We start from the raw sequence: 144,179 nt of genomic DNA on the forward strand, positions 1-144,179 counted from the left end.
GAGAGAGAGAGAGAGAGAGAGAAGGAACTAAGGAAGGCCCGGAGAGTGAGATGAAAGTTGGAAGATTGGCAAAGGTATAGAGGAGAAAGAAGAAAAAATATGAAAATGGATGAAGGACAGACAGAAGGGCGGGGGAGAGGATGAGGATGAAGAGTGGGTGAGAGAGAGAGAGAGAGAGAGAGAGAGAGAGAAAGACATACAGAGAGAGAGAGAGAGAGAGAGAAAGAGAGAAAGAGAGAGGAGTGGGTGGGATGGGAAGACAGAATGAAGGGAGAGAAATAGATATATTTAAAAAAAGAGAAATTATTATTATTAGAAAAAAGTAGAAGTATAATTATAGTAAAGATAATAATTTAAAGTTATGACAACAATAATAAAATTAAAAAACACTACTACTACTACTACTACTACTACTACTACTTCTACTATAATATTAAAAGGAGATAAAGCAGTGATGGAAGAGAGGGAAAGTGTGAGAGAGAGAGAGAGAGAGAGAGAGAGAGAGAGAGAGAGAGAGAGAGAGGGGAGGTCCAGAAAAGCAGGTGAAAAATTGGGTAGGGCAAGAATTCGGATGCAAAGGATCCTAGCTGTGCTATACTACTCAAGGTTCGCTCTTCCTAAATGCAGAAGTCATCCTATACTCCCCTTCATCATCCATCTTCTTTTCATTTCTCCTGCAGCAACATGTCAATTCTCTCTCTTACATCCATTCCATATCCATTCCATATCCATTCCATATCCATTCCACATCCATCATCACTTCTATCACTGCGACCTTCCGAGCATCATTATTCATTTACATCTCTCTCACTCTCTCCCCAGCTAAATATTTGCATTTAGTTTCTGTTCTTCTTCGTTGTCATTTTCATTTAAAACATAGCTGTATAGATAACACAAGACTGACCAGTGACGTCAACATTGCAGTATGAACAAAAATCGAGATTTATAATTGTTTCATTTCACTTTCTTTTATTCACACCTTCAATCTGTTTCACTCTGCTCGTAAAAATGTATCAATCTATACTAAAAACTTGTGACAACTCATGTGCAATCATACAGAGACTTTCATGTAAATAAGTTACTGGTGTTTGTGGTCACACATAAAACTTGAACGAATGTACAATAATTTAGGATCGTTATAGACTCAGAAGGAGCAAGAAAAGTGAAATCAATCTGTTTGGAGCCAGAAGGGCATTAACTCATATCAGTTTACACATAGTTAACGCCCTTCAAGCTCCAAACAGACAACTCCCTCTTTCACCATTTTTTATTATCGTGTAGGCCTATGTCTATTGTGAATGTTGACGAGAAGAGACCCTCTTACCCACATTTTCAAAGTGAAAATAGTTGATATAATGAAACGACTTCCACAATTTCACAATTCTAAAAAAAGTACGTTGAACTTTCACTGCCATATTATCCTGGTGCTGAATAGTTTCATAAGGTTTTAACCTTAAAAAACCCTTTTAATAGTTTACAACAAGACGAACGTTTATACTCTTCGCCATGTTCTGTCAATATTTTCAAATCGCTTCTATCATACTTAAAAACATACATATGACTCGATATTCTATGAACCAGATGATACTTGACTGCCATCATGTAAGTCATAAACATAATTTTTAACATAATTCCCAAATCGCACAGAAAAGAAGATAAAGAATACGGCGATACACTGATTGTGTCTGCACTAATCTATAGGCTGTTGTCTAACACTCTTGTGAAAAACACCCACATATGCTATTTCATTGGTGTTCATTTAGATGACAACATAGGTAACTCAACTCTTGGTTTTCAAATAATGAAACGTCACTTTAAAGACACGTTTTTTAAAAATCGATGAGGACTGTTGAGGTAGTTCATCTGTTTATAACCAATACTCGTCAACAACACAATCCTAGACTTTCGGAAGGTCAACCCAAGACAATCTTTATAGTCTTGCATGGTCGTCACCGATTGAAAATATTAACTCAATATTGCATAATCTGAACATGACTGTTATCATATAGGAAAAACAATGGGGAATTGAAATTGACCTTAGTCGATTTCTTGAAAGTCTTTGCGACCGTGTTCAATCTTAAATGGTTCCATATAGCACAAAGAGTAACAACCGATAATTATCTCGGTTTGAATATTTCGACAATTACTTCAAAGTCAACACTCCATAATAATGACTCCTTCAAAAACATGACCCATACACACTGGCAGCATCAAGGGGAAGGGATAGGGGTGGTGTGGGAGGGGGCAGATAGGTATAAGATAATTGATGGGATGGGCTGGGGTAAAGGCTAGGGCTAAAGGATCCATGTCCTGTTTTTGCATCCTTAGCTGAATGAATTCGTTGTCTGGTTCTAGATTGATCATTTTGTGTTGTTGTCCCGATTGCTTTACTTACTTTCAGTTCTAATGTTTAAGATCGGAAGTCGCAACTGACACAACAAGATCATTGCATTGTACAATACTATTGTGTCATTAGGTCCAGTATACAATTTGTTGTTGTGGCTGAAACTATTTTATGGCCTTATTCATCGAAGAGAGAGTGACCTAGAAAGTTGGTTACTGCCTATGTTGACCGTACCTCGATGCATTTGACTTCTCGTCGAATTAACATCATCACCAATCAAGTGATGCGATTCTTCCTGGTGGTGGTGATGATTAGGGGCTTGTTGACTGACAGTTGTCCTGCCCCAGTCGGCATACTTGCGATATCGTGCGATGCTCTGCAGCCAACAGTGAAAGTTGATCTTGTGGTTGTCCGAAAACCACTTACTGGCATACGCGGTCGCGATCAGCATATGGACGTCGTGCTCGTATTTGGATCCGCACCGCGCGAAGTTGTCATAGCAACGCTGGATGCAGGTGAAGATGCGGTTCTGGTCGATGTTCTCGGGTTTCTCCTGCTGATGACAGGCGATGAGGAGGGAGAGTTTGGAGACGCCGTCTGGTTGGAAGCCGTATGGATAATCGGCGTCGAATTCACACATCTGAGCTTTGAAGAGATTGAACTCGGTTCGCTTTCTCTGTAAGTCGATACGCGCTTTGGACAGCTCCCGCTCCAGTTTTCGATTATCGGCTTGGCAAAGGTGGAGCTGCTTGCGGCTGTGCTTCAGCTGTATCTCAAGCGCGTTCAGTCGCTGGTTCAACTTCTCAACGTCGGGCGCGTCTGCTGTCGGTGAAGTCTGGGTTGAAGTCTGCAGCTGCCCACTTTTCTCGAGGGTATATTTCTCACATTCCACCGTGTGTGCTGGGTAGTCGAGTCGGTTGACCACGACGCCACAAGCTACGCATTCTACAGGTCCGTAGCCGCAGGAGTCAAGGTGCTTCTCCAAGTTCTCAACACCCAGAGTCAAGGTACAGCCGCGGTCGGCGTTGCTGCAGTAGATGGATAATCCGTTGATCATTTCCCGGATCGCCCAGACGGGGCTCACCTGGAATTTGCTGATACAGGTGCGACACTGAGGACACGTTCCCGCCAATGGTCTAGCCAACCAGGTATCGAGACAGGTCTGGCAGAAAGCGTGCCCACATCGGGTCAGGACGGCATCCCGCAAAACGCATGCGCAGATGCCACAGATCAGATTGGGGTTGGGCGTCGTTACAAACTTTTCCGTGGAATATCCCATCTTGTCGGCTGAGTCGAATCACAACAGAACAATATTCACCACATAAACAATACTCTTGAAGATTAAATAGTTGGCCCCCTTCTCCTGAAATGATATCGGCCTGGGCGGTAGCTCTTATAAAATTAATCAAGGCTACAAACGAAACGAAGTTACTTGAGAAATGTTATCACTGCTTCATATTAAAAATTGCTGAACAAGAAAAGTAATAAATTGATGCAGACAAATCCAAAATGCAATCAGTATGCGTGGACGAGTTGAACTGTTGAATGCACAGGCAACTAGAGCACTGTATAGATACTGCAACCAAATTATTGTCGGCACTTCCAATGATCCATACGACCGTTCAGTCTCTAATAACAGGTGACAATCATAACCAAGGCAACTTGATCCAATTTTTTCCTACACGCAGACCCTGGGACGCAGATCATCCACACCACGAGATAGTATCCACATTCAACATCAGCATGAGATAGCGCCGATGCATCCAGATGCGATCCTAATCAAATATTGAATTAGACCAGTCAAATATAGCATGCCACGTGGGAGCCGCTAGCTCGCGACTTTTAATTTGATAAGCACAGCAGTGGTATGTACATTCTTACACGTCAGGCAATCCCCAAGTATGTTATTAAATGGGACTGATAAATTATATATAGATGCAACGCATGCCGGAAGCATGGCATAGGAAGTGAAGCTGACCTGCACGTACGTGTAACTATAATGCTGTGATCTCCCGATTGATAAATGTCACTGGGAAAAAAAGGCGGGAAGGAAAGAGTAAAAGTTATCTAAAAAGCTGAAGGTGACGAAGATCGAGTTGTTAATAAGGTGTGGTCATGGGCAGAGAAATGTAAGATAGATATATCTTAGTGCCCTTGCAGAAGATTTTCTCCAAGCTAAAGCACGATTAACCACGCCAACTAATTAATCGTATAGGCCTATGTGGTGATTACTAGTATTTGTCCAAAAATAATCGGGTAGACTGGCTATGGAGAATCATACAGGATGATACCTTGCTGTAAGTTGACTGGTAAGCGCATATCTTAACAAAATGATCCCGATGCGTCAAATTAATTTATGACGTATTCACCCGAGACAAGAAGGGTTAAATGGTTAACGGGATGATCGTGCGAAACGCTGATAATTAAATCTTTAGGCGTTGATTGCAAACTGCGGATTAAGTTTTATCCTTCTCCGTCGTCACGCAAATCATCTTTCACAAGTACATGATTTCGTCGCAACTGAAGGCGATGAATTTCCGCTTGTATGTGACAGTTATTTTGACATGTGGCGGTATATGGGTTATTTCATATGTTGCTATAGACCAAGATACAGTAAATTAATTTTGTTCTAAGAGTACAGGCTTTGTCCATGACCTGTATAACAAAAGGAAGGAAAGCACAGCGTAGGTTCATGAGCAACTTGATAAATGAGAATATTGTCCGTAAAAGTCAAACATCATATTTTCATCAGCTGGATGGTAGATTGATAATGTTCGTATCTGATTCGATGAAAGCGAAATGGATTCAGATCGAGATTCGAATGTTTAGAAGAAGAAATCTGACAATATACAGAGAGCTCATGTAGCTGCGGTATGATGCTAATGTCCAAGAATTCGAATCCTCCTTTAAACCAAGCCGCTTGCTCCACTCCGCTCTTGATATACAAACGATGCAAACAATTCATTTCCAACAAGACTGGCTCAGTAATTGTGTAAAGCAATACAATTTCAGGGTACCACGAACGGCTGACAAAATTACATGGGCAAGTTGTAAACAGAACGCATCTCTCTCCATTCACTATCGAGAGGCATCCATTGAGTCTCCAAGGCACAGGAAAATAACGCGGGAAACGGATGCGACGTTATCCGACAGCCGACCAAGTCATAACGCTCTCCAAGACGCGAGCTAGGAGTGCATAGGTAATGAATGTCTCATAAAAACACCAAAAGAAGATTCGCTCGCACCTCCGCCGCGCGTTGGAAGATATATATACGACCTCCTCCCGTAAAGACACTCTCGTCCTCGAGAATTACCGGGCCTTACAACACGGAGTTCGGCGCCATGGCAATGACAGGTGAAGACAGCGCAAGAAGCTTACGGTGCGCTGAATAATATATTAATGAGGAGTATAGCTGGTTGGCTAGCTACTCCGTGCATCTTACGTAGTCAGCGCAATTAGAGTCCTTGCATACAGCACACTCTCATCCAGTAATGCCGTGCCTATTATCCCAGTGTATCGCCTTCAGACCCAGTGATTTGGATGCTGATGAGTGATGTTTAAAGGGAATAGCTAAACGTGCTTAATATTACAGGAAGTCTTATTAATTATGTAGACTGCTCATTGGCGTTTGAGTTTTTGTGTGAAGAGACACGCAGGAGGAATTAAGTGGAATGCCATATTTGACATTAAACACTTAAGAATATGAAATGAAATGTTTGTATAGCCGACCTCTATATCACTTAATAAAAGTCTTTCTTCAATCTTTACATGAATTAAATTGGGAGAAGGGGAAATAATGATCTAGTCTGTCAACACTGAGATAGGAATGTCTACCAGTGAATAAACTTTCAATAGTAAAATATTTATTTAGACCGAATAAATAGTGCACAGATAATACAAATCTATACTTCATGTTTAAAATAAGAAAGCTAACTATATCATATAATTATATCGGACTGGTCAAGACCGCCACAACGCTTCCCAAATAAACAACAACACATAAATCAAAACAACAATATCGACACACCAGATCATGATCCCCCTATATCTACAAGGAATCGGTAACTTCTATATAAATAAAATAATGATCTTAAAATGTGTCATTCCAAAATCACAAAATTGCACAATATCATTCTTGTGTGCCTTATTTCTGTTTCTATAATCCGTTGCCTCGATCATTCAATGAAATATGGAGAAAGAGGATTATGTAAGAAAGGGAAAGAGAGAGAGAGAGAGAGAGAGAGAGAGTTTTTTTTTTTGGGGGGGGGGGTGAAAGAATGAGAGAGCAGTAATCAAGCAGCTGTTGACTGCTGCGTGATGCTAATTATGCATAATCCGGCTTATAATAAGCTCTTTGTTTTACATCCCAAGAAAGAGAATCAGTCTTCTTCGAGGGTAATTAGGTGCTGCTCTGTTAAAGACATGCACCATTGTTGGTTTGAGCCGATGCTCATATTGGGAGGAAATCTAGACTCCCCTATGAACACTTTATAGTAGAAACATTTAGATGCTGTTTTTGTAGGCCTTTCAAAAATACATTTTCAGATATAAAATAGAGAGAGAGAGATATTAGTGAGAGTGACAAACGGACGGATGGAGGGAGGGAGAGAGAGAGAGAGGGAGAGAGAGAGAGAGAGAGCGAAAGAGAGAGAGAGACAGACAGAGACAGGGGGGGGGGGGGGGGCTGCGAAAAGAGTCCACGTATTTAAGATACAGATAAATACAACCAGCTGTGTCTTCGAGTTGACGATTCAATTCGCCTTCCCTTTCCACCATGACTCACTCCTCCTCATTAACATAGATGCCTCAAATCCTACCAGATCTTGAAAATATTTTACAGCTTGAATATACGACCGTGGAATACTAATGCCGCGGTATGTTAATGGTCAAGCGATGGAAAATATAATGTATATAATATTCTCCTCCAACCCTATCTCTCTCTCTCTCTCTCTCTCTCCCTCTCTACCTGTCTGTCTCTATATTTCTTTCTTTCTTTCTCCCTCTCCCCCTTGTTTTAATTTCCTTTTTTCCTCACTCTCAATGAATATTACGCCTTCCCCATCTCCCATAATATTAGTATTTTCTAGCTCTTCCATCCCCATATCTTTCTCTAACTCTCTCTATTCTTTCTTTCTCTCTCTCTCTCTTTAACACCATCTTCTCTTTCTATTTTCCTTCCTCTCACTCTCAACTACTCTGCTTTATTATGTTAAAGTCTTCTCCTCCATCATCATCTCTCCCCCTCTTTCTTCTGTCTCTCTCTCTCTCTCTCTCTATATATATACATTTCTTTCTTTCCCTCTCTCCCCCTCGTTTCATTTTCCCTTTTTTCCTCACTCTCTTGTTTGCCTTCTTATCTCCCATGTTAGTATTTTCTCTATAGTCCATCCCCATATCTCTCCATTTCCATTATTCTTTCTCTCAATTACTCATCATCCGTTGATTATCCTATTAATGTTTTTTCCCCACAAACCCATCTCCTTTCTTCTCTCACTCTCAATTACTCCAAATCCTCCTTATCATTACCGTCATCCATCTCATTATAGCCCCCCTTTCTCTGTCACTCCCCCTATATCTCTCTCTCTCTCTGCTTCTCTTTCATTTTCTTTTTTCCTCTCTCATACTAATTTACTCCTCAGGCTTTCTTATATTTGTTCTCCTTCGTCGCTCTCCATTTGTTTCAATTTCTTCTGAACCAATGTGCAGATATTCTACCTTAAAAATGAAAGATGTCTACACAACCGCTGGAACTGAAAAGGATGAAAATGATTCAGCTTTACCCAATCTTATTTCAATTTAATTTCCATTTACAATGAAATTTATTGGAGATGTGCATGAATAATAATAGTGATTGTCATAATCATTATAATCAACTATTTAAAAGTGTTCACTTATACCCGACTAGTCCCTTAGCTAAGCTAAATTAGCAATGCCATATTTATAAAGATGACACAAAGTTATAAGCTCGTCATTTTCAAGAAGGTATTTACTGTGTTTCCAATGTTTATGTGTTTTTAAATGTTTATGCCCAGATAAGAAATGTCTGGAAGGGGCTTTCGGATTAAGTGGCTGCTGTAATCGTACATGCCTTAATATCATCACAGTGAAACGATGGAAATTCTGTGCTCTCTGGAATAACTCAGCATCATCTGAAGAAATCGCAATACGTTCAGAATTCTTTCAAGAGGCAGGAAGTTAGACTACATAACCCCTACACATATTGCACTACACTGGCTTCTTGTATCAAAAACAAAGAACAGAATTCAACATTATTTGGATCATTATCTGGAAGGCAATCCACAAATAGGCAACTATAGGTGCTTTGTAATGCAAATAGAAAAATACAAAATGTAGTATGCTTATGAATATCTCCCATTTCCTTTTGGTTTTTTAAACGCTTTCTACAAATTGATCAGATAATTACATATCAACATATTAATTAATCTCAAATTGATTACAATTTCATTTATCAATACTTATCAAAACAGACTGTCACACAATCCTAACAACTAGGGAATCTACAAAAATAGGACAAGCAACATTTCTAGACACGTTGTCTACCAATTATATCATTCCATGAAGAATGTGACAGAAGAAATAAATTATCACAAAACAAGTAGAGAAATGATCCATCTATCATTTACCAATATTTGTCACTTACTGTACAACATAAAATGCCAACAAACAGGACAGATATAAGAAAGGAAGAATAATAAAATAAATGGGTGGTATTCCGGTAGCGCGTACTAAGTTAGTCCACAATTTTATGGAGTGCCAGTTGCCAACTCATTTACCCTGTACAGATTATTTTAATCTTCCAATGAAAAGTGTCCAAAAAATTAATTTTGCAATGAAATGGGAAGAAAAAGATAATATGAGTATAAACTGAATTTCAACAAAGTCTTTGGTAGATTACCTTTGTCATGAATATTGAAGGAGGAAGATGACACCTAGCATTCCATAGAAGTGTGAACTAAAATTCTTGTTTAGTCTGGACTTAGTCCCGGCTTAACTTATGAGAATACCACCCAATAAGTGCACTTTTATAGTTACAGACTAACTATCACAAATATATTTTACCCTGAATACAAGATAAGGTACTTAGAGAGTATCTGATTGTCTGAAAAGCTATCATGTGACACTCAATAAATAGTTGTGCAGAGCATGCAATAATATACCCTTTTTTTACATCTATATTACATACACAAAAGTGTATAATACTGTACATCCAAACTGCCCTGTGTCTTTCCAGTATTTGAATTGTTTTACATCCACAAATCTGTCACATCTATGGCAATCTGAATATGCTACGTGGATGACTTTAGAATAAACAAGGCTTGAGGTCTTAAATACCCTCAAAAAATTCATGAACATGTCATAACTAAATCAAAATAACAAGACAGACTCCTTTCAAAGGCTCCATAGAATCCAGATTACAAAATAAAATAATGCCTCCGGCTACCTTGCAGCAGAGGCATTGAAACAAACGACAAGAGAGATGTTAAGGTGAGAGATAACATAAAAGAAATAAGTCATCAAGCTTTTTTTAAAAAAGCCTTTCAGAATGAAGCTTCATATTACACCAGAATATTTCAGATAAGAATGGCATACAAGATAAAAAAGATTTGTATAAAACTAAGCAGTAAGTTCTAACGAAACACACGTTTTTCCGAATGTAATCAAAGTAGTCTAGAACCTGTAAAAACTCTTGGAATCATAATTTTCAGATTTTTTTTTTCCTCCTTTTTCAATTACCTGGTCACTTTGAGATATAACATTTTTACACATGGTCACAATTGACTAAAATCAATGGTAAAACAGAAAAACAATGAAATACAAAAAAAAAAAAAAAAAAAAAAAATTAGCAACATAATTCTATTAATATTGAGATGAATAGAGAATTTCTAATGTAGATAAATATATATCTATAGATTTGGCATATTAAATACAGCAGCAAACGTGTATTATACTTCACATGACGTAAACTCCTCGTAGCAAAATTGAAATACCCCCTTGGTTCTTGCTTGGATGGAGGTATTGGGAGGCTGCCAAGAACCACTGATCGCCAGGTCAACAATGTGGTTTTGCCAGTGATCGTTGCTGGAAGGGAGAAGAGAGATTGACAGATCGCCATAGTAACCCCCATAGTAACCACTGACCTCTAGGTCAATGGTAGTAACCCTAACGTGACTGCACTGAGTTGTCCACATGTGCGGACGAAGTGTCCCCCTAATAAAAATCCGCGCAGAAATTAGTCCTCATTAAGAAGCTGAATTCCGTTGCATGAGTATTCACTGATAATAAAAGTACATGTCAATATCAACTAAGATATTACAAGCTTCTGACACAAGACAGAAAATCCTTAAATAGTGCAGTGTAAAGAGAACTTTCTTGTTATTATCAATGCGCGGGTGAAGGGGGTGTTTCAAAACCCGAGTTTGAGGACTCATAATTTATGAATGGGGTTTTTCAACCAGGAAAAACCTGAGGACTGTCGCTTCGACTTGGAGAAAAAGACTAGGCCACTATAGACTGAGAAGAAGAAGAAGAAGAAGAAGAAGGAGAAGAAGAAGAAGAAGAAACAGAAGACCGAAGAAGAAGAAGAAGAAGAAGAAGAAGAAGAAGAAGAAGAAGAAGAAGAAGAAGAAGAAGAAGAAGACAGAAGACCGAAGAAGAAGAAGAAGAAAAGCGGCTGCCAACCAGAGAGAGAGAGAGAGAGAGAGAAGGGAGAAAAGATAATTAAAATTTCGGAGGGAGAGGGAGAGAGGAAGAAACAGAGACGGACACCCGGGGAATGGATCGAGAGACATAAATAAATAAACATGAGAGAGGGATTGAGAGAGAGATGGGAGAGACAGAGAACTAGGGAAGGGAGATATAGAAAGGAGAGTAAAGAGAGGGGAGAGAGACTGAAGGAGGCAGCCTGAAAGAAACAGAGTCGAAGAGAGAGAGAGAGAGAGAGAGAGAGAGAGAGACGGAAAGTAGCGTGAACTATGTTTGGAAAACAAGTTAATCAGTTGGGTTAGGCCTCCTCTGCAGCAAGCAAAGAATGGGGTATTTCAATACCCGACTTCATGGCCATTTACTCGGGTTTGCGAGCTACGAGGGTCAGACGTAATGATATAATAAAATTGAAATCACATTTCACAATTCCCTCAAGATAAACCATTTGTACATCTTGTGACGGCACGAGAAGAGCAAACAGCATCAATGATTTTTTTTTCTCTTCATAATTGTGGTACAAAATACATATTTCAACTTCAGCTGAACAGGGAAATAACATCTTCATATCATCTCACAGACAAGCTCTAATATCTAAGGCTGGTATTCATTCAACTGCTCTAACTCTAGTTCAGGTTTAAACCCCAACTCTATGGTGGGTCGATTCAGTTCAGGAATTTTATGGAGTGCCAAGTGTGAATCTCTTCATTCTGTAAAATGAAAATCGCTAAAAAAAAACATGACCCTGTAACTCAATAATCAAAATTCACGTTATTTATAAAATTAATTTCTCAATTTTATTTCATGACTGGATTTTTTATTACAGAATTTCAGTAACTTGTACAGAATAGAAACTGACACTTTGCACTGCATGAACCAGTGATTATGTTAAACCATGCTTTTACCTTGTCCACCTCTATGAATACAAGCCCTAAATTACTTGAAGATGTTCTTGATATCCTTTTTGAGAGCTGCATAATCTTCGGGTGATAGAGAGTTTGACTCGAGTAACTCACAGCACTGCTCGTCAGTCAGGTCGTCGTAGCGTTGCTCAACTGATACATTAAAAACAAACAAAACTAGATGGAATTCGACTGCGCGCAGTCGAAAATGATGCCTCCGTTAAAGAGCAATTTTACAAACCAAAACAGAAAAAAAAAATTGAATTCACGTTCAATGGTAATCCATTGACAGGTTCTCAGAATATTGTGATTACAAGCAATTTCTCATATACATATATGACCCTTTGATCTTTGACCTCATGACCATAAAATCTACTCAGTTCATTGGCTCTGCAAGATGTTCTGAGTTAAATAGTAATCCATCTGTCAGTTCTAATGAGAATGCGTTCACAAGCTATTTTTGCATACATAATGGGCCCATGACCTTTGACCTTTGACCTTATGAACCAAGAATCTACTCAGTTCATTGGCTCTGCAAGTAACAAACATGACCTAATTTTGGCATGAATCCATCAATCGGTTCTTGAGATAACGCGATCACAAGCTGTTTTTGCATTCATAATGTGCGCTGTGGCCTTTGACCTTTGACCTACGTGCTCCAAAATCTAATCAGATCGTCTTCCTATGGTGATACACACTATCACTAAGTTTGAAGTTTAAATCTCCAGTGGTTCTTGAGATATCATGATAACAATCTCAATGTATGGAATTTCATAAGTTGACCTCTGTGACCCTTGACCTTTGACATACGTGCTCCAAAATCTAATCAGATTGTTTTCCTATAGTGATACACACTATCACTAAGTTTGAAGTTTAAATCTCCAGTGGTTCTTGAGATATCATGATAACAATCTCAATGTATGGAATTTCATAAGTTGACCTCTGTGACCCTTGACCTTTGACATACGTGCTCCAAAATCTAATCAGATCGTCTTCCTATGGTGATACATACTATCCTTAAGTTTGAAGTTTAAATCTCAAATGGTTCTTGAGATATCGCGCTAACAAACTCAATACAAGGAATTTCATAAGTTGACCTCTGTGACCTGTGACCTTTGACCTACGTACTCCAAAATCTAATCAGATCGTCTTCCTATGGTGATAAATACTATTCCAGAGATGCCAACTTTTGGAAAACATAAATAGGGAGGATTTGTAACGGACACCAAATAATGTGCGCGTAGCGCACATCTCGAGCGCGTAGCGCCCGACCCATGCGGCCGGGGTCCAGGGCCCGCCTTAGGGCCCTGGAAGCTCTGGGGTTCTAGATGCTCTCTGGTGCAATCTGAGCCTTATTTTGCAGCATTTTACATGTGTATTTAGTTCAATAATTCCCACTTTTTTTTAAAATAACATACAAATTGTACAAAATGCATGATGAATTCCTTTCATATATATGATACAGTGTTCGGTCTTATACTTCTGATACCATTTCTTGGTCTTCTTTAGCTGATTTTCCGCCATTTGGATTCTGTGTCAATATCCACGCATTGGTTACGGCGATCCATATGCTGAAACAATCTTTCGCTACTCTTAATTTGTCTTTTAATATAGTGGATTTACTACATGCTAAAGTTAACAGACGATATTTCTCATTCAATTCACAGATATATATACTGATAAGCGCCAAAAAAAAAAAAAAAAAAAAAAAAAAAAAAAATCATTTTTTTAATTTTTTATAATAAATCGGGAGGATAAGGATGGTGATCGTAAGGTCGGGAGTTGGGGTGAATTATCGGGAGCCTCCCGATGAAATCGGGAGGGTTGGCATCTCTGCTATTCCCGAGTCTTAAGTTTAAATCTTAAATGGTTCTTGAGATATTGTGATAACGGTCAAACGGGACGTACGGACGGACGGACGTACGGACAGACGGACGGACGGACGGACGGACGGACGTACGGACGTACGGACGGACAACCCGAAAACATGATGCCTCCGGCACCACCTTCGGTGGCGGAGGCATAAAAATGGATGAAATTCAAAGGTAGCCTGGGGTTCTGGTAATGACAAAAATGAATTCTTACAGAATTAATCACAACTTACAATGAATATTCATAAATACAAATAAATGTCCGTCAAATAATTTGGTCGATATGATATCGCAAAGCAGCAGACGTCTAGCAAAGAGCAATAAGAAAACTGATCGCTCAAGTGCCACTGACCACCTCTATCAGATAACCTTGAAGTCCAGCCTTTGCGGCCTGGGTTTCATGGAATATTATCACCAATTATATACTATTATATATTATTATATCCCACATACTAAGAATCTTGCTCTTCGATTGGTGAAAAGTAAATCACGTGAGGAAAGATAGTTCGCCCATTATTGATGGGAAAAGCAAAAAGTTTGTTACACTGTGTAGATAGTACTACTATCTACACAGTGCAACGCACTTTCATTGAAGATAGAGGTACTATCTACAAAGGGCAACGTACTTTCACTGAAGATTATCCAAACGCGCACTAAAACAGGCATAATTAAGCGCGCATTACCAATGAGCGCAATTAAAGAAAACACATGCGCGCACCTTACCCTCAAGGGGTTGGGTTAAACTTAAACTTTTTTGGTGTTAATTTTGGGCCTAGGTGTCTTTTATGTAGATGCATACACGTCCTCTTCTTTTTGTAATTAAATTGTTTTAGATGTGGAATATAAAGCAAATAATCACCTTTTGGTTTTCAGGCGATGGCAAACTATCCCTTCCTCGTCGATCAGAATATATACGCTATCTTTCCTCAGCTTCGCTTCGGAAAGATAGCTGCTACATCCAGTTCGCCTCGGAAGTGATAGTTTGTCCCATCACCTTCACCAACGGTAATTATTTGCTTACTATTACTATTATATACTATTATTATTATTATTATTATGTATCTATTTAAAAAAAGAGAAAGCGAGAGAGAAAATGACCGGTGAAATTAAAGTTGGTATTGCGATTAATTTGGATCAATCACAACTCTTTGTAAGACGGGGTCCTGGTCATCCAACTGAAACCCATAGCAGGACAGTTGATTGGTCAAATTCATAACTATTTACCATGGACTGAAAAGCTCTAATAAGCCCTAACCCTAACACCATTGTTTAAAAACGACCTGGCAAAAAATGTGGCCAGAAGATGTCGGGGTACAATCATAATCAAAATAAGCATCAAAATAATGGTGACTATACTTACGTTTGATAGGAAGATGACCACTTAGTTCACAACAAGCACCATTAAATGCATCATTCCCTTTTATACCTACAAGGAGTTCAAGCAAAATATTCAAAACGTGAGAATTTATGAAAAGGCATCTGTCATGATGGATATAGGAAATTGTATTTCTTTACAATCTCTTTTACCCATACACCGAAAATTATTACAATTAAATTTCTTCATTACTTCATGTCCAAGCATTACCCAATGAAGAAGAAAAGACAAAACAAAAAACAAACAATTCAGATGAGATGATAGCATACAAACAAAAGATGCTGTGCTCTTTTTCACACATGCTAATGGGAGGGGGGGGGGGAGATGAAGAAATATTCTTCATTAAAAATAATAATTACATTTTGACTGAAATACGTAACAGGAAACAATTTAATCGGATTCAGTATGATGTTACAAATTCGCTTCAGGATCATGTTTCAGATTGTAATTAAACAGAATATATACTTTCTGTGCACACCTACGATCCACCGCAGCTGCAAAAGTGCACATGCAAAAGGACGCACAGCGAGCTGTGACCATAGCATGAAAAGGTGAATCTTCACATACAAAATTCCAGTTGATCACACCTCTAATGTATCAATAAAGGCCGTTTTTCATGCTGAGAGCAGGACTTACCGAAAGAGGAGACGCGAGGCCAGAGAATTAGTCTTATGGTCTGTCCATCTTCTTGAGGATTAGGCCCTAACGTCAAGCCCCTGGTGAAGAACATGTTATGAGCTATGTCCCTATCTTGAAGATGCTTGACTATCCTGAATAGGTCCCTGCAGACAGATTATAAACATTATTCAACCAGAAATTCAGACAATCTATTTTTAGAGTCTATTCTTACGGTTGGCATCAGCCATTTGCAAACCATGACAGGGGCTATGTATGATCTGAAGCAGAGATGCAAACCTCTTGACACAAAAAAACAGACCGAGTATCCTAAAAAATCAGATTTTCACGAAAACTTGACACTACTAATGGCCCGTTGGCCCCAGGCCATTAGTAATTTCAGAAAAATGTTTTACTCGCAAGTATGGTCTAGTAAAATGTTTGCTCTTTCATTAAAATGTAAAGAGAAAATTGTAAAGCAAAGTTTTTGTTGGGGTTGCGGGGGTTTACTTGTACATGTTTCTATGCGATTCAGTGGTTTTTATGGGTTTAAAAAAATTAAAAAACAAAACAAAACATTTTTTTTTTGTGTGTGTGTTCTTTGTTGTTGAAAAAGCTGAAGGCAGCAAGAAGACAACATAGCCAAGTACATTACAGATATAAAAGTTGGAGGGAACAAGAACCATTTTCTGTCTAGCGTAATGAAATGTGTATTCAAGAAATAAGAGCAGGCGATTCAAACCCATTTTGATCCTGGTGAACTCACAGCTACAAATGCTAAATATATGTACATGGTCATGATTTCAAACAACTATGCTCAATTTATTCTATAAACATGCATGCTATCATATACTTGCATGTATTCTGCTTGCCTCGAACATATATTTAATCAATGTAAAGGAATACCGGTATAGATAATCATCTTAAAGACTTTGACCACCTGAAAAGGGCTCTTGATCCTAAATTTCACATGCAGTTTCACATTCTCAGGGAGGTAAGGGCCATCACAATTCACTTTAGATTGATGACAGCTAACAATTAACTGGAATTACTTTCATTCCTTTGGATTTTGCTACCAAAACTTTAGTACTCCACTTCCTTTGGCTTCAATTTGTTTAGGGTAAAGGGCAAATATATCATGTGTGATGCTTACCTGATACCATCAAAATAACTCTCTTTTTTCATTTGTAGCATGAATGCTTGCGCTGGCCATCCGATTGTCTCATGAACTTGTCCTCCGACCACTTCCTTTGTTGGCTATCAATGTGAAAAGATATATTTTTATTGTGAAAGACAACAAATTGGGATATTCTTTGTTGCATATTTGTAACTTCCTTTTAAAGATCTTCATATAATATACGTCCGACTTTGTCTTAGGAATTTCATAGTTAAAGAAACCTATTCATAATGTCAATTGCGATATTGTGATGGTATTGCACATAGTACATGCATGGCATGCACAGCAAATATAAAAAGTTCATGAAATAAAGGAAAGGGGAAACAACGGTTTGAATTGAGCATAATATCTCTACACATTCAATGCACAATACAATAAGTATTCCTGATTAAATTAACAAACACAAATAATTGTAGAATTATTCAAAGAGAAACAAAAAGAAATTACATCTTCTTTTGACAGGTAATATTTCTGTACAGTTGGTTTTCTTCCATTTTCTATTTATTTTTTGAATTTCCAAGCAAAAACTCAACATATACAAATACAAAGGAAGTAAGAAGTTCGTTTGATTGGTGCCTACAGGTCAAATCTGTCAAAGCAACCATAATCATAGTGTTTCTTAAAAGTATAGGTTGAACAGGTACGAAAAATAAAGGAAAATCTTTTTAAGGTGTGAACCATTATAATTCTCCTTTTATATTAAGACTTACATCTTACTTTTCTTGTCTGCTGTCAAAGCAACCATAATCACCAGTATCACTATGAACATGAGTTACAAAGAAAGCGGACAAAATATACAGTTCCTCAGGTAGACAAAGGAACATCCCTTCACTGCTATTATGTAAAAATGTGTAGAACAGGTGTCACATGCATATTCACCTTTTTACATAATAGCAGTGAAGGGATGTTCCTTTGTCTACCTGAGGAACTGTATATTTTGTCCGCTTTCTTTGTCGGTCATATTCATAGTGTATGGAAGAGGAATCCTTAAAATAATCTCATATATTAAGTTTTTTTTCATCTCATTTGTCTTTGTTGCTATCAAAGTAGGTTTGAGTTGTATTTGCCTTACCCAGTACTCTACTGGTAGCCTGTGATGAACATAGTATGCATGCATATGAAGATGATTAACGGAAGCATAAGCACATAGACTGTTGTAACCTATCCTCAATGCACTGTGAATGAAAACAGATAGAGAAAAAAATGCATGAAAATTTGTTAAAATATGATAATAATCATATTCACGATATGATTTCAGTCCAATTATTCTCCAATATATAGATCAAATTGACTGGCTGTACGGTTATAAAAGCTATCATTTTGATTATAAATTTGAAAAATATCATTATTATATTTCAGGTCAGGGCTTTCACTAAACAAATTCTAATGAGGATGGGGGGGGGGGGGGGGAGTCAGGGTAGTAATTCAGCCTATTTTTCAAAACACTTGCAGAAAACAATAATTAAATGATTTTTCTGACACACCACACAATTTACAATTGGAATAATGAGGAAGTTGGAAAGGACAGTGTTGCATTTTCCACACCCACAATTACACAGAAAATGTTATTACTAAAACTAGATGGAATTTTGACTGCGTGCAGTCGAAAATGATGCCTCCGCCATAGAGCAATTTAAACAAGTTTGGAGTTTAAATCTCCAGTGGTTCTTGAGATATCATGATAACAATCTCAATGTATGGAATTTCATAAGTTGACCTCTGTGACCCTTGACCTTTGACCTACGTGCTCCAAAATCTAATCAGATTGTCTTCCTATGGTGATACACACTATCATTAAGTTTGAAGTTTAAATCTCCAGTGGTTCTTGAGATATTATGATATGGTGATACATACTATCATTAAGTTTGAAGTGAAAATTCTCCAGTGGTTCTTGAGATATCGCGATAACGATCTCAATGTATGGAATTTCATAAGTTGACCTCTGTGACCCTTGACCTTTGACCTACGTGCTCCAAAATCTAATCAGATTGTCTTCCTATGGTGATACACACTATCATTAAGTTTGAAGTTTAAATCTCCAGTGGTTCTTGAGATATTATGATAACAATCTCAATGTATGGAATTTCATAAGTTGACCTCTGTGACCCTTGACCTTTGACCTACGTGCTCCAAAATCTAATAAGATCGTCTTCCTATGGTGATACATACTATCCTTAAGTTTGAAGTTTTTACATCTCCAGTGGTTCTTGAGATATCATGATAACAATCTCAATGTATGGAATTTCATAAGTTGACCTCTATGACCCTTGACCTTTGACCTACGTGCTCCAAAATGTAATCAGATTGTTTTCCTATAGTGATACACACTATCACTAAGTTTGAAGTTTAAATCTTCAGTGGTTCTTGAGATATCATGATAACAATCTCAATGTATGGAATTTCATAAGTTGACCTCTGTGACCCTTGACCTTTGACATACGTGCTCCAAAATCTAATCAGATCGTCTTCCTATGGTGATACATACTATCCTTAAGTTTGAAGTTTAAATCTCAAATGGTTCTTGAGATATCGCGCTAACAAACTCAATACAAGGAATTTCATAAGTTGACCTCTGTGACCTGTGACCTTTGACCTACGTACTCCAAAATCTAATCAGATCGTCTTCCTATGGTGATAAATACTATTCCCGAGTCTTAAGTTTAAATCTTAAATGGTTCTTGAGATATTGTGATAACGGTCAAACGGGACGGACGTACGGACGGACGGACGTACGGACGGACAACCCGAAAACATGATGGTGGCGGAGGCATAAAAAGCTGTTGAAAGTTACTTTTTCCATTCTTGACTGAAGATCCTGCTATGTCAATGACAGTTATATGCATTTACTCACTCACAAAGCTGTTCACCGGTTCTAAATAAAAACATATAAAACATATAAAGTCTATGGGACAAGTTCTAGCATACAGTATTCATAATAATTATGTAAATGGAAAATACCTGCTTGAACTTAATAACACAGCTTCAACACCTATTTGAATCATTTCCATTGTGGCAATCTAGAAAAAATGAAAGCACAAAATAATGAATAAATAATATTTTAAAAACTTCTGTGGGAGACAAAAGTAAAAAAAATAATACCGTAATTAACGGTGTAGTAACCGCACCTTTTTGCCGCCGAAAAAATTTCAAAGTCGAGGGTGCGGTTTATACACGGTACACCAATTTTTTTTTTTTTTTCAAATTTCGATATATGCCCCTCCACCTGGCACTATGCCTGGCAATGTCTCCCAGCTCAGTAATCGGTGTGTTGACTCACCACTTGGAAACTAGAACAACACTCAAATTTGTCCGTCATCTTGGTTTGAAAGTAATCTTTCTGATAGATTTCAATATGTAGTTTATAATAATAATTCCTCCAATTTTTCTTCTATTACACGGCGTACCACAAGGTTCTATCCTAGGTCCTATACTGTTTTTTAAGTCGGCCAAAAAAAGTCGGCAAAAAAAAAGAAAAAAAAGAGGGGTGCTGTTAATACACGAGGGCAGTTTATACAACGTAATTATGGTACATCAGTTCTTAAATGCTCCTTACCTTACCTCTCAGAAGGGGAATTTCAGAAAAAATTCAGGAAAATTCTTGCTGACAAAATAATCAATTAAGGAAAACATGTCGATGTAAACTTTTACAAATCGCAGCTGTTATGGTACTCAAGGCTGCATGATTATATTTCACTGGATTTAATTAAGGGTAAACAAATTCCTGTTTATCATATGTAACGTATATCATCAGTATGCATGCAGGCAAAGGAATAGACGAGATATTAATTCACTAAGCTGTACTGTATACCTGCGCCTTTAATGACATGTGTTTTTCAGTATGTAATCATATGACTACGTATATTATTACTATATTGACATAATGCATCAAAATGCATAGCACAAAAAAATCCTTCCACACAAAAAAGAAGGAATCTCTGAAGGCAACCATAGGAATGCAGTGTATTTCGTACATGCCTAGAGTTCAGAAAAAGAAAGGAATATAGGGTTCATAACAGGCCCCAAAGTAGCAATAATTCCTCCAAAATAGAAATGGTTGGCAGCTGCATCATATGCATGCAAAAAAAAGAGGCATTTAAAGTACCTGTGGTTGACATAAATGAGGGCTAGGTACAAGTAGAACATTGCCATATTCTAGAGGGCTGATGTTGATGATGACTTGATACTTGCTCCTCCCTCCTTCACCATTCATGCACTCTTCCCTTTCAGCATGTGACCTAACGATGCCGTTGCCGTTGGTGATTCCATTTATAGACGAGCAAGAAAGATCCTCGGGATGCATTTCCATGAGAGTCTAAAGATGTATGAGAAAAAGTTCATACGCGAGTGAAAGATCATTGCGATTTAAGAACTATCATTCTGGGTAATTAAAGGGAATAGACTGATCCAGAGCAAGGTTGGGGGATGAAATGGCAATGCCCCCCCAAGGATTTATATTTTTAAATATGAGTGGAAGGCTTTGGTACTACAACTAAAAATATAAAAATATCATATTCCTAAAAAAACTATAAAAAACTTTCAAAATCATATAACTTAGATGAAATCAATATCAGGAGATATTCTGCCCCTAACCTAATTTTTCTTGACAATCCTGGATCAAGCCCTGAGGCCATGTTCATTCAGACTCACTTCCTTTCACAAATGCTCAGGCATTTGCACTGGCAACAACCACTCTGGGTTTTATTTGGTCAAAGGTGTAAGATTAGGGTTATGCTTGCAGTTGAGTTTTACGTAAGGTAGGTAGATTTGGGCCCGAAAGATGACATACACCAACAACTTTACTAAAAACTGCACTCATTCCAATCAGGAGTCATATTTAGTTTTATAAATGTCTCAGAGTGATTAGTGATGTATATACTATATACAACAGAGACCAACTTATTATCAGGGTGAACTTCTCCTGTAATGAACAGGGGGTAATTGTTTTCTTACCTCATGAGGTCTGACTTTATTGAAGTTGAATTCTTCTGGTTTGAATGGTTGTTTGGTACTTTTGATCTCTTGCGGTTTCCGCCTCTCAGTTGCGCGTTTCACATTCAACTGTAAGTAAAGGATAATTAATAAAAACATATGATTAATATATTTACTCTTTTATCTATTTAATGTCACCAACTGGGTCTGCTTTATACTACATATCCCCATTGTACCTGTATGCCACATAATTATCCAGCATAGTAGTCTGTCATAGGAAACTTTTTTTATCTAAAATCCTATCACACCGTTTCCGTTCCTGTATACTGCAGGAAAAAGTTAAAATCAGTACCTTCTATCATTGTGACATTCCGTTACCTAAAATGTGACTTGAGATGCCACAACCAGAAAGTGATATCTGGGTGCGTCAACATCCAAGCTGTGACCTCAATTTTAAGCAGAAGTTGGAGTTCTCTTAACGGGGGGAAAATTGGGGATGAGTAGTTTATCTTATTTTGGTTTCATGTAAAGCATGTTTTATAAAGCATATTTGTTAGGCCTCCAGACAATCAAGATTTTGCATGAGATTTCAGAAACTTTGGTCCAATGTTTCTTTTGCCTCCTTTTGAATTCATGTGTACACTAAACAGGGGCAGATCCAGCCGGCAGCAAGAGGGGGGACCCAAATCTTGAGAGAAAATATTTAGAGGCGGATTGGCCAGCCAACAAACGGCAACAACAACAACAACACAAAAAAAATAGGGGTGCGCCTTATACACAGGTGCGTCTTATACACGGAGATTTACGGTATGTATATACCTCTTTTGTTTTCCTTCATACGAAAAAAACATTAATAACGCATACAAATTATGTTCCATAGTAATTTTCAATAATGACTACATCTTGACCATCAGAAAACTTACCTGAGCAACAAATCCATGAGGGCCCTCTATAACTCTAGTTGGTAACGAACCTAGTTCGTAACGAAAGTACCCCTTCTCAACCGCTTCATCCCACCTTCCTCTCAACTCCTGGTCAAACTAAAGAGAACAAAGAAAGATGTCAGTAAGATCAACACAATTCATATAACCCTTTGTCCTGTGTTCTCTAAAGCTTCCTTGCTTTAGGCCAGGTTTAAACCTTGCACTAGTGCACACATTAAGTCCATTGATGAAAGGTATCTTGCCAAATGTTATTCCTCTTCGTTCTGTACAAATTAACATTAAACTTAATTACGAAAGCTTGTCTCGACAAAGATCCTTATTATAAACAATATTGCACAAATAGTATTAAGTCAAGCAGGTAATCAGTTATGCTAAAGATACAAAATGGCAAAGAATTCATAACAAAAATTTTAATTAAATACTCCATCTTTTGAAGTATGAAGCATATATGTATACAAATGTATGCAAAGTAAATGAAATTTTACATGTACATATATAGGGGGAAAGGGAAAGAGAAAGAGAGAGAGAGAGAGATAGTCCAAGGGGGCTCTTGCATAATAGTTCTGGCCATTTAAGAATGCATTTCATCAAAATCAAATACAACTTGTCATCTTTTTAAGTCCAAGCTCAATGACCACTAGAACTTTAAACCTATAATTATTTGAACTAAATTTTGACCCTGCATGAGAAATGATTTGATGAGCTTGATATGATCAGGGAACAGATCTGTTGAATTGCCCATTAGTCTTTACAAGTCCTCATAGTGACTGGGCAGCTTTGTAAGTTTTTTTTTGCACTGGTTTCATTTATGTAAATAGCAGATAAACTCAATGTTACTTTGTCAGGATAGGGGGAAAAATAACCAGTCTGAAATGAAAGCAAGGATAGGTGATAACTGTGATATGTATGGTATGATTATGATGTCAAATAAAATGTAGCCTTGCAAACATGCACAATCATTATACATGTAAGCTTACAAGTACTTCTGTAATTTTTTAAAATAAACTTACTCGACTGTATTTCCCATTGCAGTTGCCATTCTTTGCATTTGGGACTTCTGAGACAAAATCCCGAATGGAATACCTGAAATCTATGGAAGCCATTTCTGAAATAGAGAAGGAAGATAAAAAAAAGTAAAGTAGTAAATAACCAACAAAATTGAAAGAAAAAGGACTGGCTTCATCGAATCCAAAGAGAGACGAAGAAGAGTGTCAAAAGAAAAACACATGTTAGTCCACCCTGACATTAAGATGGTTTTAATAGAAGCAGAAAAATGAGAGAAAGAGGTTAGTGAAAGTTTGAGCAGAATACATTTAAAAATAAGGAAGTTTTTGAAGGTATGATCAATCAATCAAACAGATATTGGCAACTCTGTGATGTATCTTGCGAGCTCCCCTTCCATTTGACCTGTAGGGCCTGAACTGAAAAAAAACTTCAAAATGTATAGTTTCCCTTAAAGCAGGACTGCACTACTTGTAGCTTCTTGCGCCCTCAATATAGCAAACAGTCCCTAAGCGGTACCTGTTGGTCCCCCATGATCTCCTTTTTCTTATGTTTATTGAGAGCTGATTTGATGAGATAACCACCTGTCAGTGACCAGCAGGGAGGCCTAATCCCTCCTAGCCAAACTAGTGCAGATAGGCTTAAGAAAATTTTGATCATACATTCTTCCCAAATATAATTGTTGCAAAGGTCCTAACGAGTTAATTTATACAATTTCTGTATGAAACAAATCTATTCCTTCATCAATAACAAAGCAAGTAGGCCTACAAGTTTATGAAATTTATCAAATTGGAAAGGACCTGGCACGATACGTCACAGTGTTGCCGAAATGTGCTCACTGATGACAATTTTAAAAATTCATAAATTTTCACTAATTTGTTTCTCTCATTTTTCCTGCTTTTATAAAAATATCAGGGTGGGCTTCCCCTTCAAGTCTTTGTATTTGGTTAACCCAGCGTTTTTCAACATTAGTTATGGTAGTCCAAAATTCATAACAGAATATTCATTTTGCATCACTCTGGCACTCGTCAAGTGCTGTGTACATAATATGGGCACATTTCATGCATTTGTTTCTATTTTTTCGAGCGTGTGTAATATAGCGAGCAAGCAAATAAATGAAGAAGACAAATTTAAAATGGGGAACAAATTATGTTGTAATTAACAATAACACACTAGACTAGAAAAGATATAGAATACTCTATGCAATATGACACATATGAGGGCACCTCGCCACCAAATTCACATGAATAAAAAAATCATATATTCGTTCATGACCTTGATTCACAAATATGAGGATATTTGGGCATCTTGTTTTCAAGATTTATCCTGATTCTAAATGTTATAAGCATAGTCTAGTAAAAACAAATGTAATTTTGAAATAAAAGATATTCTTCCAGAATCTCGCCTTCTCAAGTAAATTACTAAACATGGTATACAAGAGAGAGGTATAGACTAAAAAGCTCTAAATAGTAAAGCCTGACTAAAGCCTTTGAAGGCACCTTGTCCTTGTTTTTCCCGGAAAGGAGACAATCCCACCGACAGACATCTCATGGCCTTGGTCGGTATTGGAGGGGCCTATAGGCTGCACATGAACATGCAAGCCGAGAAGCCTGTTCAATGTACCGAACCGGGCTGGCCAGAAGATACATACAAAACGGTCAATGATTTTATGTAGACAACTACCTGTCTGGAATCTCCGCAAAATGCAAAAAATTGAACAGCGTCGATTTTGTTCACCTTCTCTTTTTTGCTTCCATTTAAAATTGTTAATGCAACTTAAATTCGGCATAAATATTCATGAATGAATGAATGACAGTGACATGCCATAAAAACTAAAACAACAACCTGCACCTGGCCTTGCTGTCAAAAATGTTGCCAGCAATTGAAGCTAAGCGAGGGAGGAAGAAAGGCACTATTATCTTTAAAATGCTTTTACTAATTCTAGCAGTTCCTGAAAAAAAGGTCCTTCACGAAATCAACGCTATTTTAAAAAATTGTTATGATGCAACTTAATTTGTCTTGCGGCACCCTCCACCACCCTGAGTGTGCCGCGGCCGAGGCTCCCCGGTTGAAAAAATGCCGGGTTAACCTAGAGTAGACTACGAACGTCTATTGACTAGATCTATTCTGTTCATTTTTTTGTGGTGGGTTTTTTAAAAGTTGCTCTAATTCCATCTTGTTAAAGCGAATGTCTGCTGTTGTTAGTCGTCTCACTACAGCAAAAAACATAGTAAAATTTAACTTACTGCGCAAAATAAGGTTGATCTGTTTCACTTTCAACTGGATCCACAGCTCAGGCACGTTTTTTGTTATGCAACGTTTAATCTGTTACACCGGCAGCGGCAGTAGTACAGTACGCCAATACAATGCAATGCATGCACTGTGTAGGTAGCTAGCAGTAGCGAACGGCACGGGGGCGCGTATGACGGGCGGATTGCGCCATAAAGATGACAACTATACAACTATACATCCATCGAATGGATGTAAGGTTTTAACCAATCAGAACGCAGGAAACTGTACAACTATACAACTATACAACTATACGACTATGCAACCATACAGCTATAGAACGTATGTAAGGTTGTTACGTTTGCGGGCCGAAATGCCATAATTGCAAACAACCATACATCCATTCAGCTTTATGGTTGTACGGTTTCAACCAATCACAATGCAGGAAACTATACAGCCATGGCGGCGAGAATGTCTGTATAGTTTTATGCCTGTATGGTTTTAACCAATCATAATGCAGGAAACTATACAGCCATGGCGGCGAGAATGTCTGTATAGTTTTATGGCTGTACGGTTTTAACCAATCATAATGCAGGAAACTATACAGCCATGGCGGTGAGAATGTCTGAATTTAGCCGACACTTATGCCTCTAAAGCCATTGAATGCTGAACATAGCAAAGCAATGATGGAATAAATAAAAATAAAAATTGATCTTATAGGCCTACTAGTACTAAATAATATTGGATCTAGTGGTAGATTTACTAGTAGTCGACCAGAACTAGATCTAGACTAGGTGATAGCTAGGTCTAGTACTAGTACTAGTACTAGGCCTAGATCTAGTGCTTAATTAGTACTGCTACTACTAGGTCTAGCCTAGTACTATTCTATTTAATTTAGTGGACTATTACTATACATAGACCTAGACCTACTAGTAAATAGTAGATCTAGACTATTATTAGACTAGACCTAGATCTACTCTAGTAGACTAGATCTAGGTCTATTATAGTTAGTAGACTATAGGTCTATAGTTACTCCTATTTAGATCTACTAATACTAGACTAGGTCTAGATCTAGATCTAATTTCCTAAATCGGCAACTGTAGATCTAGACCTAGGTCTATTTAGATCTAGTCTAGGGTATATAGGGTCTAGATCTTTCTCTAAGCAACAGACCCATCGGCAAATGTATATATAGACTACAACATGATTATTCCTAATGACGTGGAGGACCTACATTGTTATCAACTACACGAATAAATTAAATTAATTAATTTGTACCTTTCCTAACCGAACATTAAACTTTGGTGGACATTTGCAGTTGGACCTGGATGAATTTATATGAATGGGACTGAAATGCATGAACTGGTGCAATTCGTCCATCTTTTTCCAAGTTGGGGAGTAATATTTGTATGTTTATTTAGAATATCGTTCGGTTAAACAACAAATTCTTTGCCTTAATTGCATAAGTTTAGCGATGCATGGCTAGTCTATATAATTTCCTGCATTGTGATCAAAACCGTATAGCCATAAAACTATACAGACATTCTCGCCGCCATGGCTGTATAGTTTCCTGCATTGTGATGGGATAAAACCGTACAGCCATAAAACTATACAGACATTCTCGCCGCCATGTCTGTATAGTTTTCTGCATTATGATTGGTTAAAACCGTACAGGCATAAAACTATACAGACATTTCCGCCGCCATGGCTGTATAGTTTCCTGCATTGTGATTGGATAAAACCGTACAACCATAAAGCTGAATGGATGTATGGTTGTTTGCAATTATGGCATTTCGGCCCGCAAACGTAACAACCTTACATACGTTCTATAGCTGTATGGTTGCATAGTCGTATAGTTGTATAGTTGTATAGTTGTACAGTTTCCTGCGTTCTGATTGGTTAAAACCCTACATCCATTCGATGGATGTATAGTTGTATAGTTGTCATCTTTATGGCGCGATCCGCCCGTCATAGGCGCGGCCCCAAGCTCAAGCGAGCTGCTCAAGCCAAAGGCTCAAGCCTAGCTAGCCTCTCGGTAAATCAAATCATGTCGGCCTGAGACAATTCGGCCATACACAAAATATTTCGGAACCGAATCCTCTCATGTCGTCGTTTCATGATAAAATCCAAAAGGAGGTGACACATTAATGTACTGTAATTTCTGCTGACAAAGACAAAGAACTCAGCTTTTCTGCACTATGCAATAATTATGCACACTCATCTCTTTGTCTACTCCTGAAAAGTACAACATCTATCACATTCACGAAAGTCATATAAAACTCTACCAAAACTAATAGAAATGGATATTGTATTCTTACCGAATTGGGCCTGTAGTTTTGTTCCACAAAATAGCTGACAATTTTCTGCTGCAATGTTATGTAATTCGAACCTTACTGCATCACTTCGACATTATGAAGTCTGCTTCTCCCAGAACGGGTTGGAGAGAACAAAAAACTGTCTTTGTATCGACTCGGGGTATAATCTTACTGTGGCTGCCTCCGTTTACAACTAGTAAACCGAGGAGTTTCGACAATTACACTAACACCCTAAAGTTGTTATTCACAAGATTGAAATGACGAGGTACGAAGATTCAGTTAAAGTTCACGAACTGTCGTTTATTCACTGGTCGTATGGTCACTCAACCTTCAGATAACAATCTGTAACACAACAGAAAGAGAAACAAACTACATAATGTTCATATTTATGAGACACTACAACAATACATGTGCATATATAATAGCTTAACAAAGTAATTGAACCTACATATAACTTAAACTGACTACATGCACTCCAAAACTGTCTCTTTGTTTTATAAGCAACAAGTTATAAACCTTGGCTAGACAATGAAAATAGAAGTCAACTTGCAAGTATGTAATTACCTAATTACGCAGTCTATTTACATATATATGCTGCGACAAAACAACTACAAGTATAGAATAATATCCTACTAGATAAGAAAGTACCTGTCTTAAAATACATTATAATACATTATAATGCAGTCACCACCATCTCAGTGGCACTGTAACAAACATGCATGGAGAGCTGAAGAAAGGGATAGAGAGGGGGGAGAGAGAGAGAGAGAGAGAAAGGGTGAGATCAGAGAGGGGTGGATAGCGATACAGAGAAGAGAGAGAGAGAGAGAGAGTACAGTACAATGCACGCATCTCCTAAGTACACTGGAAGAGCACACACATAACTTTCCTTGCCCTTCAAGTTCCAAACTATATATAACAAACAAGAAAGATGTCTAATATTCTCTCCTAAGCTTACATTACTTCATAAAACAATTCAACATTAACTACCACTATTATATTAAGTGAGTTCTTACCAATTCGGGTCTGTAAAATGCTCCACAATCACTGGAAATCAAACTTATGAAGACGGTTGCAACTAGCAACTTCACTGTTGAGACATTCACTTGAACACTGATGATATACTGCCTCTACACATAATATGCGATACATCTACAACACAAGTGCCTAAACACAGAATGTATACCCATACATTGTATGCAAAGTACTTTCATTTAGCACTATAAAACAAGGGGGCTTCTGTTATATAAGACAAGGGGCTTCTGTTGACCTAAGATAACAGCAGTACAGGCCTAATGCATTGACATTGGTAGTCTATATATTCAGACTGAATTAACTAGTCTTCAATAATAGACCTTATTTAACGAAATCTTGTAACAATCCTCACTACACACTGCTGTAGTGACATGGCTCCTTTAAATGGCTCGTCCATTTACACTTTAAAACAAAACATACACTTAAAATCAATACACATGTACAAATTAAGTACAAATCTGCAACATCTATCACATTGCAATACATTAAAAGGTGAATACTATAAAACATAACTGTTTATGAAACTCGCGTTTTAATCCTAGCTTATTGTTCGGATGAGCTGAAAACATTGTTCGCGATTTAATATCAAAGGCTCCTTGAGGGGGAATATACACTGGTCTTCACTTGTGACAGTCAAAATCACTTTTCAACTGGTTACAACAGTACCAACTTCTGGATAGGTCTATCAAGTTCAACGGGAGGGCGTTTACGCTTTCCCTCATTGTCCAATGTTCCGTCTGCTATCAGTATCTTGACCTTTCGGACATACGAACACTGACCGTAGCATTTAGTCTATCTGGCGGCACCCTTTCCGCATGATCAGCGATCACACCCTTCATGAACTCGGTGTAATCCTCCTGGAACTTATGGTTCTTCCTTAATCTGGCTGTCAATTGATTCCATCGCTTGATGGCAAGGGGCTTGTTGTACGGACGGGACATCTCCTTGGACTTCAGAGGTAGGGGCATCTCGTAGTGTCCATCCTCTGTCTTCCTGACTCCTTTCTCCAACATGCTCATGAACTTCATCTCGTCGATAGAATAGGGCTTTCCCTTCTGATTCATTTCGATGATATCCTTCTCCTGCACGTTGAGAACCCTTTCTTGGGAGAATACTTCCCTTGCCCGATTGGCGTAGGCAAAGCGAGGGTAGTCGTCCTTGACACATGTCTTCTTGCAGAAGATTTCCTGGTTTGCAGACATGCAAACAGTCCCAACGACACCCCATCCCAGAATGGATCTCTGAGCGTAGGGTTCGTCTTCTCCACCGCAGATGATGTCCCTGGGTCTAATGGCTCTCGGGCAGTCATTGCCGATGAGAAGTCCAACTTCTATTGCTGGATTGTATGGCATGAGGTCGTTGACAATGGGGGACAGATGAGCCCACCTCCTCATTACATCACCCTTAGGAATTTGAGATCTCCTAGCTGGAACGTCGTCCCTCTGATAGCATGCTGGTAGGGTGACCACATGCTCCTTCTTGAAGTCCAGCACTTCAAGTCCACAGATCCTTGAGGTTTTGATGCGCGTACTCTCGTGCATTGTTGTCAATTGAAGATTGGTATCTGTTCCATCTACACGCATCTTCTCACACAATGCTTTCGACACAAATCCAACGTTGGATTGGTCATCCAGGATCGCGTATTGTAAGATCTCGTTGCCTGGGTTGCTAGCATGCCGTACCCACACAGGCACAATCATGCAGTGTTCCTTCCCGTCCTGGTCTGGTAAGGAACAGACGTTGGTGCACTTTGAGGAACCTTCATATTCTCTGTTCTGCGGACGATGCAGGCATGTGAGGTGCCTTCCTTGACAATCCTCACATGTTTTCCTCTGAGGACAGTCCTTGGCCTGATGGCTGTCATCACTGCCACATCCCATGCATAGTTTCTTCTGGAAGAAGAATGCCTTACGAAGTGGATGAGGCTTCTTGGCGAATTCTTGACACTCGTCAAGATGGTGCTTTTCATTGCAAAAGGGGCACGATGAGAACTTGCCTTGTTGACCACCATTGAATGCTCTAGTGGACAGCGACTTTCCAGCAAATCCCTTATTTCCAGCTGGAAATTGCCTAGGCCTGGATTCTTGGTTCTTCAGGCACTCCAACTCTGGAATGCTGGCCTTGCGTGCTGCGTCGTTGACGAATTCTGCAAATCTTGCGAATGTTGGATAGCTACCAAGTCCACAACGTTGCCACCTGTCAACTTCGTCACGCCATTTCCGTGCGAGGTATGCTGGAAGCTTCTCCAACATCTTTACGTTTTCTTGGGGAAAATCCAAAATATCAAGTGTTGAAATTGTCACCTTCGCCGCTTCCACCTGGTTCAAGAAATCTGCGAAATCCCTCAATCCTGTAGAGTCTTGGTTGCTGATCCTTGGCCATGAGTTCAACTTCTTTGTGAAGGCAGTAGACACTACGCTCTGGCTTCCGTATCGTTCTGCGAGTGCTCCACATGCTTTGTGGTAGGCATCCTCAGTGCCAAGAAGAAGATAGTGCTGCACCAACCTCTTTGGTGCTCCAGCCACAGAGTTATTCAGGTAATGAAGCTTTGTAGGATGATCAACTGGATTCCTGTCTACGAGGCTCACGAATGCATTTTTCCAGAGGGGATACTGGAGGGGGTCTCCACTGAATACGGGAAGATCGATGGGCGGCAACTGACTGGTCACAGCGACCTGCCGAGAGCTAGCACTTTGTATAGCCATCGACCTTGCTACCTCTGCGAGTGATTCAGCTACCTTTTGCAACCCATTTGATTCATACACAGGAGTGACATAACTCCTTGGCTGTTGAGGGCTCTGCTGTGCTACACTATCTTGGGATTGCAAATATCTCTGGATGGAGTCCTCCCTTTTCTCCTCAGGAAGATCTAATTTGACAGAATGGGTCTCTGAATATTCAATGTCATCCCTGCTTCCTTCAAGTTCTGCCATTCTCTCATTGAACTGCTTGGTGAGCTTGAGTTTTCTCAATTTTGAATTTGCTTCTTCTTGTTTTCTGGCAAACTCAATTCTTGCTTCTTCTTGTTTTCTGGCAAACTCAATTCTTTTGAGTTCATCCTCTTGGTCCATCATCTGGAGTTCATCATGGAATGCTTGAAGAACTCTTTCGCTTTGCACGGAGCGCTTACTTTTAACGCTCCCCTGCTCCAACTTCTCCGGGAGACTAGTGGCCATTGCCATGGTAACTTATACAATTCCTTTTCGTTTACGTCTATGGCTACTTTGCCATTCAGCTAACTGGATACACAGGCTACTTTGCCATTCAGCTCACTGGATGCACAGGCTACTTTGCCGTTCAGCTAACTGGATGCACAGGCTACTTTGCCGTTCAGCTAACTGGATGCACATGCAGATCCTTGATTGTCATTCAGCTTCATTTGTTTGTGGAACTTCACTTGTTATTCGACTTCGAATAACAGACGTTGATTGTTATTGTGGCTGCCTCCGTTTACAACTAGTAAACCGAGGAGTTTCGACAATTACACTAACACCCTAAAGTTGTTATTCACAAGATTGAAATGACGAGGTACGAAGATTCAGTTAAAGTTCACGAACTGTCGTTTATTCACTGGTCGTATGGTCACTCAACCTTCAGATAACAATCTGTAACACAACAGAAAGAGAAACAAACTACATAATGTTCATATTTATGAGACACTACAACAATACATGTGCATATATAATAGCTTAACAAAGTAATTGAACCTACATATAACTTAAACTGACTACATGCACTCCAAAACTGTCTCTTTGTTTTATAAGCAACAAGTTATAAACCTTGGCTAGACAATGAAAATAGAAGTCAACTTGCAAGTATGTAATTACCTAATTACGCAGTCTATTTACATATATATGCTGCGACAAAACAACTACAAGTATAGAATAATATCCTACTAGATAAGAAAGTACCTGTCTTAAAATACATTATAATACATTATAATGCAGTCACCACCATCTCAGTGGCACTGTAACAAACATGCATGGAGAGCTGAAGAAAGGGATAGAGAGGGGGGAGAGAGAGAGAGAGAGAGAAAGGGTGAGATCAGAGAGGGGTGGATAGCGATACAGAGAAGAGAGAGAGAGAGTACAGTACAATGCACGCATCTCCTAAGTACACTGGAAGAGCACACACATAACTTTCCTTGCCCTTCAAGTTCCAAACTATATATAACAAACAAGAAAGATGTCTAATATTCTCTCCTAAGCTTACATTACTTCATAAAACAATTCAACATTAACTACCACTATTATATTAAGTGAGTTCTTACCAATTCGGGTCTGTAAAATGCTCCACAATCACTGGAAATCAAACTTATGAAGACGGTTGCAACTAGCAACTTCACTGTTGAGACATTCACTTGAACACTGATGATATACTGCCTCTACACATAATATGCGATACATCTACAACACAAGTGCCTAAACACAGAATGTATACCCATACATTGTATGCAAAGTACTTTCATTTAGCACTATAAAACAAGGGGGCTTCTGTTATATAAGACAAGGGGCTTCTGTTGACCTAAGATAACAGCAGTACAGGCCTAATGCATTGACATTGGTAGTCTATATATTCAGACTGAATTAACTAGTCTTCAATAATAGACCTTATTTAACGAAATCTTGTAACAATCCTCACTACACACTGCTGTAGTGACACTTACAGTAAACATTAGGCACCAAGATGCTGATATAGTCTCATAATATACGACTCTTCAAAACTATAGTACATGTAGAAATATATATTTCTTCACGACATCCTGATGTATTGACAATCATGAGGTACTTAATTTGTTGTAATAAAATTCATGTTTGTATTACTTTGTACCATTTATTTTTTGAAATCATTGACAATTTTAAATATGAAACAATATAAACTGAAATTGAAAGAAGATAAAACTAAACAATTATAATTTATAACAAACAAACTTGTAACGTGTTTATGCAACTTTTGCATGTGATATATTGATTGCTTATAAGTTATTTTCCAAAACAAAAAGTTATTAACGGTTAAATTAGAAAAAAATTGTCTTCCACAAAAGTGACATTTAATTTATAGATCCGATATAGTTCCATAGGACGGTACGTGATATGCATTTTTTTAAAGTTTACTGTATAATTCAATTTTAGGGCCTATATACTTGATGCTCTAGAGTCTATAAAGAGAAGCTATTTGACAGTAGTGAGGGTTATGTGCATGGGATGGGTCGATTTCATAAAACTAAAAACTTCATTCTTTTATCCGTTTCTAGCTCCCTTTCCCTCATTTTCCCTTCACTCATATAACGGGGCGCATGGTACCGTACCGAGTTGTAACTCCGCGACCCTCTCTTACTTGAAAGTGATTGCTACGTCCACACAGAGTAGTTCTGTGCTGCTATAGAACGTCGACGTCGTCTCTGTAGTAGTTCGATCGATCGTGCATGTAATTATTAAAGCGCAATTACGCAAGGAGGTGTGGCTAGCTAGCTTCGTTGAGCCGACTCGTTCACCCATTGGATTTACAATTCATGTTGTTCCCAATTAAGAATTGACCAACTGCGGCGAGAATGGCCCTTCATAGAAATAACAGAATTAGCTCGAGATGTATGGAATCTTTGAAGAACGGTGTATCTGCAGGAGGACCTGATATCAAAGAAGATGAAGTACACGTGCGTGAATTCAAGTCTGATATTTACAAGGTTTGTGTGCATTCAAGATTATCCCCGGGCCCTCGCCTCGCCTCGCCGCGGCCGTGTCCCCTCACTGCTTTGTTTATTTTGAGCACCAAGACTGCACTGTAGATAATGTACGCAGACAATACAACAAATGTATGTCTTTCATAAAATAGCATCAATGCGCAGAAACTACTAGTAGACCTACTACGTCTTGCTCCACCGGATTCCTCTGGAGGAGATATTAATTGAAAATTAAAAGATATCTCCTCCAATCAAAGTCCAGACAGATTTTCTGTAGGTAGATCTAGATCTAGATCTAGACTAGACCGAAAGCTTCAGTCTCTATAATCGTATAGAGACTGAAGCTTTCGGTCTAGATCTAGACTAGAGTAGAGTAGAGAGCGACAAGCTTTCAAAGACGTCAACTCTATTCGGATATGTTTGTGAGCATATATAGATCTATAGGTCTATATGCCATAGACATAGTAATATTTATCAAATCTAGATCTAGTACCATTCTTTTGTTGTAAAATGAGAAAAGCAAAGGCCTACTGGTGATAACAAAAAAAGTGAAAGAGAGAGTCATGGGTCGTTTATGATGATGGAATGGAATTGGGTGTATCTGACTGAGCGAGAGGGATCGAGTAACATTTCATAACTGACTGAGAATAGTGTGTGATTAAGTTTGATATTTACAAGGTTTAAGTGCAAGATGCAGGATTAACCCCCTGGCTTCTTTGTTTATTTTGAGCTCCAGACTGTATACAGTATAGTATACATGTACTCAATACGACAATCTGAATGGCCTTGCTGCGGTGGGTCGGCAATAATCAGCCCAAAACTTGGATATGGGAGGTTGGAAGGATATATCTTTTTTATAATGTTATCCGGTCTTACCCTTAACCATCCTATGTTTAATCTATGTAGAAATAACATGCGAGTGTGATAAGAGAAACATCGGGCCCATTACTGTAGTAACTTTTTAAATATTAGCCTAGAAACAGTGGCGTACCTGGGGTACTTCGTCAGGGGGGGCAAGCGACCGAAACAAACAAAAAAGGCGATGCTAATTTTCACTTCTGGCGAGCGAGCAAAAAAAATCTTTAAGTAACGTTTGGTATATAAACTGGTATTGTTGCAAGTTGGGGGTGGGAACATTCACTTGTTAGCGACGTTAATTTCATTTTTTTGCAAACTAGTGTAGCGAGCAAGAAAAAAATCACTTCTTTTTTAATAATTGCCACTTAAACTTGGTTCAATTGTCCCATGCAGGGCGCGGGAACAATATTGTGTTTAGGGTGATTTTATACCCATTTTAGCTAGCGAGCGAAAATACATCTTTCTCTCAATGAATTGCTATATAAAATTTGTTTCATTGTTGCAGGTAGGGGGCGGGCACAATCGTGTTTAAGGCAATGTCAATCCCATTTTGGCGGGCAGGCAACCCCCTACATTTCTCTTTTTAATGATATTGTAGCAGGTTAGTGGTGGGCACATAATTCCACGAGCTAGCGAGCGAAAAAAAAAAATCACTTTTCTTTTATAGGGAAAATATGGTACATAAAACTTGGGTTCATTGTTCCATGTCAGGGACGTGATTATTAAAAGCGGTGTTAATTCTATTTTGGCGAGCGAGCAAAAAAAAATCACTTCTCTTTATAGGGAAAATATGGTATATAAACTTGGTTTAATTGTTCCATGTCAGGGACGTGATTATTAAAAGCGGTGTTATTTCTATATTGGCGAGCGAGCGTAGCGAGCGAGCGAAATTTTTGTAATGATAATTGGTTCATAAATTTCAGATTTTTTTGTTGCAGGGCAGGGCTTACACAATCATGTCTAAGGTGATGTTAATTCCGTTTTGGCGAGCACGAGCACACCAAAACTTCTTTGAATAACGTTTCGTACATAATTATTAACTGGTTGTTGCAGGTTGGGGCGGGCACGTTAGCGGTGTCAATTCCATTTTGGCGAGCGAGCATAGCGAGCAAGCAAAAAAAAAAAATTCTCTTTTAATAGAAATTAATAAATAAACTTGTTTTTATTGGTGCAGGTCAGGATGGACGCAATCGCGTTTAACGCGATTCAATTCCTTTTTGGCGAGAGGGCGAAAAAACTCTTCCATTTTTAATGATATTGTTGCAGGTCAAGGGTGGGCACAATTGTTTCCAAAGCAATGTCTATTCGAGAAAAATGAATTAGTCTCTTTTAGTAACATTTGGTACATATATTGTGTGTTATTATTCCCATGGTTGCAGGTCGGGGCCCGTCGGGGCAGGCACAATTGTATTCTAGGCAATACTAATCCTTTTCTTTTTTCAGGGGGACGAGGAAGTGAAAACATTTAATACAAAATAGGCTAGCAAGCAGTTCGCGCCAGCGAAGAGTTTCAAATTTGTTATATCACTTATATTTTCCTATTTTCATTTGTTTTAATTTTTCAGGGCCGTATGCGGAATATTTTTCTGATGTGGGAAGGGGGAAAGATGCGTTAAAAGTTTTTGAAGAATCTCAAAAGCAAAAGGAGTGAAGGGAGTTCGAGCGACCGAACTGGTCATGAGGGTACTTTTGCATTTTCAAAAGAAGAATTGAAGGATTTGGTATAGGCCTACACTACATTTTCAGGAAAAAAACTGTACGATTTCAAAATATCTGGGGTCAACTGCCCCCCCCCCCCTGGTGCTTACGGCCATGTTCTTTATTTTTTTTCCCCATTTTTATTCCTTTCCTTTTCTTTTCCCTTTTTCTTCCTTTTCTCTTCTTCTTGCTTTTTTCTTTCCTTTTTTTCCTTTTTTCTCTTTCTTTCCTTTTTTCTCTTTCTTTCCTTTTTTCTTTCCTTTTCCTTTTTTCTTTTTCTTTCCTTTCCCTTTCTTTTCTTTTCTTCGACATTTTCGGAGATCGCGCTGCAACCGCTTGGAATTTTGAATTGTCGTTTCATGACTTTTTCCCCTCAAGTCTTGCGCACATTTTGATACCATTTTCGTCAAAATCGGATATACATACCTGTAAGGTGTTACATAACAATTAGTATGCGCATGTCATCAAAAAAGTGCTATAATTGCATATATTCATGTACAAGCAGATGTGTAAAGATATGAATTGATATCAAATTGCTTTTATATGTTTCTCAGAGTAACTTGATGTATTCCAGAACAAAAGAATACATTAGGAATAAAACAATAGATATAATAAGAAATAAAAAACAATAAAATACATAAGAAAATAAATAGTTGAAAATCGCATCAAATTTGCATAAATTTTCATTATTAATTACATCAAATAACTATTTTGTGTTAGAAAAGAAGTTTCATATGAATAATGAGTTCCAACATTCAATAAGTGGAGTCTGACAATTTTTGTAATGAATCTAGTTCCCTAAATATAGTTCCAGATTTGATATTCATGAATGCATAATTTGCGTAATCATAATTTATGCAAATTAACCTATGCATTTTCAAATATCATAAAAATAATGAAACCTCATGAATTTGAGATGAAGGAAACATTTATTCAATACATTTTTAAGATTCTTCACAAGTCTACGGACAAATATGTAGAGTTTTCTGTAAAATGCATAAAATTAGCATTTCGCATAATTAATTAGGCTATAACCACAAAAATTTGCATATTAGGAAAAAAACTAATTATACCATCTTGTTCCTTACGTACATTTGTAAATATCTACAAATATGCAAATTTTCGTGTTCATCGGACATTCGACTTCCGAGATCATAGGGGGGGGGGCCTCCCAGGCCCCCCCCCCCCCCCCCCAGTCAGAGGGTGCTCAAAATAGCCTAGTACAGTAAGGGTTAAAACCTTTTACTAGATGCAATCATGCAAGGCTTATGGCTGTTGGTGCTGTATGGGATGACACCTTTGTCCAATATTACAAGCAAGGCATTATATCTGTTACAAATAATGCATAGAATATAAAGAGGAGCCCCTTTTCCATAATGCTTTACAATACTAAGATCAGTAAGATGTTGTATCACACCATTATGATTGACAGTGATTTTCAAAAACTGTGAATTTTTTGAAGAAGAATGACAACTATACATGGCTCTTTATCCAGCTGAATATCAGAGTTATGCAATACAAAGTAAAGGCTTTTCCTCCTCAAATCCAGACAAATGGAGGCCATTTTGAGGAATCGTTTGAGGAGGCGGCTCTGGTGACGGCCTTCCTGGCGTACCTTAGTTATCTTGTCCTGTCTCTGGTGGGATACATTCAGGATGCACTGAGGGATATTGGACTTGGAAAAAGCCTAGCTGCTCAAGAGTCACCAAAGCTAAAGGTATTTTCCTTCAGGTTTTTTCAGTTAATGTCTGTTAATGCATGCGTACAACAGGGTTTTATTTTCCCATTGTCGATATCAGAGATTTTAAGTCTTATTTTCTGATATAGTATCAATTTTGTTTTCATCTATATAAATGCAAGTGGATAAAATTACATAAACTGCCCATAAATTTCCTTAATAATTTATTGCATGTATGAAAGATTTGCTAAATGCGAAGTCCGCTTCCCACATATAAAGTCAATTTAAATAAAGGCATACAAAATTAATGTGAAGATTGATACTCATCCAATGATGCTTTAATAGGAACTTCTTGATTTTTAAAAGTTATAATTGATCAATTAAGGCTTACCTTCTAAACTGCTCTTTATCACGAATTTCATGAATTGCCCCTTTTTTATTTCAGTGAAGAGGAATTTCTGTTTCATATTGAGGATAATGCAAAAGAACAAGTTTTCAAGTGATGGCACTTTTATATGTAGAAATCTTTTCAGAACAAAATTCAATAAAATAAAAAAAAATATCTGTGACAAAACAAATGAAAAATAGCCAGAATATATCTTACATTTGCAAAATTGTATGATCATGATCTTTTGCCTCCTCATCCTACAATTTTCCAAAATTTTTGATCTAATTCTTTCAATTTTTCAGCTTTTGTTTGAGTATTTGGGTATTTGGGTATTTGGGTATACTCAACTTAAATGTGCCTGTATTCTGTTAATATTGATTTATTTTAGAATAGTTGAATATTTGAATAAAGGGTTGAAGTGTTAGTAATCATTGTTTATTTACTCAATCAATGTAATGGATCTCAAGATTGCAATGGTAATGTTTGCGAAGCTCTTGAAATGATGGAATTTGACTGAATGACAAATTATCTATATATTCAGGACCAATGGCTACTGGGTCTAATACAAATAGACACTCATGCTATGTAATCATTTAATGTTTAATGTCCTGGCTGAGGGGGGACCATGTACATGTAGTTTCTATTGTAAGTCAGCTTGTGTCTGTGGAACAGGAGGACGAGCACGGAAAGACACAATAAACGATTTAGTTATCTGTTTTGTCTGGATTTACAGTTTTAAGTTTGACATTCATTTATCAGTCTCTTGCTCACATCTTGCTTTCCATTTTGTTGCAGTCCTTCGTGCCGCTGTACCAAGACTTTGATAGCTTCTTCACGCGCCATGTCTACAGGAAAATACGGGACAACTGGAATGTGCCGATCGCCAGTGCACCCACTGCACGGTTTGATCTGATGGGCAGATCCAGCGAAGACCACTACTGGACTTTCAAGTAAGTGCATTGTGAAATATATAAGATTATGAAATATTCATCTGGGGGCCAAGTGAGATATATTCCCAGTTTCGTTGACTGAATAGGGACTCCTGAATATTTGATTTTTCATATCTTTTCATATGTGCTTGTCATATCTTTTTATAGTTTTATATCTATAACCATAGGTTATAGCTTTTATTTGGCTGCAATAGTTTAATTTTCATCAACTTACCTTTGATCAGATGATGTTTAAGATGATCTGCTCGTGTACATGTAGTCCTTTGTAATGCCGGCATGTATTGTGGTAATTAGAATAGATCTTCCCATGATTATGGCTAGTATGATGAATGATGAAACAGGACACAACTGTGCACATGTACTACTACCACTCTACCAGCATATCTACTTTTGGAGATGAACACTTGAACAGTGCACTACAGAGAAAACTGTTTGATACTAAACATATAATGTACTGAAACTTTTGCATGTTCCTCATGGATAGCACTTTAATATTTTTTTCTTTTATATGTTGGTTCAGATATAAACAAGAAAAACAAGTTAACAACAACATGTAAACTGCATTACTTCTTGGTCGTATGAAGTTGATTCACATGTGTCCATCTCTGGATATTTGATAACAAGTTAAATATACACATCACTGATAACAAGTGTACTTATTTTGATATCCTCTTTGTGTCCTTATCTCTAACTACATGTAATGTTATTCTTTGTTTTTTTCTGTTTATCATGTTCTTACTTCTTAGACATTTTATTTCCAATTTCAAGTTTTCTTGATAAAGTTGATTTATATGTGAAGGAATGGGAATGCGGATGTAATGTTAGTTTAGATATTAATACTATTGCCATACTCTGCTACCATCACTAGTTACCATTTTATTATTTTAGATGCAAGAGGAAGGGAGGGAGGGAGGGATCGAGAGAGAAGATAGAAGAGAAAGGGAAGGCTGTACACATTTTTAAATTTCCTTCAATAAATGCACATTAAAAAATATATCTGATTTTAGAATTGAAAAACATTAATCTAGAACAAAAAGAATAATTCATTTTCAAGAACTTAAATAGCATTAAAACTTCATGTGTACATTGAAGCTTCTTTTCTCTTACAATGCGGATGGATTTGTTAAAACTCAAAGTTAAATCTCGTACATCACATAGTTTTATCTGAGTTGAAAGTGCTGCTTCTAATAGCAATTCAAGATTACACAGGTAAACTGACAAACTTGTCTGAATAGGTTAAAGATAAACTCCAGTACTGGTAAAAAAAAAAAATAATTCTCACAGAATCAAACGAAACTTACACTGAATGTTCATGATTACAAATAAATGACATGTGCCAAACAATGGTGGAAGAAAATGTATACTGGCTGAGTAATGAGCATAGAAAGACAAGGAAATCAAGGTAGTACTAGCCCCGACACCATGTGTGTTGTCCCATATATAGCTTTCTATGTGAGTGCTTGTTACTTTACCAAGACTCGGTCAAATTTATTATGATTTTGATGACTCCAGAACCTTGCAGTGCACACCAATACTTACATGCTACATGATCAACTGTTTCTGATCCTTTCCACACCTTTTCTTTCACAATGCAATCGCATTACCAGTACTAAAGTTTATCTTTAATGAGAGCTTGAATCTGTACAGTTTGGCACATGAAGCTCACAACACACTATTGGTACATGTACATTTCTGGTACACTCTGCACCCAGATTTGGTGACGATAGCATTTGAAAAGAAAATTCACTTAAATCTTATGGAGGGACAAATCTCTTAATATGACCACTGATGAATGGTAGTGATGATTAAAAAAATATTGTAGTCAGTGATAATATCAAAAGGTTTTTTTTCATGTTAGGATGATAGAATGGGACAAAGGTCATCTGTTGTTCGGTCATATAGCGACATGCATGGAAACACCCTATCAGAAATCTTTTTAAAGGTTTTACAAGTTTGAATAATATTTTTTAATGGTCACTGCCTCACAGGTCAGATATAATGCTCTATCAATTTCTTTGAAGAAATTGGATTGTGTGGTGTGCAGTGGGCTTCAGAACTGTTTTATTATACAGTGCGTCCCCAAAAAAACTATACACTTTTGAAATGGCTGCCAAATAAAAAAATATATGATTCTTGGGGAAAAGTTGTATATGTATATGGAAAGCTCATAAACCCAACGTTCAAATGACACCAAAAAGGTCCGAAAATAATTCATGCTTGGGTGAACACTGCTCAATTTTGTACAGGGTATGGAAATTAGGTTGCGTAGGAATTAGCCTTCCAATTTGTGAGAGGTAAATCCTTTGGAGCTTACAAAATTGAGGGTGATATGATACATTCATGATTTGCTGAGTGAATTTCATGGTCTATTAAACCAAACTTTTATGCATGAGTGAACAGGAATTGCATTTTTTATTGTAGCATTGTAAATTTCCCTGGTAGACTCAGTGGTGTGTTCATGGGAGTCAGGAAGGAGTGATGGTACATGTTGTAATTTCTGTGTTACAAACTGTTATTTCTTTTTTTTACTTCTATGACTGTGAATAAAAACCTTCACCAAGATTGTGCATCGAAAGAGGAGGTGGACATATGGGCCATTGTTTCCATTTTCAGATATTTTCTCCCCTTTTTTCTCTTACAAGATGGACGAAACAGTTGTAAAATTGAAAACTGACATGTTCATTTTACAAACTTGTGAATTTGTGTTTAACTGTACCATATTTCTTGTGCAAAACTCAAGTGCTAAAATGACTGGTTGGTTGGTTGATGGATTGAGTGGTTGACTGACTTATTGATTAATTATGATCGATTTATTGAATGATTAAATTGATTGAAATACTGAATGGTGATTGAATGCTTGATTGATTAATTGATTGACCGATTGACTGATACATTGTTGATTAAGTGATTGATAGCTGAATGTTGATTGTCTAATGAATTGTCAAGATATGCACAAGCATACCCGGGCAGAGAGAGAGAGAGAGAGAGAGAGAGAGAAAGAGAGAAGGGGGAGGGGCATACATGTCCTCTTGACCTTTATCCAATCTAGCCAACAAAGTCCTACCCTACATTTCACCTCCCCTGTACCATGTACCATCACCCCGTCCTGACTCCCATGAACACACCACTGAGTCTACCATGGAAAGTTACATTGCTATACGGTAATAACAAATGCAATTCCTGTTCACTCATGCATACAATTTTAATCCCATGAACCACAAATTTCACTTAGCAAACCCAAACTCATCACAATTGATCATAAATTGGTCATATTATTCTCAATTTCATAAGCTCCAAAGGATTTACCTCTCACAAATTGGAAGGCTAATTCCTGCGCAAACTAATTTTCATACCCTTTACAAAAGTGAGCAGTGCTCACCCAAGCATGAATTATTTTCGAACTTTTTGGTGTCATATGAAAGTTGGGTTTGTGAGCTTTCCATACATATACAACTTTTCCCCAAAGAATATTATATTTTTTATACGGCAGCCATTTCAAAAGTGTATAGTTTTTTTTGGGACGCACTGTATTATGAATGCAATATACTGGACACCATGCAGTGAATCAATTAATTGCCACTCCCCTGCCTCACAAAAGATTGTAAACTTGTGTAAATTGTATACAATCACAACTTTCATACAGTTGTGGTTATATACATGTAAGGTCAAATACAGGACCCTTAAATTACACCATTTTCCATGTTGTCTGTGTGAGATCAATAATAGCTCGTTCTTATATAGCGCTTTTCAGGACCGGAGGCCCTCTCAAAGCGCTTTACAGATAAGTATATTATTACCCCGGTCATTGGATTCAGGCTTACCAGCACACAATGTATGCACATTCTCCACTTCCTGGGGAGCATTCCAGCCAAGCGTCATTTTTACAAGCGCACACTTGCTAATCTAACCACATTAGCTTTCGCATCCTACCGGGTACCCATTTAACACCTGGGTGGAGAGTGGCAAATGTAGATCAATGTCTTGCCACAGGACATTAGTGCTGCGGCGGGATTTGAACCGCGGACCTTGTGATCCACAGTCCGGTCAACATATCCACTAGACCACGACACCTCATACCGATATGACCTCAAGGATATATTTCCATGTAAAAGATTAAATTCATTTTTGCGAGATATGAATAAATCACACCGCGCCTAGATTTTTGTCTTCTCATTTTTTTAACCCCTCCTTTTTCAGAGAGTGTAGACAGAAGGCCCATTTACATTGCAGATAATCCAATTTTGAAACAAAAAAAACCATCAGTTCTTTCTTTTTATAACTACCATTTGTAATACTGGAAAAGCTCATTGAAAAAGCTGGTGTTTGATAATACATGCACCGGTACGTCTTGGTTCTTGGTGAGTAATGCGCATGCTCCACTTGATGCTACTCTGCTGCATGCGTAAGCGCGGAACTGAGGAAAGTCATGTGCCCCAAAATCAGAATAATTCACTGGTGTTTTGAGAGTGAGCATTTACACTGCAAAACCCACTGGCGTTTCGGCCAGCATTTAAAAAAACTACACTCCAGAGATGGGTTTTTCAATTCAGATTTTTTTTGTCATGCTTATGTTTAGTTGCCTAGCAACTTTCTACAAAATTCCAGACAGTTTTCGCTTGCATTGTAAATGCCCCTAATGCCCCTATAGATTTCTCCTCAACAATACCTGAGGGGTTCACCCGGTGTGCGATCTATTTGAACTATCAGTTTCTACTATTTGTTTTGGGGGTCTTTGCTTTACTTGTTACAAAGAATGAGTAGATACAGCGTTCTGAAATGTGTGATATTTTAGAATGAACAAAGAGTTATAAATAACTCCTTTGAATTAATGAGACATTATTGCTCTACTATGATGTAGCCTTTCCCATTGAAATGTAGTCTCCAAGGCCATTTAAACTTACATAGTGGATTAGTGGTACACTCACTATGTACATGGAGGTCTGCATTCTTTTTGTCTTCTTAAACTGGCTTGGTGCTGGGGTGTACAGTATCTCCTTTCCAATCTGGCCTCAAACTTTCATACAAATCAATTTCGCAAATAATCCACTTTGTTAAAAAAAATATACTAGATCTATTCACATTTCACCATTCACTAAATCCAATGTTTAATTTTCACAATGTCTACATTTTTATCCTCAAAGACCCTTACTTTTAAAGGGAGGCTTTACTACTTCAGCAAGAAGGGATTAGACTACCCAGTGAGCCATCGAGGTCACTGTGACAGGTGGCTATCTCATTTACTAAGCTCTCATTTAACATAAGAAAAAGAGGATCATGGGGGACCAACAGGCACCGATTTGGGAAGTTTTCTATATAGAGGGAGCAAGTAGCTACAAGTAGGACAGTGTGCCTTTAAATTGATTTTAAAATAATATGTTTTGTTTGTCCTATTTCTTATTTTTGCTTTATTTAAACTTTGCAATATGTTTCGTTGATATTCACTACCGGTAAACAAATGCATATTTCATAATCTGATTCATAGGCTCATCCTCTTTTACATAATGACTTTGATGTTTAATGTTTGTTTATTTTATGTTATCCATTTTATGTTGTGAACATGATGTCATTAGTCTTTTGATTGCAATCGTTTATCATTTCTAAAAATGGTAAACATTTGAAGCTAGCCTCCACTGTTGCAGATAAAGTTGGAATTTTTAAACCCTCTCTTCACGAAGTGATTGTGAGACAATGATGTATTCTTGATAGACAAAATTGGTATCTTAGAACTTTATTGACCAAACTAAAGAGTCATAGAGATAAACTTGTATCTATCAAGAATAAACCATATTGTCGCAATCATTTAATGAAAAGAAAAATTATAACCAATTTTATGGGCAACAGTGTATGAAATTGGCCTGATGCCTGGTGTTTACATAGATGTCTTATTTGCTTATTAATCCACTTCAGAATGACGGCTTTAGACCACTTAAGAACTGACAATTTTTACCTTTTCAAATATTGTGGAATTGTAAACAGAAGTTTACATTAATTTTTGAAAACTAAATTGAAGGAAATCAGGCATTCTTTTTTTGGAGGGGAAGGGGTAAAGCTGATTTCTGTACATTGCCTATAATAATTTCTTTCTTCTTCCCATCGCAGAGCTACTGGCGAAACTCATAGTGCAATTAACATTGGATCGTACAACTACCTCGGTTTTGCTGAACAAGGTGGGCCTGGGATGGAATCCATCGAGAACTCAACCCTCTCTTATGGGAGTGGAGTATGCAGTACACGCCAAGAATTAGGTGATTATTTAAACTCCTTTATATCCCACAGAAATTATTTCTCAGTACCAACACTGTATTTATCATAGGATAGATGATATATATACCAAAGGCTTTAATATAAAAAGTGTTTCCAGTACAAGATTAATCTATCCACTTTTTTAAATGGTTATCATGGACCTAGTCAAGACTAGAAATGGGAAATTTTGCAAAGCCATTGTGTTGCACAAAGCAATCCTTCTGTCAGTTGTTTTAAAGGGATACCCTACCTTTATAGTTTCTGGAAGTAATAGCGGAAAATTCATAAAGATATGTTGGTGAGAGAAATGTTTGAAAATATTTGGTAATGACAATGAAGTTTGTGTGTTTTGGAAATGTAGACTTGAGATTCTGTACCCTTTATCATTGGCAAGGGTAACAGTATTTTTGAATGATTGAGGACAGTGAGAGAACATTGATTGATATGACCAAACTTATACCGGTAATTATATACACATGGGTGCCAAAAATCTAACTCCAGACCCCCAAGATTTTGTGGTTTATACATAGGGCTTATGCATACAGAATGTACAAACTTTAATCCAGACCCCCTTCCAAAAAGTAAGTGTGGAGCCCTGATACGCACACACACACATATATTACATACAGTGTATATACATGTATATGTGAAAAATGATGAACAGGAGAAGATTCAATTATTTAAACATATTTGAGGCTTACACCCAGTAAATAAGATTGATTGATCAATCTGTATTGAAAAACAAGTCAGAAAAAATCTTGGAACCAGCAGGACTTGAACCTACATCTCCTGCTTGCCGGGCAGCGACTCTACCACCAGGCCATCACTGGTCCATGGCACAGTCACGATGAACTAGAAACAAGTACCTGACTTTTTCTGACTTGTTTTTCAATACAGATCGATCAATCAATCTTATTTACTGGGTGTAAGCCACAAATATGTGTAAATAATAATTGAAATTTCTCCCAGGAAGCATTACATTTATAAAAGTTATTGTCCTATGGCGGACTAATGAATATTAATAAGTCAGAATAAATCAGGAGAGCTTGTTTCTAGTTCAACGTGACTGTGCCATGGACCAGTGATGGCCTGGTGGTAGAGTCGCTGCCCGGCAAGCAGGAGATGCAGGTTCAAGTCCCGCTGGTTCCAAGATTTTTTATGACTTGTTTTTCAATACAGATCGATCAATCGATCTTATTTACTGGTTGTAAACCACAAATATGTTTAAAAACTGAAATTTCTCCCAGGAAGCATTACATTTGTAAAAGAGAAGATTCATGTGATATATTTGTTTACAAATTCTATCTGTAAGTTTGATTGTTTACCTCAGAGAGAATTGGAGCCCATATGTGATGATCAGTGCTCACTGCTTAATGTAAAATGGCGCAAAGAGTGCCTATAGGTTTGATTAATACAACGGCATGCATTTCCCTTTCTATGTCAATGAAATGAATAAAGTATTAATAAATTGCTCTTTGTTCAGGTAATCTGGATATCCACAGAGAGTTGGAGACTCGTATAGCTGAGTTCTGTGGGCAGGAGGATGCCATGATGTATGGCATGGGGTTCGCAACCAATGCTCTCAACATTCCTACTCTCATGGGAAAGGTCAGTGTACTTTGTGAGTCTTGTGAAGAGACTTATTGAGAACCCGCTATGCACATGTGCAATCATTATCGCTTCGTCGCCATTTTGAAAGAGCAACTCTTTCATGCCCGTGTGAAAACTTGTGAAATATCAACACTTTGTTCTTTATCATATTGCACAGAACAGATGGGAAAATGCAACAGAAAGTATGGCACACGCTGTGCTAACAATTGCACACCGGGCACAGTATCATAGACTCATATTACAAATCTTCAGTCCTGGAAGCTGCACTATACCCAAACTCAACTGTGAACCTAACACCAAACCATGCATGTAATTGTACCATATACTTTGAGCAATATATGGCGGTCGAATCTTCCAATTTTTGGCAAATGAAGAATTAACGAGCAGAACTCTGTTTACCCTTCTTTTTTTTCCAGGGTTGCTTGGTAGTCAGCGACAGACTCAACCATGCGTCCCTTGTGTTGGGAATCAGATTGTCTGGTGCTTCTGTCAAAGTGTTTGAACATAACAGTAAGTAAAGGCATGTTCACATCTGATGCACAACACTTCTAATTGTTTTTGTATGTATATATGTATAAAGGGAGTAGCTAAAAATAGTGGAAAAAGTAGCTGTGCACATGAAAGATCCTAAGTATTCTCATCTATCTGTGTGTTAAAAGATACAGAAATGTGAATTGTATTACACTCTCGTCTTTTTGAAAATATGAAGCGTTGCGTTTACCCCATCAAATGTGAACGAGCCTTAAGACAATAAGGAGTATCAGTATACATTGTGTAACCATCCTGTAAGCTGTGTAAATATATGATGACCGACAATTCAGAAAACAAAAATTGGTTCACTTTAAAAAGTGAACGTTGACCCTCGTCAGCAACTCTTCGCGGTATGTATCTCAAATTCTTCTTTTAGTTATATTATTGATTAGGATTATTTGTATAATTTTTAATACAGACATGGAAAGCTTGGAGAAGTTGTTGAAGAAGGCCATCATCGAGGGTCAACCAAGGACGCAGAGACCATGGAAGAAAATTCTTATTGTTGTCGAGGGCATTTACAGGTAGGTTCTTCCTTTCTGGCACAAAAAACAATTTTTTTTAATATGCTGAATTTAAAATGAATTTTTCAAAAAAGGAAATGTCCTCAAAGCTTTATAATAACTTTGTATTTGGATCTGTACTTTGTTTGTCATCTGGTCTGTTTATCAACAATATGCTGATTTTATTACATTTATTTTATTTGAACAGAATTATTTTTAAAAAATAGAGGAAAAATAATCCTGAAAGTTGCCCACTAGACCAGAAGAAAAGTTGTCAGAAGGCCCAAGATATCAACATCCTGGCTGACCAACATGTCATTCTAAAGGGCTTTCTGGGATGTCAATCTCAACACCCATTGGTCAATTAGAGTGTCCCCCAAAAAGACAGTTGATCAGTCATATCGCTTCTGCAAATACCATCTCAGTTAAAATTAAAATATATTTTTGACCAATCAAATCACTTCTTCTCTTTGGTCATCGTCCCAGTATGGAGGGTTCAATTGTGAGGCTACCTGAGCTAATGGCCTTGAAGAAGAAGTACAAGTGCTACCTTTACCTTGACGAGGCACACAGTATCGGAGCCATTGGACCCACCGGTCGAGGGGTGGTGGAGTACTTTGGTTTGGATCCTCGGGACGTTGACGTTATGATGGGAACGTTCACCAAGAGCTTTGGTGCATCCGGTGGCTACATCGCAGGGTCAAAGGTGAGATTAATGATAGAAGTCTTAATTACACTCGGTTCAGATACGATGTGGTAAACTACCTCAAGGAAACAACCATGACAAAATAGAAGCAAATTTTTACTCAAAAATGAGTAATAATTATAATAATAATGATAGGCATTTCTATAGCACCCTCTATCTAGAAATTCTATTCTGAGGCGCATTTATTATTACCCCCACTTTAGCCTAGCTGCCATTGCAGCACTCTAGCATTTCAAGGAATCAATTCCTGCCAGGTGGTACCCATTTACATCGCCTGGGTTGAGTGTGGCAAATGTAGATCAACTCTTGCTAAAGGACATTAGTGCCGCGGCGGGACTCGATCCGCGGACCTTGTGATCGACAGTCTGGCGACATATCCACTCGACCACGACACCTCTACTATAAGTCGTAATTAAGCCCAGTTCAGACACAATGTGGTGAACTGCCTCAAGGAAACAACCTTGACAAAATAGAAGCAAATTTTACTCAAAAATGAGCGGCAAAAGGAAGAGTAAGCTCACAAACTATTTTTAATCTTGACCAGAACTCAACCTTGATTCTCTTCAAACTTGTTTTATCGTTCTGAGTACAGAATCTGATTGATCACCTCCGGATACACTCTCACAGCTCGGCCTACTCCAGCTCCACTTCAGCCCCTGTTGTAGAACAGATCCTGAGGACAGTCAAGATCATCATGGGAGAAGATGGGTCCACAGAAGGTAATCAATATTACTTTGCTTAATAGAACAGGGATATCTTGGTAGCCCTCTGTCCCTTGGCTTTTGGGCTATGATCACTTAATGCTGGGGTTAGGAGTTTTAAAGGACCAATATGACAAAATACTTATGGGACATATGGAAGTTTAATTTGATTGGTCCCAAATCCCATGTTTGAGTAAGGCAAGGGTTAAGTTTATGTGATGATTGTGATGAAATACAAACAAAAGGTGGTCTTCATAGGCAGGTGATCTTTCTGTACAGTTCCTTTAGGTCAAGTTTCAATGAGAAACCATGATCAATAGAAACACAAAATGTGGACTTTGTAGACAGGTGAGCTTTCTATTCAAATGGTTGCTAGAGAAAATTTGGCGGTACATGTCTTTGTTTTGCACAGGTCAAAAGAGAATCCGAGCACTGAAAAGAAATACCCAGTACTTCAGGAGACGCCTTCGTGACCTGGGATTCCTCACCTACGGGAATGTGGACTCCCCTGTTGTTCCGTTGCTGCTGTACTACCCTTCAAAACTAGCGTGAGTTACTCAGTCAGATCACTAAATAGTTTAAAGGGCCACTCTAACCCAACTAGCATAGCCTTTCAAAACATGAATACACCTCTACTTTCTGAGCGTTCTGGGGCGTCATTTTTAAAGCTAGATTCCAGAATTATTGGTGATTTCTAAGAAAAATCATTGTCAAGTTCGGAATCTCTGTTAAAAATTATTCTACATGTCTTTTTTTCATTTTTTAGCCCGGTTTGATTAGAGTGGCCCTTTAAGGTTATTTGAATCTTTATTTAGGTTTACAAAAGTTCTCCATTTATGACATCAAGCGTCATGACTGCATTGCCAATCGGAAGATTCTTATTGTCTTAGGTGACCTGAATTTACAAAAAGTACATACATTTCTTATTCTATGTCCTATTTTTCTGAAACGTTCACTTATGTGTTCTCAGAGTTTTCTTCTTACTACCTCGCCCACCTCCTGTGAAGGGTCACTTTCTTCAATTCAACCATAATCCATGTGGAATTGTGTTGCATGTATATAAATAAACAACAGAATGATGATATGATTATGGATGTCATTCTACAGGTCATTTGCAAGGGAGTAGTCCAATTGGGGTATTCTTAACATCAAAAGCAACCTGAATTTTCAAAAAGTACATATCTTTCTTAATCTATGTCCTATTTTTCTGAAACCTTCAGTAATGTGTTCTCAGAGTTTTCTTCTAACTCCCTTGCCTACTCCGTATGAACAGTCACTTTCCTCCGTTCAAGCAGAATGTACCGTATGTGGAAATTGTGCTACAAATATATACAAAAACAGAATGTTAATATGGTTATGTACGTCATTCTACAGGGCGTTTGCACGGGAATGTCGTAAGCGTGGTCTGGCTGTGGTCATCGTGGGTTTCCCGGCTACTCCTATCATTGAGGCTAGAGCAAGGATCTGCCTTTCTGCTTCACACACCATAGAGATGCTGGATGAGGTGAGAGTGCATTTTTGTCCCTCCTTTTTATGTTTTTGGGTTGTCCGTCCGTCCGTCGATCTAGCTTTCTTGTTATCGCGATATCTCAAGAATCACTTAAGTTATGAACTTCAAACTTGATGATAGTATGTATCACCATAGGAGGACAATCTGATTAGGTAATTTAGTTGCTAGGTCAAAGGTCACAGAAGTCTACTAATGAAATTCCAAGTAATGGCCTCATTAGCAGGATATCTAAAAAAAACACTAGATATATGAGGCACAAATATGTTGATAATGTGCATCAACATAGGTAGATGATCTGATTAGATTTTGGGTTATTAGGTCAAAGGTCACAGAGGTCTGAAATTAAAGGCTTTTAGCCTTGCTATCGCAATATCTAAACGTGAAAGTACTACTATAGGAAGATGATCCAATTCCATTTTGGGGCTAGTAGGTCAAGATCATAGTCGTCAGTTGACATTTGATTATAGACTACTTATTTTCGTTGTGATGTATGTCATGAAGAATTTCATCCATTTCCTATACTGAATTTAGGGCGGAGGCATTTAGGAGACGCAGTCGCATTTGACTTGTTTTTCTTTTTACATTAATTACAAGGACATGATACATGATGATTATGTAATTTAATAAAGGGCACTTTGATAGATCTTATATGGCCCACTGACTAAACAAATTAATTACCCTTTTACTGATACCGGAAGAAACATTTGCCATCATCATTATTCATTACAGTCAGTATTTTCCCTCTTATGAAGGGGTACTAACTTTCGCGCTATGATGACACTTCCTCCCTCCACTTCTTCTTGTCTCGATAGACTAAACCTTACTGCTTTCTTTCTTTGAGGGGGGGGGGGGATGGGAATGATTGAAAAATGGTCAAAAGTTTAATGGGACTCACAGATGTCCCTTTTTTCCTTTCCTGTGAAAACAGCCTTCACTAGTAGTTTGTGAAAATTTCAATTTGTGTTTCAAGTTTTAAACTAGGCGACTTTAATGCTTAACAACCACCCCCTCCCCCCCCCCCCCCAACAACAACAAATTCTTCCAGATTGGTTACAACAATGCTAATGTACTCTCATACTAGGATAGCTCTATGTGGGTAGTTGCCCAAGAATCACTTTCAATCATTTCTGTTGTTGATTTTAACAACCACCCCCTCCCCCCCCCCCCCAACAACAACAAATTCTTCCAGATTGGTTGCAACAATGCTAATGTACTCTCATACTAGGATAGCTCTATGTGGGTAGTTGTCCAAGAATCACTTTCAATCATTTCTGTTGTTGATTTTCTCCACATGCATGGCTCTTCTTCTCGAAATATTATTGTGTTAGAATAATCTAATGCATATGTTGACCTCCCAAAGGAGGTGGAGATTGGTCTTTATTCCTTTCTCACATTGTCTTGTTTGTTTACAATACAGGCTTTATCGATAATAGATGAAGTTGGTGACCTGCTGGATGTGAAATATTCAAGACGTTCATTGATGAAGCGGGAGCTAAATGGGAACTGCCAAACTTAGTTTCAAGAGATGCTGCCATCTGCCAAACCAAACAAATAATCAACTTCATAAAGAACTCACAGACCTCTTAGCACAACTCGGTTTGTTACTCGAAATTATTGTTATTTAATTTTACTTTATTAATGGTGTGTAAGCGACACTTTAAACTTCATAATGGTGTTCATTTAGATCAGAGTATATATATATATATATATATATTTTGATTACAGAAGCGCTTCTTTGCCCTAATAGGGCTGGCTTCTAGTCATCATGATACAGCTGACTAACTAAAGTTATAATGCAACAATTGTCTGTGAACAATAATGTACACTTTTAATTAGAAGTGTTATGTCATTGATACGCCAGGTAGATGTATTCATGTAAAGTTGTGATTAAGTATACAGTGAATGACCCGCACCGACTCTAGAAATATGAAACCCCTCCACTCTCAATCAGTCTCCAAACCTATGAATAGGTTGTTGACGTGAGTATCATTAATATTGATATTGGAACTGTCTGCATACCAAGCGGGACACCTGTATGAATTGTATTAATTTCAGGTACCGTCTCCTAATTACCGGTAAGTTGAAACACCCACTGGGCTTTAGTCTATACAGTAGTGATGAATACACAATCCAAACCCCCCACATTTCAGTGAACTTTCACCCTTATTTCTGTGCTAGTAAAATTTATACTTATGTTTACTCTATTCTTTTTCAATAACATTGACATTTGGCTAGCCTAGCACGGCATGGGCAAAGAAATTATTAAGTGGTGGTCTAAAGCATTTTGACTAAAACTGCTTGCCACTACAGTCCTGTGAAAACCATTTGTTTAGTTTACTATTCCATCTAAACCGTTTCTCAGGTTTATCATAATTGTCTCATAAATCGTGTTATTGGTAACTTGTGGATACATCTGAGTGCAAAATATTAGGTCTATGTTTATATTGGTTTAAAACTTGTGCTTGATATGATTTCTATGCAATTGGAATTTTCAGGAAATATTTCATTAATTGTGCTTGTATGGGGACAAAGCTTAGGCCTAATATTGCTAATTAGGGTTCTCAGTAATGATATTAATACTAACAAAATAGATTTGTACATTATTGTGCATTACATGACCTCTAATCAAAGTAGCAATTCCCAGTAATTACGATTTTATTTTTTCATATGAGTATTCAGAATCTCAAGCAGTAAGATTTTGTATGTTTGGTTGTACAGAGCGCATCTATTGCTAGTCCTTTTCGAAATTGGATCGTAGTCTGATCTATATAATTATGTGCATCAGATTTAAATCTGCCATTTTGTGACCTTTTGGGGGGGGGGGGGTCATCATTCATGCAATCTACAATTTCTTGCTGATCTTGAAATGTGAACTTACACATGCTCAACACTGAAGTATTATTATGTTTTAACAGTTTTATATTAAGTCTGAGATAAACCAAAATGAAATCCTTTAAAAGGTGGGGTGCTATACATAAAGGTGTTCCAAGCAATTTTAAACCTTGCTTGAGTTGATATCTACATAAATTTGTATTTGACTTTCTTAAAGAAATTACAATCGATTCATTTTGCATATGTACATGTATGTATGTGCAATAATTACATGGAAAACAGTTCAAGTTCTTTTTTTTAATCTTTGTCTAAAATATTTCCATTTTATTATTGGTAATTTATCTGTATTCAGTAGTTAGTGGCCCTTATAGTCCTTTCAAAGAGTATTATGAACCAATACAAATGCTATTTATATGATTTTAACATCTATTTAAACAAAAGGGCATTTCAAGAGTCAACCTTTTGTTTTGTTTTTAACATCTGATATAAACTAAAATCTTGTTTTCCTTTGCCAAAATATGCTTTCTATGAATCATTGTAACTGAAATCTTAGTGGTTTTTGATGAGATGGCATAAAAATGCAAATAATTCAATATTTTGCAATAATTGCAATGGTTAATTTTATTCAGTTATTTACTGTGTTATAATGTTCATACATTTGTGAGGAACAAACACTAGGCATTCTTGTCATACTAGGTCCTGTGGAACTGAATTGACTAGAATTGACTTACTTTTTTTTATTATACAATTTCATCGTTGCACACACTGAATTTAATCTTTTTTATTATTATATTTCCTAAAAAGAAGAAAATGTTTATTGTTCATTTGCTAAGATCCTTTCCAACTTGTCTTCCATAGATTTGAAATAAGTTGATAAATCTTCAGAATTAAATATGGGACAACTAAGATAATGACAAATATGACTACCATATATATGATGTAGGATACTGTAATGCAATACATGCATGATGTTATGTGTACACATGTAATGCCAACCTTTTTGCCAAATGAATTTTCTTGTAAAAGATTTTTTTATGAATGGAATTATTTTGAGAATAGAGCTCTGCATATATTTTTAATTAATATATTATGTTACTGAAAAATCTGTTTTTAACAAGAAAGTTTATGCAGAGATTCTCTCAGTATAATTCCCTGATGTGTCTAAATGTTGTGAGGTTTTACAGGGTATACACTGTACATTTTATTTCATCAATATGTCTAATCCATTTGTTTACATTTCTTGTTTTACTTGCCATATATCAGAGGCTATTATTACAGTAACATCAACTCAACGCAGTAATAGATGGGTAGGAAATCAAACTGATTGATTGAACATCTCTAATGGAGTTTCTGTAGTCTATTATGACATTTTATGATGAAATTATATTATACAGTCTGATTTTTGTATTTTAACTATTTATAGTTTTTGTCTAGAAAATAGATGTTGGTAGTAAATTTAAACATGTATGAAAAATGACTGCCATGAAAAAAGTACAGAATTGTTTTAAAGGGAAAGTCCAATAGAAATTAAGAAAGGTCTGAATTGTTAAAAAAAAATTTATAACTTTCTCTCTTTGTTCTGTTTTTATTATAACCAACTGAATATCAAGGTAGACTCACCCCTTTAGAGTTATATTATGTGTACCTCAGTGAGGATAATTAAGGCCAGTGTGATTATTTCAGTATTGGAAGCAATTATATTAGAGCAATATACCTTTCAATTTTGCATGCCATACATCTGAATTTGTTTGCGATGCTCGATGAAATTCATTCTTTCTACTGGGTCTGTTTGTCTTGTAATATTCAATGAATTACATGTCAGTGTAAGGAGAGTTGAGAAGACTAGGCCAGATAGTCAGTTATGGTTTCAGTTTGTTTGTAACTGAGCTTTATTTTGATCAACTTCTGGTAAGATATGGAGATCAATGACGATGATGGCTTCTTGGATAGTGCTGGTATCTACTTCTGTTGGATGCCTATTCGTGCTATGAAGAAACAGATGAAGAGATGTATAAATGGTAGAATTAGTTGAGGCTTGTTCATGCATGATGCAGGAAACCACTTTTTTTTAATCTTCTTTCAATCTTTTATTTGCAAGTGAATCACAATCAAGTAAGGATGAAAAAATGTAGCTGTGCCAAACAAACTTTCTGTACTCACTTATCTGTGTGATATATAGAAACAGAAATATCAAGGGCATTGGCATTCTATATTACTAACAAAAAAGACAAAAAAGGTTAGAACTTAGAAGTGTCAATGTGAACAAGCCTTCATAGAGCCATACAACAAATATGATTTTGACTTCATCCCTGTGCTTGTCTTGTAAGAAGTGAGATTTTTTACAAAATTTTTTTTCAGAATATCTTTGGTATATAGAGTCCATGATCGTTATTATACTTGTGTGTACTCCAGAGTGAAATACAGTATTGCAAGGTGATCGACCTTAACAGTATAAATTAATTAGCTCCTATGGAAATTCATGACAGGCAACCCGACTTTGTTTAATGGTTACCAGGAGCATCATGGAAAGGGGGGAAGGAGGGGTGTAGGATGATATAACCATAAATAATAACACCTTTTATAGCTATTCAATATTTATATCTGCATATCTCAAGATGTGATGTTTTAATGACATGGGAAAAGCAAATCATATCATTTCTTCTATGATGGCTTGTTAAAAATGTGTCGAAGTATTCATTACATATGCCTACCCCCCCCCCCCCACTCTCTCAGTATTGTAATCACTACAATTTGTGCTTTAATAAATTTCCTTGCAATATGATTACATGTATTCCAAATTTCCAATGCAATTGAACATCATCATTAAGGTTAATTATTGCCACTGGTTTTATTACAACAAACACTCGTGCATGTATCCTTTAAGAGAGCTGAGATGTGAAAGTATATGATATTGTTTTTTTGGTACAAAACGTTTTGTACAACATGTAGCTGCAGTTAATCTAGCTGCAATTTAGAGGCTGTTTTATATCACGGCAATTCATTCATGTGGTTATAATTAAAATTAAAATTACCGGTACTCAAAGAGGTTTTTCATGGTGCAGTGTATAATACATGCTCATTTTCTGGTGTTTGGTATCATGATGATTGTAGAAGTAGAAATGTATAAGCCAAATGGAATATTAAAGAGATATGAATACTAAAATGCTTATATCTTGTTCTCATTTTTACGTACCCTCTTTAAGTCTAACTCAGTGCACGAATAAGATAATTTATTGACTGATTTCTGGCTTTCTAGCCAAGGTCACACTGATGCTACATAAGCGCATGTAAAAAACCATCAATTCCCCCCCCCCCCCCCCCCAAAAAAAAAAACGGCCGCCGGCTTCTATCGGTTCGATGTGATTATATTCGGATCCGGCCGCTACCGCGGCAGATAGCCGAAACTGAGTCGTAACATTTGACGACCCATAGGATAGAGATAAAGGTCTTTTACCTCTGGTAAGTAACTTTTCTAGTAGAGTAACATGTGGAGGTGAATGTGTTGATGTCCATGCAGTGTGCCGTGACAGATATGTAGAGGGTACCGACGGGGTAATACTAATAGCCTAGACTAGCTAGAGCCTATATATTGGGCCAGCCGCCAAGCGCTCCAGCACTGCATTCGTGGCCTCCTCTCCCCGTACCGTTCGCGCTGGCAAGGGTCTGGCCTGGCATTCGGTCGATCGGTAGGTGCATGCTGCGGTACGTGTGTGATGTGATCCCAGACACAGTTGAGGCGTAAATACCATCGGTGCTTTGTATATAGGCTTACCAGTTGATGAAGATGTTGGCTAGATGTACCAACTCTTTGCCTGGCTGTGACTGTGTGTATTAATTATAAAGAGCAGATTTATTTTTTAGGCTATTCAATATTTCAAGATCTGTTTTCCGTCTCTAGTCTAGCTGATGCCCACATCACATTGCAGACTTGCAGTGAGACAAATCCAATTTTTAGTCAATCACTTGATAGTTCAAATTTGTCCATTGCATGGGCTTTGTATTTTCTCTCTCAATTCTTGTTATATTGCTAGCCTTTTCTTTTTTAAGAATGTCCACAATTAAAACTCAGCAAACACTAGCTGATTATCTTATTCAAAACTGTCGGCCAGTTTAAAAGAAATCAGACCTACCAGTAGACTACAGTCTACGTCTACTTCTTTTATGGGATTGTTTAACAATGTTAAATCTGAGATACTGGTACACGGTCTACATGTTACCAGTGTCTGTGATATATGTAATATTGAAGCCCTAAAAAAATCGCGCTTCAAAATGATCAAGAAGTGCCTCAAAAAAGTAACAAATGTTTGAGTGACCGGTTTTAACATACTCGTTTTCCTCGGAAGACTGTAGTGTTATGAAAACCATTCAGCGAACGTTTTTCAAAATTTGTAATTCCAATCATTAATATCTTGATAATCAGACAGGTGATCAGCTTGTAAAAGTTATGGAGTTCCCGACTGACCTAAAGGTTTATAATTATCATTGCATCATGAGCTAAATCAAGGATTATTTCTAAAGGATCTAAGACGAAGTTACCGGATCACTTTAAGATCATTTTCCTTTAATGGGTTCAGGACAGGACCGTGCATTATTCTTGCAGTGTCTCAGCCCAGGTCCAATTTTGCCAGTCCCAATCAGTATTTTTCAATCGCAACAACCATGTGTTGGCTAGTTCTTTAAGCACCACATAAAGCCACAGGGTTGGACATCAAATTGACAATCTGGCGCCTGGTGAAATGGAGCTTAAAATGTCGAAGGCAAAAATGGCAGATATTAAAATGTCACAGGTATATTAAAATGCCTGTTAATTTTGTTGGTCTTTCAGAACATCCCAAAATCAAAATGGTGATGCAAGTGCTGAGGAATTATTGGTGGGCAGCCATCACACCTGCCTTTGCTCTGGTAGGGTACTACCTTGACGCGCAGCAGACTGTCCGCTACTCTGGCTGGAAGAACAAGACAGAGCTGTACAAGAGGGAGTTAAAACAAGGGGAGGACCCATGGACCTCCACCATCAGATCCTGAAGAGAGAACAGAGGGCTTTTAAACATGGATGATCTATTGACAAGTGGGCCATTGTGGAAATTCAGTTTAGAATATCAAACATTGATTGGAAGTTGACACGTGTTAGCGGTAGTCATTATTTATCAATCATCAGTGATTGGGTAATGCCGATGTCGTTGGTGTGTTAACAGAAAATACCTCTTGTGCAGATAAGTACTCCTCAAACACTATGCAATACACCAATCTATAGTTTACTGTGTACAGGACTGAATCTGTAATGAAAGCAGAACATGTAGGCTGTAAATAGTGGAGTCAGTCAAGCCTCGAGGAAATGCCAGAGGCTTAAGCTCGTCTAAAAACATCATCTTCATGTACAAGTAGATGTTCATGGTTGACTTTGGTTAAAATGTGTCAAATTTCAGTTATTATACTCTGCATTTGAATTAATATATTTTGATGTACTCAGCAATACATTGGCGTTGATGCTTCATCAATTGTCATTGGTGAAAGGCTCCACAGGCTTTTTAACTGGTTGATTTTTATTTTGTTTCATACTGTGCATTAACTGTAATAAATAAAACCAACAAACTGTGAACTTGCTTTTATATCATATTTGATGGCGAACATTAGTTAAATTACCCACTTTTTCACGTCAAGGTGGCCAATCACATGCAATCGTTTTAGAACTTCCCACAAGTTTACTCATTGACATCCATGCATGTATCACTATAGCCCATGGGCACCTCCATCACTTTGTACGAGTAATTTCAGTATTTAAATTTGCAGTACATACATGTGCATCTCTTCATAAAATGAAAAAATATACATTTTGATTTAGTATACAAGCATGAAACCTCAAACAACGAAGCAAACAAAAATGATTAGACACATCACACGCTGCTTAATCTTTCCTATTCAAAATTTGAATTTAATATCATAATTCAAAATTCATGGACCAATCTGCAAAATAACTTGCAACATGCCACACGTATATTTACATGCTTGGAAAACCTAATCCTATTAAACTTTCTCTCTTCCAGCTTAAGTATATTGCTGATTCTAGATCCAAAATGGAATGTTTAATAAATAATCGTGGGAACACAACCCTGCACTTTGTTATTCACGCCATTGTGTGTACAAATCTTGCAGGCAGTTTAAAAACATCCCTTTCCCATAATGGAACTGAGGTGGCTTTACAAAAAAAAAGTCTAGGTACAAGTAGGCCTTTCAAACTATTACTCATGACCAAAATAATTGACGGTTACAATTATACATTCTTGGAAGATTAGGATCCTAGGACATGCATGCCATAAGAAAGTATGTACATGTATGTAAACTATTGTACAGTATCTCAAGTGGCCATGATTACATGATTTTTCTTACTCTGCCATTCAGGACAAATTTATCACACCTGCTGAAACCTGTGTGTGTTCCTATGTTTCAGAAAAGTTTCAGCCATTTTCACTTTGCTGTTTAATAACAGTTTTCAATAAGATTGTATAACTAGTACGTTGCATGTACAGTGCAGGGCTTAAATTAATCCAAGGCCACCAAGGCCATGCATGATCATAAAACATAAAATAAAAGTATTCAAATAAATGGTTCTCATTTGCCACATCTTGTATGTACATGTATTTCATGATTGTACTATGTGTACAGTAAACACACACTTTGAAATCACTACAAAACATCAACATCAAACATTTATGGCGTGACTGTGATAATGGATGTAGTAGTCTACATAATATGTATAACTAATGTTGTACAACTCACTCCTAGATCCTAATCAAATGATTGGTCAAAGTCAAACGATTCATGCGCATTACGCTTCTAGTAAACATGCTAAAGTAATGTTTAAAACAAAAGTGATGCATATCTTCATTAGTTTATTGTCTCATATCTGCTCTTGCCGAGCCCGAGATGCAGACTACCTTAACTCGAGAATGAATAGATCATATAATGAACTCATTCACACTCATCATTTGTATATTAATGTTTGTATGTAAACATGCCCACACCTGAATAACATGCCATTGTCAAATGTTCTACATGTAGTTCATGAATGTCAATCAAAATTGGATTTATACCGAGATTAAATTTGTTGTTGTTGTTGTTGGGGGGGGGGGGGGGGGGAGGGGTTCACTTTTCTTGCATATTTAAAAAGATACATGTACTATCTAACATTCTTTTATGGTCATAAAAGTACATACAGTTAAATCATTCACGGAATGTAAGAGAGATACCTGAAAGTTTAAACAACAATACTCTTTTCTCTAAATTGTGCAAAACACACAACCCTCAAGAGTACTTGCTCATCTGTACAAATACTACAGAAATATGAAATGAACTATGCTTAGTCCATTTCATATTGCGATGGCAGCTGTTTGAAGAGGTTTTAAACATCCTGTGTAAACAGGCATATTATAACTATATCCTAGAATGGATAAGGAATCATGCAGCACTATAATCCACTCCATCTGTCACTTTTCTGTCATGATCCATTCTAACTAGCCATGCACAGCCCACTGGGACTCTACTGAAATTACATTATCAGTCCTCTTGGTAGATAAGATCACAAGTTGTTTGTGTCCTGAAATTTCGTCAACTCTTCTAGTCCACTCCTGGCAGGTTATCTTAGTGAAAGCAACTGTTTGCTCTTTAGTTTTGAAGTCATCTCGGCTTTTCGCAGGGCAAGTCCTCTCAACTTTGCCTGATACAGACGCTCCTTCAAATTTGTCATCTTAGAATCAGCCGACGGTACGGCTGGCTCCCCTTCGTGAGATGCTGGATTGTTTTCCTTCCCTTGCTGGAAATGAACATGCTTCTTGGTCTTCAAGGTGGTTGGGTGCATACCTTCAAGGTACTCTGGAAATGTACAGAAGGGATAAAAGGGATGAAAGTGAAATGCAATTAAACATCTTGAGTATTCATACTGGTACAACTATCAAGTCATCATTCCATAAACATTTTGTGATAATCTTCATTGAGCTTTTGCTCTGATGGCTTTGCAGTGGTCTGTTCTTTAAAAAAAATGTATATATGTGAAGAAAATGTTTTTCCACCATATTTCATGTAGTAGAGAACATTTTGGTTTGTTATGAAATAGATCATATTTACATTCTATTCAAAGCAATGATGTCTAGATAAAAAAACTGATGTCCATGCATTGGCTGGGCATATTGATATTGTAGATGAATTCACATGTAATAATTACAACTAAATGGCAATTGCACTCTAAAGTAATGAAAGTAGACCCAATTTATTATTCTTTGATGCCTTTTATTTCTCAAATTCAATGCCACCAACATCATGAATTGAAAATAAATAAAAAACTAAATGACATAAAAATTAAAATATAACGGATAGTAAAATAAAACAAGAACATAAATGTATACTGGAAAGAACTATTTGATCTCGATCCATGATGTAAGTGTACCACAAAGTTACATGAAAAAGTTATCAGTTAATCAGACTCTATAGAAATGCATACATGTATACGACTGCCTCTTTGTCAGAAATTGTGATGTACAAGTAACTTCATAAATTAACGCATTACAATGTATCCATTTTTATGATCCTCTTAGGTTAAATCTGAGTAAGCTCAAAAGTATTTTTTTTAAAAGATCTGACACTTGCACAAATTTAATATAGAAAAACAGTTTTTAAAAAAATAACATAACTAGGATCCACTGCATTGTAAAATATTGCACATTAAAATGAGCTCAGGAAGATGTCCAACTTCACTATAACACTACATTGTCAAGAACATAAAAAGGCTCATCACAAACACACGATTTTCCAATCACCATGTGTTTGCCTCTAGGCCTACTTGCCTCCTTTCTTGTTGTACCGGTAAATACTAGTAACTGATCAGAGGCACAATGACATATAAAAGTACAATTTTAACAAAACACACTTGTATCAAAATATTGCATTTTCCTTTGGTATTGCACTAATTACAAATTTCACTACATGATGCCTTTGTCTTGACGTGAGCTTTGCATCTCAAGAAGGTAAAAAGGATTTACTTGAACTTGTGTCCACTGTGATGAAATCACTAAATTTTATTTTTCGTTGTTAATAAATCGTTTGAAAGTTCTTGCATTTCCAAAGCTGTGAAATTGAAGAATATCATTTTCTTTATATAGTTGCTTGCATAAATCAGTCAGAGAAAAAGACACATTTAATGCAATTATATACAATACCTTGAATGCAATATGGATAACATGCTATAAAACGCATGGAATAAAATTAGGAAATTGACGCTTAAAAAACAATAAGAAAAAAATATCTTCTTTCATCTCTACAGGATTGTACGTACACTGTATGTAAGTTTGTATATTATATACCTTTTTCTGATTGCTGAATTCTGTGCTTTTGAGCATCATTTATTTTGGCAACCCCTTGTCATTGTCTACAAACAGTTGACATGATTGAAATAAGTCATACAAGAATTTACACATAAAAAGTACCCCACTGACTACCATGATACCATCATATATAAATTAATGTAACACATAATTTAACTAGCTTCATTCAATCCAACAAACATGATTTTAATTCATATTGATAAAGCTTTAAATTTATGATCTGGAGAAAAAAACCGCAGAAACAAGAATTTTCAAATAAACATTGCTAGATTCACATTTGAGATTATGGAAAATCATTTAGAAAGTCTTTCTGGGCCCCGTCTTACAAAGAGTTGATATCAATCACAACTTATTTGGGATTGGTATCAATCACAACTGTGTATAAGAGATAGGAGACTGCCAACTTGCGTTGTAACTCTTTGTAAGACGGGGCCCATGAACAAGATGTATCTCAAAGTTCAATATAGAAAGAGTTGTGTTGGCCAATCTTTTATAGAGTAACCTAATCCAATTGTTTTTCAGTAAACTAAGTACATGTAAACCAAGCGACATCTCGACTGCAGTACAATGAACTTTAAGTTGCAATTGCAAATCCCAGGAAAAGAACTGTTGTCTCATCCCCAACCTGAAAATGACACGATTACCCTATGACATGATCGCCCCTTTTAAAGGTGTGTCATAGGATACACAATTGTAATTTTGATTAGACTTGTCTTGTAGGAATCTTATGGTGGAGTAGAAAACCTCTTTTGTCCAGGCACGTTCATCATATACCTAGCACACAAGTAAGGAAAACCACGGTCATGTTCGGGAGAAGTCCTACCTTTTTGCCTGCGCAGCTCTGTCACTCTGGTGATGACCTTCGGAATCTGCTTCTGCTGCTTCTCGTGCTCCTCAATTAGTTCTTCTGCCCTGTTATTAAAAAGTATGAAATAAAATATTGTTGTAATCGCCTGAAGGAACTTGAGATAATAAAGAGATCCTTGCCAATTTTTTTCAATGAAATGGATATTCAAAATGTCTTCCAAGAGTCACAATTGGATATGCAGTGATTTAAAAGCAATATTCAGTGCTGCCAGCTGCCAATACTAGAAAGATTTCAGAATATTATACTATTCTTATGCAAGATTATGGTTTGGCAATGCCTGCTCCAGCAACAAAAACTGTAAGGTCAGTTTTCTACACTTTTCCAATTCCTAACTTCAACCCATCTGCATCACCAAATCTAACCCTGTAAGTTTGATGAAATAAAGCAAGCAGAAAATTGGGATGGGGCAAATGTCATGTCACCAGCAATACATGTAAATGGAATCTTGAGTTAATGGTAAGATAATTCCTTCAGCTATTCCTATATTTTTTCAAAGGTTTTCACAGCATAAGGAAAGTCCTGTTATTTTCATCAACGGACATGTATTTGCCAAAACACTGGTCCAGTCTCAAATCCCACAATGATGTTTGGGTTGTTCTATCAAGTCTATTGACTTGTTATAAAGATATCAACAATTTGCCACTACTACTACACCAGTTGCTCGATGAAACTTGCTCAATATCACAACTAAGGCTATTCCGGAAATGAAACTACCTTGACATCTTATCCTTCACTAGCCTCTCCCTAGCTGCCAAGCTTCTCTCCCTCAAATCCAGTTCTTTCTCTCTGTCATTCAACATCTGTGTCCTCTTGTCAGCGTTCCTCTCCTTGAGCTTGAGGCTCTCCTCCCGGGCCAACAAGGCTTCCCTCTCCTTCTTCAGGAGATCCACCTCTGCTTCCTTAGGCGCGTCTGCCGAGGAAACCTGGGAAGGTGGAGGTGACAGTCTTGGATCTGCCAGGAGTTCATCTATCGAAGGTCTTGATGAAGGCTGTTAAAAGAACAAGAAAGTAAAGTCCACTCACTGAAAGCCTCACCTTCTTTTAATCTTCACAGTAATAATAATTATCCTTGCTTATATAGCGCCTAACACTTACTTTATCAGAAGTATCTAAGCACTCTACAATAATGCAGCATAATTACCCTGGCTTTAGCAGTGCAGCTGTTATGCGCGCTGCATTTCAACAAATAAATTCCTACCAGGTACCCATTTACTTCACCTTGTTTCTCTACAAAAGGTTCAACTTGGATGTATATTTGATTGACATAAAAATATAATTTCATATGATGTTTTGTTTGATATGACTTCTAGTAAGGCTATTGGCTTGACAAAGTCATCATATAAAATCTTAGATGTGGCCAGCATCCTATGGGGACAAAATAGCTTGGACTTGACTAAATAACATCCCAATTTACCTTTACTTTGAGCATACTGGATACAATCTCATTGAGATCAGATGAATATTGCACTGGCAATCTACGGAAATGACCGCCCTTGATCTTCACAGCAAGAGCAGCTTGGTTGGTGGCAGTGAATGGGGGACTGGAGGGAGAGAGAGAGAGAATGGCAAACGATACATTATAACCTATCACTGCTAATTATATGGCAAAAGTCACATAGACGTTGACTTTTACTGATAACAAAATAAGTTTGAAGTTTCAATTCAATATCCATAACTTGAATAATGCATCAATTCTTCAACATGCTTTTCATAAAGCACTAGCAAATGGCGACAAAAATCTATTTTTACAAGATATGATTTTTTCTTCTTTCTATAATAGAACCATTCTTTACAAAAAAATAAATATCTAATCATGGCATCAAGTTAATTTCAATACAAGCGTTAAAAGGGGAAGTGAAAGTTCAAGAAAAAAATTTCATAAAGAATTTTAAAAAAGCAATTAACAGGTTTGCAATTCTATGATACCCTCCATGGGTTATTCTTCATTTCTTTTTGTGTACGAAAGATTCTATTAATTTTCAATCCTGCACCCAAAGGCATACATGTAATTTGAGTTGCGTTATATGAGATGACTTCACTTCTCTTTATCTTGATAATCTTTATCAAGAATCAATAATTTTCCATTTAAAAATAGACCATCTATGGAGATATTTGAAGAAGATAATAGATAACCACTCTAAAGGTTGAATAAAGTTTGAATAGATCAAGTAACCTCACCTGAGTGAACAAAGCTCATACAGCAAACAACCGAGGGACCAAATATCTGATTTGTCATTGTATGACAGTCTGTTCATCTGTTCCTGCATAAACAAACACAAAGGTGGGGAAAATCATGTTTAATATTTATTTTTACATTTAGACAAATCAAGAACACAGCCCCCTCCCACTATCATTCAAGACTTTGGGGACTCATTGCTTGATATGTGCATTGGGTATGTTATGCTCTGACAAGGACCCTATGCCATACATTGCTAACTTTAAAAAAAGAAAACTTACTGGTGACATGTAGTATGGTGTCCCCACAAACGTCTTGGCGAAACTGGTATCGTGCTGAAGGACCCTAGCCAGGCCGAAGTCACCAAGCTTCACATTGTGATCTGCATCCAGGAATACATTGGCTGGCTTCAAGTCTCGATGAAGGATGGCACGACCTTTACCCCTCCTATGGCACTCCTGCAAGGCAATGGTCAGCTGCTGGAAAATCTTCCACGCAAAGCTCTCCTCCAAGAATTTTCTGCAAGAAAAAAAAAAAAAATGTAAGAATTCTTCCTTTTGAGCATCGACAAACAAGGCGTTGTATATTCACTGAACTAACATGAAATCTACAAAGAGAAATTGCACTTGCAACATACAGAATGAAAAGTACAATATACACTATAATCAAAGATAATGCTATTTGTGACTTTGTATTGAAATAAAGTTGACATTTAATCTCAAATTCCCCCCCCCCCCCTCCTTCCTTTCAAAAAATGTTCTCAAGCATTTTGAAAATTTCTGGAAATTTACTAGATGTGGAAAATGAGTATTGGAAGTAAAGAACAACAAACTTCAAAAAGTTTAAATGAATTGCACCAACTACTACAGAACAACTTGCAGATAATAAGCAAAGTTCACTGACACCTCCTGTTAATATATACCTGTCTTTCTTGCACTTTGATATGAGACTGCCAAGATCACCACCTTCGCAATACTCCATAATGATGTAGATGGTAGAGGTGGCGCGGTCTACAATCCTATCATAGTAGCGCACAATGAACTCATGCTTGAGCTCCCTCAGCAAGTTGACTTCTGACACAAGCATCTGTTTCTCAACTTCGCCCATGGTGCCATAGTCAATTTCTTTGGAAACGAGAATCTAAGGCACATAAAAAATAATTGTGAAAGCATGCTCTTGTTAAAATCCGTCATTTAATTCTTTTTTAGAAGCTTTAGTGATGTTTAGTCAGATTGTATTAAAGCATGCAGGGCTGTCACATTTGGGAACTGCTTTGAGGGAGGTTGTATGCAAATTTTTGTTTTGCTCAACGGCGCGGCAGTGACGTACGCAGGATTTTTTTTAAGGGGGGTGTTTTAAAATTTGAACATCGCGCCAAAAATTTCGCAACGACTCAGCCAGCTGCTGAATAAGCAGGGGGGGGGGGGGGGGGTAAGAGCACATTTTTGGGGGTCAAATTGTGGATAGATCTACCATGTTTGGCGAGAGGTTTTTTCATAAACTGGGAGATTCGAAGCGGGAGGAAAGGCGTGCTTGTGGCGCTTTGTGCTATTGGGATGGCGGGAGAATGTGCATGGTGGCGTGAGACTCCCTCCAATTAGCTCCAAATGCGGGAGGGTTGACAGCCCTGATTAAAGTGCTGTTGAGTCTTCCCACAGATCCAGCAATGGACCTATTGTATTAAGGAACGAACTCTTTGCAGTGGCTAGTGCCGGTGTACTGATGAACTATGGGAGGGCATTACAAGACATTGTCTTACTAAGGAGCCCGAAAAGACAGGTGAATACATCAATACAGGTGAAAGTCTGATCTGTCGATCTGGACAGGATCTCGAAATCTTTGATCTAGAATCTAGAGTCTAGATCTAGTTCTAGATTTATAGATCAGGGGCCCGTTCCTACAAACCGTCATAAGTCTAACTTATTGACTATCCCATTGAAATGCGTGTTAGTTCTATAACACACGTTTCAATGGGATAGTCAAGAAGTTAGACTTATGACGGTTTCTAGCTAAATCTAGGAACGGGGCCCTAGTCATCTAAAGCAAAAAATAACCTTGGCCTATCAGTACATCAGTCACCTCATCACGCACTAAACTGCCTCCGGCTCAGTCACATATTACAACTACAGAAACACTTATAGTAAACAGTACCACACTAGCTTCCATACTACACGCTGACCGGTCGACCAAGCCCTACTCCCGCGTCCATTTTCCCGTCCCCCGAGCTTCGGGCGCGCGTGTGACAAAGTCCAAATTATTCCTGGCGACAAAATTAAATGCCCGCATCGCACGTTATTATACTTACTTTTCCGTCGCTTTTTCGACGTACTTTTCTACATTTTCCGTATGAGCCACTCCCAATCGTGTATAAAATATCATAATCACTCAGTTTTGATGGCATCTTGGCGTTTGGAGTAGAGTCGATGTCAACATTCGAAAATTTTAATGGTCGGCTTTCGTGTCGTAGCGTGCGTGATTTTGAATAATGGCCCAGCTGATTTACGTTGTTGTTGATTGGGTGAGCTGACTGGGAATAATTCCGACCAGTTTTCGGTAGCAGATAGTGAGTGGCCAATTTTTAAGTTGCCTCTAATTACTAAAACGTTGGATATAAAAACAAAATAATATTGTTTCGATCAAAACAAATACAAATTTTAAATTAAGTGTTATTTGGAATTGTTTATACACCCCAACAACCCTACTTTTTCATTTATGGCAATCTAGAGACTGATGATTTATAAATCATTACAGATTTGTATTCCCGCCACGCAAAGCGCATCTTCTTCTTCTTCTTCTTCCTCCGTTGTACGTTGTACGTTGTACGTTGTACGTTGTACAGTACAGTAGCAGATCTAGCTCAAGCTGCGGGTGCATTTTTTTTCATATTATGATAAGGGCGTATTTTGCAGGAATATGGAATATGGATCCTCTTCTTAATACCATACAAGCACGTGCATTCGCCTAAAAATTGCCATAATTCTATCTCAAACTAGATGTAAAAAATACCATCACGGCCTAATAAACTCTCCCTGCTTCCACACCCGGCTTAAGCTTTAGACTTTACGTGCACCTGTACCTCATCTTACCTGCAAATAAAAATCAGGTAACACTACGTACAAGTACATACCGGTAACGTTAGGCCAGCCCTCGCCGCCGCGCCCCGCGCGAGAGAGCTAGAGCCATTGGAGATTGAGATTGCATTGAGATGGCATATGCAAGGAGCTAGAGGCCAATAAATCATTACGGTACTCTTGGTCAGTATCAGGAACTAGTGTGAGGATTTGGAAGAAGTTCTAGAAGAAGCCACCAAACTACTAAAACTTTAGGAGGAGAATGGATTCAATATTCCATGAAAAGGTTTGTATCAAATAAGTTAGGTCTAGATCTACAAATACAAGTTTGAGTTTGAGTTTGAGTTTATTAACATTATACAACAAAAATAATAACAAGTAAAACATAATGTATCAAGCATGATTACATAAAATATAACAATATAACACAAGATCGATAACATTACAAATGAATAATATAAATATTGTTTTACAAAGTATGTCGTAATCGTATACAAATGGAATAAAATATTATGTGTACACTTTTGTGTTAGCACACAAGTCGTCGTCCGGGTGGCAGAAGGGCGTTAGCGACCCGAAAACTACTTTTCAAATTATTCGCATTTAAAGATTTGTTTTATATTTAAACTGTTTTCTGTCTCGAAAATTGGTTTAAAACATTAAAGACTAGTAGAAATGCTGTAGTAGAACACGGCCACAATTTTTTTCTCAGAAATAAGTCAGTTTTTATAAAAGTTTGAGGCGATTTAGTGCTAACGGCTTAACGCCCTTCTGCTTAAAGTTTCATTATTGACCTGAAATTTGAGCTAACGCCCTTCTGCCAGCCAGGTGGCGAAGTGCTAGTCGAGTCTGGTTCCCTGTCTTTGGCAAGAATTTTAAAACTATTATTTTTTTTTAATTTATTTATTTATTTTAATTTTTACTAGGTCTATACTACATTATATACATGTAACATAAACTATATAAGTAAACAAAGAAATAGAATAGTCCTTTAGAAATATTCCTTACTTAACATGGAAGTCAAATGTGTGTTGACTTCCGTATCAAAACCAAACATACAGTAAATAAAAAATATATCATTATCTAGTGATCGTTTTAGAAATTTTCTAATCTGAGATTTCTTTTTGCCATTTTAAGAAGTTTTAACTTTTGTTTAACTAAAAGTATTTAGATGTTTCGTTAACCCCTTCCGAAAAGCATTTTTAGATCTTATTCCTCTTAAATCGTATGGTAGGTCTATACTATTCCATATTTTCACGCCCATAAATGATATTGAAAATTGACCTTGTGTGGTTTTGCATTTAGGCAGATATAGTTGTCCTTGTTCTTTGCCCCTTGTGCCATATCTGTGCTCTATTACCTGACAGTATTCAATTAAGGAGTGAGGAAGATTGCCATTTAATAAGTCATAGATGAAGGTTGCACGAGACAGATAGGAAACGAAGGTTGTAAATATTTAAAACTTTTATCCTTTGGAACAAGGGTTCCGAATGGGTACCTCTTGGGCTAAAAGTTATCGCTCTCATTGCCATTTTCTGGGTAAGGAAAATACCATTCAAGTTGGTTTTGTATGTGGTTCCCCATACTTCAATTCCATACAAAATATGTGGCTGGATTAACGCTTTGTATAATAGCACTAAAATGTTCTGTGGGACATAATGCCTTATTCTGAACAAAATTCCGACTTTTGAACGAATATTTCGATTGACCATTTTTATATGTTCAATCCATGTGAGATGCTTATCAATTTGTAGTCCTACAAAAGATGCCTTATCTACTTCAAGTCATCCGGTTATAATAATAGTCTACAAAAAAGTACAAATTAATAATCAAATGGGCTTTTGAATTACAATAACATGCAGCATGCAGCATGCAGTACTCCAGTAGACTACACTAGACAAAAACAACCGTCTGGTAAAGTGTCAGCATCAGCATCATCAGCATCAGTATACGGAAGTGTAAGGTGATCTTGTTGAAACTTCCGGTCGTTTCATCATTGAGTGGTGCTTCGTTCAAAAATGTACCTGAACTATTTTTGCTCGCATGGCGAGAGGACGCACATATAAATTTTATGGAAGCATTTGCTTGTCATTTTTTCAACCTTCCCCATGGCATATTTGCCATTAGGTTCTAGATCTAGATCTAGAAAGTCTACTAAGTAAGCTAAGTCTATACCGGTACTGACTATGCTTTTACTTTTTAGTAATAAATATCTAGAGCCGGTCAGCAGGTCAGTGCAAACTGTGACTGCAGCTGCAGTGGAGCTGGAGTCACATGTAGTCTCTGTAAAACAACCGTGACCGTCCACTATACTGCTGCTATATCATTACCATTATTAATTTAGAGACTGAAGTTATTTTGTTATTGTTTTTTGGTGTTATCAGCGTTTCATTCTTTTGAGAATATTTTTTTCGGTCTAGCCTCTAGGTTTTTATTTGTCTTCATGACTTCAGTCTTTATTTACTAATATTACTGTCAGTCTGCTGTCAGATGTGAAAGGTAATTAGTAGTGCGAATAGATACAGTTTATGAGAATACAAGGTAAATTTATTTATGTTTATCAATATCTATGCATGTATTGATTAAACCTTACTAGTCTTTTCCTATATAATTTCAAAATTTATTTGAAACAAGAATCTAGATATTGGTAAGTTATATTGGGTAGTTATTTAATTGCCAATCGCATATCTGTTTCAGATATTGTTCATCGTTTTTCTCTTTCTTTTTTTTAGCAAGAGGGATCACTGTGTGCCCAGCATTGTCTAAATTCTTTACTGCAAGGTGAGATTTTATCTTTTTAAAAGCTTTTATTGAGATCTTGAAACCCTTCATTAAGAATTGAGACAAAGAGAAATGTTATGGTAATGACATTGTAAGAATTAAAATGAAAATCACACCATACTTGTATTTGTTACAATAATTATTTGTTTCTCTTGTCTCTTCTCTCTATACATATTAATTTCACATAATTTGCTTATTCACTTAAACATATTCATTTACTTCAATTACTCAACCCACTTTCTTCATTCATCTCCTCTACATACCAAGTCTTCTATCTCACCCTTTGGTAATTTGTTAATCTTCAATATCAAGTCCCTCAGATATTAAACGAAAATGCCTTGGTTTCTTATAAACACTTGCTTTATGACCCTCAGGGTACTGGGGTAGTGTAATAATTTCATCTTCATCATCTGCATCCTGTTGCCTTTTGTTCTCAACTCTGCCCTTGTAGCTGTTCAGTTGAACATTAAGACAGAAATTCTAAAATACTTCATTTTCAGTGAGCTAACTCAACAGTATTCTAACTGTTAAGACTCAAATAACCCACAATTACTTGTTATATAAATGCAAAGTGTTACAGAGCATGTATGAAAATTGAAAGTGTATCCTGACCATAAAGTTCTGATTCCTTTCTCTTGATGTGATAGGTTCCTACTTTAGTGCAGTAGATCTTGCCTCCATTGCTCAGGATCTAGATGATGTAGAAGGGGCTCACATGGCTGAAGGTGGAGTGGACTCGGTAGAATACCTCAGGTTCCAAGAAGTAAGCAATATCAAAAAATTTAAATGAAAGACACTGGTAGGCCAATTCCTGATTGCACTAGAAAGTTAGCATTCTTTTTATCAGTGTATGTAAATTTATTCAAATTAATATTGGGGTTTAATATTTTTTGAAGTATTGATGGTCATGAAAGATGTTTTCTTTTAAAGGTTGCTTCTGCACAATGTAGTAGGTTAATATGCATTTTTATTCTTTAAATGTGGAATTTCATTCAATTTTCTCATATGTTTAATCTGTTGAAGATTGTATTAGACCTTTGAATGCATGAACAATCTTTGTTTTGTTAGTGTTTTACTTTGTGTAAATATCTTAAATCATTGTTAAATACTCACAGCTTTACAAATCATGATTTTAACTTGATTTAAACTGTGCAAGTGATGTTTTAAGACCAGTTTATGTTATTGAAGGAAAGTTTGATGTAGATTTTTTTTCTTACACTATTGCAGCTTCTTTTCTGTTTTCTTTTTTGCTTGCATTTCTTGTCTAAATGACAGCAACCATCCACAAATATGGATGACAGTGGCTTCTTCTCTGTGCAAGTCATCAGTAAGGCTCTGTTCGTATGGGAACTTGTCAGTATTCCCATTGGTAGTTCAGAGGCTGGTATAGCTTCAGTTTATCCTGAGTAAGTACACATGATCAATCCTGTTTCTTCAAGAGTTATCTCATTACTATCCTTTCATCACTTTGAATGTACACTATAGGCCTCATGGTAGCATAGTTAAAGGGGAAGTCCACCCTGATATTAAGTTGGTTTTAATAGATGTAGAAAATGGGAGATAAACAGAATAGTGAACATTTATCAAAAATCTGATTAAAGAAAGACAAGGGAAAAAGAAAGGGTTTTGAATGTTGAGTTGTAATTGAACGCTCTATATACATCCACAATCAAAATCTGGTTGTCCTTTTTCAAAATAAATTCATTTAAAAAAATATTTACATTTTGCAGAAAATTCCTATGGATTAAAGATACTACCGTATGTTCCTTTTGCAACCAACATCAAATTCTGTAGAACTTTGCATGAATTATGAATGTCATGAATGTCCTATCTGTGAAATTTAAACATTAGCAGTGTCCTAGTATTCAAATTATGCAAGGAAACCCATTTACCTTCCAGACTTCACTGTCAGACACTATTGTGTGACTGACTGACATTTTTTTTTCTTTGATAATAACATACATAAAACGAACTGTAAATGAGCATTTGTCTACATCAATAACCCACTACTTGTAATGGCCAATATAAAACTGGTTGAATCTTTGTGCAGCACAAAACGTACGACCATTTGGTAAAAGGGTCTGAAAATTAGAATGTTACTTAGGTGATTGCAATGATGCAATCACTAAAGTAAAATTGACAACTAGTGGTTATTTTCCCCCTAAAAGCCATTTTCAAGCCCTTTTGTTTTGAGGGAAGTTCTAAATTAGTATTATCTTTCAAATGCCATTGGAATTTAACCCTTTCATATTTTTTGGCCTGCAAATGGGACATAGTACCTTTAAAATACATTGTCTTTTTATCTCTACAGGAGAGAATGTGCCTTTATATGCAACTTTCGGGAGCACTGGTTGACGATTAGGAAGCTTGGGAATCAGTGGTTCAATCTGAATTCTCTGTTGACTGGTCCAGAACTGATATCAGATACATATTTAAGCATGTTCCTTGCTCAGCTGCAAAAGGAAGGTGAGAACTGTAAAATGTTTTGTTGTTGTTTGTGTTGCTTTCTCAATGTATTCAAGGACAAGTAATGAATGTTGCATCAAAATCAGTTTTAATGTTATTTGGCTGTAGTCCCAGTGTTAGATATGAATATCATGATCTGGAATAAAAGGAAATAAATGAATTCCTCTCAATATTTAAGCATCCTTGTTCATTACCATGCATCATCTTGAATCACAAGCACTTTGTAATAAAGATGTAATGCACTATGTGCATCTATTTTCAGAAGAGATTAGGTTATTATGCATGAGTTTACCTCCACTTCACAATTTCGTTGTGAAGTAGAAATTTGTATTTCATATAGGGTCAGGGTTAGGGTTGGTTTAATAATAATAATAGGGTTATGGTAACTCTCATTCTCATTCAGACATGACTTAATAAACCACCTCAAACTTTACAAAGCCATTACTTGCAACGCTTTACGTTTTCATAGATCTGTAACTATGAGAAACAGAAATGTGAAGTGCCCTATGCTTTTCTAATTTAATTCTGCCAATGAATTTTTGTGTAAAACGGTATTCTGCCGCGAGTGTGAATAGATCTTTCATATACAATATACAGCTTTGACAAAAAGCTTGATTTTTCTTTCATGATCATCATTTTCTCATCAATCCAAGGCTACTCCATATTTGTGATTCGTGGCAGTCTACCAGAGTGTGAAGCAGACCAGCTACTACGGCTCATACCTGCCGTTCAGACCCATCCACCAAAGCTCCTTTCCGACGACGCCCAGTCTTCAAATCAGAAGGCATCCACTGGGGTCGGTGTGACCCAGGATGACCTTCAGAAGGCGCTAGAGGCAAGCAGGGGTTTTACCTCGGGGTACAAAGGAGACGACGAGCTTCAAGCTGCGATACAACTAAGTCTACGAGGTATGAAATGCATTTTGAGTACTGGCCCTCTTCACTGTCCAAGTACTTCATTTAGATTAAACGTAATTTTCATTTCATTTGTTTTGTAAAGCGATTAGAAACTGTATGTGTATACCAGCGCTATATAAATCTTAGATATTATTATTGTTAATATTAATATAAGTGGGTGCAGTACAGTAATTTTGCGTTTTAGTGCGTTGCAAAAAGCCTGCAAATTAATGTTATTATAATCAAGAGCCAACAGATCTGTAATGTCCTCATATCCATTGCATATATGCACAATTCACAATTTTTCATGATTCTACTGATTTATATCTGATAGGATACAAGACAATTATCAGGAACAGAAAGTTATAATCTGAATTATTTTGATTTGCTGTATGCATCTTGGATATGATCTACTGATTACAGTTCTAATGTGCAATCTAAAAGTTTTAAGTTATTGCTGTACATTTTTTCTAGGAACAGAAAATCAAGTTTCAGAGGCAAGTGAACCTGTCAATCAGGATGAACTGAGGAGGAAAAGAGAAGCTTTTTTCAACAGGTAAAATTATATTTTCCAGCAGGTGTCCTCAATTTCACCTCATAAATAGCAGTTTACCAACAACTCTGAAATGATGTGCTGTATAACCCAATAACAAAAAAAAAATCAATTGAAAAAAGATGATGTGATGTTTTTTTGGTCTTAAAGCTTAGTGGAATATTTACATAATTTGAGATGAAAATGAATTAACATCCTGGGATGCAATTTAGCATACCAGTTTGTGTATAATGTGAATATTATGTGTAAAATCAACACAACGCTGATTTGTACATGATTGTACTAACTTTGGCTAGATTGTTTCACAGCTTGTTCTACTATTTAATATCTTGGAATTTTCGTTGGGGAAATCCCCCTACATATTTGTTATAAAGGAAAACCGTCATGTTACTTGGGTATATTACTGTTAGAATCCCGTAAAGAATCCCTTGTAATTGTGTTCATAAAAAGAATATTGTATGAAAGAGGCAATGGCAATATGTGTGATTTCACATGAAGAGAACTCTCCATTTTTATGTAAGACCTCACACTCTTATTTTCAGCTTGTGATGGAACAGACATTTCCTATTTGTAAGACTTGTGAAAATATGTGACCCATGTATCATTAAAATATCATTAAAAAAGGACATTTCTATGCAATGTGCCCCAAACAACATACCTACCGGTTTTTGTTTTAGCCATTCATTTCTATCCAGAAATTAAAAAAATCTCTTGACATGACTACTTGCAGGTGGTAGTTATACCAGATAAAAATTTGAGTCATTAGCCATTTACCAGTAAATACATTTTAATTTTTTATAAGAGTGAATACCGGTAGATAAATTTGAAGATTATTTGTATTTATTCATATTTTATAAATTTGACGTTACAGACAAAACCCCGGGCCTACACAATCGTCAGCTGCAAGCAATCAGTCCACACCCTCAGAAGTGCCTTCCACGTCAAAAGAGGAAGAAAAGAGAGAACTCTCCACAGCCAAGGAGAGAGTTGAAAGCAATACCAACAACTCTGCCAAGACCTCTAGCCCATCCTGTACAGTCGTGGCTGAACAGGAAACGGGAGAACTACTGGACAGTGGTATGACCGAATCAGCCATGTTAGAAGCAGCCATCAAAATGTCGATAGAATCAGTGGAACAGAAAACGTGAGAATTAGCATCAAAATAGCTCATAGTCATCCATGATAGAAGCGTTTGGAATGCGTGGAATGGAAAACAAAAGAAGCTTCAGAATAACTTTGCCAAGAATTCTGCCAAAAAAGCCGTGTTAGAGGCTGCCATCATTACGCTGTGGAACGGAAAACATGAAGAGCACCATAAAAGCTGAAATGCTGATAATTTCATAGGAATGTGTAGAATGTATGAAATAGGAGATGAGAGGAGAAGCATCAGGAATTGGGTACTTTAAAGCCCCACTGTCCTACTTGTAGCTACTTGCTCCCTCTATATAGAAAACTTCCCCAATCGGTGCCTGTTGGTCCCCCATGATCCTCTATTTCTTATGTTATTCGAGATCTGAGTTGATGAGATAGCGACCTGTCAGTGACCTCGCTGTGTGGTCTAATCCCTCCTAGCCACACTAGTGTTGATAAGCTTTAAAGTGTACCAATCACCATAAAGAAGTAAGTTGTGCATAACTAGAATGTATAAAATCAACCTCAAAAAGAAGTTTACCTCGCATTCTATAGAAAAGGGTTAGGAAGTATGAAGAAAGTAAGGAAAACTATAAAACTCCACGCACAGAACCCAATTTGGACTTTGGGCTATTCTATACAGGTTCTTTTTGTGTTTACTGAGAGTTTATTTAAACTGCAATACATGTATCTCTTTGTAGAAATAATATTCAAACCTCATATTTTGAACACGATATAGCGATGCAGAACCCCTCACATTAAGAGCACAACATGCTAAATGGTACACTTTAAGCAAAATGCCTTTTTGAATCTACCTAAAAGATTACATTAAGAGCACTGGGAAGACGAGTTCATCGTTTCATTAGCAAGCAATAGAGATGGACTGTTCAGATAGCTATGCGGACAAAGAGAAAAACTCTTCCATTTTTACTGCTTACAGTTTATCATTTGATTCATGTAGCTCTCTTGTTTAATAAACTGTATTGTGACTGTACTTTTGAGTCTAATTTTGAGTTGGATTAAATCCATAGGCAGTGCCTTAGTGGAATTTTGCTGTTTCTTTGCCTGAAAATTGTATTTGTGCTTTACTTTAAAGATTTATTAAAATTTTATTGAAATGAGATACATGTTGTAATATAGGTCAGAAATAATTTGTGATTGTATGAGTGTATGATACACTTATTTAAAACAGAGATTTGCAGAGCAAATCTTAGATACGACTTTCATAGTTTGTGTGTTTCAGTTTATAGTTGCTAGTACATTTGATTGCACGCAATGCTTCCAAACAATAGGTAGAATAAACATACAGACGTATGCTTAGTGATATCTGCAAAAATAGATTTGGAGACTGAGATTTCAAGGTACATGTCAAGAGTAAGGCTTTTTATTTTTACATTCAGTAAATGATATGTTTGATATACTTTAATTCATTCATAAATATAGATGATTGTCATTTTGGCCACTGCCCAAGTCTTAAAAGGGTTCATGATAATAAGTGTACATTATTTGTGTTAGAAAGGCGTTACACACACATCATTTGATGAACTGGTGGGAAAAATCCGTCCTGGAAATTGGTTTAAAACTTAAAAGACTTTAGAATAGAAATGTTATAATAGAACACGTCCACAATTTTATTCTCGGAAATAAGTCAGTTTATAAAAAGTTTGAGGCGATTTAGTGCACATATTAAAACAGAACTGGCAAGGGCTTCAAGTTATGCAAAACCTTGTGCCTCTTGAGCAATCATTAAAGTAGCAAAAGTTGAACAATGCTATAATAATAATTTAAAGTGTATTTTTATTTTCCACTTTGCAATTATAATGTACTCATTGAATTAAGTGAATGCAACAACAACGTTGCCTTGTCAACTTTTATTTTCCACTCTGCAATCAAAATGTACTCATTGAATAAACTGAATGCAACAAGAAAATTGCCTTATCAAGTTTCATTTTCCATTCTGCAATCGTAACATATTCATTGTATTAAATTACCTCTTCATCCAACAAATAATTATTGAGGCTTGTTGAGGAGGTGTAGGAGGAACAGGATAATGAGTACATGTGTAAAGTAGTTTTTTTGCAACCAATTATGAAGGCTTTCTAACTATGACATTTCCTGCTCTATTCAACAACAAAAAACAATTGAAAACAATATTTCTGTAAACATGTAATCCATATTAAATGTAGTGGCATATCCGGGATTCTTTGACTAGGAGGACACAATCTCCCCACCACCCCCTCCCTCTCTCATAAAAAGGTTAATGGGACCTTTCACAAAATTTTAACAAAATAACTGCTGGTTTGAAGTCCAATATATGTAGATTAAGTTTATAAACATGGTTATGTTTAGATGTTTTTCTTTATTTTATACCTATAGTCTGCAAAACTTTGTGGCGATCAGTCATCATGGGGTTTTGGTGGTCACCCCTTCCCTCTAGTCAAGATGAAGTCTAGAAAAGCTAGTACAATGAGGGCTAGATCATAAACTACGCTGACATATTTTTTTTATAGCACCATCATACATTAAAGTAATATAAAAAAAATATAGTATTGCACATGTTCACAAAAGTGTCCAGGAAGATACAGGAAAGCAAAACCAAAAACATGTCATCTCTCGTTGAGTTTCTTCACTGATATCGCCTTTGAACAGTACGGACACTCTCCATACAGAATGTTGAACCCTACTCCTGTAATTGACTGGTAGCTCGATGGCAAGGCACGCAACCACTGGGGGTATAAGAAAATAAGGAAAATAAATTGAAATACCATGTAAGAAAATGATATCTAATCTCTGTCACCAGTTTGCAATTTGTTCCTGAATAGCAACCTGTTGTTGATAATGTGGAAAAATAAATTGGAATTGCTATTGTAGCAAATGAGTTGTGATACTGAGCCTCTTTCAACACTTGTAACGTCTTGGCGGGGTTGCTCGACCACCAAATTTTTTAGGACGAAGCTGAATTATATCCGTGAGCCAGTACTTGAAAAAGTTGAGTTCTGGTGAACGTTTTCTCATTCCGTGTCAGTTTAGAAAGAATATCATGATAGAAATGTCACCTGAAAAACATATTTTCTCATATTCAAATATGACGAGAAATAGGTGACAAGATGGTCCCCATGCACTCTCATGCCTTGTGTATGTGTAGCTCCATGTTACTTCCAACAAGAACAAGCAGATTTCTTTCATTTTTGACCATTCCAAAACTGCACTCTAATATGAACTACATATTCAACCTTTCTCAATTCCTTCCAGATCATTACTTTCACAATGAAATCAAATTGATAGTACTAAACTTTCTTTAAGGAATAAGTTTGAATTTCCTAGATTATTCTCTTGACATGTCTTCATTCAAATGACGAATTATAGGTAAAATGCTAATTCCTCACATAAAAAGTTGCGACTCACTTTGTGCATTGTGACTTTGCGGCTCACAGTGGTTATTCTCTAGACATGTTTTCATTCAAATGACAAATTCAGGTAAAATGCTAGCTCACCTCATAAAGACAAGTTTGATGAAATGGTTTGTTGCAATGGGGATTGTCACAGACCTGATCAGGAATGACTGAATCAAGGCTATATGAGTAACATATTCCACACTCTTCTTTAAAGTCCTTCAAAATAAAGAGAAAAGAAAAGACAAAGAAAAGATAGTATCACATTATGGTTTTTGAATAAAAAACATGTTGATATTGTAATATGTATTGATGAAGTATTTGCTTGATATGCAACTATGCAATGATTACAGGCCTTACAGCAAGCTCTGAAATTCTGGCGTGTATATGTCGGCAAATAAATGCACTTGACAAGTGATTTTATAATCAAGATTTTCTAATATAAATTTTTGTTAAAGATAAATTTAATTTAATTTCCATGACTTGATCCCTGTATAAATTAATGAACTTATATGAGGATATCATAAAGACAAACCGTTGATCCTTTGTTTCCTTATACCGTAATTTTTTTTTTTTTTTGCTCATATATTTCTATAACATAATTTACTATACAAATACATGTATATCTATTACAACTAACTTCACAACTTGTTAATGCATTCTAAATTTCAAACAGATAAATCAGCTTTCCATCTCAACAAGCTATGAAAATGGGAATTAGGAATACTGACCTAAAGCTTTGATACTGCATGGGGAAGCCTATTAGAAACACCTTACATAGGTTTGTTAGGAAGGATGATTGCAGGACCAATACAGAGCAACTTTCAATGCCACAACCGTCTCTCTAAACTAGCTATGAAAATGGGAATTAGGAATACTGACCTAAAGCCGTGATACTGCATGGGGAAGCCTATTAGAAACACCTTACATAGGTTTGTTAGGAAGGATGATTGCAGGACCAATACAGAGCAACTTGCAATGCCACAACCGTCTCTCTAAACTAGCTATGGGAATGGGGGGGGGGGGGGGGGGAGGGGATACCTACCTGAACCTGGGATTCTGCTGGTGTGGGGAAGTCTACCTCAAGGATGTTACGGAGGTTTGTTAACAGAGATGAGTGGCTGTTCCAAGCGTGGAGGTTGGTATTCAAGAGCTTCCGTACAGGATTGATAACTGAAATCAAAGAAATAAGACTGATGAAGAACAATTAGTTAACCTGTTGACTGCTGATTCCCATTGGCTAATAATACAATTCATCTGGTTCCAATAGGGAATAGGTTAAATGAATTCCATTGTTTTTGTTTTAGTAAAAAAGCATGTGGATAAAACAAAATCATAACATCTCATAGTTTACAAAAACTACCAGGATGACCATGAAATAACATCTTTCACTCATCATGCTGACTTGCTAAATATTGGTAATAAATCAGCTTGCGCGATATACCTTTTATGCCATTCAAGGCCATTACTCAGGGATTGTGTAATCGGTTTACTCACCATTATCTGCCCCTAAGAATCTGCATTGTGGTAGCATACGAGGATGGACTGGATCAACTACAATCTGGATAGAGAAGTTACTTCCTGTTTACAAAATAAAACAAAAACAATAACAACAAACAAGAAGTGAATACATCATTGCATTAGAGAATCGGCCCAATTCCATTAACATTATAATTGAGTTAACATCAAGGAGAAACAGAATATTTGGATAAGTTTTAGAGACAGAATGGTTTCATCCTCCTGTTAATATCAAATAATGTATCTCAATCACGATTACACCAAATTAAAAAGTAAGCATCTGAATGACCTTTGTTGCGCTTAGCTACTTTTTTCCATTTACACTTGCTATGCACATAAAACAGAAAAAAAGAAAAGAAAACCTGCTTGGGTTTCCTGCATCAGGCGTAAACAAGCCCTGAAAATTTCCCAATGTAAAAAAAAGAAGAAAAACATCACCTCTGCCATTCTCTCAGACCAAAATATACTTTGAAACAAAGTTGGATATAATAACATCACTAATTATCATCTCACTTAAAGCTATCTCCTGCTAACATCCACAGGGCATGATTTCTTAGGTTCTAGAAAACCATGTATTATTATGTACCTCTGCCATTCTCCCAGACCAAAATATACTTAATTACATCACTAATTATCATCTAACCTAAAGCTATTCTCCGGCTGACATCCATTGGTCCTGGTTTCTCTGGTTCTAGAACCCATGTATCGTTATCTATCTCTGCCATCTCCTCCCAGAATGATCTATACTTCAGCAGGAATCCCTCAAACTGGGTGATTACATCATGGAGGCAAAGCTGCAACAAAAATAAAGAGGCCAGATATAGAGAAGGAAACTGTTAATTCACCAAACAAAGAATACCTTAAACCAATGTACCACAATGCTCCTTCTACATTTAAATCACTTATATTGCAACTGTTTTCACATTTTGACAAAAAGTAAACCAAATTAGATTAGTAGTGGAACAAAATTACTTTTAGCTAAGTTTCTTTTTATGAGAAGAAGAAAAAAAAATCATTAAATCAATTGATCATTGCTTGTAAATAAATTAATTAGGGTGAGGCTGCATGCACAAGCTTGTAATTTTGTGAGTTAGTTACCCATTTTTGCTCTTGTACCATTGTATACATTTTTTTTTTAGAAGTTATCAAACAGTAGTAAATAAAATCTTCAGGAGCTGGGATATAGCTTCCTCATGAGATGTTTGGTTTCCTAAAATAACGACTTTTCTAGACAGTTTGCTTCTCATCCTTGCTTTGAGTACATCTCACTGATGACTTCAATCTTCGTCTCTCCTTCCCCTTCTCTCCTCATATCTATAATAAATCCCTACCTTTGGTGTCCAATGCAGTTGAAAATCATCCTGCAGGGCAGTTGCAGAGACTGGAGGATTTGATGGGTGCTACAGTGAAAGGAAATTTTGGATAAAAGAGTGGAAAGACTTTTAACTTCTCAGAATTGTTAGTTATGTTTTATCCCTTGCACACAATTGCTATCAAAGAGACAGTCAATTCAAACCGACCTTGACCTCAAAACAACTAAACACAAAAGCAATGTAAGGCTAAATAACATCAATGAAGCGTTTCTTGTCCCCGCCTGCCTCATTTTTGGCCGCCGCCTCCTTTTTTTTTACTATTTACTATTTAGAAAGAAAAAAAAAGGCTAATAAAAAAGCCTTCGATGTACATTTTTTTTAAATAGCTTCTAAAGAGAGACAAATCATTTCTTTTGTCATACATTGTATCAGTATACTCAAATAGCACAATATCTGTGAATAAATAGGCTTGGCCAGCTATAATTAGCATTGCAGCCATCTTGGAAAAAATACAAAAAAATTACATAATAGTAATCAGTAATACCCTGCCTCCTACTTTTTTTTAAAGTCTGGACGAAAAACACATCATTGTTTTTATTTGGCCTCATCTAGAATACACCTAATAGGTGACAATATCAATTCATTTTAAAATAGTTCATTTCACTTTTCCAAAATCAATGCCTCTAGGATATTCTCGAATTAAATTAAGCTCTCAAAATAATGAAAAGCAATGATAACAATGCATATAAATACAAGAAAATTATCATTGATCAAACTAGAGTTTCTAAAGGGTAAACCTTGAGTTAAATGTTTTTTAAGACCACATTTGTAGATGCTTACCTGTACCTCTGAATGAACTTGAACAGTTACATTGTGTGTCTTATCCGATGAGTAATTGCAGGTCAACTTAAACTGACTTAAGTCTGACTCCAGATTTGTAACCCTGTAGAAAACAACATGATTTAGTTTTCAAATAAGGTTGCTTAATTAGAAGGTAGTGTCAGCTATTAAATCATATGTAGTTTATTGCTTAGCAATTATAGTATAGAAAATATTAAATTTATTTATTTGTAGACAAATTGAATACAACATGCATAGAAAATGAGGTAAATAAACATGTACAATTCCATGCAAATATTCACTTTCTATTATATGTCTTTGATAAATAGTCATTTCACTTTAAATAAACCAGTTATAAGGTCTAGAATTCCCATCGCTTGTAGAAGCCACAGGATTTAATTTAATTGAAGAATGTAGTGTATGCAAAGTTGGTCATGACTGTGGAAAAAATAGAGAGAGTGAAGGTCTGGAATGTGCCATCGATGGTAGAGAGTGAATTAATTCAGCTCTACCAAGGATTAAATTGTCTTGGCTTGGTATTCTGTTGATGAAAAGGAAGTTATGACCATGCACCTGTTTCAGGTTCTTTGCATAATAATAATCTATGACATAGAGGGTTGCTGTAACAGTCTGAGACTTTGCAACACCTCAATTTGAAGCCAAGAGGTACACAGTTTTTGGTTCTGCGCTCCAGACATTACTGATTTTCTGACTTTCTTTCCGAGCTTAAATGGCTGATTTTGTTTTTGAAGATCTTGTCCTGCTTAGAGTACTGTATCAAGGTTAGTTAATAACATTTTTCTGGCATTTCTTTGCTGTAATGTTGATTCATGTTTATATTTCCTCTGTGGAAACATTCAAAGATCAAAACTTATTTGTCTTTGCTTGCAGCAAACTGGTCACTTATGTATATGTTTGAACCTGATATATGAAATTAGGGTCTTACTTGTTCGTAAATAAGATGTGCGTAATGCGTAATTGCAATTATTTTGAATTACGATCTGACACTAACACTTTAGCAACTACAATCAAAAATAAAATAACAAAAGAAAAACAAAACAAATTCTACAAAAAGGGCATTCTAAGCAGTTGGCAAACAACTTTTCTCTTTAGAGGATGGACAAGTTTGTGATGACTGACTTGGAATAGGTGAAATGGTTTGAGAATTGAAGGAACAGATTCCATTAAAATTTAAAAGTCAAGTTGACTCTGGAAGACCAAAAAATAATGATCATCTCTGAAATTATGCATTGTCATTCATTTACAAAGTGAGGTGCTACATAGATGAATCATGAAAGAAGAGAGAAAACAAACAAACAAACAAAAATGACTCAAGATAAAACAAGATTGCTCACATTTCCCAGCCCAATGTTTCCACTTCTTCAACCAGCCTCTGATACAGTGGTGAATCGTCCACTACCCCATGAGAATGGGTACCAGTCTTGCTCGCCTTGATGTTATCAAACAGACTGCATACTTCTTGCATGAAGGCTTTGGGATCGACAGCAGACTTTAGCCTGCTCTCCAGAGTGCCTTGAACCTTGCTGAGGTGACGGACTAATCTCCAGTCTCCCCGAATACTGCACGAAAAAATATATATCATTGATTGCAAGAAAGCAATAACAATATAATTGTCATTTAAATTTGCCATTTAGAATACAACGTATACCACTTTCAAACAATCAAAAATGTATGTTATCGATATTGGTTTGTGAGCAAGTTATATGTACCATATATATATATATATATAAACATTTTTCTAAATAAGAATATTTCAATTCAATTTCAATTCCACTAGAACAATATATGATAACACATTTACAATAAAATTTACATTACTAAGGGAAATTTTAAAAGGTTCATGAGTAGACATAATAGGACCAATACCGGTAGGTAATATAGTTTATCTTAGCCATATGCCTACAGGATCCAGATGGTTGCTACATTAAAGACTAAGGCATTGAGCAAACTCAGTGGTCGATCACTAGTCAGTGGATTAACGCAACATTGACTGCATCAGGAAAATTACAGATGTTCTAACCTGGCATGTTTGATGTTCTTGTCTCTGGGAAGCTCGATCTGAATTTGGAACTCTTCCCCCTGGATTGTAAAGAAATAGAAAGGGTTTGTTACAATGAAATATGGACGAGCTGTGTGGGATGGGGGAGGGGGGAGGGGGGAGGGGGAGGAACAAAGTCAGCAGGCAATGCAACTAGTATTAGTCTTCTTAGTAGTCTTCTTAATTATTTTTTATATGAAGGGTTTTAGGCCAATCAGAAAAATTTATATTTCCACTTTTAAAACGAAATCATATGGTTGTTGAAACATTACCCGAATGACCACGCACTTCTGCAATATTGTTTCAATATCTCATTGTTGGGGTTGTGTAAATGCTAGATTTTACTTATTTTAATAACAAGTTATAAAACCTAAACTTACACATTTTTATTACAATGTTGATGATAGATCTACTCTTGTAGATCTAGACTAGACTAGAGAGAGGAATCTGTCTGCTTGAAGTTTTTTAAAATCAAGTTAGAAGTTAGAATAGTGTCTAAACAAAAAAGGGGGTCCATTTTCTTTCATTATCATCTCTTATTCCCCGCCCCCCACACACACATCACTACACTGACAACTCATAGCATTAATCAACAAAGCACACTCCCATTCTCACTGAAGGGGGGGGGGAAGAAAAAAAAAGAAAAAGAGAGAGAAGCCTATATTTTAATTTTTATATTTGATACTCTTATTTAAACAAGAGAGAAAAAAGAGAAAGAAAGAAATTAATATTAAAAAGAAAGGTGTTGGTGATAATAGTCAGGTCTTGACAGATTGCCATTACAACAAAAAACAACAACAACAATTCTCACTCCTAAAATCACTTCCTTTGACGCTCCTGGTAGTACAGAACACTCTCGAGTCTTATACACACTCCCCATCCTGATCACACAGACGTTCTATTTATTAGCTGCCTAAGGAGTAATTACTGTACAGACAATTGGCTTCTATGTAACGCTAACAAGAACAGTATAATGAGTGGATATAATTAACAGTCGGCTTTACTGTAGGCCTATACCTATAGTCCATTGGGTTTTTCCTGTACGAAGGCTGCCATGAATGTAAATTGTAATGTCATAACTAGCCTGGAGTCGACCTACGATACTCCACAGAACTTCGCCCGGGAGGCGGCGGCCTAGCGTTCAGCGCAGTGAAGGTCGAAGGTGCATTCATTGATTGATAATAGTCCGTGTACAGTGTTGGTGGTCATCAATACAATAATATTACTTACTTCAACTCTAATCAACCCTGTCCATATTGTCTTTTCCAGGTTCTGAGGGATGAGAATATGCCAGTTGCCGTTTTCTGTCATTTTTAAAAGTTGTTCTCTGTCTTATATTTGGCGGGGCTGGGCTTCAAAATAAAAGCAGAAGGTAAATGCTCTCACTTGATTGATAGAGGGCGTGATGTCTCTGATGCATTATGCTCTGATATCAATACTGGGATTTCGATGGCTAGCCCTGATGGATCTCGTACGGAAAAGTGGTTACGATATTAAATTTGTCCCTAAAAGCAAATTGGGGTCATGATCCATCCCCATGGCAAGTAGGGGCATTCATTGTGAGGAAATTAGGATATTCTTTTATTTGCATCTTTACAACCAAAATGCTGAACTAACCCCTTGCCATTTTTTGGCAAAAAGTGGTGTTTTCCGAATTTTTACAAGATTTGCTCCTAAGCCCCTTTCAAAGGCAAATGGGGGTGAGGATCCATCTCATGGCATGTCGGGACATTCATTGTGAAGACATTAGGATATTCTTTTTTTTCATTTTACCGCCAAAATGCTGAACTAACGTACCCCTTGCCATTTTTTGGCACTTGTGTTTTCCGAATTTTTACAAGATTAATTTGCTCTTAAGCACCTTTCAAAGGCAAATGGGGGTCAGGATCCATCTCATGGCATGTTGTGACATTCATTGTGAGAAAATTAGGATATTCTTATATTTTCATTTTTACCTCCGAATTGCTGAATTAACCCATTGCCATTTTGTGCTCCAACCTGTCTGATCCCAGCGCTCGAGATCCTAGATAAGATCTATATGCTCTGATCTATCCTATAGTATGTCTATGCTCTGATCTCGCTAAAAAGGTTGCCTTAACCTCCGAAATCGGTGTAATTTTTTTTGCGACTCATTTACAGACGCATAAGAAGGCCAGGTACATATAATCCTCTTCCCTATAATTTGTATTGATATTTGCAAATTTAAACAATAAACATACTAACTGTATACAAATTAGGCCAATTAAGCCTATTCCTAATCAAGCAAATAGACAAAGAGGTATATTCAAACCATTACAGATCAGGGGGCACGGTAAAACTGCCCCTTACAAATACCAATCTGGCATGGAATTAAACAAAATTGAAGATCTTTATTTGACTTAACACAGGCGCGTAGCCATGGGGCGATGGGGGCAGTCGCCCCCTAAAAAACGCCGGGCCCCAAAGAGAGAGAGAGAGAAAGAGAAAGAGAAAAAGTAAGAGGACGTAGCGGAAGAAAAAAGGAGCAGACAAAGAAACATGACAAAGACTATGTTAAAAAGATTACACAAGAAACAACAGATATAAACTATCGAGCTCCTCTGAAATAATAATGCGGCAAATAATGACTAACATATTTCCCGCAAGCAATTATGGAAATCTTATGATGAAATGCTGATTGTTTGGTGATTGGTTGATTTAAACGTCAATATATTTATCACATGCATGATGTTCATTTCTGAAGATTTCCTTTAAAAAAGAAAAAAAAATCGAAATCTTGTTTAACAATGAATCAAATATTATTTTTGAAAAGACGTCTTCTTGCTCTAATAATTTAATGAAACGTCAAAGCTTCCACGCTTCACACGAATGGGGGGGGGGGGGAATTCCCCCTCCCCCCATAGAGAGCGCTCTTTAATAAGTGATTCGCCCCCCCCCCCAAAAAAAAAAAAAAAAAAAAAAAAAAAAAAAAACGAGGTTGCTCTTTAACTGTTAAGTACATGATCTGTCTTAAACAAGTATTTTTACATGCAGGAATTTCTATTGAATGTATCATTAAATACTGTATAATCTACTGTAATGTCTATTTAAATGATTATTCTCTCTCACAATTCTACTTATTGTACCGTTAAGGGCTTTGGTAGTTCTTGCCATGCCTTCTGTATGATTGTACATGATTGACCAGGGTGGGGGGGGGGGGAAGGACTCAGATTTGGTTTGGACGGGGATGTGCCGCTCAAGTCTCGAACCAGGGGCGGATCCAGCCGGCGGAAGGGGAGGGGGCCCAATTCGTGAGAAAATATTAGCGGCGAAACAGCCGATCGATAATTCGCTCAGTGGGGGGGGGGGGGGGGGGGGGGGGGGGGGGGGGCCCCCTGGATCCGCCATTGCCTCGAACCCCCCTACCCATTTTAAGGGTTAAATTGGCAGAAAAAGATATACCAATTTTTAGCCATGTTTATAGGGATTTTCCCGAAATATAGGCCCATATTTCACAATTTTGGGGTGTTCGCCATATTAGGTTAATTTTTTGGAGAAGTCCGAAAAGGATGGAAGCTAACAAACATAAAGATCGCCTGCGTTATATTTTGATTCTTACTTTCACAATACAATTCATGTATTAAATATATATACGCTTTCATCACCCAATATTCATACCCGTACACATATACACACACGCACATGATTTATTCATGTTAATGATTATATAATATCACCTCTTAGTCTTTATTGATCAATACTTTTTTTTACAGAATAGAAACTTTATCAAGAACAAAATATGTAATTTATTATCACAAAGAGATAAGAAAACGTTTCCAACTTTATGGACAATACATTATGCTATATAAGAAGCGACTATCAGACTGATTGATGATTTTATTTATTGACCTTTATGGGTGATGAAAGCGTGTGACGAATTTGAAATCTTTCTTTGATGTTTGCAGCCATATTAAAAGAGAACGGAAACTGTCAATAAAGTGACCGATGTTCATTAATAATTATTGTCAAAAAAATGACGGATGATATTATCCGACATTTCTTCCTGCATGTTGCTATTCGAAATTCCGAACTGAATGGTTTTGCACTTCGGAATCATTTCCACTTCATTTAATTAAATACCGCATAGGGAGAACCCGGGAAGGGATACAACATCAATCATATCCATTCACCCAGTTATATGGATTTGAAATGAACTCTCAGCCGGGGTGGACAAGGGGTAGTAGAGATTTTTCCCCAGAAAACGTCTTTCCCCAAATAAATTATAAAAAGGGAGTGGGAAAGATGGTTCTCTTCTTCCTAACCCTGGATCTAAACATGCTCTTAAAAAACAGCAACACCTAAATCCTTTCCTGTATGATGATCCTTTCCTTTTCTTGTATTTTGTGAAAATAATATCACTTGTATGTCTGACAACATGTCAGATTTGGTCTGACGCCCTCAAGTAGATTTTAGTTTGACATCGGACTAGCTACACGTAAAGCAATCAAGAATTAAAAAGATTGAAATCTCGTCATGTTAGTCAGAATGAAGTTACATCTTTCTTATTTTTTCATAGGTATGTTCACACTGGCGAACGGATGGGAGGGGGTGGGGGATTTAAACGTGGTTTATTTCTTATTCAAAAGAGTGGTTTACAAAATGTTCCTGAAATGACACGATTTTCTTGGACCTTTTAGTAAATCATACTTTTTTATGCCTTTGTTGGAAAATGACAAATTCCCACATTTACAGTCAGGCAAAAATATGCTTGAATAGAAGCCTACTTGTCAGGGCACGCGGAACGGCGGGGCTCGGGGGGGGGGGGGGTCCGATCCTCCTCATTTTTGGGGGGAACGTTTGTTAAAGAGACTTAAAAAGAAAGAAAAAAGAAAGGATAATGACCTACCAATGACCTTACCGGGGCTCTGCCGCCTGGATCCCATCAGGGGCACTAAGGCGGGCCCCTGGGTGCTCATCTGACCTTAATTTAATGCCTAAAACCCCTGAGCTTCTGAGGGCTTCGACCCTGGATCTTTCGCAAATTAGTGACCTGCCAGGTTCACAACTAAGGTATCAAAATATGCTCATCTGACCGTAATTAAATGCCTAAAACCCTTGAGCTTCCGGGGCTCCACCGCTGGACACCACGCAAATTTTCGCTCGCTATGCTCTTCCTGATCGTAATTACTTTTGCCTCCCCCCACGTTGAAAAGCGTTCCGCGGGGCCTGCAACTAACATGTAAAAGTGGTGATGATGCGGATTTTTGTGCCGCCCCAAACGTTAATAATTCAAATAAAAGTCAATGGTGTAAACAAGAAGAGAAATAGAAAGAAAAAAATCACATGTGCTCTTTAGTATTATACTCTTGAATAATTTGCAATTGCATATAGTGTATTTCTTTCATAAAATACTTTTGTACAAATATTTTACAATTCAGCCCCCGGGCTGTGTTATGCATATTTTGAATAAATAAACCATTACTATATATATATATAAAAACAAACTGGGAAATTGTGCCTGTGGAGGTAGGTCTGTTCGTCAATGACGTATACACCCCAGCACGGGAGAGGATTGGGGGGGGGGGGGGTCTGTAGTAGTATGACCCCCCAAAAACAATTCCTGAAATGATTCAACTAATTTGATTCTATCTGAAGCATACCGGACTTTTTATTGGTTATAAAACTGTTTTTTCTTCATTAACATAGGGCAGAGTACGCCGCCCTCATGCTGGATACGCCCTTGATTATTGAAATAGTCTTTTCGGATAAGTTGGTTAATTTCGATGCACTCAAATATGTTTGAACAAATTTTGAACATGAACGGAGAAAATTTTCTACAATTTCTATAATTTTATCTTGCTTGCACATTAAATTGTTGGCGCCAAGAAGCCGATTATGATCATTTATATTTTCAGAATTGGTAAATACACTGTTGCCGAAAAATTGTACAAATTTGTTTACCTATTTTTATGACGTGATAATGAGAACTTAATTAATGCTTGATAAATAAAGTTTATAATAATCTTCTCAGAATCGACGTCTGGATACGTCACTGTTTAAACAGGAATGTGTACAATAAATAGTGGCTTAGCATGGGCCCAGCCATTTCGATGGTAATACCATTATGGGAAAAGGGTATTGGTCTTTTTACTGGGTGCATGATGAAATTAATATTATTATTATTTATTTGGCAAAGACAAATCAAGAAACAGTGAGTTACATGTATGTTAGGAAAAGAAACAGATCAACAAAATTAATTAACCTTCACCAGAAGATCACCAAATAGGGGGATGTTGAAAAGGAAGTTTTATCTTTTTATCCCCTTGCATTTGTCACGCTACGTGCAGGTGTGGTCGATTCTTGTTATTCTCATTTTCTACCCCTCCGCCTTTTTCTCCCCTCCATTCCTCTCTTTATCTGACCCATTTCCTTTCTCACTTTCTCTGAGTCTGTCTGTCTGTCTGTTTTTGGTTTAGCCCAACAGAATATCAATAAATAAAAACATTCACATACTATTTTATCTCGGTGAGCATTTCTTTCGTTAAATATTAGTATTTAATCCCCCATCCCTCTCTCTCTCTCACCCCCCCCCTCTCTCACCTCTCTCTCTCTCTCTCTCTCTCTCTCTCTCTCACTCACTCTCTCTCTCTCACTCTCTCTCTCTCTCTCTCTCTCTCTCTCTCTCTCTCTCTCAAACACGTTTAATATATTAATATATAACTATTTACATATTCGTAAGGAGTGGACTACAACTGTTGAACATGGTGGGTCGTCACTGTGGGTATGTGTGATTTGCGGTTGTGTTAGTGGTGGGTGTGCGTGTGTATAAGTATGAAGCCATATTCATTGATGTCAAATTATAATTTTGTTTATCATACCAATCTGCAGAGAACGCAAGTATGTGACAAACTCATCTTCTTTGGGGCAAGGGAAAATAAAATATTGGTAAAATAATGTCCTTATATAATATTCTCTTAGAAGCTATATACTTGAACCACATGGCGTTCATTTGAAATACTATCAACTTCGGAAATTGTCATCTGGTTTTCTTTAAAACATTTTTTCCACAAGGAAATCTATTTTTTTTAATTTTTTTTATTTGAGCATTGATTGCTATATAGGCCAATAGACGAGTTTACTCACTACCAGTTCCGAGCAAAGGTTGGTATAGGCCTATGTATAATAAACTGTAATGACAAATGCAGACTGGAAAGTGGGAGCTGAAAATATGAACCCTTTATTTGGTATTGAAGAATTCAATAAATAAAATCAACATATAATGATTATGATACATCATATACAAATATAAAGCATATAGACCATAATAATGCTAATTATTGTGGTAATATTCATCTATACTACCATTTCATAATCTTAATACGTACTACAAATACTTTATGAAATTTGGCAAAGACTATTAAAAAAAATCATTGACATCTGTAAACATTTGGGGATATCAGTGTTTTCACATTATTTTACTTTTCTTGTTTGAATGAGCAATGATTCTTTTAATAACTGTAAACAGGATTTAAAATGAGCACAAATAATACTAATGTCAACATTAATGTTGCGTCGTTTTGGGAATTGTTAGTCTATGAATTAAGACGAGTCAGCCTATCTAACAACAACAACAATACTATTAAAAAATGAAAATAATAATAATAGTAGCAGTAACAATAATAATAATAACAATAATTATTATTATCAATTGCTTTAACAATTCTGGCCAATAAAATGCTTCAGTATAGAGATTTTGTGGAATTTTATTAAATCATGTATACAGAAATGCAAATTAACCATGGTAACTCTTTTAACGTTAACATATTCTGGGTACCAGAGATAACAGATACATTCGCACTTACACAATATAGACAACTTCATAGTTTACTAAGTAGAAGTGTCAACCAGACAGACCGTTGTAGATGAAATAAGAGAACTTGTGAACGGCAACTTTACAGAACAAACATGGCAACATGTTTTGACGAAAATCAATCCGTCTCATAAAACCACACATAATTTTTTTGTTGGGCAATGCAAGAGCGAAAACAGTTATTTGTAGAATACATTATGTACAGAAAAATAGCGATTGTCCAACGTTTGTGGATGTTCTCTTTCTAAACTGCTGGATATCAATACAAACAGGCTCGGATCCGTTACTACGCCATGTTATGTTTGGTAGAGATGTCATTTATGTCAAGTTTGTAGGGCCATTTGCGAGGGACTAGCTACCTTCATCGCTACACGGGACGCCAAGGAAAGGACTGTATACTAGACGAACTGAAAAGGAACGTTACAAGTGTCTCAAGGATCAACCTAAATGTACATAGTTTGCGGGAGCTTAGTAGCGGAACTGCTTGCAACCCAGATCATGGAATCCTTTCCTGCACCCGTGGAAGCAGTTTCCGAGCTTGTAGGTTGGGAAGAAAGAATGGCAGAAACTGCAGTCGCTGACGCAAACGCGACGTCGGTCACGGCTGAATGCTTCTCCACCCCTCGTTAATCGGGAAAAGACGTCATCGTTGTCGCCCCCCTGCATCGCGTCCCACATTTCTAACTGTTGTTCATCGATGTCATTGTCGCCTTGGAGTTCGTCGACGTTCTGTTTGTCGTATGTTGGGAGAGCGTAGCTCTGGATGAAAACCAGTAGCGAGCAGAGCAGAAGAAGGTATTGCGATAGCGTGTTCATTGTGGACTGTAGGCTGCAGCGGGAAAACAAAATGAACAGAATGAATGTTAGTATAGTCAGATGGTATTTAGGTTAACTTAGTTAGCTGACAATAACGAAATAAAATGTATAATGTGTACAACAATCTACTACTAAGATCCGACTACCTTAAATCTTTCCGTATTCATTCGTAATCCACTTTTATAGTTCTTCTATTATAGTGCATTCATAAAAATGAAATTCCTGAATGATTCTTTTTTGCAATGATAAAGCAACCTGTGGCGTACCTATCTATTGCCAACAAATGATGACGGTTAAGTGAATTAGAAGAATATTAACGAGGGAAAAGGACATTATGACATATATTATCCTTCTATAACCCCGCTCGATTGCTTTGCTCCCTCCATTTTAAAGTTCTAGTTCAACCGTTAGGCACGTGTCGTACAATGTGCTGACGAACCTTGAGTATGATTACGCTCCGCCACTTCCTGTTAACTACATGTATAATCTATGCAATATATTGCTGTTGGTTGTATCTTTGGCGTTCAGTCAAATTTGACTAGTTCCACCTTATCTGGTTCTACCTTATCTGGTTCTTCAATCAAATCAGTCGATTTAGGCCTTATCTGCATGTAAGCCAATAATTTGAGAGCGTCTACCGCTGCCTCATTCCTTTATAATTGTTTTCGGTTCTTAATTCCGCTACCCCAGTTAATATGACTGTTTCTGTTACAGTCCATTACATTTCAACATATGGGCCTTAATCATTAATCATTTTTTCACTGTTTTGTGTTTCCTGCTTATGATAATTCCTCTCAACAGCTTATTTACTTGTCACTTCGCTACAATAAAACTTTTGTGAGGATTCGATGAAATAGTTCGCGTGTCACCCTCCAGCGTCTACTTTAAAAAAAATTATGGTAATAAGTGATGATTTCAATATTATACCATTCTAAATACTACGTTTTTATTTGATGTGTACTCTGAATATAATAATTTTTTGTGGTGATGATTTTGAAATGATTTAGATTGAATGATATTGCTACTTGACTATCGATTCTGTTGTAACAAAATGGTTTAAGAGAGATGCTTTATTCAATGGGTTAATATAATAAATGTAAGGGAAGAAATGAAAGCCATAGTTTAAATTTCACCGTTTATTACCGAATGGATGGGACGGGTTGTACCTTGGGTGCAAGTGTTAATAACTTTCCCCTGCAATGGGGTTGTGAGGAGGGAGTATTCCGGCTAAGCCCTATGCCGACAAAGGAGAAACCTCGAAAACTTTGAAAAACCTGGGCCTCGTTGCATAAAATTTAGCATTGACGGTATCTTTGCAATTCATGGTAACTTCCATGGAAACCTTGTTTTGATTCATTGTTGAGTGACGTCGCCATGGTAGTTACCATCAGTGGTAAGTTTTAAGCCAGGGGCCCAGGTTGTTCCAATTTGTCAAGGTTTCTCCTACATGAGATTAAAATGGATGATATTCACGGAAAGGGGAAAACATCACGTACTTTTTGAAATTCAATCTGTAGAAGATCAACTAGTTTTACTTGCATTACGCTTGCCTAACACATAGACAATGTATAGTCTTTATAAATACATTTTTCAAAACAGTCAATGTGCTAAAGGGTGTTTGATTTGTTTCAAAATATTTCACTTTCTTTCTTTTTATAATCATCTTCATTTGTAATAGCGGGCAGATATATTTTTTATTACGGGAAAGATATCCCAAAGTGCATTAAAGTGATTAGATTTAAGATGAATGATGTATATAACGTCAAGATAGACGGAAACAGAAAGGTAGAAACTAAAAAAGTATTCAATCAATCTCGGCAAAAAGCCAGTTTCATTGTCAGTCATGCACTAAAAGGGCGAATTTAAATCATTTAATACCTTTACCACATCTTATTCATATTTGAGGAATAGATTGCCATTTCCAATATCGGTGTCTGGTTACAACCGTGCCCTTTTGTTAATGCTCCTCATGGTCGTTTATAAAGTGAGAATAGGTTGGGTAGTATATCAGTGTATTATCGGAGAGAAAGCGGCCAACCTGCCCCGGGTATTCTATTGAGTTAGACAGCTTGGTATACCATGTCATAATCGGTCTAATGACTAATGTACATATCATCCAATGAACCTTTTGACATGCGATCCCAAAGATCATCAGCATAGAGCAAATCTCTACAAATGCATCCATCTCTGACAAAGTAAATGGGTTATTGTACCCCTCATATCACACGTTATGAATCGATAATTACCATCAATCATTTTGATGGTCAGTTTTTGTGCCTCCATGAGCCATCTTTTCTAGAGCGCATGACGGTTACTTAATCATTACAAAAGCTGGATTTGTGATGTAATATATTAAATCGAACCGTCTTTTCATCTTTTAGCCGTATTGTGATGATAATAAGCGAAGGCGTGATGGACGTGCGTTCGCCGACATGATATTTTTTCATTTTGTTGTATCTCATGGACTTTCTTTCGCGAGCACGCGCCGACGTCTCTTCGCCACAGCCTCCTAGCCGTGCTAAATAGAGTAACATGACACGGCCTATTCATAATGGAATCCATTGGTGGGGTGGAGGGATGAAAAAGAGAATGGATGGCCATGGCTCAACTGCGGACTGTCTCATCAAATGGCATTTCATCCACACACGTAGACCATCTTCAGACTTTATCACCTTTTCCACAAAAGACGAAGCAGAAAAAAAAAACCACACCACGAAATGAGAGCCATACATCGTCTCTTCATTCACGTATCGAATCGTGATTTTTCTAATGTAATTTACCAGGTTGATGCCTTCAGTCATGGAAGAAATAATGAGAAGAAAGGTTCTTTCGAGAAAATGACTAGCTGTAGTGATATGTCCTTCATACTTGTCGTTGCGAGTAGACTAGCGCTGCGCCGATTAACCTTCAGCATTTTGTCTCAAATACAGAAAATAATAGCTCTGTCTCAAGTAATACGTGTTGTACCAATAGACCCACACCGAAACTGCCTTGTATATCAAACAAGAACTATGACTTAAATGGCGCCAGAGTAAACCACCAGGTATTGAAATCAGTTGCAAGGTTACATTTGAAATAACAATCACACTTTCTCTGGTAAAAAGCTTAATGTCATACTTCTAATTTTAGGGCGCTTATGTCGATTTAAATATTCGTTTTCATGATGCAAGCTCACAGTGATTGCACCATTGGTACCCATATCATTTATCATTATTATAAGGTTACGTTATCATAATATCTATAATAACTGACACATCAACAGGAAGGATCCTTCGAGGTATAACCTATAGAAGGGAAGAGAACTATATCATAAGCTGTCATGTTGCGGGGGAGTAAATAAATTGATATGACCGGAATGGTAAAAAGGTCTCCTCATCCCTCTCTCACCCCCTCCCTCAAGAGTTGGAAGTTTTTTAGGATGATTGATGATAAGTCTGAAGGAAAGACATCATTCTGGTGGACAGTCAATGTTCTTGCATACTGTCAATGTTCTTGCATACATTCAATGTTCTTCCATACTGTCAATGTTCTTTCATACTGCCAATGTTCTTGCATACTGTCTTGATAGCACGAACGGATCCAAACTGCCAAGAAGCAGCAACTTAACCTACTTTGGCGATGACTTCGAGCCAGGCAGTGGATCGTTCAAAGTGTGAAAGTGAACACATTTTCTACGTATCAATGAAAGTAAAATGTCAAACACACATCTCTTGGAGAGAGAAAATTAAACATTGCTACTTTTATTATGCATTGAGCAGTCCAGTATTAAAGTGAGGAATAGCAAATCATAATTCTGGTCCGTCAGTTTAATGATTCTATCCGTGTAATCAACATAACAAGTTCAATATCAATCTTATGAAATCAGTATCACTTTTTGTAGTCTGTATCCATGATTTTTTTTAAAATTGCTTTGTTAAGGAGTTTAATGTCCTTGAAACAAAGTAATTTTTTTTCACTTTGATTTTGAAAAAGCAACATTATTTGAGGAAATTGTTTACATTACGCTTATTCCTTCGAAAAAGATATGAGCCATGAAGTTGCCCGATTGTGGAGGGAGTGGGTTTGGGGTAAAATCTCCTGGGGATAGAAGAGAAGAATCATTTGCCAGTCAAAAACAAAATCGGAAACCAAGGTTTTTCGCCAAGGATAAACAAGTACAAACATTTACACATTTGTCAACCCCCTCCTTCCGAAAGCAATTGGATTAGATGACATCCCCATTCCCAAACGACATCTCTTGACACGACTTTTCGCTCAGTACATTGTTTGATTATTATAGAGGAAATGAGTTATAGCTTCAGTCATGTGTTAAACCCACATCGTCAGAGTCAGAAGGGATTTATCACTTCACCTACTTCTCGGCTTTCTTTTCCCTCTATCCCTTTCATCCCAGTTTCTTTCTTTCATTCTTTTTTAATTAGCCAATGCCCTCCCCAATGCTACAGTGATACAATATTGACTGTAAGAGCACTTTGTGATCTTCCATTGGGGGTTGGTAAAGTTCAGGGTAAGAGAGCTCCTTGTCATCTCTTGCGATTGTTTAACTTCTACAATTTACATCCATGCGTCAACAGCAGCAAACTGTTTACAGACTTTGAACACATTTCTATGTTGTAGCTATATTGTTCAGAATGTTGATAAACATTACTCCCAACATCATTATCCCGTCCAAACCATGACCTCTCCCACGAGGCGCCCCAGACAACCCCACTTCCAATCAAGGATGTCAAGACCATCGTACACAGTCATCTGCGTCTCCACATTTGTCCTTTTTTCGTGTAAATCTCATCTTAGCAATTTCGTGCATGACCCTCTTTCCATGTACCATCTTCACCTCGACAGCAACAATATTGACCTCGGCAGAATCCCATGTGCCAGCGTGCGTAACGCGGTTCAACGTCATCAGCTTGACTAAACCACACCGTTTCTATCTCGGCCCGCCGCTGGGAGCCGAATATCTCCACGGAACTAATGACATATCGGTCTGAAACTGGGATTGGTTGATTTCTATTGAACCTGAGATGAACTGATTACCCGTGAGAATCAAAAGCCTTCAGACACTGTCCATAGTTATTTCATCGCAGCAGCCGTTATTGCCTCCCACTAACATTGTTCTGGATATCATTCACACCCAAAAGAATGTAATTTCGGCTGACTGCATTTACTTTGATCAATATGATTTGCTTTGATGTTTCCATAGCCTACTTCATATGTGGGTGTCTCACTTTGGGGATTGTACTTTGCCGTGTTGCAATTGAAGGAAGATTTATAATACGACTTAAATCAACTTTCTGTATGTTATTCAGGAAAAGCCGTTCTCATTACTGCCCCCCACCCCCCACAAAAAAAAAAACATTCACAGTGGTTTGGAGGAAATATATTCGATTGAATACACAATGACATTTCAATATGATAAAAATACACCAAAAAAGTACAAGGAACAATTAAAAATGTTGTGATCCAAACGGCTTCTGAAAATGGGATAGACTTCATTTTTGCTCTTTGTTTTTGTATAATTCCCCCTTTCAAATTCCTGGATACCCCTGTCGAGTGTTGCTCAGTCTGTTGTGACCACCCATGGCTCTTCTTTGCACCCTCCGAATCTGTGTTTGGTGCTTATGTCGTCAGACAAGACCCTTTTTTATTTACTTACACAAATGTCTCTTGAACCAAGTGTAGTAATGGGCACGGCGTAATAAAGATTATTAGCTTCCAAGTTTTAGGCAAATGATGCAGAAAACTGGATAGGCCTTCAAAGATGAAATGTTTGCTCCTTTTGTAAGATGTGAGGGCTTGGGTTGCAATTGGGTCTAAGCTTTGATTTTGGGTAAACTTTTTTGTATAGTGGGAGGTCCACTGTTGAGGTGTCAGGAGTTTCATTGGTGTAAAAAGAATTTGTTTTTGTCCACGAAGCGATTGTCGCCGGAGCATCATGTTACCATCAAATCTGTAATCTTTCAATTGCACTTTTGACCTTAAACGTGCCGTTCTGTGGGAAATTCAAGTCCTACAAGATACTCATCTACCACACCTTAAAAGAGATGAACAGTAACATGATAAACAAAGGAATAACATAATAATAAAGGGGGGGGGGTCATTCATGACGTTATTATCTTCTGTTGATATTTTAGGTAACAGTCACCACAATCTGCATTTTATTCTTATAACTAGAAATAAGTAAATAAGAAAAATAAACAAATAAAGTTAGATTTATTCTGGTAAATGCATTCCTACAGTAAAAGAATATACCTTGAACTAAACGACCACGTCTTGTCTCATAATTTCTTTTGAGAGAAAGATACATATATCTCATACCGTCTGTTCGAAGTCATTATTTTAAAGGGTATTGGGATATTGTTATCATGTTGTACATCTCATTCTGCTCATTTTGATGATACATGTATAATATTATGCTGGCTTGTCTATCTAAATATATATTCATAAATAGATACAATAGTATTACGATTCAAAAGAAAATATCAGGAATTATCTGCAAGTGAAAATTAGATAACGGTTGAGTGTATGCATGGTATTTGCAATAAAAAGAAGAGTTTTGCAAAAAAAGTAGTTATCAGCGGTACGAGTAAGAAATTGTTTGTTTTTAATTCTTATTATCAGTTAGATTGAATAAATCAGTTTAAATCTATCTAAACTATTGATTTTTAAATGAAGTTAAATTGGATTACCTGTCATTATAGTACAAGTACATGACAACATAGAAACAATGAAAATAGAATATGGAAAGATTTCTTTGTGCGTTAATTGATAAGCACTTGAACCCTACCAGGCAGCTTATCGACAAACAACACTTTTTGTACATAATTTGGTATAGTTTTTCGGTATTTAATGAACAATCATGTACGTCAGGAAATTTATTTTGTCAATTCGTTTACAAACAAATATTTGTAACAATTCCATGTGTGTGTATTTGCAGGCATATCCGTCTACCATGAAACGTGATTAACTGCACTTGGAAATGATGAACCCATCGAACCATCTATTGCACCAGCATCAAAGACATAAACACAAGATATTGAGGTATGTTCTCTAAATGACATAATGCTTAATTTAGATAAGCACAATCACTTGTGACGAGTGGCGGATATCACTCTACTTTTCATATGATAGTAATACGTTTAGTTTTAAACGATAAAGATGACATTTGACACTTTAAATCATAAAAATGAATAGCAAAAATCAGTCCATTGTGTAATTGATTCTTGTTTTGTCACTAAGCATTTACCATACAAACATCCATAACAAAGGTAAAGAGGCAATCAAGTGAAAGGCAACTATTTAAAGTCATTCCATTATTTTGAAGGTGTTATGAAAAAGAATTAATAAAGGTTGAAGAATTGTAAAACCGTCAGTCAGTCGAACCTGGCCATGTCCGAACTTTTGGGACATCTCAGTGGTCTAGTGGTTAAGGCATTGGTGGTATAAGCCAGGGATCCGGGTAAGATTCCCAGCGAAAACGTTCTTTTTTCAACCTTTGCAAAAATACAGAATGGATGGCAGCAATAGATTACTTTGATAGAGCAAACCACCATTGTTCTCTAATTTTTCTTTCTCAAAATCAGAGTGTACACTAGAATTTGAACAGATCGGGCATTCTTTTTCGGGGTTTTAGGAGTGACATGTGCCTTCTTTATAGCATTGGTAGTTTTGAACCAACAACTATGAAGGTGATTGTACTTTAACGTTCATAATCATAAGCCTGATAAGCTGGATTCACAAAAATCCACTTACGGGTTCAATAACGATTGCAGTACTTCCAACGTCATAATAATAAGACACCAACAATATATGAGGAGGTCAATTAGGTTTTTCATATAGTTGCATTTTCATTTTAAAATATGCAGCCGGATTTGAATGAAGACCCATCGTGGCAATTCATTGCGCTCTTATTAAAAGTAGTAGTGCTCTGCAGTACCTATTTCAGTGTTGTAATATTTCTTATTCTATATGCTTATCAAAGTTTGCAATATGGATGTGAAATATTACTAGTTCATCCATTGAGGAATAGTGGCTATGTTATTCCACTAAGGTTGTTTGGCAAGACGTTAATCTACAATTGCCGCACCCAACCCAGGTGTAGTAAGTGGGCACCTCACTAAGTTATTCCCTGAAATGGACTGCACGCTATAACAGTTGCCAGAGCTACAAGAATCTTATTACAAGCGCTTACATAATATTACAATGTAATATGCACTTTCCAAGAGTAGAATATTGATATTAATATTACTCCTGAACCTGAAAAACTGGTTCACCACATGTTCATTTTGGATGTTCTTTACTTTTCATCTAATTGAGGATAATGATGACGTACATTGCACAACATTTGGTATTGTATGTATTTTTAAAAGACTTCTAAAGAAACAGAAATCTCATTTTCCCAATCTGCTTAAATGTTCAATGGCATGATTTGAAATACTCTCCATCTTTTTCCCCTCCCCCAACGAATCGTGTTGTAAACAGGAAACATGTTCTGCATCCACCTACGCATAGAGTTCTACCTTTTGTCTCAGTTGTTACGTTCACTCTAATAAGATAATATAATAAAGCTGGTGTATGTAGTCTCGCGTTGAATCGGCCTCCTCCTCATGCTATTGTCCAAATTGGGCCATGTAATTGATGAAATATCAATGATATATGACTCAGCTGACAATGATACTATGAATCCATTACCAGCATCACGTAGGAAGAATCCACAAATTACCAGCCAATCATAATTCTTAGTGCTAGCACAGATGCAATCTCAATGCCTGTCTATTTCTAAATTTCCGAGTATGGAGTATGTAAAAAATCATATATTTTCTAAGAGTGGTTGTAAAATGAACATGTTTATAATGCGTTCTTAGGATGTTGGTTGAATCTAAGGGCTTCGCATGTTGGATGAAATTGAATAACAACATTTCATAAAATAATGCGTTGAGCAAGAGGGGATAATGTAACTCCCTTTTGTAATGAATCCAAAACGTATTCAATTAAGCTATTAATTTCTTCTCATCTTTTACAATACAACGTGTGCTTTTTTTTGCCTGAAATGTGCTTCGAGACTGATACGTAAGTGCAAAATATCGTTAGATTGCAAACCAATGTTAAATAGACTTTCAACATGCTCTCCTAAGTAAAATAAAAAATGTTTTGGGGTAGATTAGATATTTGCAAAACAAACTTTGAACTTGAGTATCTCTTTATTAAGCTTCACCCTCCATCCCCGATACGTAACTCTACACTCCCTCTCGACTTTCACAGTTAACACATTGGAAGGAAATATGAAATAGGATAAGCAGCATTAGCATATATTTTGTCTATGTATGATATTAGAACAATATCAAATTCATCAGAGGACTGATTCTTATTCATTAATATTATACTCATTTGCATTGATTGAAATAAATTGATTGCATAGATTTCTTGTATGGAATATATACATTTTGTCATAAGCATCGTTTCTTAGAATTGCGGGATGACACATACAATGATATTCCTTATCGAAGTTTCTGCCTATCAAAACACTCGAATACACATTGCAATGGGGGCGTCTTCTGACCTTGGCTATTTGCAATGGGTGGGAGAGGGAGGGGGTGGGGCACATTATCTGACAACCATTACTCCCTTCCCCTTTAATATCAATGTGTAAATCTAACTTTCACGAATAATGTTCAGAAATTCCCCATTCGAATGTCGCATGGGACCGAGCAGTACACCAAACATTATCGGCTTTCAATAGCAATCTAATGATAATTAACTGTCTAATGGCGGTCATTCGTTCGAATTATATAAGGAGGGGGAGGTGCGCCCCCTTGCCCCCTTAACAAAAAGGAAGTGCTACCTACGAAGGTACACTAACTACGTCGCGGTTTTTCCAGGACCCCTTCTGGTGTTTGCGTAAAAGGCGCAGTTACGGGACATGCGCTTGTCCATGTCTAATTGGTTGAGCTTTTAAGGCACGTTACACGGTAGATGACTCTCCTCACTCGGCGTAGCGCATGGAAATGGACATGAAGTGGCACTGGTACGCCACTTGAGAACTTTAATTCAGTAGAAAAGAAGCTTGAGTGTATTTGCTGAGTAAAGGACGGGGCTATTTTGACGATGACGGATCCTCACATCATGTACTTGATATTTTTGTGGGGGGTTCGGAATTCGTCACCCGTCTCTCTTTCGCTTGTAGTGTCGAACGACTGCACTCATCATCTTCAAGAAATGATGAGAACTTGCGAAAAGGCAGAATTGTGCTACCAAACACCTCACGTAGGCTAAGTGTGAAGGCGGATTAACAAGCATGACCATATATATTTATAAACATAACACGCACCTAATTATAAAAAGTCATGAGCATAAATAATTGATTGCTCTTTCTGTTAAAGGTAGGCCTATATGCTTTATGTTTAACTGTTTTTCGAAAGGAAAAAGTGTGTGAAATGTCAATAGGGTGTAAAGCCATCGTTGACACTTTAAATTCTGCTTCACAAAAAAAAGCGAGAAAACGAAAATACACAATTTCTACCTAATTGGCGTGAATTGGCAATGCGAAATGTCAACTTAGCAAGGTCTGTACTCATTAGTGCTTTCTTTGTTTTTTCATATTCTTATTGTTTGTCTTTAAAGCAATGACACACTGAAATTATTCCTGCAGTCACATAAAGCAAACAAAACAATCCTTTTCGCTAGCGTGCTTCTTTGTTTAATTGCTTTGAACTTCTTACCCACATGCAATGAACCATATGCGATAAGAGCCTTACATGCACGGCATGAAAACAACCCCCGGTATTTGACTTATATGACTTCGTACTATAATGTTTTCATGTATGGTTTTCGTTTAATCACAAAACGGGGCGAGCACCCATTGTATACACAATCGTCGTGGGACTGAGATAAGCGGGGGCGTGTGATAAAAATGGAGTGATTTTTCGAATACAGAGCGCCTCGGATATTGCATTGCAACTTGTTTTTCACGGCATTCCTCGTAAATTATACCCATTTAATGTAATATAGATTTGTGCTTTTCCGTTATTTTCCAGCGTTGATTGACATCCAAGCTAGGGTTCATATTCTGGAGATACATTTCGAGGCCGTAATCTTATCTCAAACCGTCCAATGCGATGTTTTATTACTTATTGGAAAGTTCTATCTTTTATCTACCGATTTCGATGTACCATGAATCTTTTGGCTCAGACAATCAAATCAGGTCATCAAAACTTTTGGGATGTCAAAAATGCATTCAATATTATTCCTGTACGTAGGCCCATATTGACTCTTATTCCAGGCACTTGCCCTAGCCTTTTTCCAGCCGTCTGTATATTGGACGCTGATTTAGATTTTTCTCCCATTTCGAAGAGATGTTGCAAGGATTTTGCATGGGAATATCCAATGACCTTTGATTTGAAAAAATAATGAGACGACCATGCACCAAGTGATATACACTCATTTTCAGAGACGGGTATTGGAGACAGAGAAAGAGAGAGAGAGAGAGAAAGGGAAAGAGAGAGTGGAGAGGGGAGATGGGGAAGAGGAGGGAAGTAGGGAAACAGAGCGATGCATGAAAGCAGAGAGTGGTGGAGAGGGGGAACAGAGTGGGAGCGGGAAAGAGGGCTTTGTCGAATATGTGTATGCGCGAGAGTGAAAGTGGGGGAGGGGGGGGGGGCGTAAGGGGACCTTGAGAGAGAGAGAGAGAGAGAACCCAGGAAAAGGTAGAAAGGTGAAGAGTGAAGATCACATTCAAAGATGAAATATATCTTATGAAGATATGGACTTACTGCACGAAGATCGACTGTACAAACTTTGAATCGAGTCTATTATTTATAAAGAGAAACATGGGGAGAGTGAACGTGTGTGTGTGGTGTGCGTGTGCGTGCGTTTGCGCACGTGTGTGTGTGGGTATGCGTGCGTGTGTGTGTGTGTACGTCTATGGAAAGGAGAGAGCGAGAAAGCGAGAGGTGAGAGCAATAAACCTGGAGAGCCTTTACAGAGGATCGGGTTGGGATACATAAGAGTCGAGTCTCAAAGTAAGACACGATAACATCTTCAGAAGATATGAACATACCGTGTGAATGAATGCGTTCTATTTCTTTTTTTTTAGCGCAATATTACTACATAGGAAAAACTAAGCCTGGCATCGGATAATTTTATTGGAAAGATATATGGAGAGAAAGAGAGAGAGAGAGAGAGAGAGAGAATGAGTCACAGAGGGAGAGTGGGCCCGGCGGACAATGGATCAGAAGATGTGAAAGTTTCACCGATAGGGATATAATTGAGACCCAACCACTTGCAGAAATTATCACATTTTAATGTGCTAAAAAAATGTGATACGCCGATACTCTCTTGAGGCGGAAGAGGATTTTGAGATGTTTTCGCGGGAAATATTGGAATTGGACGCTGAATGGCTGGCAACAAAGATCCCTCAAAGGACAAAGGTGGAGATATGCTTTACAGAAATTACCGCTGAAAATATATACCAGTTCGTAAAAGAAGATAATTCATCAAACTTTCATGAATATATTAACTACTTTGGTGCTATGTCAGTCTCTGTTTTCTTTTTTTTTAATATAAACATTCAATGAGCTTCTTCTCTTCCCATATATGATATTAATAGCTTTTTACACTTGCTCATCAACGGTCCCGTTGCACAAAACTTACCATTGATGGTGACTTTACCATCAATGGTAACTCTCATGGAAACCTTGATTTTGATTGGTTTTCTAACATGTCTTATATATGAAAATATTTATATATACGATGTTCCCACGCCTAAAATTGTCTCCATAATTTTGGAAAGAACTATACTCTCAAGTTATTCACAACAGACCCAATTATATGTGTGTGCGCGTGTGTTTGTGTGGGTTTGTTTGTGTGGGTGTGTTTGTGTCTGTAGTGTGTTGCTAACATTCAAATCTATATAAATCTAGATACATAACATCTTGATGCATAAAAAACATCCACTACTACTAGAAGATAATAGTGAGAAAGATCATTGATCGGTTTATTGCACAATGACTGTACTGGAAACATCAAGATGGCTGTGGGAGAGGGGGAGAGGGTGAGAGTGGTCAAGGCATCTGTAATTTATTGTTAAAGTCGCATGAAAGACATGCAGTAATTTGCTACCGAAATTTATTCATTGGACCTGTGACATCTTTCCTTTGTCAACATATTTTGACCTTTGCATTACGTGTTTGTCGTCATCAGACTGTGCTGTGTCTGGCAGTGATGTACGAGTACTGTTGCACCCCCTCCCACATGGGAAGATAAAGAGAGAATATGATACGACCATTCTATCTTTCCAGCAAGAAACAGAGTGCCCTCGACCCTATAAGCTGGGCGTGCCACACATCTTAATCGCAAGTAAAGTACGCCGCCATTGATTTAAGATTCCATGATATTATTCGCCGAGATCTCAAAATTGCTTCGTCCAGACACCCACCTTTCCAGTAACTGTACCTGCCTTCCTAACAAAAATGAAAAGGGAAAACTCCAGAGGCACATGAAACATCGGAACTATTCTGACTATTTTCTTTAATGTGTGATTATATATCCGCTTTTTTCTTGTTTCTGATTCATTCTTATCTGTCATAACCAAACCTTAAAAACATTTTAAGACACTGTAACGCAAATGATTTACTAAGGTACTCATCTATTCTTATTAGATAATTTTCGGTCGTTTGCTTCACGCTGCTCTAAGTAGTCATAGTAATTTTTTTTTTTTAAATTGTGAGTAGTAATACCTCTTTTGCTACCGGACATTTTGATTACGGACATCTTCGATTTACTGTTTACACAATCATTGTTAGAAATAGTTTTAGTTATTGATGTATAATATGGTATTAGCAATCTTATCCCATCTCTGTTACCGTTTGTAAGTATAGTATAAAGGAAGGAGTGCATTACTGTGAAAGTAAGTGAAGTGTGTTGTGTTCAAAAGTATAGAAGTTAAGACCGGTTCTGAACTTTCCTTTTGTATTTTACCGACATAGCTGCCACTGCTGTAATGTATTTACAACTGCACCATGTTTCGGTGAAGGCGTACATAGAGCGATTTCCTGTTAAATCGAGCCTCAACGCGCGCGCGTTATGCAGTTGTAGATGCATTGTGGGACATGGCTGACGACACATCGGGACTTTGCGAGCAGCAGATGGCAGTATACGTATAGATTAAGTAGTGTCGGTAGAATACCCTGCCTTTAAGTAGTTATGCGGTAGTGACGTTAAATCTGTATTTTCAGCCACAATGAGGCTCTGCATAGCTTGCACTAGAGAATCTACCTAAGATTATTTCCATAGTTATTAAACGTCTTATCGCGCTAAATCCGCATTAACGTTATAGAATAATTTGTTAAAACACCCTAACTCTGCACTTTAAATATCAAATATGTTACGTGTGCCTAACTAGTCCACTAAAAGTGACAGACCGTCTGTAACATGTACAATGTACAATAATTAATCATTGTTTTTCGCATTCTATTAAAAGGTTTTGTGGACCAGGATACTATTGAAAGCACTCATGTAAAGACCCCATAGTGAAGTACGTAATCCCAGGACTCCTATCCATCTAGCTAATGGAAATCAACTGACAAGTCTAGGCATTGACATGGGATAGAGAGAGAGAGAGACAGAGAGACAGAGGCATTGGCAGGGGATAGAAAGAGAGAGAGAGAGGGAGAGAAAGAGGGAGAGGACGATAAAGAGAAAAAGAAAGAGAGAGAGAGAGAGAGAGAAACCGTACGAGAGATTCTTTTCAAGACACTCACGATAACTTATAAGGGATTTTAAACCTTGAGCCATAAATTTACTTTAATATCCGCGAAGGATGATGATGATGTTGTAAGTGGTTGCCCGAATATTCAAATCGTTTTGCTAATTTTTTACCATCTCACGAATGTCATACAAGTGCAGAAACGATTTCAAAACCTTAATTCACCTTATCGCAATGAAACAAAAATAAAATCAAGTAGACCATGACAACTATTTCTTGGTATATCTTTCATTTGTGTTAAAAAATGGTGTTAAGTGCATTGTCAGTACCACTGTCTGCTACCTACCAATCAATGTATTACACTAATAGGATGTTATCGTGACTATTCTATTGAGAAGGGAAAGCATAGGTGACATTCAATTGGTACGTCATTAACCTCACCGTCCTGGAAAAAAACCACTTCCTATTGAATTTATTTCTCTCAATCGGCGAAGTTAGAAAGAAAAAAACCCCAGAACAAAACAAAAATAAAAACATAATAAAACATCCAGTCCTTTCTTTCCCTCTCTGCACATTTGATTGAATAATGAATCAAATCATGCAAATAGCATGCACAGATTCCCACAAGACGACACGTTCGGTCGGAAGAATTCAAAGCAATTGACGGAGAGAAAGAGTTGGCAGGCAAGTAAAAGAAAGAAAAAAGAAAACGAGTCGGGAATTAGCAGTCCGAATCGGTCTTTTATTTCCGCGCCGTTGATAATGAGACAAAGAGCATTGAATCAATGTGACGTGAGAATGCCAGGCGTTGAGAAAGTGATGATACTTCCTCGATGCAGTGACGGCATCATGTTTCCCCCTTTTTACTCTTCATTGTTTTTTTTCTTTCATCTTAACTTTGTTGATAAGAACATCGCAAAAGTACAACAAGAAAAAGGTACTGTTAAACTCAGATGGTGCCAGACAATAGATTCTACCATGGGTTTCGTGTGCAAATCTCATGTGAACTTGCACAACTCGCACGCCCTTAGATGTTTGCAAAACCGCATTTATAACTTTGGAAACAATGTCTAAGGATGTGAATTCTTGCAGTCTTGGAGGCTGTTCACACCGCATTGAGATAGCGCGGTCTATCGTAGCACCCCCTTTTTTTTCTAGCGCGCGCTAGACCGCGCTCTCTCTCGTGGACCACCCCCAAGAGGTGCTCCAGTGGCACGCCATTTTGGCTCGCCGTGGCTCGCTGTTGGGCGGACCGAAACGACGTTGTACCTTCCAAACCGTATAGATAGTGCGGTCTAGCGCGCGCTATCTCTGCCGGTGTGAACAGCCTCTTGGACTCATTGCAGATCTTAGCTTTACTCTCATACCCGCACCCACCCTTTCCCCACCCTCACCCACACTCCGATACTAGCCCCGACCAGTAACTTAATTAAACTCCCATGCTTTATTACATTGGCCAATGAGGCGTGGTGGCTAACCTACCACCCTAAATCATCTGTTTCCAAAACTATCACGCCATTTTCTCGGTACTTACCAATAACCGTTCTTGTGAAGTATTGGCAAATGCATCTTGGATCACGTTCAACTTGCTGGTCTATTTACCAATTATTACGGGATATTTGCATTTGTATACCGTGTGATTGTAACGTGGGTTCGGATGTGGGTGTGGGTAGCGTGACTTCGTGCGTGCGTGTGTGTTAACGGATGTGTGCATTTGACCTTGGGTGTTTCCTTCGGTACAAATTTTCATTTTCTCTGTCTCCTACTTCAATTTCTTAAGATTGATATCTATCTTAAAATCGCATTTAATCGCATTGGCAAGAAAATCCGATTATAACTGCTTTCATCTTTTGGCGGTATTAATACAATAGTTTAGGGCCATGTCGTGCATAAAATTTAGTTTTGAGAAAAAAATGACCATTTCCAACTACCAAAAAAGTCATATATTGAGATTTGATGTTGTTTTATGGTACTCTTGATTCGAAGACATTTTTAGATATATCAACTTAGTCAAAATCCGATTATTAGATTAATGTTTGATGATACATAATGATAGAGACAATACAGTTTGTTTTTCTATAACACGTAACATGTTGTCATTTTGCGCTTCTTTGCTGAGAGAAGGATATTGTTAGGTCTACTTTACAAGGTAGATTAGTTTTGTTATCGAGTTATTTACTTGAGCTGTTTACTGGCTACAGGGCAATTTTTCCACTTTCAAGTTAACCGATACAAATGGGAGAAGCGGTGTTATTTGTTCTCTCCTGTTTGAGAGAATAACTTCCCTGCTCATGAACTTCCAGGAAAACAAAATCTCCAATATCCACTGGCAAACATTGACTGAATGCCTTACAAGGTTACGCAGGCATTAAAGATTTCGTCATATTTGAGCGGAATTATGTTTCTAGGACCTGTAGAACGACTGAGTACGTGCATTTGATTTGATTTTGAATACACCCCATTTCTCGGAGCATTCCTTAAACTATGATTACATATTTTATACAGTGGGCGACTTGCTGTGTTTTATTCCCCGGTGCATGTTACATAATGATGGTTGATAGCCCAATTAGAAAGTAATTCTAATCGCAGTGAGATCCACACTGTTAACAGTAATGAAATTAAGCTGTCATATCGATCATAGTTTTTCTTTCTCATCGTCATACAATTCTGTTCTGCAGACATGGCCTTAGGCTCATGGGTATATCTCATTCACACTTCGATGGCAAATTTAAACATTTCCAATAGCATCATTGATCCCCCGCCCATGCTTCTGGTAATGAACCTTTGTGCCTATTTACCACGTTAAAAAACCCGAAACACAATGAGTTACGAAACGGTATGGATGTTGTTTCTGTAACATTGCTGTTCTAAAGAACGGGAGTACTATATAGGAAAGAAATCAGAATATAGGGGATTGAAAAATTTGACTTTTTATTGTCTTGAGTAAGACAAAATAATGTTCTATACCGTGACAAAATTATGCAATTACTGCCTGACTCAAGTAGTAGAATTTTCCATCTAAACGTATAAAAGACATTTCGTACTACTTTCCTTCCTTTTAACAATTCCCATCAATCCTTTTTGAACATGTTTGAGAATACTTGTTAATCATTAATTTTCTTCTTTCTATACTTCTCGGTAACTTATCAGTCATTTTTAAAAGCCAGCGTCCGTATCGCAGAAAGTCCTTGCTACATGTTAATCTCGTGTCCATTTCAAGGAAACCCAAATTCAAGGAGCGTCCGAGAAGAAGACAATTCGTGACATACTACGGAAGTCAACGTTTCTCCACAATAGTGCAACGATTGCCCGAGGGGTAGCGCATGATCGCGCCTCTGCTCTTCATGATTACACCACGCCAAAAGGCGCGTGCCCTATCCCATCGCAACAGATAATCGCCATTCTTTGTATCCGTCAGCCCCAATTTTCCTTCCGACCCCACTGCCCATTTGAAAAGTAAAAAAAAAACGTCCAGGGGAATAGAGCATTATCCATTAAAATGAATTAAAGCCGACGGGCACCAATTATTATCAGATCTGTTTTTAGTTGCGTTTTAAGGTTGAGGATGTGGACGAAATGATGACTTTTCAAATGCGTGGGTTACCAATCCTTTACCTTAATCCCCATACAGCGCTATGAAACAAAATAGGGATACATGGAGAAACAGAACGGCGTATATCAAACTATAATTTTGGTTTAAAATGCTCCTAATCTTCGTCTTCCCTACCCTGGGTAAAAATAATAATTCATAACATGTCTTTGAAATATATAGGTATAATCATGCAGACTTACTTATGTGTCCTTATTTAAACTAAAGTCATCCATCAATTACTGTATGCATCCTTTTTATTCAAAAGAAAAAACAAGAAACGCGTCTGTGGAAGCCGTAATCGCATTTTTTTGTATAAATGTTTATCCGAATTAGCGAGGACATGTCCTTGCTCAGTGCCATACAAATTATCCAAACTCCCGTTACACTGTGGAGTAGACGTTTGCCTTCCACATCAATGTAAATGCAACCAAATGTATTACTGAAATATAAGCCAATACTGTAGAGCCATCTTATATTAGGTTACACTTAAGTCAGTCTTATTAACACGTTGATAAAATAGTCGTTCGTTGCTTGGACATGCTGACTATCCATTTCCAATTTATTAAACAAAACATTTTTCGAACACCAGTGCTCAAGCAAAAAGTTTTGATTTCTAGGGTATAGCTTGTTACAATGTGTTTCATTGCTTTTATTGAGTCAGATTTAAAGGGACTTATGCATAAATAGAATTGATAAATACGAACAGAAGTTGTAACTCTGTATGAAATGAATCAGTCAATTCACTAACAATATATGAACTGGTGAATTACAAGCTGATTTATGTGTAGGTATTTACTGGGGGACGTACATTAAATAAAGGTTGTAAAAAGGTTGTAACTCGGATTTGATAGTACATTAAAGATGTTTTTATTTCTCTCTCTTTAACATAGTTGTGTAATTAAAAGCATATGATACATGCTTTCTAAGCAGTCAGGTAAAGCATTCATAATTTAAAAAAAAAAATCAATATCAAACGAAAAAAAGTTCCACTCAGACACGGTCCGAAAATCTGAATCTTACTTTTGATTCAAATCAAAAGACGACACTTTCCGGATGAATTTTAAGAAAACAACAACTCAAATACACAAACAAACAACAAATTATGATTTCCTATTGATGCACTATTACTGCATTTCTTTCATCAATAATTACTAACTAATAAAGGCTATGTGGAGGTTCTGTGATTGGAGAAAATTGAAAAATAAATAATTCACCATGTACCGCTGCTGAAAATTGGCCTGTACGGCCTCTAAATCCATTCAGACAAAATCTCTTCCACACCTGCGAATGTCAGCAGACGTGATAAGCCATGTGGAACACACATTACAACATATAAATGACGCCATACAAGTGCTGTGGATCATCATCATCATCAAGAGGAACGTGTTTTAGTCATAAAAAGTATGAATAGTCATCAACATTACTGTACTGTTTGGATTGTGCGTAACTATGGTACCCGATAAAGGCATGTCATCTGCACTTTTAAAGATAATACAACATCTATAGTTAACAAATATGCACTTCAACCAGATATATTTCATTCATATTAGGATAAGTGTATCTATGAGTGCTATTATATATGATATGTATATATATATATATATATATATATAGCATTCCATAGATAGATAAAGATATATATATATATATATATATATATATATATTATATATCTCGTGAAAATATTTGATAAAAGAGTGATACAGTTCGAATATTCTTTTTTCTATATTGCTTTCAAACATTAAAGAGTGTAACATTCCTTTTATGGTTACTGCAGGTGCTCCATCGATTTGATCATGCAAAATTTTCACTGTGCTCACAACGCTAGTGATGTAGAATCAGTATTCCAACGGCTATACGTTTGGTTCATGATGAGGGTTACGTAAAGTTATTAGTTTAGGGTTAAAGATAAAATTCGACTAAAGCGAAAAATTGACCCATTTGGCCATTGAACCGGAGTATATGTCGTATAATGTATTTCGAAAACCCTACATTGCCCTAAATTACCTGTAGATAAACTGCTGTGCCAAAGGAGTGCTTGAATACTCCGTGGGCTGTTATTTCGATCAGATTAATTTCAAAGCAAACGGTAGATAGAAGATTAGAATTGTAATAACTGCAGTTACTTTCCCGCCCTAAAACCTCTCATGCTCATATAATAATAAATGCTGCCGACAGGTTCGTTGCACTCGGGTCCGTTTTGGGTTGACATTTTCTAGGTTTCCATTTGTTATCGTAATCATTTAGATTATTAAGGTGCCATATTTCTCAGCTTTTAAGGTAGGGACAAATTTAGAAAGCATATTTTTTCTTCAAACCGTGCGTAAGGCAATGGATGTTGCTTATCTCTAATGCATCTTAAGGATTCGGACATCCACTTTTCAACAAATGCTGAATTTTGCGAATGACAATTGCATCTCTTACATAATTTGTATTTCCAATATATTAAAAAAGGGACATCACGACCAATCAAGAGTGTACGCAAATTACAAGTTTTTAGAGATATCAAAGAAATGATTGAATAAATAATTATGATCATGTACATGTTCTCGATAAAGGTATTTTCGTTATTAAAAAAAAAATCTCATCTGAGATGACGTTGTAAGAGATTTAAACAAAAAATGTTTACAATAAGCTAATTCATCCTAGGTCAGAAAACATTTCTTAGATATTGAGCATCTTCTATAAAACACAGTCATGGTGGAAATATAAATTGTGCAAAACACCGGTGGCGAATATGGCGCGAGCATGTTGTAAACTTAAGGGATTACTTTTGTTAATGGCTTCTTTTGCCACATTTAAAATAAATTTCATTCTAAATTTGTCGTCTCATCTCATATTACACATTTACATTTTTTTTCTCAATCACACTCTTCCTTTGCCACTGCGTCTCTATAATCATAATTCCCCCGGCATCTTTCTCGGTTCCTCCTTTATCCCTGCCCGTCTCTCTTCTCACCTTCTCTCCCCGATTTCCGCCTGGTATCTTGTGCCTTCGATCAACATGTTCCACCTCTTTTTCTCTCCATGTCTAAAGCCTCGATTAACCCCACTCACTACTCTCCTTAACCAGTCGACCACACCATCCAGAGACAAATCAAGAAGGGTAAGGGGGATAGAATTGGATAATACTCCAAATTAGGCGAATCTTGTCTTCCCGGGGAAACCAGAGAAGTCAATATTCTCACAATGAATGGGTCCCGAGGGATATCCTCCACACCACTTAGAAGCTCCCTGGAGACAAGGACGGTCTCAGTCATATCCATAGTGCCTCCGTGTCTCCTTACAATGATGAGCTGGAATTCCGCAGGTATTATAATCACGACCATACGACACCTGTTATTCGGTGTTGACTTTTAGGCGTTTTAAATGGAGGTGTGTTCTTTCTCATGAATGAAGAATTCTATATGGATTTTTCGACAATGCGAGATCTGGGATAAGTGAATACAAGTCGGAATGTATCTTTTCTTCCTTGAATATTAAACAAAATTTGATACCATTTCAACTTAAATCAAAGAATATTTGAGTTTACCATCACTCATCAATAACTGTTTTAACAATTTTTTTTAAACGTCATTTAAATCACTGACATCATTATCGTAGTTATAATTATAATGATGATGATGATTATTATTATCTCTATTATCAATATTATCATTATTATCATCATGATCATCATTATTACTATCATTATTATATTAATTATCATAATAATCTCAAACTTCAGCCTTCAGTATTCTTATTTTTTACTAATCTGTCAGATAAAAGTTACACAAATGCACCTTAGATACACACATGCACTCACGAAACGCACACACATTTGCGCCTATGCACCCCCTAATTCAGCTTTGTTTCATCATTCTCTCTAATATGTACACTCATTGTCTTTCATTTGTCGAGAGTTACCAATTTTTGTATTATATTATTACCTTTAGATTACATCACGTAATAAAAGGCAGCAGTAAAATAAAGTATACACACAGCCAAAGAAGTATCTGCTACATTCCGTAACAAGCATTTTTAAGAATGCGATTTCCTAGCTCAGGCATGGTATTACGGATGCAGGTTGTTCTTGCATAATTACAAGACACATGAGACTCATTTGCAAAAAATGGAAGGCTATACGAACAACGCAGTATTTACAGATGAAGACAACTACAAAGGGTAACCTTGCTCGAAACTTCTACCTTGAAATACGTCATAATTTGAGACCTCAATATTTCTTCTTTAGAAAAATTGCGTGCATCTAGTAGTATACAATTCCATAAATGGAGTTCTACTTCTCTGAATAGAACGCATAATGTGTTTTATTCTTTGATACACGATTCTAAAAACAGGCATTTGCTCTGAGCCAGCAGTTTATCAAAATACGAAGTTTTCTTGTCATTTTTTTTCATTTTACGTTGAAAATCGACGGATAAGCTAGGCCACTCCAGAATAAAATAACCACGCAAATAACCACGCAATAAGCGACTACTGCTACTTCGACTACTACTACTACTACTACTACTACCCCTACTAATACTTTTACTTCTACTACTACTACTTGTAGTAATAACAATTAATATTGTCAATATTTTTTTGTTCCTCTGGATAATATTGCTTTGTTGAAATATAAATTTTATGATTATTAATGCTGTTGTATATACGTTTTTTGCTTTAAATTTAGATAATGGTTAACTATAAATCATTGTAAAAAATATTTGTAAGGTCAGCAACGATCCCTCTCAAAGGGACATGGGATTAATACATTGTCATATATCGGCTTGACCGACATTATAATGAGTATAATTTGTAAATGAGTATGATTTATAAGATTTCACCTTAGAGAACGGAAGGCATCGAGGTTGAAAGCGCGTGGGACTATTTTGTTTTGCTAATCTTTAATGAGTATTTCTACCATTATTTACCGGCACTCGAATTATTGAACCAGAACTATGCCGACATGTAATTTATTTAAGGCCGATAGTTGTTACAGCTATTTGTATTGTGGAATATTTTAGACTGTTACTTTAGAGGTAAAAATATATTACGGTAAAAAGTGTGGGGGAGGGAAGCCTCCACTAACATGATTAGCTAGGCTTCGTCGTATGTTTTTATTTTCCTCTTAATAAGATTATCATAAGGTGATATTTTATTACAGATTTTGATAATTTACAATTAAAAAAAAGCTTTGCAATGAGACAACGCGAATAGGTACTAACTTGCGACTTATCGAATATTTACATAGAGGTGTAACATGATCTAAACGATTTACATATTTTTAAAAAAACAGTCTATCTGATGGTGTTGTTTGCTATCTGCAATATTATAAATGTCCACACTTTGAGGAAAACAAAAATATTCGTCTTAAGGGAGGTGGCAATGTCGAAAGTGACAAGAAAGCAAGTATACATGAAACTATGTCTCGGAATTATGTGAAAATGAGTTTAAATATGCACACTTTTATTATTTGAATCACACAAAATATATTCACCTCTTCAACATATGCGCTACACAATTTGTAAGTGATTGCATCTAATTTGTAATATCTTGGAGATATTTCAAAATTCAGCAAATAGAAGCCGATCTGTTATTACATATTCTTTAATCCTATAAGATATCCATCTTCTTAATACTGAGAACAAATAATGCAGTTTAACAAATTTGTTTCCTGTGGGAAATGAAATAATATCAGATAAAACTAACAAATTACGTCGGAATCACCGCAACCTATTTCACCGAATTCATTTTGTTCTTCAGCTAAACAAAACTATAAATGAAATTTAAAAAAAAAAAAAAAAGGAGGGAGATTAATAGACGCCATCATTTCGTCAACATCTCCTACAAAATGTGATAGATTATTTAGAGCATCTCTCCAAATAAATCACAGGCGCAATTATTGCCGTTACAGTTTGGAAGAAGAATTAGTCTCCGAACAATCATTAGGCTAGCAATGCCAGCAATGAAGGTGACAAGAGGCAATTATAGAAATGTTATTGATGTATACCTTCACAGAAAGTTCGCTTTGGGAAAAAACGCTCATAAATTATTGAGGTGGATATTTTTCCATGAATTGAAGTGATGATATATGTCAAGAGCAGTAAGATTGATATACTTAGTAGTTACAAATGTACTTTTATATTGTTATCAGCTAAGTGGTTTGAAAAGAAAATTTAAAAAACTGCTGATAGTACAAATGCATTTATATGCATCTCTTAGCAGGGGAGACTTTTATGAAGAAACCATAAAATTGAATAAAAAAATGACTTTTCTTTGATGATATAACAGCTTTGCCTAGTTTTTATCTCAGCTTTGAAATGAAATCAAGACAAAATGCAGTCCTCCTGATCAGAAGTAAATTTTGCATGAACACGATTACAAAGAATGTCTAAAAATTCATCCCAAGTCAATTTCAATAGCCCTATCTATCATCTTTTGAAATGTGCGAACATTACGATGAAGTATTACGTAATCTGAACATGATTTCTACGGGATATACAAAAGGATATTAAAGTTGCCCTTGAGATGAAATTTGGAAAGTCTTTGCGATTTTGTTCACATAGGATTTCCTCCTTTTTTTTACTGATAGAAAATAAAGTAACCACGCTTTCTTTATAATTCGATATTCCAATTCACTGCAACTACCTGTTTTATATGACTTTAAGAAAAACAACGTTTCATGACAAACATTTATAGCAAAAAGATAAATAAATTGAACAAATTGTGAATACAATTGACATCATCACGTTCGTAAGAGAAAGCCTGTTTTGTCTTTAATTTTGGCAAAATTGACTTTTCCTGAAGTAAAGTAATATTTGAATAAATGGAATCTAAAATCATTCTGAAATAGTTTCACGACCTGCCACCGCATGGTCGTTAATATGGTACGATTATATATATATTAACAAAAAGAAATGCCTTTGAAGAGCGTGAAAAGAACAAATAGCGAACAAGACTCACCTTAAAAGTGTGTATGCGATAGACAGGCGACGGGTGGCGGTTTGCAGTTTTGCTCGACTATTATATTACTGTTGTTCGTCTTGCTTTTCCACTACACTGCATAAAAAGAGAAGGTCGGTCTATTGTTTAGATGTCCTCCAAATACTCTGTCTTTTATCCCTAAATGGCTAATCTCGATGTTGTTCGTTGCTTCCTTTCTCACTCACTGCCTCCTTGCCCGTAAACTCGACCATTTTATACACTCATTCAGGCAACCTGTCATGGTTGAGGAGTTGCCATGGTTACCCGCCGACAGACTTCCCGAGTCACTTTTTCTTCTCAATCGCCTACCACTTTCCAGACAAGGCACGGAAGTTTTTACTGCAAAGACAACACTGTCACCCTCAAAATAATCATATTCTGGTCATGAAAGAATGTTCGAGGCATGCAGCTATGTGTTGTGATGCTAAATGACTTTATTCTTTAAGTTGATCTTAATTAGCAAATCTGAAGAGACCTGTATTTGATCAACACTGTATTGTGTAACCTCAACTGTTTCCGCCTATTACGCACAAGCCACGCCCACCTTCTCTATGATTGGTCAATGCATCTTTACGACATGGCTCTCACAAAGTATAGTTGGTAGCATGGTAGTTCAGTTCTCGCATGATGGATGCTTTGTAGTACGAGTATTTACGGATGTCTACAAAAAATGCTTTACACCCTCTTTTGAAACGTCACACTACGTCATAATGTCGTCATAAGACCCTTAGTTTGACTAAAAAAGGAAACTAGTCAACAATTTCCCACTATAGGCAATTACTGAAATAAATTATGCGCTTGTAACTATTGTGACATTTAATATCTTAGTAATCTCCACTTAAAATAAAATTTAAAATGTTATGAATAAATAGAAATATTCATTAATTTTATAAAAATTCATTCATATTTTATTTAATTTTTATTGATTTATTTTTATTTTATAGATTTGCTGATATTCATTGTAGGCCTATTCCTTAATTTTCTATTTGTTTATTTCTATTCATTTTGCAAATATTGATTGATAGATCGTGTTGGCAGTAGACTTAAGGTATTATTCAACTTCGGTAAAGTCAAATGGTTATATAATAATTTCTTCTCCATTCAGAGGGGAGAATAATGATCTACTTTTAACCATAAGGGTACTACCATAAATTCATTGATTACAGGGTTAGCACCTTTTTGAAGCAGTCAGCCTCTGTGATGGATCTCACTACTCTCTCAACTTTATGTCTAATATAGGCCACACAGGATTATTTAGATACGACGACTATATATAAAAAAATAAAAAAAAACACAACACAACACAACACAAAACGAGACAAGACAACACAACACAAAACAAAACCAAACCCCAAAATAAACATTTAAACAGAACAGTGGATGTGCTGAGCGCGCACAAAGACCTACTAGGGGTATGGTTTAAATTGTACGTTGCATGCCACGCTTTGAATTTCAAAATGCATGCATGCTCAATAAAAGAGTACTTTTGTACATTCCTATCATAACCCTTACGAGAATAACAGATACTACGTGGTATAACATGTACGATTTAGCATGTATGCACCAACAACAACAACAACATAGAATTGAAAAGCGGTGGACAAACACACACACACACCCACACACATCCACACGCATGCACGTGCACGCCCACACGCCACACACCCACACACCCACACACCCACACAAAATATAATACGACAACAAAACAAAAAAGGGAATAATGTTACATTGTCTATTCAGCTTTGAGAAGCGGTATTAATCGAGTGTTAAGTTCTGTTAGAAATTAAAGTAAATTGTTTGTTTGTAAGAGACTTTTTTTTTATTCATGTGAAAGAATATCATTAGATGAGACTGTCATGAACGGATTGCTCTCAAAATTATTCATTTTTCAAATGACTAATGTAGTTTGGATCAAGTGTTGGTGACACATGTCTGTACAGTCCCTTAACCGATTCTCCGTGTGCAGTGCGTTTCGTTGTGTCTGGTTTCCCGTGCAACTTAGTCAGTTCATTCAATTTGCTAAATCCCAAACCTCAACACACTAGTAACCCCGCTGACGCAAAATATGATATTAATTCACTCTGAAGTCTCGGTGGTTTCTTTCATAAAATGTGGTGACCAGTAATCGACATTAAGAAGTGTTAAAAATGCCCAGCTGAGGTGGGAGTATCAGATAAAGTTCGGCTTTTGTTTTATGGCAGCAATGGCGAACCAGACCAACATGCCAATCAAGTTTTAAGCGATGCCAATTAATGAGGTGTGCTAATCGAAGTTTTCCCGCAGGTTCAACCGTACACTACTCACAAGCCCATTATACCTTTATAAAATCTTTTGTTTTTCCTAAGGGAATTCAAAATGGCGGTCGTACCTTACGAGTATAATCCTGTTGCACCTAACCCATAGAAATGACAATACATTGATGTAAAACAGAAAGTAGGCCTCTTACTGGACTTTTTCAATAAAGGAAATGAAGAGGTTTATTATACTTAGATTATATAGCCAAGATAATAAATTGCTATTATATCTAAGAGACTGATTGTTCCTTTACCCGCTATTATTTTGATTACGTCTTTGTTTTGTGAGTGTATTTCATATATTGCATTGAAGGTGAAAAGTATCACTAGCTGTTTGTTTTTATATGCTATCAGTAATGCTACGAAAAGTGTACATTTCTTATAACCCCTCGTAATACTGAAATTCCCTTCACGTATTTTAATTTACTTTAACCCCAACCTGGGTATAGGATCACATATAACAAAGGATATACCTCAGACTTACTTCATTCGTTAAACCAAATTTTTTAACAAAAGGTTATGATACAGGCCTTAGTGCTTAAAATGGTTTAGTATGGTTTTTGATTTCCTACCTACTCGAACCTTATTTTCATAAATGAAATTGTATGTTCTATTCAAAATGGTTGCAAGAAACTTACACAACAATATTATGCAATCTGATTTAAAATGGAATTTACATGTTAATGATTTTGTCAACAGTTGCAATAGAAAACTGTACATGTTGAGAGAACTTAAGAAATTCAATTTACCTTTGAAGGATTTAGTGACAATATACGCAGGTTATATACAACCACTTTTTTAATATTGTGTTCCAGCGTTCTATAGCAGTCTTGCAGTAGAACAAAATAATAATCTTGATAAAATACAACGTAGAATATGTAAGATTATTTTAGGGCCTAGTTAAATTGCCTATTCTAATGCATGTCAAGCATGCAATTTATCAACTCTTGAGGAGAGGAGACTAGCACTTTGTAAAAAATTCGCAAACTGTTTTTCAAATCACTCTATTTGTCAGACCTGGCTACCACAGAAAAAACACACTAATATATATCTTCTCCGTATTCCCAGTTATCAGCAAATTCAATTCAGAACAAACAGGTTTAAAAATAGCCCACTGTCATTTATGGTTGATATACTCAACAAAAGTTGAAAAAAAGTTGTTTTTATTACTTTCATCGTTATTGTAGGTATATACTGAGTGCTTATCTCCCCCCACCCAAAGTCGGCTGTTTAAAATGTGCATATTTTAATCCTTTTACCATGCTTGTATGGACTTTTATGACAAAATAGGAAATTTGTAAACAATGTGTTTATGGATTTAGTAACAGAATCTAAGTCCTATTATTTATATTGCTAGTTTTTAACATGTATATCTTTAAAAGTGTTATCTACTGTACCTAATATGTAAACAAGGTCATTCCAACCATGGCTGTCTTTCATATAAAATGTATTTTTATGAACCATGCTTGTGCTATAATAATTAACATTTTGAATTGAATTAAAACCGCTAAACCAAATCAAATCAAAATTAAATCAAATATTTAGCGGTATATAACAATTAATGCCGGTAAGATGTGACTGGGGCTTTAAATTATCACCAAATTTTCATCCATGCTGTCTTTCTCTCTATTTTCCCTCACACGCCTCTTTCCTGTGTCGTCGCTATTCATCATAAGTGATGCATTCAAGACGCTATTCTTGAGTGTTGTATTCAGGTTGTCCAAATTTCCTGCTTCGTTCCATTTTAGTAATTAAGGGACAAACTGAAAGGCACGAGTTCCGGGCAATTTTCTTCCTTCTACCTTCCTCCTAACTTTGCAGCAAATATGCATGATGATTTTTCATCAAACAAATTGGTTCGACAATCAAGATTCATATTCGTTACAATCAACGTCATGTCATACTCTTGAGTTGGGATTTATATTGCGATTACAACTTCTTTTTATTTCTTTTTATCAAAAGATTAAAGGCAGCTATCTTAAAATCAGTGGGTGGCAGGTATCGGGTTTGAAGTTACCCCCATCAGACATCCAAGTAAGCAGGTAGGCGCTTGTTGATAAGTTAGAAGTGAACTAACGGCTTAATTTTTTCCCCCAAAGAACTTTTAACTATAGGGATTTATGTATTACCAAAGACAAGGCAGTAGCTCATCGATTTGGTTTCAAACCCGGACCCCCACACCACCCCCCCCCCCGTTTCTGAGGTCACCAACCCGCATTCACAGTTGGTTGTTAACCTGGAGTCAACTCGGATAATGATACATGGCCCAGCATCGTCCAGTCCACAATGAAATTTAACCCGAGGGATAATATCCCGGGCCCCTGTCACTCAAAATTTAATTTCGACTAACCTGAGTCAGGCGCGGGCTTTACCCGGACATCACACTATAGAGCGACCCAATACCTTCATCACTTTTGTCATTAGTTTTCCGCATTGTGTCTTTGTTTAATAGACAATTAAAGAGTAACGCTTCTAAGACATGAAACATGAATATATAACAAACCACTCATGTTAATTAATTACCCATCTAGTCATCTCATTTACCCAATACCTTCATCACTCTTGTCATTAGTTTTCCGCATTGTGTCTTTGTTTAATAGACAATTAAAAAGTAACGCTTAGACATAAAACATGAATATATAACAAACCACTCATGTTAATTAATTACCCATCTAGTCATCTCATTTATTGACTGAGAAAGAAAACTTAAAGTGAACCACGCCAACAATATGGTTAAAATTGATTTAATGAAAATCCCTTGTAAACATAAAGTGTTCGTCAGCTTGTAAGCATTTATTATATCAGATAATAGGCACCTAGCTCTCAATGCATATAATGAGAAGTCGAAGCGAAATAATTCCAAGTTTCATAATCTTGGTAAATGGCTTTTACTTACCACTATCCAGCTCTTCCTCTTGCGCCCCAGATAGGAGCCCAAAACATTCATTCATATAGCCATCTTTCACATACTGGTTATTTCAGACATAAACGATTGATAAAAAAATACACGCAAGAGGCAGTTTTATTGTACTGTCATTTGCCACGTTGTACCACACAAAATCACGCACACACACACACACACACACGCGTTCGATAGGTAGGGTTAAGATCGATGGTTACGCCTATGATTACATACAGGTAAGATTAACTTGTGGCTTTGATTCAAATACTGGCTACGGTTCTAATGCTCCCTCGAATTTGATGGATATTTGAAAACCCCTTAAGTTTCTTCTATTTATTTTGACACATATTTGTTCACACCATGGAATCAACTGGCAAACAGCTGTAGCTTTAGGATGTACTCATAATGCGGAATACCAAGGTCTGTGTTACATATGCGTTAACATCTATCACACGTTATTGGGTTTCTCTTACATGGTGAGAATTCTAAAAGAACCTTCAGAATTTAATTTGCATTTGTTGTGTGGTAAATGGATTTTCCTTGACTTTGTATTATAAGAATTACGATGTGAAATGCTAATGTTCTCAGATGCCGACTTTCATTCTTGCATAGTTTACAACGTAAGGTATTGTGTGAAATACAAAATCATACTGAAATATATATGACCAATTTAAGATCATTAATTTTAGGACTTCACTAACTAGCTAGTTATGATACCAAAATTCTATAAATTTCCATGTAGTGACATACCTCTTCAGATTGTCATTTCTAATTTTCTTTGTCTTCTTTGCCCAAGATAATCAAATGATCCATATCAGATTAAGGGATTAGAATTAAGGAGTTGTAAAACGGGATTTCGTCTTTCATTAGCTTGGAGTAGACAACTATCTTTGCATTTTATAGGATATAGCTTATATTTAGCCTCTACTCTCAGCAGACATGGCAAATATGCTTATCATACCTCACTCATCTTTCATTCGAAAGCATGTTCATCAGATGTGAACCCGGCAATGGAAGTCGATCTTTATGACATGAAATTCATAAGGATTAATTCCCTAATCCAGGGATCACGGTAAAATGGTTCTGAGTGGCTCAAAATATTGAACGGATTAAACGCCACTTTAACGATAGTTTCTTTCGACATACATTTCCATCTCTCATCTTTTCCTACATACTTCCATATCGATCTGCCTCTTCCAGTAAATGGACACGAAATTGTAAGCCCTCTAAATTCCCTATTCCCTTGGAGAAAAAAAAAGCAGGGAAGCATATTTCCCTTTCTGAATACAAACAAGCACGCTCCATTTGACAAGAAATGAACGGAATCGGGTCTTTTCCCAGTCATCAACGAAGAAGGGAAAATGTAAAAAAAGAGGTCGAAATGTATCATGCGGAATTAGGTTAAAACCTGTTTTGATCAGTGGCAAAGATTGAATCCAGCCATTCATGAGGCACTGGCATCGAGGTAGGGCACGACCCTTAAAACAAAATAAATGTAATACGTCTTTGAAATGCCACTGATTGGGACGGGGCGGGGGATCCGGGAAGAGGCCCTATTGTGTTTTTTTTTTGTCTCTTTGCATGTCTTCCTTTTCCATTCTTTTCTTTTTGCCCCCATCCCCAGAAGTTGTTCATCATTTAATCTAAAAGGTAATGTTAAGTTTAGGTCGTGTACTTACATTGTTTGAAATACTGTTTGATAAAAGGAAAAGTTCATTGTGCAGTAAATAGATTTACCATGATGTTTTGTGAAGCTTTGGAATCATCAAAATGACCAAAAAATTAACTGTGTCTTATTGAAAATTCCAACAACAAAAAATCATTCATTGTATTCGTAAATGTGACTACACGCATGTAAAAAGGGAACTTCATATAAACTTTCACATTTGATATAGTCATATGTTGAAAATTAAAATTATCCAACCTTGAAGAATATATCGTAGTACACGATTTAACACTCGTTGGGAGACTATTCTATAGTTCAAGGCCATGGTGTCGGATAAATTATGCGCAATTAGCAATTTTTGGTTTGTCAAATGAAAGTTTCGTATCGGATACAGGTTCTGAAATGCCGGAGGAAGAAGGGTATTGAAGTATTTGAACATAAAGATTACAACCTGCAAGGTATTGATATACACACAATTTAAAGATTTCAGCTCCTGAAATACAGGTTCTGAATTTGCAAGAATGGATGATCCGGTACAAATGCAAAAATCCCTTGTATGCAATAAATGAATGAGATTTAGTTTTTTCTTCGCACCACTTGCCGAAACACTATTACAAGTAATATGTGGAAGTACCATTTTCTTAAAGAGTAACAATATTTTGATTTTAAAAAAATTGTTTTATTTTTAGAATAACACCTACACCTTTATATAAAGATGTGGTAATATCATGTTAATGGTCATTCCATGTTAGACATACATCAACAATATCCTTGACTTCGATATGTCAACATCTACCAAAGATATTCTTTCATGACTATAATTTTGTGGAAATCGGTCTTTAAAAAAACTCTCCTTTCCCTCTCTGTCTCTTGTCCGTTCTTGTCCTCCTCTTTCTCCTCCTCCTCCTCCTCTTCCTCCTCCTCCTCCTCCTCCTCCTTCTCCTCTTCCTCCTATTCGTCCTCTTCCTCCTCTTCCTCTATCTCCTCCTATCTCTCTTGTTCGTACCCACATTATCTATATTAAAATTCCTGACATGACTATGCACTTTTCGAAAAAATTGTCTTTACTTTGGTTCTTTATTTCATTGTTATTTCTTTATTTCTTATTTTTTCATTTTTCATTTTTTAATACATGATTCATACATTTTCTACAAATTCTACAAAAATAAATCGAATCAAATCAAGTCCCTTGACGACGGATGTGTGCGTGTCATTGGTATCATCATCAATGCACACGATTAGCTCTATTGTCACACTCGCTAATTTTTGTTACTGTGGTTCTTTATTTCATTATTTTTTCTTTATTTCTTTATTTTATTTTTTTAAATTTCTAATACATGATTCATACATTTTCTACAAATTCTACAAAAATAAATCGAATCAAATCAAGTCTCTTGACGACGGGTGTGTGCGTGTCATTGGTATCATCATCAATGCACACAATTAGCTCCATTGTCACACTCGCTAAACAAGATTGTGACTTAAGCAGAGTTTATTGCATGTGCACCCTAAGTTTCGTTGAAAATGTTATGCCTTAAGCGCTTTCCTCTAAATCTCAAATCGCATGCGTGATAGCAATGTAAATGTGAATTGATAGCTGATATTAGATCCAAGTGTAAAAGTCAGACTATGGATGAAAAAAGAATAGTTTAATCTGTTTTAAAAGACGAAGATATTACTGGGTGTACGGACTAACCTTTCTGAAGCTCTATGTTCATATCTTCATTGGATTTCCGCTGGCTCTGTCTCTCTCTCTCTCTCTCTCTCTTTCTCTCTCTTTTAATCTCTCTCTCTCTGTCTCTCTCTTTCTTTCTCTCTTTCTTTTCTCTCTCTCTCTCGGTCTAGCTCTCTACCCTTCCTTTTACATATTACAAACCATCGCGTTTAACCATTAAACCAATGATCTATATTCTATATGAATCTTAACTACGACTTTTGGATCATTAGCTGATTTTTAATAATTAATATACATTTGATAGAGAAGGATATATTATTTAATTTATCCTGGTACTTGAAAAATAGGCATTTGAATGAGAGAGAGAGAGAGAGAGAGAGAGGGGGGGGGGTTGGGTAGAGAAGTACACATAAAAGAAAGAAAGAGGCAGGGAGTTGGATCAATGGGTGAAAGAGACTGATAGTAACATATTAAACAGGAGAGAAAGGGAGAGAGAGGGAGAGAGAGAGGGACACACACGGAGAGGTGGAGGGGTAATGCAGAAAGTTAATGCGATACCGATTAAAACGTGAGAAGCTATTGAACAGGCGACGTGTCTGACTGCATGGTCACGTGGTCTCTAAAACGCTATCATATAGAACATGTTTGTGCCGCCATGCCGGATGTGACATGGGTTTAAATCAGTTTTTATCAATGCACAAATGAAATTTCTGCTATAAAAGATATGTTCCAAGGCGTGCCCATATTTTAACGAGGCTCACCGGGGACGTCTTAACTCACTTTCTCACCCGGGCCGTCAATTATGCCTAGAAATCGGCTAAATGCCACCATGATCAGAGGGGTTTTTAAAGAGGGAAAGAGAGATCCGCGGTGCGAAAATTCTAGGCGACATGTTATCCACTCGTCTTTCACACGCCCTGGGAAATGAAAGGGGAGAAATTGAAGCGAATCTCCGTCCAATATCTCCCCAAAATACGTCTAAGCTCAAACGGGATGCGCAGGTTAAGCCGAAAATTAATAGTTTCTCACGTGTCAGGGAAAGAGACGAGGTGAAGTGGGGCAGCTAAAGGGGGTTGTCTTGGTCACCTTAATAGGTCTGGAATCCCTCTCCATCTACCCAGCCAGATCTAACGGGGTAACACGATGCAAATGGAATTGATAATGGGGATAAACCTGTAAAGCCAGCAGAAAATTGACGATTATTTCCTGAAGTAAATGAACTCTTAAAGTACAATTGCGATGATTTTGTGCCGTGAAGGCCAGCTCATATTTCATTTTCTCGATAGATGAAATACAGGAAAGAGAGATAATGAGTGGCATCGCAAGAGGACTGACAGTTATATTCTGATAAAAAAGAAGTAATAACTAAGTAAATGGGACGTTCAGATATCATGATTGAATTTCTCCTTTTTACATTCTTCCATTAAGACGCTACATGGGTGATAGGAGAGGAGGCAGGTGTCCAAATTCAAATAGCAAAACTATCATTAGAACGGTAAAGAGACAGAACATGAAAAGAAAATGTAACAAGGAGAAGTGGACGACGCAGCAGTCTCTAGCTAAGCCCTAATAGGCTCGGTCGCTCTGTCTGCTCGCATTCCCTCCAACATCTAAGTGCCACCCCTAAATGAACGGGCTCATGCTACGCCACTGATATCCATTAGGTTACCGACCAAGACTGATCCGACGAGCAGAATGACATCGAAATAAAAAAAAACGAAAAAAAAAAAAACAGCCGACCTAAATCGGTTGTGGAATACAGCAATACTCCATATCAAAACTATAATTTTTTCCATTTCTGTCATCGTAGTCTCCATGTTTACATGAGATAAAAAGAGCAAGATTGAAGGAAAGGATAAGCAAGATGTACATAATCAACTCTAGAACAGTATGCTCCGATAATACAAGCGGCTCGTCAGCCAAGCAAGCTGGATTTAAAGAAGATTTTTACGAGTAGACATGGTGATTTTATAAATGTCAAGATTTTCAGAATGAGATAAAATGCTATAAACCATGCTTGGATGTCGTTTGGGACAATTTCTCAAATTATTCCCTGAAATCATGAATGAGAACACCGCTATCGCTTCATAGAGTCAAATATTTGGCATTTGACAGGATTGTCAATTCAAGGGGGCAGGGACCAGCCAAACACGAACAAATAACTCTCATAACAGTTTTGTTATTGTGCTATCTGAAACACACACCAACCACACACCCACACAAAACACACAAACTCAAACACAAAACAACAACCACAAAAAATCCCAACAAAACACTTACTGGAGAATTTAGACGAGATGAATTACTTCCTACACATTCATCCACATAAGAGGCTAACCTGGATCACAATTACTAGCAAATACAGGTATCACGAACATTAACAAAATTAACATAGATGCTATTCGAAGACATTGTTTAAGTTAGAAGAGATAAGAGAAACTAGAATTAAATGTGATGGAGGTGATGGAAATGAGGTGACCTAATATATTATGACACAATAAAGCATGTTTGTAACAAAAACTGTAATATTGCTGTCGTTTTGAATTCAGGTTTACCCCGAATGAGGATGCGGTTTTTCTCGGATGTCGCCTTTTTCGCCGCTCCGCGACCCTAACTATCTTCTATCTATCTTTCTGCCACAAGTACACCACGATGAGGGACAGGAAATCCGTCTGCAAATGTCACCCATTCACTCCCATATTGTGTGTCTTAGTTAGACCCTGGACTCGACCGGCAGTATAGTATCTTCCAAGGTTATATTCAGGCACTAGCTTTTGTAAGGAGGGGTGAGGGGGGCAACTTTTCCCTCCTGACAGATTTTCATTCCAGAATTTGTTTGAGCCGTCTGTTATGTACTAGTTGTTGTAGGGGTACGTGCACGATTGCATTTGGAAATGAAAGAAATGTATATACATGTACTTCTTCAAAATGCTTGTTTTGTCTTCTTTACAAATAGGTCAGTTTGGAGGGCGCCTCCGGAACAAGAACCAGGGTCCTTAAAAAGAAGTTACTATACCTTACTGGACTATATGGATCACAGTAGGCCAAGATGTTTTCCCCTCCTGAAGCAAATGCCTGGAAATACGCCACTGGTTCAGGTAAGCTCGCGATGACAGATAAAACGTATATGTTTCAATATTACATACATATTTATGGGATGATGGGGCTACAACCTTAAAATTTCACGGTCTTTATGTTTCGAATGTATCACCAAGGATATTGGAATTAAGAACATAATAAACATCGAGAGTAATATTTTATATATACTGGTCTGAGCACAGCTATAGTAAGGCGGTGAAGTTCATCCGATAAACGAGTACACTAATATCTTTTATATAACGTTGGTAACGTGTGGGAAAACTAACTCGAGCTTTTCAGTGGCATTTATCAAGACCTTGATTTCAGGCAGGGCAAAACACAGCTTACTGAAAACCACTTTGTAAGAGCCCTTGGTCTTGTTGCATAAAACCTACCGTTCCATTGATGGTAACCCTGCCATTAATGGTAGCCTCCATGGAAATCTTGATTTGATTGGCTGTTGAGTGATGTTGCCGTGGTAGTTAATATTTATGCAACTATGCCCTGGTTTGCGCACGGGGGGGGGGGGGTATATCGCTTAAAATGAATTTTTAAAAAGTGGACAACTTTTGTAAATGTGTCTATATTTACCGCGTTTCCATGAACAATCGTGCATTTTTTACTTAAGAACTACAATGTACTACTATAAAAAAAGATGGCTGCATTTTTACTTCTGTCAGAATTGGCAAATCGCCCCCCTTGCCTCTCCTTTGAATAATTATGCTCGTCAAACTTGCCAATTGACAATATTAATTATGATGATAATAAGAATATATTTGTAATATATATATAAGCAAGTTTAGTGAAACTGCAATATATATATATATATATATATATATATAATATTGTGTTTTTACATATATATGTATATTTTGATAGTCTAGTTAGCATTTGCTTTAAAATTCAACGAAATTTTTATCGTATACTTAGATGTACATGTAATTACATGTACGTCAAATCGAGTGGATAGTAATATGCAAGCATTCAAAGATGATTATTGGTGCTTGCTCGTCTACGCGTCTGTTCGATCATATATTTAGTTTCGTAATACCATATAATACGTTACTTATCTTTCTTTCATATTCATTTATCCCCATGGGGGAAATATTACTACTTTACAGTCCAGGTTTGTTATTCCCATAATGTGTAAGGGGAAAACAACTTGGGCAGACGCGGAATTAACATGTCGCAAGGCCGAAGCTCTTTACCGCCAATCTATCATGAGTACATTTCTTCCACCATAAAATATGTCGCTGGTTCATTTTCTCCAAGTTTTATCATGTAAGGAATAATGAAGCCACATGTTAATTTACAATCAGTGTTTTATATACTTAATAAAGTGATGCTAGGACAATCATTCCCAGCTCAGGCTTCACCCCGGACAACTTCTGACCAAGAAAAGTGTACCCGCCAGACGACTAGCCACGAGGACTGTTCCTTGGGATCAACTATTGCTCTGGGAAAACTAGGCCTAAACGAGTACCAACCTAAAAATACCTCTTGTGATGAATGTTACAATCCCGATATACTTTGAAAATTTCTTTAAGATTATCAATCAATATTAATAGGATAACTGTATGGGCTCCTTGTATAGGATGACAATATGTCTGCATGGGGGTAGTTGATTCCTATTTGGGTACGGGATTATTCCTATTGGATATGGGATGCTATTTTTAGAAGTAGTTGTTTGGAATAAATGGTGGTATACATACATGCATGCTTGATCTAACCCCCTTCCCCCCCCCCCCCCCCCCCACCAAAAAAAAAATGGTATACGGTAAAATAATTGTACTCGAGTGCAAAACGTACGTTGCACGCAATTACCTTGTGCACCAATCACTTGGATTTCTTTTTACCAGTGTACATGGTATGGAATTAATGTGAAGGATTATTAGGCTCATGCACGAATCCACTGTATAGAAGATAGTGGTCAATGATTTCCGCGCCCCCCCCCCCCTACCCCGAAAAAATGAAGATGAAGAAGAAGAAAAAAAGAAGCTCAACTGACATCCTAAGAGAAAAGAAAGTCTACCCAGAGGCACTGAAGTCTATTAGTACCATACCTAAGAGATGGTCATGAATTCCTTTACAACCCATCAACTTAGTCAGAATTCTTACAGTCCTTTACGTAAAAATGACATGACATCCGTCACTATCACCGTTCTTTTTTGTTCAAAGTGTGTAAGAGAGAGAGAGAGAGAGAGAGACCTCCTATAGAAACCCAGTCATAATTATGTAACGCATAATTGCAAATATTAATACAACTTTATGCCTATGATTTAAAGCGGACACTCCCCTTTAAATTGTATAACCAAAAATCAAAGTGGTTTTATCCAGAATTTACCCTTTAAAATGCCTTCTTGAACGAAAAGTAGAAAAAGTTTCAGTTAAAATCAACAGTCCTTTACTACGTTAACAAGAAAAAGAGCTTTTTATTACATTTACTTGATTTCTACGTGCGTTTCGAACGAACATTGATATGATTCCGAGGTAGGTGTCAATATTCACAACAAATTTTACCTAGAGTCTGTTTTTGTATCAACGACTATACCACTTTTGATATATATTTCGCCATAGCCACAGCAATGGTTTAACATAGAACCTTTAATCGTATGTCAAGTCATCGTAATATGTAGGGAAGGAGACGGGTCCTTTAATGATTGTACTTTCCATCATATTCTGTCTTCGGTAGTGGTCGCTCGTTAAAATCGATCGGTTTTGTTTTCATTCGGTGAAATGTCACATTTTGTCTTAGATTCAGGGAGTGGAAATATGATCAGATGACCTTTCATCATATTGGTGTTGGCCGGGAATACCGGCCAGGACACCCATATATGGTTGGCATTATCCCGCTCTTTCTCCCTGCAAATTGACAAAGTGGATAGAAATTTCAAAGAATTGGAGGGAGAAAGAGAGAGAGAGAGAGATATAAAAAAAAAAGAGAAGAGAGAAATAAAAGAGGAAGAGAGGGAGAGAAGAGGGATAGAATTTTAGATAGAGAGAATGTAAAATATGTATTGAGAGAGAAAGAGAGACTCTTTAAGAGTGGGTAAACCAAAAAATGGGCGAGAGGGAGGGAGAGGGAGAGAGAGAGAGAGAGAGAGAGAAAGAAGGCGCAAGTTGTTTATCAAGAAAAGGGTGCCGCTGATGCAATATCTATTACAAGCAACATAAGTCGGGAAATTCGGTCAGTAATTTTCTTGACACAGCGGCATCATTTTTCATCAGTACAAGAATCCCACAACAAAATGAAAATGCCCTTAAAACCTGAATCATTAGAATTTTCAAAGTTCAGAACTGAGGCTGTATAGAAGGGTACTAACATGCAATAGCCATATCGATAGATGGTTAAACTTCATAATTTCCCCTAGGGAATAAATCATGAAGGTCGCCTGCGAGAGAAACATAGTATGGCACATCTTACGTTAAAAAGCTATACGTGAAGGTGAAAACCACCCAGTTGTGGAAAGCCAGGTCAACCCTCTCTCTTGATGAGGCCATATCGAAAAAAGCTAGCGGCCACATTACTTTATTTATTGGACAACTGTCCCCGCGTTCAAGCTTTATTTTCACTGCTTACCAAGAACTCATTACGCGGGAATTCGTCTGCGGTGTCTTTTCAGCGTGCAGAGTGAACTGTTTCTCGGTCCGCAGCTACGCTTAAGAGCTTTTAGAGTTGTTGATGAATCAGTTCGAGTACGGTTAATCGACATTTAAGAACTCACTTTTAATTCTCAATGAAGTTGACTTTGCCTGTAGGCCTGGCTCTGAGCTGCGTGAAGTCAAATTTGCGGTCTTTGGTCACTCTCCACAGACGCTGATATAGCTGGGGTAAAAGCGAATTAGAGCGAACGAGTACTCACGAAGGTTACATCAGATAGCAACTCGTGAGCAAACGTTTGAAGATGGACACTTTCAAAATGAGAGAAAGCATTGCGCTTTTAACATTGCATGAGCCAACAGGCCAACATTTTGATTTATATAATATACATATATATATATATATATATATATATATTGCTGATAAATGGCAGTAATAGTGCATTTAATACCGAGTACATTTAATCGGGTTACAACTATTAACAGTCTATACTTAACGACTTTAAGGCGGTGAATCTAAAGGGAATTGCGAGAAACGGGGTCTTTGATACATGTTTATTAAAACGGAGATTCTTTAGCAAATGTTAAGAAAATATCAGTAAATGAAGAGGCATGGCGGGTGGCAAGTGGGAGTTAGTAAGAGGGAGTTAAGAGGGAGTTAATGCCACAGTGTTTGGCGCTGAACTAAGCAGTTTTATGGTCCCCAAGAGAAACAGTCACGTGACCACTACAGAGGCAAATGCTATCACATGATCTTTTATGATTACGGGCCTCTATATGTTTACTGATTTGAATGTTAACATTAAAGTGAGATTGCACTCATGAAGGGTCGAGAAAAAAAATCACAAACTATGTGAAGATAATTAATGCCTGATTACCTGATGCAAGAGTGTACACCAGAGGGAGTGGATGAGACATAATCTTGGTGTCTTCTCCTTTGTTTTGCATGCTAAAATTTCAGAATTAACAAAAGCTTGAACATTTAGGAATCATTGAACATAATTATGAGTACGTGAATTATTGGCATTTGGCATTTTTTGTCTTGTATATTTGTCTGCGATTAATTGCTTGCATTGTGTATTATACTGGTCATATTATATTATGTTAATTTACACGGCATTCTTGTAAAACAGTGTTAAAACCACTGATGAAGGCACCATGGCTAAAGAAAACTTAATAAACAAAGAAAGAAAACTAAAAAAAGAACATAACAATAAAAATATGTTGAGGTATTTCAGTTTAAAGATAGAGCATTGGAAGATGACGGGGTGTGGTCAGGAATAATGTTATCATGAAACTTTCTGTAATTACTTTTCACTTCTACTTTTTGCTATCATTTTGAGGTAGGAAGCTTAAACAAAAAAAAATTGAATTTTACCTTTAAAATTAAATACTTGCGCGTTGGAGGTGCTAGTTATTTAGCTGGTTTAAAAAAAGGTGTATAACATTCATGTCGTTAAGTGTTGATTCCATCCCTTGTAACTCCCTATACCACAAATCGATCTGAATTACGTTCATCCAGTAACATTTGGCTTAAGGAAAATTGAACTAAAAGAAACTGGGGGATAGAGCATATATGAATTAGCGTTTCCCTCTCTGTGGAATAAATAACGTCTTTCTCCAAACACCCTATACCCTTGAGCATTCAAAATCAGACTTAAGAGTCACCTAATATTTCTTTCCTTATACCTCCTTAATGTCCTTTCTTATAATTCCTCATAATTCCTTTTACTTCCTATAATTTACTTTCCTGGTACATAATTCAATTTTTATACCAGGGCATTTTCATTTTGTTGTGGGATTCTTGTACTGATGAAAATGATGCCGCTATGTCAATAAAATTACTGACCTTGGCCCCGTTTCATAAAACTCGTTATCTATAACAAATGCTAAATTTCTATGACAAATTTGCTCTCAGCCAATCAGATGCCATGATTTCAGTAGCTTATAACAGTAGCTTGTAACTTGTTATTGGTGGCAAGTTTTATGAAACAGGGCCCTTATTTCCCGATTTTATTTATTTATTTTGTAGGCACCTTGGCTTGATAATTTAGACAGATGGAAATAGGCGCTAACGTTGTTATCATTATACGAACTTCTGTTCTCATGTTTGATGGAAACGTTATCTATACATGAAGTGCCAACATCTGAACTAGGCTTTGGTTTTTTAAAGTTTAAATAATATTTATGTTTCATCAAGCAAATAATCTATAATATTTTATCGACATTATAAAAAAAAAGAGAAAATAACAGTAAAAAAAAGTAGATTCATCATCCATAATCCCACTGTTTTTAAGACACAAAAGTGAAGAATGAGTTAGGGATTGAAACATTCCAAATAGGCAGGCCATGCAGACACTTTTTACCCTGCAATGCCTCCAGAATCGATGTCTGGATACCCCAGAAGCCACAAGTGAATTATCTGGGCACTAGGCTGCCATGTATTGATCCAAATGATTATTCTTGAACAATCATCGGAATAAATTAATTTAAAAACACGCCTCTGCCAGATTTGCTGTTTTCTTTTGTGAATATATGCTGGAGTAACAATTTTAAATTCCCCATGCTGGAGTTCAAGCGAACGTTTGAGTGGGCCCGTTCTGGGAGACTGGTGTCACGTCTTGCTCATGATTAGGGGGGAAGTGATGTGTGAAATCCCCCCGGTGATCCCAACGATGGGGTTCCTTCCTCCAATGTCCACCACTCTCAGACACCCTCGTATCCAGGTCGTACAAGCGAAAGGGTCGTAGTGGCGCCTTTGTACATAATGTATCAATTACTCAGGCACACACAGGGTTTGAATGTGCACATTTTCTCTTCATTTTTAAGTAAAATAAACTTGTTCCAAAAGAAAGAGCGCTAGGATGGAATATCTTAAAGTGTTTGCTCTCATGTACGTATATATTGTTTGCGCGATGTGTTTAAGCTGAAACTATACGCGATAACAACCTGTTTTCTAAGGGAATATTGTATTTATACAAAAACAACAATAATAGTCCTATTAACAAACCATGTTAACAAGCGAAATTGAAGTGCCGTATGCATTCACACGTAGTTATGACCCTTGCTTTTTCCCCTCCTATATTGTATTCTAAATTTTTGTTTACATAATTTAACTTATTGAAATAGTTTAATTTAATTTAATTCAAGGTAGAAAAATACGAACAATGGATTGAATATAAAAACACAACTTTAATTAATAACCGCACCCGAACGCCAAACTTTTGCTTCTGGAAATTAACGAAATAATTTTATCCGTATAAATAATTTATTGATGGATTTAATTTCTATTTCGACCCTGTTCAATCACGAGTAGGTTGCTCTCACGTGCTCTGACCAATCAGTGATATATTTCTGTATCACAATTAGAGTAAACAATTTTGGAAAAGGTTTGATATATTTCAAATCTTCTCACCATAACAGACCCGCTTTGGTAATACACAGGAGACTTTTTAATGACGTCATCGTAACATCTAAATACCCATCTTGACTTGCTACCAGTCACGCGTTTGCCATCAATCTTTACCACTAATAATTACTCCCAAACGTGAATTGCCTATTACGTCAATGTCTTGTGAGGCCAACTTTTCATTACAAGTGAACCCGTAAAAGGTTGCTTCCTTCGCGGAAGAGCCAAAAAAAAAAAAACCGACCTGAAAAATACACGAACACATTGTCAAAAGTGAACATGACCTTGTACAAAAGCGATTGATTTTTAGGCGTCCAAGCGGTCAATAGTCTGAATTTATACATTCAGTATACAGTCAGGACTAACTTACTTTGTTGTTTACAGCGTTTCGTCGGGCATTTTGCTTGGGGTTGCTCACGATGATCAATCTCCTTGTTTCAAGGTTTCTAGCCTGAAAACCCAGAATCATTATATTTGTTATGTGTAGCATTCATCACTATGGATGGCGTTGTCGTTTCTGCCTACATGTATACACATATGTTTTGTTTGTCCTTTGCATGAATACTTAACTACCATACTATTGTACATAGACACATAATGCTCGTATATTCCACCGCGTTTGAAATTCAGAAACTTGTGCCTGATAGTGATGGTTTAACGTGAATAAATATTGAGATTAAATTGACTCGCTTAAAATTATTTAGGGTAATATGAGACTATAATGTTTATGTCCAGAGTATTTTATTACCCTCGCCTGTGACTCGGGCAAAATCGTATACTCAGGCAATATTATAGATATATTGACTGCTATGAGAGGCATCGCTTTTTCTATAGGCTCAAGGGGACGTAACATCCTGATATGACCCTGATGCGCGTCAGGTCCCCGAGATCTAGCATAGAAACAGCTATGCTTCGAATATTAAAGCAGTCGATATATCTTTTATATACCGAATTAACAAACAAATCTACAAGGAATTCTTACCTTATCCTTTTCTTGAGTAAAGACTGGTTAAAAATTGACAGAAAATCTGAGACACTGTCTGTTGATCTTCGCTGGAAAGGTGCCTGAATGTTACGATCATTAGGGAATCGCACACACACTGCACTGTATGGTATCCGCGCTCGCACAAAGAAACTTTTAACACGTACAAAAATGGGGATTTCAGAAAAATTTAACTTTGCGGCCCGTTACCCGGGGCAACGGGCATCTTTCTCATTAACCATTGACCGTTACGTGGGCATGGCTAAAATCACGACTCCAATTTTGACCGATCAGATGACTAGATTTATTCAAAATATTAAAGAGATATATATCATTTCTCTTATCTCCCTCAAAGCCAGTCAATATCAACTTATGTTATTTGAGAGAATGATGATCGTTCTCATCTCCAACGGAGTATGCATGCGTGTTCCCGGCATTGTTTTTAAACTAAAGTAGAACAGACTAGCAGACACGAATACTGTAAATAATTGCTGCCCGATAGACAATGGAAATTAAGTTTGCAAGATTTATTGAGTGAAACCTGTAATTGAATTGAGCTAGAAATTAAAGTGAGTTCGTGAAATAGTATCCGTCTGCCCGTCTCGTTCTTCCGTGTGCTACATTTAAACTTGTCCCATGCATGAAAGCGATTCCAACATCTCTGACCCAAATGGCCCACTTCCGCCTAGGTAATCCAAACAATTGTCCCAAGTACGCTCATTCTCTCTCTGTAAACCTGAAGGAAGTTTAAAAACAAAACTTTTTGGATAGTGACCCTCTTTCGGTTATATGAATAGCGGTACTTACGAGTAGCGGTTCTTATGAAAAGCGGTCCTGACGACTAGTGAGTCTACCTCTTGATATCTGTGTCAAATGTTACTTTTACGAACAACTTTCTGGCTCTCAATAGGACAGGTGATGCACATGCCTATACCGTCGCTATATAACGTAATGTCATTATCTGTTATCATTGATATTAATATGTCTACAATGCTTACATCTAATGCCATATTGTTCCAAGTACATTTTGATTGGATCAGCGCTTCGATCAGTATACTGTAAAAGCCCTTAATAAGAAACAATTATCATTAATTATCATTATCGATATCTGGAAGAGATTAATTTTGGCATTCAATAATTTCACCAATTATACAATAGCAATATTTAAAGAGAAGGTATGATTGGAAAAAACGGTCTGTAAGTATCATTTTAGCAACAGTGACACAATGACCCTCAACACCGGATGAAGGGGGAGTGAGAGGGGCGAATAAGGGGGGGGGGGGAGATGGGAACAGACAGAGAGAGACAAAAAGAGAGAGATAGAGAGAGAGAGAGAGAGAGAGAGAGAGAGAGAGAGACGAACAGGGGGTCAGAGGGAGAGGTTGGGTGAGACTAAGGGAGAGAAGGGGATAATATGAGGCCTAGACAGAGAAAAAGAGAGGGATAGAGAGAGAGACGGAGACAAAGCAGAATAGAGGGGAAAAGGGGAGGAAGGGAGAGAGGGAAATAGAAAGAGAGAGAGAGAAAGAGAGAGAGAGAAGGGGGATGAAAAAATATTCATGCTACTTCACAACATGTTGCTCGTTTCATTTCGACTCACGGATCTTCTCACTCAGGAGTAATTGAGATAAACGCAACCAAGGATTAAATGATGATCCACGGGAAAGCTTAGCCCTCACTTCACTCTCAATGATATACAGAAATTAATCATTCCTAACTGTCAAAGATCGTGCTCGGCTGTTTGCGAAGTTCTTCCAGTTTAGTACGCCGCGCCTCGCCTCTACGTTATTGCCGTTGTCATAATTACTGTCATTTCGAATAAATATGATTTAAAGTCCACGGATTTAATCATACCTCTGTCACTTGTTCGATATCGGCTTACACTGAAATCCCTTGAAGGGGCTCTCGTCGCGGTGGTGCCGAGATTAAAGACGTCGCAATCACCGTCAACATTCATTAACAATTTTGCGTGCGTGCAAGGCAGGATACAATTTAACGGACGAGTTCAAACAAATTAAAAACCAGCAAAATTAACTTTCTCCGGATTAAGCGCACACTTCGTGAGATCCCCATAGTCCCTTCCGATTTGTTGTGAAAATGTCATTATTAAAATGAAAATGACATCGGGGACTAAAGACAATTTAAAACACAACTGGGTAATCTGTAATTTGAATAATAGATGAAGACGTTCAAAATCCCATAAGCTGTAGTATGGAATTGGCTGGATGCAAACATTCGTTAATGAAGGTATAGAGATGGAGACTTACGTTAAGCACCCGTGTTCAAGATTGACCTCTGTAGGCACAATGATTATGATGTTTGTAAGTCGTCAGGAATGAATTAGATTAATATGTCATGATTTTAAGAACTATTTAGCTTTGGAGGTTTGAACAATAAAAATTGTTTAATTTTGCATGAATCTAAGACAACTTGAAAAACACGTTACAAAAAGCCCGAGGCCTAAAATTATCACATGTGTGTCAAAGAGAACGGTTTACTGTTGGATATTCCTTTGCCTTGCCGTTGCATTTTGGAAACGCATTTGGAGGAGAAAAAAAATATCTGTAAGATTTGGTTTGTATAAAGGGAAACGATCATTTTATTCTTTTTAAGTTACTTTGTAATCCCAAATAATTTGGATGGAAATTTGGGTATAATTCTAAAGTTTAACTGCCGCAGTACCTTTTAATCATTCTGGGGATGATAGGGAAAGAGCAACTCAAGTTCACAGTAGCGAATTGATATGCATAACATACTTTGGAGTGATGTGATTTATTGAAACATTTGTAATTCCGTTCGGCGGATGGGTATAGAGTTTATAAATCATCAAGTGTCTCTCAAGACGGCTGCGTTACAAAAAGACTCTCGACATTGAGAGCACTTTCTCCA

The 144,179-nt window shown here is 37.0% G+C and overlaps 7 protein-coding genes and 2 long non-coding RNA genes across 12 annotated transcripts; 3 read left to right on the plus strand and 6 right to left on the minus strand.

Annotated features, from left to right (window-relative positions):
- Window positions 1-2,525: 2,525 nt before the first annotated feature.
- LOC115919065 (E3 ubiquitin-protein ligase NRDP1-like) lies at window positions 2,526-3,623 on the minus strand. Its single transcript, XM_030998623.1, has one exon. It carries the CDS (start codon window positions 3,621-3,623, stop codon window positions 2,526-2,528), a length of 1,098 nt encoding a protein of 365 aa, XP_030854483.1.
- Window positions 3,624-11,878: 8,255 nt separating this feature from the next.
- LOC115929696 (GDP-D-glucose phosphorylase 1-like) lies at window positions 11,879-26,208 on the minus strand. Its single transcript, XM_030999546.1, has 11 exons — window positions 26,128-26,208; window positions 23,890-23,984; window positions 22,859-22,975; window positions 21,957-22,064; window positions 21,109-21,318; window positions 19,965-20,023; window positions 18,079-18,181; window positions 16,983-17,086; window positions 15,851-15,996; window positions 15,200-15,265; window positions 11,879-12,121 (listed from the first exon to the last, which is right to left on the minus strand). The coding sequence occupies exons 2-11, from the start codon at window positions 23,980-23,982 to the stop codon at window positions 12,003-12,005; spliced, it is 1,125 nt and encodes a 374-aa protein (XP_030855406.1). The 5' UTR covers window positions 23,983-23,984; window positions 26,128-26,208; the 3' UTR covers window positions 11,879-12,002.
- A 2,496-nt stretch (window positions 26,209-28,704) lies between these two features.
- On the minus strand, window positions 28,705-34,112 carry LOC100892674. Of its 2 annotated transcripts, XR_004066650.1 has the most exons (3): window positions 33,728-34,112; window positions 29,439-33,062; window positions 28,705-28,767 (listed from the first exon to the last, which is right to left on the minus strand). XR_004066650.1 is itself a non-coding variant. In XM_030999423.1 (2 exons), exon 2 carries the CDS (start codon window positions 32,637-32,639, stop codon window positions 30,201-30,203), a length of 2,439 nt encoding a protein of 812 aa, XP_030855283.1. In that variant the 5' UTR covers window positions 32,640-33,062; window positions 33,728-34,112; the 3' UTR covers window positions 28,846-30,200. The 2 variants fall into 2 exon arrangements, 1 of the variants encoding a protein (XP_030855283.1); XM_030999423.1 differs by lacking the exon at window positions 28,705-28,767 and having other exon boundaries at window positions 28,846-33,062.
- Window positions 34,113-34,903: 791 nt separating this feature from the next.
- On the plus strand, window positions 34,904-54,955 carry LOC581818 (serine palmitoyltransferase 2). The gene is made up of 12 exons (XM_030999387.1): window positions 34,904-35,140; window positions 39,243-39,410; window positions 40,555-40,709; window positions 46,809-46,954; window positions 48,436-48,560; window positions 48,980-49,073; window positions 49,513-49,618; window positions 50,084-50,303; window positions 50,896-51,022; window positions 51,417-51,552; window positions 52,379-52,508; window positions 53,932-54,955. The coding sequence occupies exons 1-12, from the start codon at window positions 35,009-35,011 to the stop codon at window positions 54,028-54,030; spliced, it is 1,638 nt and encodes a 545-aa protein (XP_030855247.1). The 5' UTR covers window positions 34,904-35,008; the 3' UTR covers window positions 54,031-54,955.
- A 3,800-nt stretch (window positions 54,956-58,755) lies between these two features.
- Window positions 58,756-60,945, plus strand: LOC105443428. The gene is made up of 2 exons (XR_972750.2): window positions 58,756-58,805; window positions 60,172-60,945. It is a non-coding gene; the product is annotated as an uncharacterized LOC105443428 (long non-coding RNA).
- Window positions 60,946-61,251: 306 nt separating this feature from the next.
- LOC581714 (serine/threonine-protein kinase Nek2) lies at window positions 61,252-70,246 on the minus strand. Of its 2 annotated transcripts, XM_781701.4 has the most exons (8): window positions 70,070-70,246; window positions 68,687-68,904; window positions 68,046-68,283; window positions 67,767-67,849; window positions 67,003-67,129; window positions 66,303-66,577; window positions 65,544-65,632; window positions 61,252-63,215 (listed from the first exon to the last, which is right to left on the minus strand). In XM_781701.4, the coding sequence occupies exons 1-8, from the start codon at window positions 70,163-70,165 to the stop codon at window positions 62,980-62,982; spliced, it is 1,362 nt and encodes a 453-aa protein (XP_786794.1). In that variant the 5' UTR covers window positions 70,166-70,246; the 3' UTR covers window positions 61,252-62,979. The 2 variants fall into 2 exon arrangements, with proteins under 2 accessions (XP_786794.1, XP_030854939.1); XM_030999079.1 differs by lacking the exon at window positions 68,687-68,904.
- A 413-nt stretch (window positions 70,247-70,659) lies between these two features.
- Window positions 70,660-79,032, plus strand: LOC581652 (ataxin-3). Of its 2 annotated transcripts, XM_781640.5 has the most exons (8): window positions 70,660-71,121; window positions 73,568-73,616; window positions 74,264-74,379; window positions 74,892-75,022; window positions 75,928-76,082; window positions 76,736-76,990; window positions 77,453-77,534; window positions 78,403-79,032. In XM_781640.5, exons 1-8 carry the CDS (start codon window positions 71,098-71,100, stop codon window positions 78,677-78,679), a joined length of 1,089 nt encoding a protein of 362 aa, XP_786733.3. In that variant the 5' UTR covers window positions 70,660-71,097; the 3' UTR covers window positions 78,680-79,032. The 2 variants fall into 2 exon arrangements, with proteins under 2 accessions (XP_786733.3, XP_030855132.1); XM_030999272.1 differs by lacking the exon at window positions 77,453-77,534 and having other exon boundaries at window positions 70,661-71,121; window positions 78,403-78,654.
- Window positions 79,033-81,250: 2,218 nt separating this feature from the next.
- Window positions 81,251-89,157, minus strand: LOC581604 (E3 ubiquitin-protein ligase FANCL). Its single transcript, XM_781592.5, has 10 exons — window positions 89,015-89,157; window positions 87,767-87,825; window positions 87,081-87,305; window positions 85,726-85,828; window positions 84,904-84,972; window positions 84,216-84,366; window positions 83,552-83,635; window positions 83,100-83,227; window positions 82,157-82,273; window positions 81,251-81,388 (listed from the first exon to the last, which is right to left on the minus strand). Exons 1-10 carry the CDS (start codon window positions 89,093-89,095, stop codon window positions 81,269-81,271), a joined length of 1,137 nt encoding a protein of 378 aa, XP_786685.1. The 5' UTR covers window positions 89,096-89,157; the 3' UTR covers window positions 81,251-81,268.
- A 6,999-nt stretch (window positions 89,158-96,156) lies between these two features.
- Window positions 96,157-122,095, minus strand: LOC115929775. Its single transcript, XR_004066726.1, has 2 exons — window positions 121,661-122,095; window positions 96,157-96,441 (listed from the first exon to the last, which is right to left on the minus strand). It is a non-coding gene; the product is annotated as an uncharacterized LOC115929775 (long non-coding RNA).
- Window positions 122,096-144,179: the final 22,084 nt, after the last annotated feature.

Source organism: Strongylocentrotus purpuratus, unplaced genomic scaffold, assembly GCF_000002235.5.
Source record: "Strongylocentrotus purpuratus isolate Spur 01 unplaced genomic scaffold, Spur_5.0 spur5_scaffold_5, whole genome shotgun sequence".
NCBI classification, from domain to species: domain Eukaryota; kingdom Metazoa; phylum Echinodermata; class Echinoidea; order Camarodonta; family Strongylocentrotidae; genus Strongylocentrotus; species Strongylocentrotus purpuratus.

Bases quoted from the DNA above. Each gene is read 5' to 3' on its own strand.
- LOC115919065 (XM_030998623.1), bottom strand. From the start codon at position 3,623: ATGGGATATTCCACGGAAAAGTTTGTAACGACGCCCAACCCCAATCTG.
- LOC115929696 (XM_030999546.1), bottom strand. From the start codon at position 23,982: ATGGCTTCCATAGATTTCAGGTATTCCATTCGGGATTTTGTCTCAGAA. The intron at 20,024-21,108 runs GTACTTTAAATG...CATTTTTTCTAG, and splicing joins CTCATTTATGTCAACCACAG to ATTGCCACAATGGAAATGAT. The intron at 15,997-16,982 runs GTAAGCATCACA...ATCTGTCTGCAG, and splicing joins AGTTATTTTGATGGTATCAG to GGACCTATTCAGGATAGTCA.
- LOC100892674 (XM_030999423.1), bottom strand. From the start codon at position 32,639: ATGGCAATGGCCACTAGTCTCCCGGAGAAGTTGGAGCAGGGGAGCGTT.
- LOC581818 (XM_030999387.1), top strand. From the start codon at position 35,009: ATGGCCCTTCATAGAAATAACAGAATTAGCTCGAGATGTATGGAATCT. The intron at 35,141-39,242 runs GTTTGTGTGCAT...CCTCAAATCCAG, and splicing joins TCAAGTCTGATATTTACAAG to ACAAATGGAGGCCATTTTGA. The intron at 50,304-50,895 runs GTGAGATTAATG...TTCTGAGTACAG, and splicing joins GCTACATCGCAGGGTCAAAG to AATCTGATTGATCACCTCCG.
- LOC581714 (XM_781701.4), bottom strand. From the start codon at position 70,165: ATGCCATCAAAACTGAGTGATTATGATATTTTATACACGATTGGGAGT. The intron at 68,284-68,686 runs GTATATATTAAC...TTTTTCTTGCAG, and splicing joins TCAAAGTGCAAGAAAGACAG to AAAATTCTTGGAGGAGAGCT. The intron at 67,850-68,045 runs GTAAGTTTTCTT...TTGTTTATGCAG, and splicing joins CACCATACTACATGTCACCA to GAACAGATGAACAGACTGTC.
- LOC581652 (XM_781640.5), top strand. From the start codon at position 71,098: ATGGATTCAATATTCCATGAAAAG. The intron at 71,122-73,567 runs GTTTGTATCAAA...TCTTTTTTTTAG, and splicing joins ATTCAATATTCCATGAAAAG to CAAGAGGGATCACTGTGTGC. The intron at 73,617-74,263 runs GTGAGATTTTAT...TTGATGTGATAG, and splicing joins TCTAAATTCTTTACTGCAAG to GTTCCTACTTTAGTGCAGTA.
- LOC581604 (XM_781592.5), bottom strand. From the start codon at position 89,095: ATGACAGAAAACGGCAACTGGCATATTCTCATCCCTCAGAACCTGGAA. The intron at 85,829-87,080 runs GTGAGCAATCTT...TGTTTTCTACAG, and splicing joins GAAACATTGGGCTGGGAAAT to GGTTACAAATCTGGAGTCAG. The intron at 81,389-82,156 runs GTGAGCTAGCAT...TTATACCCCCAG, and splicing joins ATCAAACTTGTCTTTATGAG to TGGTTGCGTGCCTTGCCATC.